At 40.4% G+C, this 108,523-nt stretch overlaps 2 protein-coding genes and 1 long non-coding RNA gene across 15 annotated transcripts; 2 read left to right on the forward strand and 1 right to left on the reverse strand.

Annotated features, from left to right (window-relative positions):
* Positions 1-1,910: 1,910 nt before the first annotated feature.
* On the reverse strand, positions 1,911-25,596 carry LOC310682459. 2 transcript variants are annotated; one of them, XR_014513904.1, is made up of 2 exons: positions 24,660-25,596; positions 1,911-8,237 (listed from the first exon to the last, which is right to left on the reverse strand). It is a non-coding gene; the product is annotated as an uncharacterized lncRNA (long non-coding RNA). The 2 variants fall into 2 exon arrangements; XR_014513905.1 differs by having other exon boundaries at positions 24,651-25,596.
* Positions 3,998-86,288, forward strand: LGR4 (leucine rich repeat containing G protein-coupled receptor 4). The gene is made up of 18 exons (XM_083428784.1): positions 3,998-4,980; positions 42,022-42,093; positions 58,043-58,114; positions 59,302-59,373; positions 67,513-67,728; positions 68,833-68,904; positions 69,656-69,724; positions 70,208-70,279; positions 70,399-70,470; positions 73,518-73,586; positions 74,353-74,424; positions 75,224-75,289; positions 76,387-76,458; positions 77,851-77,922; positions 79,649-79,774; positions 81,369-81,481; positions 81,991-82,071; positions 82,933-86,288. Exons 1-18 carry the CDS (start codon positions 4,796-4,798, stop codon positions 84,207-84,209), a joined length of 2,850 nt encoding a protein of 949 aa, XP_083284910.1. The 5' UTR covers positions 3,998-4,795; the 3' UTR covers positions 84,210-86,288.
* A 2,624-nt stretch (positions 86,289-88,912) lies between these two features.
* Positions 88,913-107,985, forward strand: CCDC34 (coiled-coil domain containing 34). Of its 12 annotated transcripts, none has more exons than XM_083439794.1 (8): positions 88,919-89,030; positions 89,595-89,827; positions 94,306-94,435; positions 95,001-95,117; positions 99,513-99,671; positions 101,220-101,361; positions 104,097-104,187; positions 107,852-107,985. In XM_083439794.1, exons 1-8 carry the CDS (start codon positions 89,004-89,006, stop codon positions 107,910-107,912), a joined length of 960 nt encoding a protein of 319 aa, XP_083295920.1. In that variant the 5' UTR covers positions 88,919-89,003; the 3' UTR covers positions 107,913-107,985. The 12 variants fall into 12 exon arrangements, with proteins under 12 accessions (XP_083295910.1, XP_083295915.1, XP_083295920.1 ...); XM_083439795.1 differs by having other exon boundaries at positions 88,923-89,030; positions 95,001-95,108; XM_083439785.1 differs by lacking the exon at positions 88,919-89,030 and adding an exon at positions 89,192-89,334.
* The last annotated feature ends 538 nt before the right edge of the window (positions 107,986-108,523 follow it).

Consider the following 108,523-nt stretch of genomic DNA (forward strand, 5'->3'; position numbering starts at 1 on the left):
ATTTGCAATTATCTGAAATTTGTGATGCAGTTCTCCATTCAAACAATGCTTACAAAAATACATATATTAGGGGAAAGTGTATTTAAGAATGAAGGTATTAGTTAAAGTAGCATACAAAGATGCATTATGTTAGGGGAAACTGCTTGCAAAAAATGTTTGCATTAGCCAGAGCTGCATATAAAAATGATGAATACTAAAATGATGACTCTCCATGAGGATCTTAAAACTGGAAAAACGAGACACTGGGAGAACCAAAATTGGCAGTTCCTTCCATCCCTACTTCTGAGTAAACAGGTGCAGGAAATATGGTGATAATTTAATAGTGAATGGCTCATATGTGTTGAAAAATAAAATACGTGGATTTTTCTTCTTATAATTTATGAAAAGCAGCTACTACTTATTCTAAGCCACTCACTTACGATAAACACTACCACTCCTTTAGGGAACAACCTTAACATAAGTTTTGCAATATGTGATCTTAAATTTAATAAAGTGCAATCTGATCCTCATTTGTATTTCCTTAGATGTAATAAAATGAGGGTTTCCAGAATTGAAAGCTATGAAAACAAAACTATTTAGAGGCAGTCACAACCTACGGCCACAACACATTACTAACTTGAAACACAGCTAGGCAATTCCTTTTCTCAAATAAGATGGAAGCTAGCTTTGTGGGGATGCATCAAAATGCAGTATTTCATAAGGAACAACAGGATGGATGGAGAATAGATATGAATTGTGGTTACACCACTTCCCGAACCAGTGGTGAGTGTGTACACAGCTGAAGTGCAAAATCCAGCTAAACATAGGCACTTTAAAGTCCAATTTGATTTCAGCAGAATAAGCATGTGCTTAGATCAGTTACGACGTTTTTATCACTCACAAAAACCTTTTCGTTTTGTTACAATGCAACCAACTCACAACCACACCCATTACTATCTGCACAGCCATGTCAACTGCATTCCTCATTAGCATCATTTTCTTTTTAATTATCTTTTTAAATTATCTTTTTTGCAATATGCACAATATAAGACAAAGCAGGAAATAGTATGTGAGCACAATTATAAAATTGCAAGTGCCATTAGCCTAGATTATTTAAAACATTCTGCTTATCTCAGGATAGTAAGTGAACGCTTATTCAGCAGTGAAAGTTTTCCATACCTCACAATATGTGATTCTAAAAGAACAATTAAATTTAAAATGTTTTGCTCTGTTGTAGTTTCCAGGTATGGAATTCCTTTCCCTGAGAGTTAATCTATAGGTCCAAAGCCTATCTACGTTATCTAACACTGAGGGATATACAAAATTAGCTGTGTATCAATTAAATGTTCAAAAGGGCAAAAGGAATAGCCACTTATATTTTGGCAGACTGCTGACTTTGGGAGGTGAGGAGTCAATCCTGTGATGACATTATACTCACTGTTTTTTGTTTGTTAAATGGCTAGAGATCATCTATGCTTTGCATGAAAGTGAGCTCTAGAAGCCAAACAAAAGAACCTTTGGGATGATTGCAACAAACCACTTGGTGGTGAGGCTTATAAAAAACCTCTGTACCATACACTTCATGGAAAAGATCCACAGCACAGAACATGCTTCTGAGGGATTTGAAAATGTTTGGGTGTCCCACCACAATGCTTCCAGACAGGTTTCAGAACTCACCTTTGTTGCTATTTGGTAGCTGGCTGGTTTGGCATGTCTTGAATCTGCCCAGAATGTTCCAGCAATACCTTCAACAAAGTGATGTTACTACCCAAAGTAGTAGGGTTCAGCTACTTCCATTTGGAGAGCCACTGCCAAAAATATGGATCTAGTCTCTCTGAGTAAAATACTTTCCTGAATCATTCTGCTTCCAGGAATCCAGGTTAGCAACTTCCATATAATTTTTACAATAGTAAACAGGACTACAGTAAGGACTGAGTTAACTCTTTAATAACTACCCAGGTTGAAGCCACATCCAAGTTCCAATGCAAACGATTAGCTGGAGCAGCACACAGCCTTGATAAAACAAATATTTAACATTTGTATAGCCCTTTCAAGTGTTCAAAGCATGTCACATGCATTACTAGAGGTAATCCTTACAACAACTGTGTAAGGCAGGAGAGGGGAACTGGATCTGGCTTGCAGGCAAGCTCCTTTTATCCCTTACACCAGGCCAAATTTGACAGGTGGGCTCGGCCGCCCTGCATGCTGCTTGGAGACATTGCTGATCACTTGGTCATTGGCACTTCAAAGCACTGAGCAGGGCTTTTTGCAAGGAGCAAGAGTCTTGCGAAGGGCCTTGCTTGGCTCTTGGTTTGTGGGAAATGAACTTGCAGGATAAATTGGGACCTGTGGCAGACCAAATGAGGCCCATGGGTCAGAGGTTCCCCACCCCTGCTGTAAGTTAAGTCTGTATTATTATCCTCTCTGTTGCAGATGGGGAAATGAGACCAAGAGAGAAGTCATGGCTGGTTCAACTGAGGACTGCCTGAAGTACCAATAGCCGCTATGTTAGTGTTTTGATGTACCTAGTGTAGGACTCTCACACTAGAGTCCTCCCAGAGGCCCACACTGTTTCTAGAAGTTTTCTCACAACCTTTTTGTTTAAGTAGGGTTTCAGGGTTATTCCAGATGGGGGACCTCATATCTCGAACAGGTCTTGAAGATCCATTTATTCCTGTGTGTGGCAAGTTAACTGCTGAACATGCTCTCTTTTTCAGTCATAATATTCATTGCCATTTTTTCCTTTGCTATCCACATCAGTGGGTGGAGCTGGACAGAAAGCATCAGGACTGTGCTTTTCTGTCCTCACCTCGATCACTCCTCCCAAGTTCTCCATTAAATTTGCCAGTTCTGCACACATTTTGTACCTGTGCACACACACTTCCAGGAAGTATGCAAGAGCAAAGGTTACCAGCTTTATCCAGCCAGTTAACCTGTTGCAAAATGGAGGCTTGTGTTTTTTGAGCGGGAGCATGTGGGCAATATTCATCTTCACTTAGTTTTGTAAGAGGTTTCGTGCAAGACCTTCATCATTAGCACCACCACCATCTTGTTTTAAAAGCCTGGTGTAGGTACTGTGATTTTGATCTCCATGGAAATGTCCCACATATATCATGTGGAGATCTTGAAAGAACAGGGTCCCCCCCCCCTTTTTTTTTTTGCTGGGCATGTGGCAATACGTGGAAATAGGATTCTTTCCTTTAATACTGGGAGCTGCTGGAAACAGAAGGGCCAGACTGAGCATATGATAGTCAAGGCGAGCCCATGGAAACATATCCACACACCACAACCTCCCCCACCCCCAGCACTAATGACCTTCCACACTAGCAGCCACTGCAAGTGTTCAGTGTGCTGCTTTTACTTCCCGGAGTATTTCACAATATGGAAAAGCTGGATTCAACATAAAAAAATAAAAAGGCAGTGTTGGTAATGCAGAAAGAAAATAAAACATCGGCGGGGAAACACCTATTCCACAATAAGCTTCCGTCCAGAAGTGTCTGCAAACATTGTTTTATCCTGCGTTGTACTTTTAATCAGATACACAATAGTACGGAGAAAGCAGCCCATGCAGCACAAGCCCCTTTCCAATGAACCGGACAGCAGCTGCAGCTAACTTGGGCACCCCACTCCTCAGGGGGTGCCTGCCTTGGCAATGGGCAATGCCTGTCTTTATCGCGATTGGGGCCATTCCGACGACTGCAGCTTCCAGGCCCTCCAGCTTGCACTCGGCCACTGGCGCTCCCTTTTAACTTCTCCAGCCTCCTTGCTGGACTTGGAGCCGCCGCTCTGCTCACCCGGAGCCTGCAGCCCAGGCCCGGGCGCACGAGCAAGCCTCTCCCGGCGGAATCCCGGGCGAGCCGGAAGCTTCCGCGAGCAGCCGTGCGTCACGCAATGCGCACGCAACGCACGGCTCTACCGTGGATCGAAGAAACCTAGCCTCCCCCCCCCCCCGCTAGCCGGGGCAGCCCCGCTCTCTTCCCGAAGCCGCCCTCCGCCCCGCCCTCCTTGTCACTCAGCACCTCTTTCCCCGCCCACCCACTGTTCCGCTTGCCAATGAAGGCCCGCTTTTCCCTCTCCCGTAGGACGTTGCCGAGATTTTTTTTTTTTGGAAACGTGCGTGGAAATATTTGCATATTTATCAGGCCGAGGTTCTCTCTGCACCAATGCGGGCGGGCGGCAGCGTCCTCCTCATTAGCATACACACCTCGTCGTTCTGCATAGCGCAGCGGCAAGCAGCGGCAGGCGCCGGCGCCGGGGTTGGCGAGGAGCGCACGCAGTAGCCGTCCGCATTGTGTGCAACCCTAGAAGGCGAAAGAAGGCAGGCAGGCTGCTGGCCAGGCGAAGCGCAGCGGGCGAGCGCTGGAATGGCTGCAAGGTCCACTTCCTAGCGGGGAGGCTGCGCTACACGCGGCGGCGGCGTCAGGAGGGGAGCTCGGCGAGGCTGCCATGGCAGAGCCCAGCGGGGCGCGTCCTTACCTGCTCGCTTGAGAAATGATTGACGACGAGCTGCCGCCTCTCCATGGAGCGGGAAGGAAGGGGAGCCGCTGAAGCGTCGGGGGGATTTTGCTGAGGGGAGGAGGAAGGGGAAAGGAAAGAGGACTCGGCTGCTGCTGACGCGGAGCGCTGAGGTGGGCAGCCAGGCAGCCAGCCGGCCGCGATAGCAAGGACTCGGCTCAGGCGAAGAAGGGCCCGCGGAGAAGGAAGCCAGCGAGCGACTGACTGGACTTGGCCCTTTCGCCCTCGACGGGGAGACCCCTTCTCGGCGGCTCCCCGGGTTGCCCGCGGGCAGGTCTTGGCGCCGAGGGCGGCTCTCGCGATGCGCTGCCTGCCGCTGCTCGGCTTCTTCGCCTGGGGCTTCGCGAGCTTGCCTGGGCCCAGCCGAGGAGCTTCCCCTCCTCCCTGCCCGCTTTCCTGCAGCTGCGATGGGGACGGCGGGGTGGACTGCTCCGGGAAAGGGCTCGCCGCCGTGCCCGAGAGACTCAGCGCCTTCACCCACACCTTGTAAGTCGGGCGGGGAAAGCGACGGGGGGGGGGGGAGTTGGTGCTTGCGCTTGCCTTCACCTTGCCAAACAGGTTGTGTGCGCTTTCGCAGCCTGGCCTGAGAGGGGGGGGGGGCGGAGGCGGGAAGGAGCCTCTTTCTTCCCTTTCTTCTTTGCCCCAGGCCTGACTGCGAAGCTTTACCTGCGTGGAGATCGGCCCCGCTGCGGCGAACCGAGAGCTGCTGCGCGTACCCTTCGCCTACCTGGGAAGCGAGTCCCATTGAATTCAACGGGACTTGCTTTCGGGGAAGCGCGTGTGGGGTCGTGCAGATTAGATACGGGTTTCTTCCTTTTTTCTTTTTCTTTTTTTACACAGCCCTTTTCCTGTGGGTGCTCCTTCAAAGTAAATTAAGTGGGGCATCCTCGCAAGTAAGTGTACTTAGGATGCCAGTGCTTAAATTGTAATCCGGATTCCGGTGTCCACTTAACTTGGTGTCAGGCAGCCTCCCTGGACACCTCGAGACTTAAAATCGGGGTGTCGTTTTCAGGATGGCTAAAGGGCTATTAAAAAAAAGTCGAACTTTTCCTACCACATCCGTGGGTATTCAGGTGGGAACGTTTCTGAGCGCTAGAGGGAAACGGTTGATAGTTCACTAGTTTTGCATTCATGAACATAGGCTACAAGGATGTCGTAACACACACCTACCTAACTCAAATGTGTGTGTATGTGTGGTGTCAATCCTAGGCATCCTCTCTTATTGAACTTCCAAGTAAACATAGATATGACTGGGCTGTAAATTCCAAGCCCTGTTTTACAAACCAGCAGGGAAGTTTTAATTGAATTGAGCCTAGCTACTGATTTGCCACATTGCCCCCCTTTATTTTATTTTATTTTGAGTACACAATACTGACTTAAAGCGCAGGTGGGTCATTTTTTCTCTCAATTCAAATGGAATCTGTCACTTGGGGGGGGAATGCATCAAAACACAGTATTTCATAGGGAACCATAAGACTGATACTGGATAGATACGGATCATGGAGAACGTGTCCGGTGGGAGCACACTGTGGATGCAAAATGAGCAGGAGTGTAACCACAGCCTTAGCCTGATTCTCCAATTCTCATCCTTTTAGTTTTTCTAGCAGTACATAGGAAGTAGCCTTGTACTGACTTTGGTCCATTGAGCTTAGTATTCTCTACACTGACAGGCAGCAGCTCTATGGGATTTCAGATAGAATTCTCTCAGCCTTACCTGGAGACACCAGGGATTTGACCTGGGGCCTTCATGCAAAGCAGATGCTCTACCACTGTGCTGTGGCTCTTGTGGAAAAGAGGGATGGCCCTTGCAGCAGTCCTTGTTGATCTTCTGGTTAAGATCTATGGTATGTCCTAAATAAAAGGGAGGGGGGGGGGGACAATAGCTCCTAGCTGCTAACTTTCTCACCCACATATCTCTTGGAGAAAGGAAATACCAAGAGATTTATGGAGAGGTAAAAGTAGAGCTTAAGCACCTGTTAGTGTCTGTTTCGCATGAACAAAAGCAGTCTGCTAAATTTACAGGTATTCTCCCAAGCAGACCTGGTTTGGTTAAGGCAGAGCCAACATACAAATATTTTGGTGCTGCAATATTCAGGCATGTTGACTAATGACACCTCCCTTTCTGTATAAATCAGTTGATCCTGACATGTTACTGGGGCTTGGATTTGAAAACAGATGCAGTAAAACTGAGATTCCAGTACAAATAATCCCAGCCTTTCTATCTAACAATGCCATTATAAGAAAAACTAAATACCTCGGAAAACAATGCTAGGTGTGTACTGCATCTAGGATTTCAAGGGTGTGGTGTTCTAAGGTGTGTGTGTGTGTGGTTAATCACACCTGGTGCTGTGTATGCAGACTTGTCTTAAAAGCTCTGAGGAATTTCCTAAATTTTTTACGCTTTTGGTCCTAAAACTTGCTTGAGCATTCAAGTATCCAGTGCTTTAAATGAAATTATAAGATATTCAGGGAGCACTGAAGCAAAGTCCTGTTTGGTTTCAAAGATAGTTGGAGGCTATATGCTGAATTTGTCAGCTGAGAAGATTTGAGGCAGACAAGAAGAATCAATAATTAATTTTGAAATGGATTATGTAGCAGAGTTGCATTGTTTAAAGGCCAAGAGAAGGTGGTGTGGATTAACATTAAAAATAGCTGTGTATATGAAACCAAAGAGGATTAGGTAGGAGTGCATAAAGTAAGGATTATAAATATGAGAACAGGTTTGGAGTAAGATGAGGTAGCTAACGCAGGGCTGTGTCATTTTTAAAAAATCAGGAGTACTGTGTACTGTAAACATGGAGAAGAGGGTACAGGTACTTGTGCAGATGCTCTCCTTTTTTCATTATAATTATTATGGTTTTTCACTTAGTCACTGACTGCTATTTCCACAAAATAGAACAGATTAGGATAGGAAATTGAGGCAGGTATGCTTCAAGCATAAATGCTTTTTCAACTGGATATTGGTGAAATATTAAAGGATAAGTATATGCTTGCTTAGTTTGGCTTGTGCATTTGAGATGTTATGAGAGAGCTTGGATCTGCAATCCTATATACTAAGACAAAACTCATTCTGTGAGTGCCAGGTGATTTGGGTTATGCAGCCCGAACAGTGCTACCCATAGGGGAACCCCCCAGGTTTGCAGAAATGTACACAAAAAGTTGGGGGATGGCAGAGCAGCTCAGTGGGGACTGAGCATTCTCAGTTACTATGGAATATTTTTTGTCTATTGAATTGAATAAAAACAGAAAACGTGACAGGAGGACAAAGTCCCGAGAATGGACATGTCTGGGTGGGTGGCATGCTGCAGAGGAGCCCTCCACACTGTTGCATTTTGTTGTAGGTGCTGCTTGTACAGTTTGACACTCAAGTACTTGCAGCATGCAAGGGTCTCACAATTTGATGGTTTCAGAGTGATAGTATCTTGAAATGTCTGACTTAGAAAGTTGCAGTGCTAAGCAAGGCTTCCCACAAATCTCATAATAGGGCATGATGGGTGTGCCTCACTTTTCCATGAGGGGTTAACAGTGAAAAGCTATAATGAACGCTTGCTTTGAGCTGCAGTCAGGTCTCGTGTTACTGAAATTTCACTGCTTCCCCCCCAAAGAATATTGTGGTATACATTTAGATGTTGTCTGCACCAAGCAGGCAGCATAAACGTCACTGCCCCATGGGAATTTTAAAATACTAATTTTCTTAGCAGTATATCCTTATCAGTTTCTGGATTAATTTCTGTTCTAGCCCACTGCCACAGATTATTACTATTACAGTAGTACCTCGGGTTACATACGCTTCAGGTTACATACGCTTCAGGTTACAGACTCCGCTAACCCAGAAATAGTACCTCGGGTTAAGAACTTTGCTTCAGGATGAGAACAAAAATCGTGCGGCGGCGCGGCAGCAGCGGGAGGCCCCATTAGCTAAAGTGGTGCTTCAGGTTAAGAACAGTTTAGGGTTAAGAACAGACCCCCGGAACGAATTAAGTACTTCACCCGAGGTACCACTGTATAACCCTTTTGCAGTGTTAGAACTTTGACATTCACTTTTAGAAGTTTCACTAGGCCAGGTGTGATGCAACAGACTATATCCAAACCATGATTTGGAGATTCATGAGTGTGTCAGAAGTTTGTGTTGTTTACTTGCCTACTTTCTTTTGTGAACTCCAGTTCTTCCATGACATCCTCCTATTGAATCCCCTTTCCCCCACCAGCATAATGTTTGCCAAACTAACTATAGGTAGAACAAACTATAGCTATGGAAAACCAAGAAGTGGAGAAGGCGATCCTTAGGAGAGAGTGTAAGATCCTGCAGAACATGCCAGAGCCTTTAAAATATGGGTTTGAGGGGGAAGGTTGCATTGTGTTTATGACATCTGAACTGGGCCAAACATTTATGTTGTGTTCAGAATGTATGCTGAATTTCGAACAAACATGGACACACATTGTTTTCTTTTTCTCTCTAGTCATAGGAATACCGTATTTTTCGCTCTATAAGACACACCAGACCACAACACACACCTAGTTTTTGGAGGAGGAAAACAAGAAAAAAAATATTCTGAATCTCAGAAGCCAGAACAGCAAGAGGGATCGCTGCGCAGTGAAAGCAGCAATCCCTCTTGCTTTTTCTGGCTTCTGTGATAGCTGTGCAGCTTGCATTCACTCCATAAGACGCACACACATTTCCCCTTACTTTTTAGGAGTGAAAAAGTGAGTCTTATAGAGCAAAAAATATGGTAACTTAAATGGCTGCAAAAGGAAATGAGGGAAAGTGAATTGCATGTTAAGGTTATTCTGAGCAAGTTGAGGGATTGAAAACCATTACATATTTAAATTAGCCTTGGAAATAAGGTCACAAAATTGCTACCAGCAACAATTTTACCAGCCCATCTGCCCACACACATACGTTAATCATTTGTAGCATATCAGTGACCTAGAATAACAACTCTGATACTGCAATTGCTTATCTCCCAATTTACAAATGGCTCCCTGCCTTGAGGTGTTCCTTACTGGCCACAAACAACCAGGCAAATGGCTGTTTATAAACTGAATTATCTTAATATCTTATTGTAAATGAAGTTATTTTGTGATAATATAAATTAATATTCAAAAATCAGTATAAAGAAGGGAAGTATAATAGTTAAGATAGATACAAGTCTTACAGGCTGGCTGGCACTGGTGTGGTAGGAAAGAGAACAGTTTAATGGGACATGAAGATGCATGACTGGCAGTTATAGCAGTTACTAAAAATACTGTATGTACCGAAGAATCTCTTGGATTGCTTGGTTGCAGGAAACCAGGTTTCATTACCCAGAGTTTGTTGAGATTATGACATTGTATTGTTGCAAGATAGGTGATGTCAGGCACATTGACTATGCTAACACAGTCAATTGTGTCTTTTGCCACAATTTCGCTAGTTTATACTAATGAGCATGCTTGTTTTCTCTTGCTCTTGAGGGTAGGACTTGAGGCAAAGGCTTCAAGTTATAAGAAAGGAGATTCCAGCTAAACATTCAAAACAACTTTCTGACAGTCAGAGCTGTTTGGCAGTCGAACAGACTCCCACGAGAGGTGGTGGACTCTCCTTCTTTGGAGGTTTTTAAGCAGAGGTTGGATAGCCATCTGTCATGGGTGCTGTAGCTGAGATTTCTGCATTGCAAGGGGTTGGACTAGATGAGCCTTGGGTCCCTTCCAACTCTTAGATTCTATGATTCAATTATCATAACTCAGTTGAATTTATCACCATGATCATAACTATTACCTAAGGCAAGGAAAACTTTTCTTACTGCATTTGTTTATTTTCTCCATGCTTTGCCTTGACCATGTTTTCCTCTTTATTCAGGTGAAAGGCCAGAGTAATGGCTTAAAATATCACAGTTCTTTGATGCTCAGTTGATATAAAAAGGAGGTTGCCAACAATCTGATGTGCTTCACTGCAGGCACTTAGTGATTATTGGTGTGTATTCACCATGCCATTGCTTGAAGTCCACCTAAAGAGAGTCAAATACATGGGAGACACCATAGCAAGAGAGCATCACCCAACAAGAGTTTGAGCCTTAATGGAATTGATCCAATTCAGGATGATTGACTGACCTAGCATCTAGATACATTAGTTACCCTTTGAATAATAAAAATAAAAAAACAGGCGTGAGTAGCCTCATCTGGAAGCAATGAATAAAATACTCCAGTTCTAGTAGACATTTTTCCTTGATAAGCATTATAGTAGGCTGCAGATCTTTAACATTGTTCTTGCTTTCTTTAGTTTTTAGGATTCCTGTCAAACAAGATGTCCTGTGTGGTACTTCTAGTGCAGCTGTACAGGGCCTGGCCATGTTTATTTACATTGGTTTATATTTTCTCTCTCCTCATCCTATGTATAGTAAAACCACAATTGCTGTGTTCCATTTGGTTTGCTTCTTTCATACCAGTTGTCTTCATTTAGCTTCCCTCACTCTAGCCTCCATAATTTTCTTTCCGAAAATTGTACAAGAGGTTTATCTTTCAGAACATGGAAATCCAGAGTGCTATGCTCAGTTAAAATAGGTTAAATGGCAATTAGAAATGTTGGCTACTGCTTAATATAAAATAAGTGAAGTCTTCATGCTTGGTTTCTAATAATAGAAGAGACACTAACTTTGGGCAAAAGTTCACCTGAAATTAATTAGGCTTCCATTTAAACATTATCTGAAATAGAGTGGAAAAATTCTTCCTCCAATGAGACCTGTTTGTACAAGTTTTGTGTGTATTTGTTCTAGAGGGAATCTTAGTGGAGTATCTTCTTTGTGGAATGTCTTTCATCAAGCATTTTTGTAGATGCCCACTTAAATGAAAAGGAGTGTGCAAAAGAGAATGACATCTGTTTCATGATGTTGCACAAGAACAGAATTAAAAAGCCTTCTAGGTACAGTGCAATATTTTTTCAATAAGGGAAGACTGGAGACTAAAACTGCCTCGCTCTAGTCTTGGTTTGTGAAAAGGGTGGCATTACAGCTTTTATTTTCACTAGTTAAGCTTTAGAAAAGACTCATTAGCTGCACTTTTTAATATGACCATAAATGTTTATATTGATTCTGAGGTTTGTTTATGTTTGAAAGGTGTTTTTCAGTAACATGCAAGGCACGCTTTCTTTAATAAATATTCAGTGTATTTCCAACATAGAACCATAAAGTTGGAGGGGTCTTGAGGATCCTCTAGTCCAACCCCCTATAATGCAAGAATATGCAGCTGTCCCATATGGGGATCGAACCTGTGACCATGGTGTTATCAGCAGCATGCTTTAACCAACTGCTTTAGTTCATGTGGGTCTCGGATCTTTTTTAACAAAACGGTAAGAATTTTCAAGTGATTTGCAGTTGAAGAAAACCTGTAGGTGTGGTTTGACGATTGCAGATCAGTGAGCAAATTACAGTGGTACCTCGGGTTAAGTACTTAATTTGTTCCAGAGGTCCATTCTTAACCTGAAACTGTTCTTAACCTGAAGCACCACTTTAGCTAATGGGGCCTCCTGCTGCTGCCACGCCGCTGGAGCACGATTTCTGTTCTCATTCTGAAGCAAAGTTCTTAACCCGAGGTACAATTTCTGGGTTAGCAGAGTCTGTAACCTGAAGCGTATGTAACCTGAAGCATATGTAACCCGAGGTACCACCGTAAATGAACAAACAGAACCCTTAATTTAGAATGGATTTGACACTTAGTTTTGCTTTCTTTCGGAGCTCATTTTTGCAGGAAAGTTTTCTTTCTGTTTGCTATGTGGAGGGTGTACTGAGACTGGTTTGCAGTGTGGAGTGGTCATGCATGAAGTAAATCATTACATCTAGCACTCATCAGTCACCCCGCCGCAGGGATTCGAACCGCCGACCATACGATTAGCAAGTCCTAGGCACTGAGGTTTTACCCACAGCGCCACCCGCGTCCTAAATAGTAGTAACTAAATAGAACTCTGTAAAACCATGCCACTTCTACATTGTTACAGAGTATTAGATAAATGTTTTCCTAAGAGAGTTGTGTCATTTCTGATCAGATATATTCATGGCAGCCTTCCCCAACTTGTTGCCCTTCAGATGTTGTGGGACTCAGTTAACTGCATCCTGCATGGCTAACGTCAGAGTCCAAAACATTTGGAGGATACTTGGTTAGGGTGAATTGATTTGTGGTATAATAAGTCTTGCTATAGTGTAGGGAGGGGTAGCGTGTGGGCCTCCAGGTTTTGTTGGACTACAACTCACATCATCCTTGACCATTTACCATGCTGGCTTGGGCTGGTGGGAATTAGTCCAACAGCAACAACATCTGGAGAGTCAGTTTAGTCACCACACTTCTCTTATAGTGAGGCACTGTCTTGGTCTGTTTAGGATGGCTTTACTACGTTTTTGTTTTGGAAAGACTTTAGTATCTGAAGTGGCAGAATAATAGATATATTCTGCTTCCCTGCCTCCCACTACGCCCAAGGCTGAGCCAAACAGGTGAGGATTAATTATTCCTTATGCTGTTCATCCAGACAATAAAGTGCACTTCAGTCACCTTACTTTTGCTGGGTAGCCTGTGAATACCTATTCAAAAGTAAGAAAATTCTGTCTAGCCTGGATATGAGGGTGTCTTCGTTTCACTGCAGGAAAAATAGCCTTGTGTGTAGTGGTAAACGTGTGGTTGCGACCTCGAGAAAAAGTGCTTGGATGGCAAAGAATGGAAAAACATATCCCCAGTACATCTTTTAAATGGCAAAAGTTCCTGAAATGTTGGGTATTGGTGTAAGAAGTGGAGGGGTGAGGTGAGGTCCAAGTGGTTTCTAGTCAGTATATGCTTAGGTGGAATGGAGATTCTTACATGTTTTAATGCTTACATGTACATAAAGAAGAGGTAGTTTATTCTGTGATAAGCCATTTTAGCATATAAGCAGCATACAAATTAATAAATAACATTGAAAAAACTACAATCCATACAGAGTAACTGTACTCCAGTTTATGTAACTTGAGGACCTAGCTTTAATAGGGTTGCCATATTTTAAAAAGTTGTTGAGCTTTTTTTTTTGCTATTTCAGCTATTTCCAATGACCGAATCCCAGTCCACAGGATTCTTTTAAACGAATGTGCCTAGTTCTGTCTTTAGGTTATATTATATAGTTCAGCTAAAACATTTCAGTTCCTTTCATTCATGCATGCAGATGAAACTGGTTACTGATCAAGGAAGTGTTTCTGATGGGTTGCCTTGGCATTTTGCATTGGGACATAGTTTGGTTTGTCATGTTGTTGGAGGTAGTAATTCTTGAATTGCACACTAGTTTGCATTAATTCAGTGACATGTACAGTGTGACTTGACAAAAGGTAATGTGAAAGTAGTTGGCAAAAGTCCGTGAAGTCCAGGCTGATTAAATGTAGGTGCTATCTTGTGAACTATGCAAGCACTAGGGATGTTTCATTAAGCAGCTATGTGAATTTAGTAATGAATAAAGGCCAGAGGTTAATGACCCATGACATGGCTTGTTTACTAATGTTGTTCTCGTTATGAAAATGTGTGAAACTGCCTGTTAGGAGAGCCTGATGCAGCTCTTGTTGGGTCATTGACCACACTTCTGAATCATCCTTATGTGGCTTAAGTTACGGTTCATTAAGTATATTAACATCTGACTGGAATAATTAAAACATGCTGAGATGGCCTGTGGTGTACATGGTAAATCAGCTGATGTGAGGTTTCATATGTGCTTGGATCCTACAACAAATATTAATTTATGTGGAAGTTACATATAACTCAACACTTTTGAACATCAGGCCTTCTGTGATGGTATGTACAATTTGGTTATAGTATTTAGACAGTTATGCGATCTCATCTGACAATTGGCTCACATTCAGTTCTCGCTGTGTTGATGCATGCACACTTAGACAGATACTTTTGACGATAAGCTTTCCCTCTACTTTTAGTTGCCTTTGAAATAATGATATTTTAAAAACCTGAGGAAAGTAATAGGAAAGATGCATGGTATTCCAGAATTCAAAACCACTTCTTATTTAGAACAACAACAAAACCCCATATTTTAAAAAGAACATAGCTTTAAATTGTTATGGTGTCATGGTAACATTGCAATATATAGTACAGACTACAGATGCATATCTGTGAGGCACATAACTTTGCTTTGACATATGTTTAAGGAAACAAAAAGAAAGGATCTGTTTTTGAACAGGTGATAGTGTCAGCATATTTCTCCCATTGATCTGAGCAAGGCATCTATGAAAGATGAACTTGTGTTTTTATTTTAATTTTTAAAAAAGTTGATCCCCTTTTGGAAATCTCCATTTGGTGTCTGTGTTTGTCTGCTGTGGATTATACATCAATACCAGTTTGTTTTTAGTTGTGTCACAGTTGGCATGTTGGTTATTCTGCATTCTGGTACTTAAGCAAACTCAAGTTATTCGTGAACATTAATGGGCTACCGTGGAGCAATATTGTTTCATACATTTCAGCAGCTGAAATTCTAGCTGAACTGTTAAACATGACACTTAAAATGTTGTGGGCATTTTTTGATTTATAGACATGGTTGCATTTGGAAGCGAAAACGCTTTAAGCTTGTTAAGCACATCAGAGTAATTTTTTATGTTGAGTCTGTGTGGATTTGTGCAAGGAATTATATATGCCACTTTAAAAATTGATTTTTGAGGTTGCGGTCTTGACGTTAATGGCAAATTGATTTCACTGAACTCAGTGAAATTATGCACACTGGTTGCATGGTAACCCAAATATCCTTGTATGTATAATTATAAATCTGGAAATTAACTATTTTGAAATGTGCTAAAATAAGTATTTGGCTGAACTTCTCTGATTTCACAGAGGGACAGGGCAAGCAGAAAGGCTGAGCTGCTCCATTGTGGCTTATATAAAAGATCTTCCATATCTTTCTTCAGTCTAATACATCAACATGGCATCTTTTAAATTATGATTCAGTATTGGGAATTAATGGTGTTTGGAAGGAATGATCATACTTGGACAAAGACTCCCAAGATGGATATGCACCCAGGAATGAGGGGAATGAATTAAAAAGGAGTCTTGAGAATGGGCAAAGGACTGGAGAAGTGGATGGATGGAGTGGTGATATATACATTATTTAGGAGCTCTGTAAGAGGATAAGAGTTGGCATTGGGATGAGATAACTAGCCAAAATGATGGCCATAGGCCTCTACTCTTGCTGTAGCATATTATTATTTGAATGATGCAATTTCTACAACTGTTTTGAGGAGCTCAGTATTTAATGCTCTGTACATTTTATCAGTAATGCTGATCTGCAGTTTGGATTTAAAGACAATGGATGAGCTGAAGTTTTTCATTTACTTCTGAAATGGTTTGTTTTAAAGGACTACAGTTGACTTAGGGGTTGGGTTTTTTTGTTGCATTCTGTGTCTAGAGAAAGATTTCATAGTGTGAAAACTTATGGACTTGTGTCTCCATGGGGGCTACAGAAAGGAAGCCAAGCAATATTGTTATTGGGGAATTAATTTATATTGCCTTTCCATTAACACACACAAAGGAGCTAAGTAGGTATTGCACAAAAGAAACTGGAAAGTGCAACACCTCCTCCTTGCTAACATGCTTCCTTCTTGCTAATGCAACAAAATGGCATTGCTACCATAAACCCTTAACAAAATATTTGAGCTGTCAAGATCCTTGTTGTTTCTTGTATTGGTTTTGTTATATTGTTTAACAAACTCATGAAGTAGGCCAAAACACGAGCATCATAGAGCCAGAATTTTAAAAGGTATAAATGGTATTTAATTATGTTTAGGATATATGTATACTTATTAAAGTTTAGCAACGTAAACATAGGAGTGTGGTGGAGTCTCCTTCTTTGAAGGTCTTTAAGCAGAGGCTTGACAACCATATGTCAGGAGTGCTCTGATGGTGTTTCCTGCTTGACAGGGGGTTGGACTCGATGGCCCTTGTGGTCTCTTCCAACTCTGATTCTATGATTCATATGGTATAGGATCTGAAATGTATGCATGCACCTTACTGATATAGATTTAAGTGCATATAAACCTGGAACTCTGAAGGCCAGATGTTTGGTACCAGAGTGAGATTTCTGTAGTTCACATCCTGCATTAATTGTAGAAAACGGGTCCACATGTTGAAAGACACCACCTCCCTGTGACCCCCAGGATGTCTACATGTTAAGGTGTGGATGCTTTGAGCTGGGGAAGCCTGCAACAGCCCTGTATGGGAGCTGGAACCATGCACAATTGGGATCCCAATTGTGAAGCTTCTGTGTATATGCTTCCCTGGCTTAGACATCCACACTCAATGCATGCATGTAAAAAGGTGACTGAGAGCCATGCAATCATGTAGGTGGACCATGTGCATGGGTTCCCTTCACATGATTTAATGAATAAGGTGAACTTATGGGAAAGAAAAATGTATAAAGAGCCAGTGTGGTGCATTGGCTCCTATGTTAGGTTTCTTTGTGAGATACCAGATTCAAATCTCCCTTCATTCAGCCGTGAAACTCATTGTATGGTGGATGGAAAGTCTTCCAGTTTATCCATGCGTGTGAGGGACTAAGACAACTTACTAAGCTCCTTTGCAGAAGAGTATATGACAACGTAATAAATACGACTTTTGTTCAAGGCAGAACAGCTCTTAATTTTGCCTTTTGCATTTTGCAATATAAGCATGAACATGCGCACACGCACACACAAAAATAAAATGATATTGAATAAAAATAAATACAGCAAATACAGCAGGCGATAGAAACCTGCAATGTATTCGCATGTGGTTCCTTTTAGAAAATGCTGTGAAAAGATTGCATGATCATATAGTTAATATGTTCTCCATTATAACCAGAATGTACTCAGTGGGAGTTGGAATGGCACAGTACAGTTCTGGGCATTTGAGACTTGTGTTCTTTGAATTAATTTCAAATTCCTGTGACCTCTATGGAGAATCTTGCCTGTTGAGATCATAATCTCATGCTTGGGTATTATGACGTGAAGTGAGGACACTATTCTAACTGAAGAATGCAGCAGCTGGCAACTTGGATGTGTTTCCTATCTCCCTTTATTTGGTCTCACTCCTGTTGGTGTTAACAAGTTTGATTTATTTTTTTATTAAGCTTGTGCTAATGTTGACTAAACTGTTAATATTTTACAGAACCAGCATTATGAGAGAGTTATATTTGTACTAATCTGCTGAATGTAACAGTGTTGAACATTGGTTCTAGATTCAGGTAGGTAGCCGTGTTGGTCTGACGCAGTCGAAATAATAATAATAATAATAATAATAATAATAATAATAATAATAATAAAAAATGTCCAGTAGCACCTTAGAGACCAACTAAGTTTGTTCTGGGTATCAGCTTTCATGTGCATGCACACTTCTTCAGATACACTGAAACAGAAGTCAGCAGACCCTTATATATATAGTGGGAGGGTGCTGTGGGGTTTTTCTCAGAAGGGTAGTAGGAGATTGACTCAGTGTGTATGGTAAACCTGTGACTGTTAACGATTGCAATTAGTCCTACAGGAAAAAGCAAGGGATAGTATGCAGATGTCCAAACACAGGTTTAGCATGTGTAGTGAGACAAGTATCATTTCAGTGTTTCTGTTATCTGCATGTTTGGGTTATTTTTCTCTTGTGAGTCATGATAATGGTCCTCTTCTTGTTTTAATGTTTCACATGCATTTATTTGTGATACTGTATTCAATGTTGCCCTTGTAACCACTGAACATGCGGGTTACCTGCCATTGAAACAACAAAATGTATAAGCATAGGTTAGGAATTAGAAGGACAGGGAACCTAGTTCCAGGGGCCTGAAAGTGCATTAACTTGGTTTGTGTTCAACTACTCACTCCCCCATTGTCATGGCAAACCAATATTGAAACAGCGGAGTTTCAAGAGCCGGTTTGTGATATGTCATCGGAATTCAAAGAAAACAAAAATGTTGAGATGGCAGAAGTCCCCCTTGAAAGCAGCACTTGGAATCCCAGCAATATGTTTAAAACAAATTTTGAAGCCTGACCCTCCTCTTAGTAAAAGGCTATCTATTCATGCACTAAAATCTAAACTCCAGACATATTACTGTTAGCAATCTTTTAAGACCTGGCATTTTGCACTTTTCAGCTAGAGTTTGTCATATTTTATGTTATAAAAATTCCTTAGTGTCTGCACCACTAATGTGTATGTTTGTGTGCCAAATAAGGTTTCTCCTCAGGAGACCATAACAAGATTCTTCTCTCTCTCTCTCTCTCTCTCTCTCTCTCTCTCTCGTGTGTGTGTGTGTGTGTGTGTGTGTGTATATATATATATATATATTAAAAAAAAAACTTGCAGTGCATGTTCCTCTTGCTTTCAGCTTTGAGGTGAGCAGGCATTCTGATTATTTTCCGTTTCCTGTGACTGTGTGCCATTTTTTTTCTCAGCACTGCACTTAATATAAGATGCAGTGTACTTGGAATAGCACTACACTCACTCTGATGATGATTTTCAAGAGCTAAAATGTAACAGTATTCCAGTTGCAAATACGTACACAAAAATAGTGTGTGCCAGTTTCAGAAATGTAGGCTTCTTTCCCCCTTTTAAATACAAGAAAACAGGCATGTAATGCCTCATTGAAAGATGCCAGTGGGGGGTGCTTTGTGTAGGTCTTAATTAAGGGCTTTGAAAGTTCCAACAAAAGGAAAAAGAAAATGCTGCAGGTTATTGTTATTCCAACCCATTGGCTCAGCTAGCTGACTACCCATTGGTGCATTTTGTCCATTTTGAAACTGAATGGCACTTTTGTTCATGGTTAACAGAGGTGAAAGAAGCCAATTATTGGCAGTCTTTTCCACAGGGAAGCTGCAGACTGATTTAACCAAAGGCAAGTATGCACTTTTCCACAAACCAGGCTGTTTGTCTTTCTTTGGCATTGGATGAAATGGGAGCTTTCCCTCAACTTACATGCAGCTATAGCTGGGTAAAACCATTTCAGTATTTCAGGTACCACTTTTTGTTCAAATAGAAACTGCTTGTTTTCCACTTGCTGCAGGTGCTTAGATGAACGCAGTTGGTTTTACCATAGGAGTCACACGATACATTCCACTCAGCCTTTGCCCCTCCTGGCTCGTAACAGCTAGTCACAAGGGACTAACTGACTTTTATCAGCAGGAATGTCAATGCCCTTTTGGGGGTCATGGTTTGGAGAAGTGATCATGTGGTCTCTGTTGAAGATGCTACCTTTAGACCCAGTTGAGTTTAATGCTAATGGGGGACTTTGTGGATCAGCTAGTTGCTGAAATGCCGTGTTGGCTGGGATCTCATTTCCCTACCCATATAGTAGATTTGTAGTCTTGGGGTCCTCTTGGCCCCATAGCATTGATGCTATATCTTTGGTGGCAGCTGCAGCCTGGAGTGTCTTCTCTTTGCTCTGTTGCTTCACCAGCAGTACCGACTAGTGGAAGTTATCCATGGTATTGTCATTTATGCCATGATAACCTCCAGATTGAATTACTGGAATGCATTGTATATGTACTGCCTTGAAAATGGTCCAGAAGCTTCAAAGGGCACAGAATGTCACCACACCATTCTAGGTACTGACCTAGGAAGAAAGGAAGGTCAACTGAAGCCAAATTGGGTAGCATTACTTATCAGTTTGAATCCCTCAAAGAATAAAGTCCCATCTTCATTGATATAAGATCCTCTATGTCCAGTTCAGGAGCAACTTAAATCAACCATAATTAATCTCCAGCTTTAAGAAATACTAGGCAGTTTTTGTATTTATTCTTGTTTTCCACCTACTAAGAGACTCGTGCTTTTTGCCTAAGACTGAAGACAGATCCTGGGCACCAGCTGGTCTTTATATTCCCATAGATGGTTGCAACCATGTCATGTTTCTGCTTCCTAACCTGAAACTTGCATAGTACATGACAGACCCTCATTTGAATGCTCTGCCTCCTTCCACATTCTGTCTTCAGAATTTGATGAGCTGCATATAGCATGGTTTCACCACTCACTAGGTCCCCTCAGCCCATCTTGCATTGGAGTGCCAGTGTGTTTATCTGGGGGGGGGGGGGCAATAGGTGGAAGGGACCAAAGCCTATCAGAACAGTCCTAACCTCAGATGGGTAGCAGTGGGGTGTGGTTGAATGGCACATCCTCCAAAGCCTTGCTGCTCAAACCAGGTGGGCAAAACTCTGCTCCATGCTATACCAGCCTGCCACTGGCATAGCAATTGGACCTGATCCAATAACAGCATCCATACCCCTGCTTCTCTCATGGATCCAGATATCTCCTTAGTTTATTAGGCATCTACTGAATGGGTATTTCTGAGTGCAACTTTTCAAGATGAGATATTGCTGCAGCCGCTTCAAACATGACTGTGGATTATTGGTTTGTGTTTAAGAGCAGCATTCAATGTTGGCCATATACTTCATTTTAGCTTGCTGTACTTTATCTCTCTGTATTTTGGTTTGGTTTGGTTTGCAATGTATTGGGTTTTTTTTTGTATTTTTAACTGTCTTTGGCTGATTTTATTGCACTTGGCCTTGATACAATTAGGCAGAAGGTGATTAAAATGTTGTTGTTGTTTGTTAGTAATGTACCTCAAAATAATCAGTGTAAAATTGTTAATTTTGAGGTACATTGAGATTATATTCTAGTCTTTGGAGGCCCATCAAGTGCTTCAATGGGATCTATTTACTTCTTGGCATGTGGTTGCATGTTTTCAAGCTTGCACCCAACTATGTAATTATTTTTCAATTGTTGCTGCAAGAACAACATTTTGTCCTTGTTAGAAACTGTTTAGTAAGTTTTAAAAAATACTTTGGTATAAAATGTGCAGTAATACTTGAAACTATTTTTATGTAGAATTAGACAGTTTTGAACATGCTATTCTTGTTGGCTTAGTTACAGCTAAGGCTATATTTATAGTCCAATTTTGCTTTGGTTTTATTGCACTTTTTAAATATTAGCTTTCGAAATGTTAGGCTTACTTCAACTTTTAAGGCTCATATTGCTTTCTAAATATTGGGTGTGGCCAACAAGAGATCCAAAATAAACTGGATGAAAACTGAAGGAAATCTAAAATACTTAGTGTTTCTAAACTAGGCATTTGAAACTGGAGTGTAGCTGTTGAAAACCCCCTGTGGAGGAGTTACTTAACAGAGTGAAGATGGTGACTTTATTTTGTGTGTGTGTGTGTTCGAAAATGCTGTGACTTTAGATTGCATTCCTTGTCATACTTACTGATGAGTAAACTCCATCAAATTTAGTCCGCTTGCTTCTGAGTAGACATCCATAAGGAATATTCTGTTAGGCATGTAAATATATAGTTTTTCTTTAGGGAATGAACACATTCTCAGTGGCTTCAGTGTTTCTATCTGTGAAGAAGGTTATTTACTTATGACGGGGTGGAGAAGCTACAGCTCTCCAACTCTAGTCAGCCCTGAGCCATCCTGACTTATGGCTGGGGATAATGAGAATTGTAGTTTAGCAACAGCTAGAGGGTCCTAGATTAGCAACACATAACTCAGAGATTTGTGTTCATCTTCATAACTGAGTGCTATTTCATTGTCCCACCTCCAGTATGGTCTGGCTCCTAGGTTACAAGTCCCTAGAGGATTCTACTGATACAATACCAGTTCTAGGGTACAAAAGATGAGTTGCTTTTGCCTTTCTTCACTTTTTGTACTTGATGACTGTAAAGGACTCAGTCTTCGTTCCAACCATACATTTGCATTTCTCTGTATGTTTTGGCAACCCAGTACTGTTGTCCTTTCATGATGTAAATCTTAGGGTTGTATATGGGCTCTAGTGGAGCTCCAAAAAAGCATTCCAGGGTGTGGAGATAGTATGCCCATGCCTGTTAACAGCCCATCTAAAGCACACACATATTCATCAATAGATACCATAGTTACTGTTTATTTAAGACTTATTCAGACAATAGATGACTTCCTGTCATAGGGTGATACAATGCAATACACGGAACATGCTCACACTTCTTGTGTGTTGCTGGATTACCATAGTTTATGCTAATACGTGCTGCCCAATTGTTTTTGCTTCATTTTCCTCTGGGATAAACAAACCATGACACCACAGTTAAGCTTGGCTGCTTGGGACATCTGAATTCAGGATCCTGGCTTTTTGCTTCATAAGAAGCAGGTCTCATTGGCCAGCTGTAAACCATAGTTTTGTTATTGGTTTATGAAACATGGCTTTTGAGGGATCAGTAAACCAGGTTTCTAGGCTCAGATGTTCTAGGAAGCACTGCTTTGCGCAGAAATATAATACCACGACAGTCCCCCACTTACTGTATTGCATATTTCTTAGGTTCAAACTCTGGTGTTTTGAAGGAATGCTAGTTTTAAAATGTAAAACTGCCTAGTAGAATATATTTTTCTACTAGTACTAAGCAAGTGGAACCTGCAACTAAAAGGGGCACTGTGGGCTGCTCCTGTTCAGTGTTTTATGCATATTGTTTTATTTTTTTAAATTGTGGATACTGTATTACCATTAATTAATTCCTTGAACATCTTTCATTTCTGTCCCTGGGGATGGTTGAAAATAGTTCTTAGATATGTACCAAGAAGTGACCTGTCCTAGCAATTTGATGTTTCTGTCTTCCCTCTTTATAGCTATGTGTGTCTTCTTACACCCCACTTTTTCTTCCCTTCTTTCCATTCCACCTATGACATGGTTTTCTGCCATCCCCATGCATGTTCTCTGTCCACTGAGGATACTCAGAACTTATTGAGCTAGTGGATAGGTGGGTATTTTATCCTGTTTAGGATTCTTTCCTAATTTTTTTTTTTTGTACTTCTGCAAACCTTCTTGTGCATGGCTGGCTTTCATTCGGGCTTACATAACTGTGAGCGCTGAATAGTCATTGGCCCATGGCCTGTTTTTTCCTCAACCCCCCCCCCCCCCTTGTTTCACTTGAAGGTCGTGGCCCAAGTCTTCTGTAGGACTGTGTGTGTATATTCAAGAACTGGGCCCCAAGTTTCAAACTTAGCATGGGAAGAAAAGCTGCATATGCCACTGAATTTTCTCAGGAACATTGGCATCAGCCCCAAAACTCGAATGTATAATGCCCATGTTGTTTCCCTTCCCTAATGATCTGGCTTGATTTCAAGGTTTTTCCATGCATAATCAATGGAAAGAGAGATTTTCCACTTTGTTTTGGCACCTTTTTTTCTCTCTTTCTCTCCAAATGATCTCAAGCCTTCATACAAATGTTACAGATAACCTAGTACACCTGTTTGCTTGACACTCCAAACTTGGCTTGCAGAGTGTTCTGTTTTTCAGCACTTGTCCTAAGGAGCTGATATCCCAGCCAATATTTTAGTCCTGTTGGCAAGTAGGCATTAGTGTAAAAGAAACATGTGCATGAATACACACTGTTTAATTATTAATACAGTTGCAATTGGGACATAAAAACCCCTCTTCCATTTAAGTGTGCTGCTTGTTCCCATCTGTAGAACTCATGGTTCTCAGTGCGCATTTAAATCTAACGGTGAAATTGGCAAGAATTCTAGCAATATACTTTCCCAACAAGAGTGAGTTGCAAGACAGTTGTTATTCCAGAGATTTCTTTAAACATATTGGTGTTTCATATGTCTGTTTCAAAAAAGGAGGAAATGCTAGTCAGTTATATGAACTAGGCTGATGGTTCATGGGCTGCTCATGGTGTAAAATGTAGGCAGACAACCAGAAAACTACTGTGTAAATATATTACTATTATTATTATTACTATTATTGTTATATATTTATTTATACCTGCCTTTTTCCCTGATGGGATTAAAGGTGGCTTATAAAAATAAGAACTGCTGAAAACATAGAAAAAGCAGTCATTAAGAATAATTAAACTTTGTTAAAAGTAAAACTGTATATATTTATAAAATATATTAGAACCATAAAAATCCTTACAGTACAAACAGCCCAGCACCATTTTTATATGTATAAAAAGCCTGTGTTCAACCAAACTACAGTGGTACCTTGGGTTAAGTACTTAATTCGTTCCGGAAGTCCGTTCTTAACCTGAAACTGTTCTTAACCTGAAGCGCCACTTTAGCTAATGGGGCCTCCCGCTGCTGCTGCGAAGCCGGAGCATGATTTCTGTTCTCATCCTGAAGCAAAGATCTTAACCTGAGGTACTATTTCTGGGTTAACGGAGTGTGTAACCTGAAGCGTATGTAACATGAAGCATATGTAACCCGAGGTACCACTGTATTAATATAATATTCACATTGTTAACTTCTTCAGCATAAATGGGGGGGGGGGGAGAAATCCCTGTGAAATACCGAACACATTTCAACCCTTAGGTCATCATGCTCAATGCCTAGTAGTAAGAAATCACAAATCCTCAAAAGTGCAACAAGTTCCTTTGAAGCATCCCAAATCTTCATACATACTAGAGGTTCCTGGGGATTTTGATGTGCGTTCAGTCATAGTGTCCAGATTACTTCTCCCTGTGCATAGAACAGACTTTGAAGCCACAGAGGCTGTTTCTTAGATGGTGTTAGATGAATTATGGTGCAGACGGAAGTGCCTCTTTCAGTTTTCCTGCTCTCCTGTTGCAGCAGTTGGGATGATTGCAGGATACAGATTATGGCATTTTGCACCAACCAAAATGTTTCCGTGGGTTTGTGGGATGCAGATTTTGAATGTTATGACTGAAATACATTGTAATCCAGTGGGAGTTGTTGAGGTGGGGCATGGATAAATATCCAGATTAAATAAGATGATTTAATTAGGAATCAAATTTTGTGACATGTGCAAATTTCTTCCTTTGGTTTCACCCCCCCTCTTTGCAATTACAGCCACATGCTACGTAGTAACCTTAGGGTCAAATGAGATGTGATATTAAATGAGACAGATGGATGCCAACAAGGCACAGAAAGCAGGGCCCAAATTGGGAACTTGGTCAAGCTTTTAACACTTTCCCCCCTGCTTGCAAATTTGGTTTGAGGCCCATGGGCCTGATAACTACTTTAAAAAATATATCATGAAAATACTATTTCCATTAATGGCACCACATCTTGTTAGGCTTTTGCGTCTCCTACTGGGAGAAAAGAGAAGTTGTTTCAGGAGTTGTGAGAAAAAGGTTCAGAAAACCCCTTTGCTACCTTCCCCTTCTGATGCTTTCACCACACATTCCTCTATCCATGTCCAACAGTGTTTCTCAACCTTGGGGTCTCAGATGTTGTTGGACTACAACTCCCATCATCCCTGATCTCTGGCCTTGCTAGCTAGGGATGATGGGAGTTGTAGTTCAATAACATCTGGGGACCCAAGGTTGAGAAAGGCTGGCTTAGAAGTACCGGTAAGTCCCATTGAGCTAAAATTGGTACAGGATTGTAACAATGATTTCTTTCATGTTTTATTGGAATTCTAATAAATGATTCTTCATGTTTAGGCTGTCCAAATACACACAAAAATTACATTAACCTGATTTTGGCAATTTGTGTGCTATTGGTTTTTTGTTTTTGTTTTTTAATAAGATCTTTTTGAAATATTGGAGAGTTTGAAGTATTCTTTTAAAACAAGAAGACCACAGCTCAGTGCAGCTCCTGGGAACTTGTGAACAGACCTTGCAAACAGGGACAAGGATTGCTGGAGGAGACGGAAGATAGTGAGCTTGTGTCTTTTGGAGTAAGGCTGCTTGCTTGCTTGCTTTTCTGAGCTTCTTAAAAGTTTGATAGATTGATAGCAGGCCTCAGGGACTGGCTGAGTGCTCTGTTAGAGGCTTGATTACTTTTCTTGATTACTTTTCTTTCATTGCAGACCTGAGGGAATGTGTGGCTGATTGCTCTGTGGGAACACAGGATCTGATGGGGAGGAGTTACAGCTGAGAGGAAACCAGGCTGAGGGAGGAGTTAGCAACCAGCAGCAGTCAAACTTAGCTCAGTGCAGATCCTGGGAGCTCGCGAACAGACCTCGCAAGCAGGGGCGTTTGCGAGGGAGTTTAAGGGGGAGTCCCAGAGTTCTGTCTCTTGGTGTGCATAGGACCAGAGACATGGAGGGCGAGGGAGCTGCTGCAGTGACCTGTAACACCTGTGCCATGTTTATCATTCTGCCAGAGAACAAGCAATAGTACACTTGTAGCAAGTGCAAGCTGGTTGTCTTCCTGGAAGAGAAGGTGCAGCAACTTGAGGCCCACCTAGCCACACCTCAAGCCAACAGGACAGAGTTAGCTGATAGACTGAGATTGAGCACCAAGATAGATGGGGTGCCTCCAGGGTGGAGAAATATTGTGCATTGCAAGAGTCTAACCCCTGGAGGAATGTGACACATAGAAGTAGGACAGCCACAAACCACACTTTGTCATTAGAGTTGCAAAATCGCTTCCATGCTCTCACCCTGGACACTGATTCTGGGCCAGAGAAGCTAAGACAGCAGTTGCCAACCTCAGAAGAGATGAAGGTGGCTGTGAAAGGTACAGTGCACAGAATGATTATTGCCACACCCCCCCCCCCCCAAGGAGAAAGAGACAGGAGGAGATGGATTTGGAGGAGTTTTTTTTCCATTCTTGATCTAACCCCATCAGATCCAAGGCTTCTGACCATGGATGAGTATGCTGATAATGTACTTGCTACGTGGAGACATGGAGTGTACTCATTAATGGTTCATTGTCACCCTGGAAAAAAAGTGACAAGTGGGATGCCGCAGGGTTCTGTCCTGGACCCAATGTTGTTCAATGTCTTTTTTTTTTAATAATATTTTTTATTAAGTTTTTTACACAAAATATAAAAGAAAACAAGACTAAAAAGAAAAAGAACCAAGAAATATACAATACAACAACACATAAAACAACAACATAATACAAAACAAATCAGAAAAGAAAAAAACATTAATAAAAACAATTTCATTTTTATAATATTTCTTTCATTTACTTATTTCCCGACTTCCCCAAACCTCCCTTCACTTTGTTGTTCAATGTCTTTATAAATGACTTGGATGAAGGAATTGAGGGGATGCTCATCAAATTTGCAAATGACACCAAACTCTGAGGGGTAGCTAATGCCGCAGAAAATAGAATCAGAATTCAAAATGGCCTTAACAGATTGGAGAACTGGGCACAAGCTAACAAAATGAATTTCAATAGGGACACCTGTAAGGTTTGCACTTAGGCAGAAAGAACCAGATGAACAAATATAGGATGGGGGACACCTGTCCTCCTAGCAGTGCATGTGAAAAGGATCTCAGGGTCTTGGTGGACCACAAGCTTAACATGAGTCAACAGTGTGATGCAGCATAAAAAAAAAACCCCTAATGTTATTCTAAGCTGCATCAACAGACGTATAGTGTCCAGATCAAGAGAAGTAATAGCACCACTCTATTCTGCTTTAGTCAGACCACACTTGGAATCCTGTGTCCAATTCTGGGCACCACGATTTAAGAAGGATGTTGACAAGCTGGAATGTGTCCAGAGCAGGGCAACCAAGGTGATCAAGGGTCTGGAAACTAAGCCTTATGAGGAGCACCTGAAGGAGCTGGGTTTGTTTAGCTTGGAAAAGAGGAGACTTAGAGGAGATATGATAGCCATCTTCAAATATTTTAAGGGCTGTCACATGGAGGAGGCAGCATGTTTGTTTTCTCCTGCTCTGGAGGGTAGGATTCAAACCAATGGCTTCAAGTTGCAAGAAAGGAGATTCTAACTAAACATTCAGAAAAAACTTTATGACAGTAAGAGCATCCTCTTCCTCAAGATGCTTATACAGAGAAGGCATCATTTGGTGGTCAGTATACTGTGTAGTTAGAGTTCCAGTTCATTTACTGGAGATGTAGAGGATGAAAAACATGATCCCCTTGTTCAGATAAGAGAAATAGGTAGGATTCTTAACCTTTATCTAATTTTGTGTTGTGGATCTGTGAAAAGTTTGTTTATCGAATTCCAGGCTTTTATGTTTTCAAAGCCCTGTTGTAAATTACTTCCGTAGTTACTGCTCTGAAAACCCTTATAAACTTGCAGTATATCTTTCGTGCAGTGATTCCTAAGGTCATGCAACTGATGTCTCCTCTTCCCCCTCCACAGCCTACTGTTTCTTATGCCATGCTATACTCTGCCATCAGTGGAACGTTGAGCACATAGGCGATTGCTTAATGGCTGGCATGCAGTAACACAAATACTAATAAGTCTTTTCACAACAGTGTTGCTCTGTGATCTTGTTGACGGCTTGACTGACACATGAATAGGGTACATTAGAGCTGGTTACTGTGTCCAAATGCAAGCTAAGACATTGTGGCAGATAATAAAGAAGAATTGCATGGCATGTGAGTGAGGGGAAGCTGACATATACCAAGAAACTTACTTCCTTTCGCATGAACAGACCTGAACTGTTTTTCTAAAGAAGCACACACCCTGCAAACATTTCCAATGCTGTCTTAAAGATGTGATTCAGTAGACTATGAAAAGGAAGACTTTGCAGGACTGGTGGTGCAATATTTGAATGTACAAAGGCATTTATTATCATTGACAATGCATTGGTTTCGGAGAGCGGTGCCCTCAAAATGTTGGTGGACTACAGCTCCCATTATCCCTGACCATTGGTAGTGCTAGCAAGGACTGGAGGGATCTGAGCAACTTCTGGAGGGCACAACATTGACTCAGAATGTGGTACAATGGGTTACTGGACAGGGCGGAAGGTGAGAGATTCATGAAAGGGGGCATGTCAGGGTGCCTTGGTGCTCTGAGTTCCTCTGAGTCCTCAGTTGCATTGTGGGAGCCCAAGCCTCTTACAATAGTTCTTCCCAGGGTCTTGGTCAGGTGGGATCCTGAGAATAAAATGGCCTTTCCTCAATGGAGAGACACCATTGGACCCAACACAGTGATACGTAAAAGGTTTTTGGATTTTCCCCTGGAGTGAGTGGTAGGTGAATTGGAAAGCAGATTTATTTAAAATATTTATAATCCAATTTTCCTAAAGAATAATCAAAGGTCGTTAACAATATGATTATTAAAACAATGAAACATTAAAATTTGAATTACAAAGCCCGAGCTGCATAAAACAAGAAACCCAGAACATAATCGATAAAAAAGCAGGCTGCAGAGAGCAAAACAAATGTTATTCAGTGCTGTTTGTGTAAAAAGAACACACCTTTAAAGTGATATTGCAGTATTTAAAAATAAATCTCATGGGTTTTCTTCTGCTTTGGATTTGTCCCTCGTTCTTGTTTATAATTCCACCCCAGGGTTGGCGTCCTTGTGCTGGAACACACCCTCTCATTTTTGCTATATAACTTGCTTCACAGCCAAGGCAATTATGGCATAAAACAGTAGCTTTGGAAGTGAAGTAATGTGTCTCTTAAAAGATAATTGCTGACCTCTTACTATCCAGAATGTAATACTTGTCTGCAGCTGGGGTTTTTTTGTTTTGTTTTTAAGTTGCTTGGCTGAAAACTTTGTCAGTATGTCTTGCAAGAAAATATTATTACAAGTGAGAAGTTTGGAGGCCTTGGCTGAAATGGGCACCAAATACTCCCTGTGTCCAGATGGAATATGTATGGGAAAAGATTGTCTTTGAGATGGCATCAAAATGTTTGTGTGTATTTCATATTTATTAATTTATTCAGTTCCAATTTACCCATCATTCTAATCCCTGGACAGTTCTCTCTCTCTCTCTCTCTCTCTCTCTCTCTCTCTCTCACACACACACACACACACACACACACACTATGATTAAAGTAATAAAAATACATACTAAATTTTTAAACTATATATTAAATACGATGCGATATAGCCGATGAACTATCATCAGTATTGCTGGTGTTCATTGGGTAGGAAATCTTTTTGGCCTGGTGGGCAAGATCTGTATCTGTTTCCATCACTGTGGGCTAACTTTGACAGGTCAGCAAGACAACCCATCTTGACGTCAGGTGATTGATGTGTGGGCTGTCCCAGTTGCTTGTGAAAGTTTCTTGCCCAGCACTTTTAAAGTGTCTGACAAACCAGCTGGTTGTCACGCACTTGGGAACCAAATTACAAGGGGCTTTGCCAGCCCCGTGCTTTCCAACTACCAAGCATAGGGTTGGCAAAGCGGCCTCCTTCTGTCCTCCCATGGGGAACTTGGTATCACAGTTGATCCATCAAGTTTACACTTCAGCCCTGCGTTTCTGTACAGATTAGGTGCACAAGGAACCAGGTTGCGTAACTGATCACATACGAATCAGCTGTGAAGCAGGTGGCTGTGGGTTGCAGAAAATGGCCTGCAGCTCAGATGTTCCACACCCCTGCATTAATAGGTGGAGAGGTATATTTTTGTCAGCGTAAAGAGGTTAATATCATTGGTGCTAGTCATATACCTTTGAGGGTAGGGAGTTCCACTGACCAGGCACCACCACAGAGGTCTTATTTGTTGTCAGATGAGAACAACTTTTTTCAAATAAATTTTCTGTACAGGCAATGCTTAATCAACATCTGATTTCTTTGCATGGTGTCTGCAATTGTTGATTTAGTCCACAGTTGGTACTGATCAACTTAAGTTAAGTTAACCCACTATAAAGAAAGATCAAGTTTGCGCTGTAAGTGACCTTAAAAGTAAAGGTACCCCTGCCCGTACGGGCCAGTCGTGTCCGACTCTAGGGTTGTGCGCTTATCTCACTTAAGAGGCCGGGAGCCAGCGCTGTCCGAAGACACTTCTGTTTACCTTCCCGCTATAAAGCAGTACCTATTTATCTACTTGCACTTAGGGGTGCTTTCGAACTGCTAGGTGGGCAGGAGCTGGGACCGAAAGACGGGAGCTCAGCCCGCCGCGGGGATTCAAACCGCCGACCATACGATCGGCAAGTCCTAGGCACTGAGGTTTTACCCACAGTCCCACCCGCATCCACAAGTGACCTTATGGCTGTACAGATAGGACCTCAACAGTCGGTGATATGTGTTTCTTCCTGATATTGCTGTCGTTTAGTCATGTCTGACTCTTCGTGACCCCATGGACCAGAGCACGCCAGGCACTTCTGTCTTCCACTGCCTCCCGCACTTTGGTCAAACTCATGTTCGTAGCTTCAAGAACACTGTCCAACCATCTCGTCCTCTGTCGTCCGCTTCTCCTTGTGCCCTCCATCTTTCCCAACATCAGGGTCTTTTCCAGGGAGTCTTCTCTTCTCATGAGGTGGCCAAAGTATTGGAGCCTCAGCTTCACGATCTGTCCTTCCAGTGAGCACTCAGGGCTGATTTCCTTCAGAATGGATAGGTTTGATTTTCTTGCAGTCCATTGGACTCTCAAGAGTCTCCTCCAGCACCATAATTCAAAAGCATCAATTCTTCGGCGATCAGCCTTCTTTATGGTCCAGCTCTCACTTCCATATATCACTACTGGGAAAACCATAGCTTTAACTATACGGACCTTTGTTGGTAAGGTGATGTCTCTGCTTTTTAAGATGATGTCTAGGTTTGTCATTGCTTTTCTCCCAAGAAGCAGGCCTCTTTTAGTTTCGTGACTGCTGTCACCATCTGCAGTGATCATGGAACCCAAGAAAGTAAAATCTCTCACTGCCTCCATTTCTTCCCCTTCTATTTGCCAGGAGGTGATGGGCCCAGTGGCCATGATCTTAGTTTTTTTCATGTTGAGCTTCAGACCATATTTTGTGCTCTCCTCATTAAAAGGTTATTTAATTCCTCTTCGCTTTCTGCCATCAAGGTTGTGTCATCTGCATATCTGAGGTTGTTGATATTTCTTCCGGCAATCTTTATTCCGGCTTGGGATTCACCCAGTCCAGCCTTTCGCATGATGAATTCTGCATATAAGTTAAATAAGCACGGAGAAAATATACAGCCTTGTCATACTCCTTTCCCAATTTTGAACCAATCAGTTATTCCATATCCAGTTCTAACTGTAGCTTCTTGTCCCACATAGAGATTTCTCAGGAGACAGATGAGGTGATCAGGCACTCCCATTTCTTTAAGAAATTGCCATAGTTTGCTGTTTCCTGTTATTAGAATGATTAATTTGATGCCATGTGCAAATTGTTAATTTTACATGGGATAGATTCTGCCCAGAACTGTTAACTGTATTAATGTGTGACAAGCATATTTGACCTAATTTCATCCGAAATGGAAAGCACCTTAGATAGATTTGCTCCATTAAGTTTTGTGAAGTTTTGTTAGCATCATAACATCATAACAGAGATAGGAGCTTGTGCCCAGACCTGACTTTCATATGCAAGGTACTGTGTTAGTCCAATATTTCCCCCCCCCCACTAGAGGATTTTATTCAAATGCAGACAACTGCCTAATTCATAATGTAAATGTTATAATTAAATAAATCTGTGGCAGAGGGCCCAGATCTTGAAAATGACTGAATGGAACTTGCAGTATTAATTTCTGTGATCATGCAGCAAACAGGTTAAGCTTGCTTAGAAGATTCTGTGCAGAGGTTTAAAGGTGCTTTGTTGAAACATGATGATCATCAGCAAAACCTTTTTTCTCTTTAAACGATCACACATACAGGAAATAAATGTAGATGATTAAGTGGGGAACACAATATTTGGACACTTTCTAAAATTTGAAGAGTTAAAAAAAAGGTTTAAAGTTATGTGGGTTTTAAAATTCTTTCTGAAATCTGACAGAAGCTGCTTTGGGCTTCTTTTTCCACACTTGCACAGACACTTCTGTTCTTTTTACAGTTCCAATCTCCTGCTTCTGGCACGTTTTAGCAGGAAGGCATTGGTTCACGGTAGTATGTTCAAAAAATGGCTTGAGCAGAAACTGGGGCACACTTAATCATGCAACCTTTTATTTGAACCATCTAAGTTATGATTATTGGATTGGTTGCGCGCGTGTGCGCGCGCACACACACACACACACACTAGATGGGGAACCTCAGGCCCAGGGACTGAATGTGGCCCTGGTCCTTGGAAGTCTCTCCAGGCCACACTCCTTACCAGCCTTGTTTTGTAACCTTCAGTCTTATTGCCTGACTGTAAGGTGTCCTTGAACTTTGTTAGTGCCTCTTACTTGCATGGATGGGTGATCGAGAAGGGGTGTGGTGAGCATATGTACTAGCTATAGCCTACTGTATAAAGGTAACATTGTTGTTTCTTTTTCCATCCACTTCTACCTCTGGCCCTTCCCTTCGCTAGTATGTGGCCCCTGGAAGATTTCCAAGAAGGGAATGCATCCTTCCCTTCCACAATGTGGGAAAAGGTTCCAAACTGTGGCCCCACCAGTATTTCCCATTCCAAGAGTCAGCTTGTTCTCCAGCCAGAGTGTGGAATCTTTGTCCCTCCCTCCATATGCAGTGGGAGTAATTCATATTTCCCTGTGTAGTCTTGCATTTCCAGCAGTTTCCCCACTGCAGCTTCATGTTCTGGATGGTAAACTCCATTAAGCATCCTTGGCATGTGCTCAGTCTATAAAATGAAGTCAGTCTTGGCCACTACTTCAACTGTTTTACTAGGATCATTTCAGGGCTGTGGAATCCCTAGCCAGTCTACAAGCGAGATCAGCCAGGTGTTTCTAATTCTCATACTGAGTTTTAGAAAGTGTATGTGTGGGGTGAAAGAACAAGCAAATTGATAGAGAAATTCTGTTCTTTTTGATTAGCATTTTTGGCAGGACTGGAACATTTTATTGGGCTTTAAATGCTGATTTTCTCAAATAGAGTAGGTTAGACAAAATTTTAAATGCTTGTCACGATTCAACAAATTTTGATTGGCCAGCCATTATTTGTCCTAATCAGAAATATTGTCTATCTCCTGCCTATGCTCCCTTTTTCCTCTGTGGCATTTGCATAGTCTCCTGATGGCTGTAATTGTGAGGGGGGAAGCAGAGTTCTGTTTGAAGAGTATCTCAACATGCACATGTTCTGTTGGAGAGCGTCACAGAGTTGTGACGAGGAATTTAAGCTTAGGCGGGCTGCAATAAATATTTTCATGTACTTTTCTGCTCATATTATTGTTGTATGTCTATGGCTGTGTCTTCTTTCCCTCACCTCAGGGGTGGAGAACCTGTGGCCTTCCAGATCTCGTTGAACTATAACTCCTGTCATCCTTCACCATTAGCTGGGCTGATGGGATTTGGAATTCATCAAAAAATTTAGAGGGCCAACATTTGCCATTCTTGCCTACTGTAACCTTACCTTACCTAGGTAAGTTCATGGGCCAATCCAATGCCAAATGCTGAACTGAGATGCCATATCTGTTTCCAGCATTGGAGGACACCCATCACCAAGCTACCAAACCTGGTGGACAAGTTGGCAGTAATGTTCCAGTTATTCTTTAAAACTAAGCACCAGCACTTAAAGAAGAGATAGAAGGAAAATATGCCATCATCCATTCTCTCCCAACACATGCAACATACCCCCCCACTCCCACCTTTGAAATTATCCCGAAGAACAGCTAATGTCCTTCTGTGGACATTCAGTTTCTGTTCCCTACCTACTGTAGGTAATTATTACTGCTCAGTTGCTTAAGCACTCTTAAGTAATGACAGGTGCTTGTGTTGTACCATGTAGAATGATTCTTATGAAAGATTAAAAGCCCACAGGTGTTCATGCATAGCTCATGTGTTGTATACTGGCACCATGTAATTAAATGTAATTGCTGAACATTCTAAGCTAGATCTAGATATTTTTAAATAATGAACTGCAACTCAGTGTTGCTAAGCTTGCTCACTTATGAGCAATATAACAAATCCCATATTACTTGTGAATGTAGGACAGGACCATTTATTTTTCAGTTGTAATGATCTTATTTGTTAGTATTGCTTTTTGATCTTATCTAAGTAAATTATCACTTATTGTTTAGAGAAAGTATGCCTCCACTCCTCATTCATTCCTTGGTCTTTTCAGCCCATGAAGTGATTTGCTATGTTTTTAAACTTCTCATTAAAAAGGACTAATGCTATGCTATTGATTGGGGGGTTGCTTTTTAAACTAGGCCCCTTACTTACCTGGGATCCATTAATGGGCTATACCAGCTACCTTGATAAACTAACATCATATCTTGAAAGCAGAGAATGTTATACATGAACTAAAGTGTTGAGATGATCTGCCCCTCAATTAATTCTGTGGAAAATAACACTGGTTTTGCTGTCTTGTTTAGAATTTGTTTCCTACATACTTTAAACATAGACTTAATTTTTTACATATTTCACATATAGGAAACTATGTTTTAACGTATGTTGAACTTGATTTTAAACATATTTAAAACTCTACAAATTATGGTGATGTTGTCCTGGACTTACTGACCTTTGTTCAAGCTTAACTACTGATCTTATGTGGTGGTTAGATTTTATTATGAAACCCCTGAAACAAAAAAATAAAAATAAAACAAAAAAACAAAAAAAGAGGGTGCAAGTAAGAGCCAGATAGTATTTAACACAATCTGGAGAGAGCGAGCAAACACTTCAGCTTGTGCAGAGCTTCTCCTTTCAGTGTTATATAATTAATTGCACATCTTCGTGAAATGTTGTCCTTCATGGAGATTTTCCGGGTTTACAATGTGAACTGGTGGCATCTTGTATGCTCTCTTCTGCATTTTAGGAAAAAGAATTCCAGTATGAAACTTAAACCTCCCATTTGCAAGACGACAGCTGAAAACATAGAACCCCTTTGAACAGTCATAATAAAGGAGACAGATAAATGTTTGTGCTTTTTCAACTGTTCCTATCCCGTTGCAAAATAAGTAGCTGTTTTAGGTTTCTGGTTTTGTTTTAAAGTTAACGTTTAGAGACAGGTGGTGTTAAAATAATGTGGAGACATAATACCAGTAAGGCATAAAGTACCAGATTAAATACAGCTGCTAATCTCAAATACGTTGGTTTTTTAAGTAAAAATGAAGACCCTTTGATACCAGGCTTATCTGTGATTGCCCAGGGTGGTTGACTGTCTTTAATTTCAGTCTCCTTGGTGGGATGTTCAGTGCAGTCAAAAGAGAGGTCAGGATATAGTGGTAGATCTCTGGCTGATTTGCAGTAGATCACTGAGGATTTCTGACTCCTACTTTAATGATAGCAAACCACCACCACCCCCGTCCCCATAAGGCTGCTGAAACTAAGCAAGCTTGAGAGGAAGTGAAGAATGGTTTTTTTGTGTGAAAGGACTGTGAGCTCACATCTGGAACTGAGAACAAATTCCCGGGCTGAGATACACACAAGAGGTGTCCTGTTCCTTAATTCTTAGTATACACCCACCCAGCCCCTTCCTATGGCACTTGGATACAGCTGGTGGACCCTTGGTTTTCTAGGGAAAAGACAAGTAGATCCCTTAAGCTTGAGGTTTACCCACCCCTTTCTTTGTGCATTCTTAAACAACACAGTGATAAACCCCCCACAAAAATTATTGCATGAAGGATGTGAGAAATATCCTGAGTTCTTATTACTTAAAAGAAAGTAGTCTTCCAGCATTCCTAGAATCAGGAGCAAGGCAAATAATTTGCCAAACCATACAGTTTCAGGGAGTGTCCACCAAAGTGCACTCTTAATTTGTTGGATCAAGATAGCTGTTCCTGGGGTTGTTCTTCTGTTGTGTCGAGTTTGGTTGTATGAGATGTGGGTGCATCAGCACTGCTGCACCTTATACCATCCCAAGATAATTTGAATTATTTCCTACTTGAACCCAATCTTGCTCTAGTTACTGCTTTATAGTTGGGGAATATGTAGGATGGGAAGCTAGAGAAAGTCAGGCAACAGCACTTCTCAAATGGGTGTGAACAAGTTGTACCTGATACAGTTGCTGGTGTGCTTGTTGCATTTGATGACAGTTGCTACCAGTATTTGGTCTGTGAACCCTAGAAAGAAAACGTGCCTCTGACCTACTTGCAAAGGGTCAGTTGTCATTAGATTCACCAACCCACTTGTGGATAAGTTTTCCCCTCCCATGTTCAGTATAAGCCAGAAGGTAACAGCTGTCACTTTCAGCAGTAAGGCAGGCCAACCAGTGTCAGCTATACTGTTAGTTCCAGCTTTAGCTGTTAAGACCAAAGATAGGATTCACACATATCTCCACCTCCCACTTACAAAATGGAGGTACTGCTGCCTGCTTCACTTTCTTTCTTGAAATAGTACAGAGAAGGCAGAATATCCTCAGAACCATACTAGAGGGTCCTCAGGGCTGATGTAAGCTACAGTGAGGGGGGGAGTATTTGACCCCTTGCTAAATTTGCCCGTTTGCCCTCTGACGGGGAAATGACCAGTCCATAATTTTAATGGTAGGTATATTGTAGCTGTGAGAGACAGAATAACAACAGGAAAGCCCCCCAGAAATCCAGAAGACATTTTGTTAATTGGTCGCTCCAGGATGTGCCTTTGTTTCAATTCAGGCTCATTGATTTTGGACCATCACATGAATAACAGCATGTTAGGCACATGATGTTGCTTGCCTTGAACCTCTGTATATTTTACTATGCACATCAATTCTAGTTTATTCCCACAGTAAGGCAGCTGCCATTTTCAGATGCTGATAAAGGAGCTTCTTGTTCTCTCTACTGTTGCCCTGGGGAACCCTTTAATGGAAGCCTGAATTAATTTTGAGGCTGTGTTCTAACATTTGCTCTAGGTGGTTGATTATATAGTTAATTGTACTTGGTTTAATAAAAGAAACAAGTAATTTAAAAGATAAGACTCTCCTGATTACCTTTTTTATTGCCAACAATGTATTTTGTTCAATCAAGAAATTTATTTAAAATTGTTAGGATTTTTTTATGGTCTGCGTTTAAGGGAATAGATTTATAAGATGAGTGAGTGAAGAATATTTCATTAGGCAAGGTACCTAGAATCAGGTCAGTGAAGAGTATTAGCTTCTCTCTTGCCTTGAGGTCCTATTAAAACTGCTACCATGACTCAATGTTGTGTGAACTGTCGCCTATTAATTTGAACCTTAAATCTCACAAACCAATCCTTTCAAAGTAGCTTTTCCTGAACCATGTGATAAAATGGTATTTCAAACTACTTGCTCAATGGAGAGTATGGCCCACCAACCATTTACCAATGGACTAGCTCCACCATGTCACTTTCAAATGTTGGTTCCCCTCAATTACACTAAAATTTTGACTCTTTTCTGCTGCTCTATGGAATTATAGAGTGCCTTTTTACAATTATTCTGTTCAGCAATTTTGTACTGTTTCTGTGAAAAAGCTGTTTCTATTCCACTAAAATTGGGGCTGCATTCCAGTCTCCTGTGTGAGTTAGACATAGACTACAAAGGGTTTATGGAACCATCTAGTTGAGGAAGCAATGCAGCCTGGTGAGTGAAATTGCGTGTTCATGGCACTTGAAAGGAAGAGCTGAGTTGTGGCTTTAGTTGCACTTAGAACCATGGAACTGTAGAGGTGAATGAGACAACAAGGATCGTCCAGTGCAACCCCCTGCAATGCAGGAATCTTTTGCCTGCAGTGGGGCTCGAACCCACAACCCTGAAATTTAGAGTCTCATGCTTTACCAACTGAGCTATCCCTCATGGACCTTTACTTAATGGGTTAAGTGTCTCGTAAATATGCTAAGAGGACAGCTTGCCAAGGAACTGGTCACCTTTTAAAAAAATTGATTGAAACTGGTTGTTGCCTGAGACTGTTAAATAAACGATGAAGTTGCTATAAGCTTATTAATTGGTCATTCTGACATGGGGAAGGATCAGTTTATATAACATTACAGAGGATTGCGGCTCCTATAATAGAAGTATAAAAGCCATGTGCGCAAGGTGGACTGTGGTGATCAGGGCGGATTTGGGCACTGCTTTATATGAGGTTAGGCATCACTACAATAAAAATTGTGCATCCCTCACAACTGATGATGCCCTGCATGTGTTTTGCCTTTGAGGCTCCGGTGCTTTTTGTACCATATTTTGAAAAGTAAAATATGACTCTGGCTTTATAGCTGTGACATAAAATTCCCAAAAGTTATAAGGATAGGTAAGGCAAGTAAGGTAATGTGTCTTCCTCCTCTCTCCTTTCTCTGTTCTTTCTTTCGGTTGCCTTTCTCGTTCTGCATCCATGCTAGAATCTTGGTGTCCAGCCAGTCCCAATCAAAGTTAGCCCAAACAATCCAATTTGTAAACTCAGTGAGCTCTCCAGCTGCTCATTTATTTGTTGAAAATTAGGGCCAAACCTGCCACTTCAGATATTTTCTTGTTTGCTGTTCAGAAGTTATTTGCAATATTTGGCACAGTATCTTCCATTCTTTTCTGAATAAACTCCTTTGCAACTCTAGATGCACTCTAAACACAGTGTTACAAAAGCCAAAATAAATGTCTCTTCTGGCTGATGAGCACCAGACAACTTATTCTGTTTGCTGGTATGTCAAATTCTATCAGGCAACTTTAATACCTTTATATCCAAAGTATGAAACTGGCAGTAATATGGCAGATGGTATGTGTTTGTTTGAACCAGGCAGCTAGATAATTTGATTCTGTATATGTAACTAGAGATTTTTTGGGGGGAAATTGTTTATTCCTTTGGATTTTATAATAAATACCACTGCTTCTGTGACAACTAGTTAAAACAAAACCGTCCTAAAGTAAGAAAACTGAATTCTGGTAGTAAAGATGACACTGCCATGGTCAATACAATCTCCATTCTTCACAACAATAATTTTGTTTTGTACCACCCTATAAAAACATGGGAATAACTCTTGTACAGTATACACATCCACCATAGTAATGTAAAAGGAGAAAGTGCAATAGAGGTATAGGTTAAGAAGTGAGCAGAGAAGAGTGGATAAGAATTTTAAAAAATAAAATAGCAATAACTTTAAGTGGATTTGATTCTAGCCAAACTTATCATGTTATCCTTTTTTAGATTGAAGCAAAGCAGTGCATTTCACACCCAACAGTAAATATTTTTGAAACATTTCACACCCAAAAGTAAATATTTTTGAAATGCTTTGGGTCATCATCCTTTTTCCTTTGTTTTCTCCACTTCAGCTGCTCTAAACAGACCTCTGATAGAGCAGGTAATGGTTCTGTATAAAGAAAAATACTCTGCAGTTGTGCTTTCAGCAAGCTGTAAGAGGAAACAAACAAATTGCCCTGCATACCTATCATGTAAGCACTTGCCTGCATTTGTTCATGGGCTGAAATTGAAATCTGCTTAAAACTATTACCTTGAGGACTTTTTTTATAGGTTTTGCAGGAACGTATGACTGTGGTAGAGCTGAGGCATGTTCCTGCTATTCTTGTCAGCTGTCCCAGAAGCCTCATTTGCCGGAGGGGTTTTATTTTATCAGGTCTGAATGCATTCATTGATAGTTGTGCTTTTCTCTCTCTCAAGCAGACAGTATGCTTGAATGCTGGGTGGTCACATTTGAATTTTTTATTTTTTTACTACTGCTTAGTAGTACAAGAGTAGCTTTAATAGAATGCATAGAGTTTATGTGCACACTTGTTGTGACTACTGCCCAAAGAATACAAAGGGTGTTGTATTCTTTGGGCAGTGAAGGGACAGAGAGTCCATATAAGCAACCATCTTGGGTACCCATTTAAGAAATAAAGGGTGCATTTAACCACACATTTTACCCCACTTCTGCATCTGATGATGTTTGCCACTTGGCAGGAAAATACAGACAAACAAGTTACCCAAGGATGAGTGAAATGTTTGGGCTCCAAGTATCTTCTCCATGTATTTATATACTACGTTTATATCTACCTTTCCTTGGAGGAGCTCGGGTACATGGTTCTTTTCGTATTTCCCCCTCTCAAACCCACCTGTGATCTGTAAGAGATGGTGACTGGCCCAAGGTCATCCAGTGAGATTATTGGCTAAGTGAGGATTTGAACCCTGGTCTCACAGGTCCTACTCCAGCATTTGAACCACTACACCACACTGTCCTTCCACACCACACTGACTCTAGCCTGTTCCCATATGATAGTGGGAACCAGCTTGTTTTGTGTTACAGGTGTGCTGAGTGCTGAGGTTAGAAAGCACCTTTTCATGATGTCAGCTATGCCATGCCCTTTTTCAGGATACTCCATTCGGTTACCCCTCAGTTTCCCCCCACCTCCCCAATATTCCATGCCCACTGAGCATGCTCAGTTCTTATTAGGTGGTTCTGTTTGGTGTTTTCGGGCTCCCCCAAGCCTGCTGATACATTCCTGCTGCTGTCTTATCTTTATAAAGACTGATACAGTGGTACCTCAGGTTACAAACACTTTGGGTTACAGACTCCGCTAACCCAGAAGTGGTACCTTGGGTTAAGAACTTTACTTGAGGATGACAACAGAAATCGTGTTCTGGCAGTGCGGTGGCAGCGGGAGGCCCCATTAGCTAAAGTGGTACCTCAGGTTAAGAATGGTTTCAGGTTAAGAATGGACCTCCAGAACGAATTAAGTTCATAACCAGAGGTACCACTGTACATGGAGAATGAGTTTGGCTATTGGTATATACATCTGGAGCATGACTTTTAATACAGGCATGACCTTTAATACAGGTTTAAATATTTAATAGGAAAAACATTGATTTTGTGTAATATACTAGATTCTCTATTGAAACAATTTTCACACTATCGAGTTTTGAAACATTTAGCTTTCATTTCTTTTCCCCATGTGACCTTTTTATTCTCACAGTAGACTTAATTAGATTTGTGTTCTAGAAAGGCTACTTAATCGGCACATTTTGTTCACCCTGCAATGCTTTTTCTTCTCCTGTTTTTTCTAGGGATATCAGTATGAACAATATAACAAGGTTACCAGAAGATGCATTCAAGAATTTTCCTTACCTTGAAGAGTTGTGAGTATTGACTCTAACCTGCTTTTGTGGCATGGGGTGTGAGTAAAGGTTGTCTGAGAAATGCATGTAAAAGTAAATAGTGATATGTGAATCAACTGTGAACAAAGAAGGCATTGTACTTAATAGTTTTAAAAAATCCTATATGTGCTTCAAAGCCAGGATGCTATTTACATGGAACCTTTTTTATAGTAATTATTTTAATTGTGATTGCAGTGATGACATAGGCTTAATTACAGTGCTATCCAAAGATAACACAGGGACTGTGCAATTACCACTGTTTTAAATGGAGCTATGCTAGACTGATTGCATAGCTTTTATAAAATGTGCTATAGTTACTGTGGTTCCCATCAGCCTAGGTTGGGACAAGTACTGTGTGTGTGTGTGTGTGTGTGTGTGTGTGGTGTGGTGTGTGTAAAGGTTGGGAAGTGTTGAGAAAGTGAGACTTTGTGAGAAACACCCAGATGTGCTCATTAAATGCATCCCATTTCCTTAAATGTTTCATGTGAAAGGGTATTCCTCACTCATGGCCCCAACCGAACATAAATGAGAAGGGGTTTGAGAATGTGGACGTGAACGTGGACAGAACAGGCAATGAAGTAGCAAGAAAAAAAATGCTTAAAGTAGAAAACCCTGTGACATATATCTTCTTTCATTCCATTAAAATACAGCTCCCTTTTTAATAATTCCTCAACAGTGGTGTGGCACACTCAAAGCATACTGAGAGTGCTTTTCTTTTTAGAGACAAATTTAAGTTGAAAACCCTCAACGAATAGGTTGGGAATCTCGCAGAGATTAGGGTAGTGCCTATATTCTTTTTCAGGATATAATATGTGGTTAGCTTGTGCCCCTTCAGTCATTGTTGGGCTTGCTGGCTGGGGCTGATGGGAGATGGAGTCCAACAACTTCTTGAGTTCTCCATCTGGAGGTCCAAAGTTTTAAATGATTGCTCAAATATGACCCAGTAGAACAATTGCATGCAAGTTTATAGAATATTAATAGCACTACAACTTGATTCAGAATAATGCCATTTACTGGTAATGCAAAAATCTTAAATATTGGTTGTAGCTGCTACTGTTTAATTGTAAACAGCCTCAAAATAAAATGCACAAGGATGGTAATTGGCTACGTGAGAATGTGAGCAGGGAGATCCTTGATGCAAACATTGCTTTGGCAATGATTCACAAGGTGGGTGGCCATAGACAAGCCATTATCTTCAGTCCTAGTCCCTGTCCCAGAATATAGAGGAGACGATACTACCAAGCTTCCTTGCAGAGTGTTGCAACATACCATGAAAAAATTAATAATATGTGGAACACTTCAAACATCCTAACAGCACTATATAATTGCTAAGTTAATAAATAATAGACATTTATTAATATTAAAGGAGGCAAGTTATATCAGGTGCTTTATATAATAGATTGAAAACTGTGTTGCATGTTTATTTTATATATAAATATTTCTATATAAATATTTGCTGTATAGTATGATGGTGTCCTTCTCCTCACGTGTTTCTATATGTTTAAAATAAATAAGCAACTCTTTGAATGACTTGCATTCATCTCTCGCCACCCCCACCTCTGCCTATAAGTACAAAGCAATAAAACCAAACTATGTGGGTGTTTCAGTCTTTATGTAACTTCTGTAAACTTGGGGTGTGTCTTGAGATGAGGAGCCGAAAGGCAGAACCTTTAGCCACTATATACTTGGAACTCCATTGCACAATACCCAAAGTATCTTTATTGCAAACTGTAATGATAGTGCTTAGGAAGAAGAAGAAGAAAAAGCATAGAAAAGTTTCCCATTTTATTATGGGACTGAGAAATCCTGATTTAATTTATTACTTGCCTTTCTGGTGCAACATTCTAACATATTTCTGTTCCCTTGCTACAAAAATGAAAAGAATTTAAGGTGTGTCTTTTTCATCATGCACATTATCAAGCTCGAAAAGCTATACAAGAGAAAAGAAACATACTCATGCTCTGAATCCAAGTATACAAATGTGTGAATAGTGTCACCATGACCTGGTTCACACATAAAGCGAAGCTAAACTACGGCTTAGTGCAAACGTGTGGGTTCCTGGAGAGGAGATTATGGTTGTTGTACTGCTGTGAGCTAATACATGGGTCATAGCCACATCATACATTTAAATCGCTCTTGTACTGCTGTAGCACTAATGGCTTCCACCAAAAATATTGTAAACTGTAGTTTGTTCAGGGGGCTAGGAATTATAGTTCTATCAGGGCTCTTAACAACTCTCAGCACCCTAATAGGTTCCCAGGGTTCTTTGGGAAAAGCCATGACAGTCAAAGTGGTATAAGAGTGACCCTGGCTTAGTGTGCTGTCCAAATCCAGGCTTGTGATTTGTCTTGCAACAAACAAGTAATGGGTGTATCCAAGGTTTGTTCCTTGAGTTTACAGCTCATGGTTTGTCTTGCTATGACTGCAGTCTTAAGCATAGTTTCCTAGGTGCGAACTCTTATTGCATTTGGCGATCCTTTCTTCTGACTGCATAGGTTCAGTTAGTAAAACACAGTGTGACCTTTAGCAAAAGGTTTTCAGGTAGCTGAAATGCATCCTTTAGCGTTTAAAAATATTTCAAAGAAATGTTGCCATTTAAACTGCTAGCATGAAGTAGGGAACCCATCAAAGGAAGAATTGTCCAGCCTCTGCTTGGTTATTTCTTCCTTCTCTGACTTCCTATTTGCTGACCTGTCTCAATAGCAAAACTTGAAAGTGTCATTATCACCTCAGTCACTTGCCAGATCAAGGAGTGTCTGTTAGTTAGTTACCCTAGTGCTTTGACACATGCCATAATTTCTCCTCAGAAAAAAAAGTTCTGTGCTCCCCATTCCTGTTTTTGCTCCACAGTGCCACTGCTTCAACTACCAGATGTTTCAACAGTGCTGATTTCTTTAAGTGTTGTTGCTGCATGTTTATTTGGGGGGTTTTTTAGGAGTGGTGGGGGAGATGTGTAAATAGTCAGTGGGTGGCATTGCACTTAACTGGGTCTGGGTGGAGTCAGGAATTTCCTGCTAATATTTTCTACTTCTTAGAAAAAAAGCAAGGAAGTTCTTAGCAGGCTTCTTCACTGGTCCTCTTAAGTCTTCTGTGACAACAGCTATTTTCTTCCCAGTGAGTAGTATTTTTCCAGCGTGGGAATTGGGAGGGAAGAATCTGAAATCCCCAGAAGCACAGAAACTAAAAAACTCACCAGCCTACTTCGTCCAAACTCTCTGATACAAAAAGGTTCCACCCACGAACAAGAGCCTCAAGGAAAGCAGCACAAAATAGCAGACATACTTCAACTACATATTTTGTTGACCTTTTTTTGATTCCGTGTGCTCTAGTTTTCTGACTTGGATTAGCAGGCAAACCTGAAACACCCTCTGCTAACTGTAATGAAAATAGGATGCATTTATTACGACAAAGAGTTACAATTTGTTGAGTTGCAACATCTAGTCCTATGATACGTTGGAATGGCTGCATGGTCATTTTATTGCGTTTGCTTACACTGCTGGATAAATTTAGGTCTCATTCACAAAACAAAATGCATGAAAACAAATGCTACTGGGCATTGCAAATCTTACTACAACTGAATTCAAAAGGCTCTAGGCCTTTCAGTTCCCTGATGGTGTTAAAAATAAGTAGAGAACACTTTCATAAAAGGAATGTAAGCCAATGCTTCCTGCCCCCCCCCCCCAGTTAATAGACTTGGGATGCAATCCAAAAACCCAATCCTACATGCTAGGGTGGTACAGTGGTTTCCTTTCACCCAACTTGGAACAGGTTCACCAGCCTCCTCTGTTGAGTGACACCAGCACAGACATCCCTGTTCTACCACTGAAAGTGGACAGAAGTATTACCGGTGGGAAGCCTGCAGAAAGCCCACAAATTGGATGTTCTAGGGGAAGGGATTATCTGATCTGCAATTCAATGGATCCTGAGCCAGCCCCTTGTGATGCCAACTCTTAGACTGGTATAGCCCAGAGCAGGCTTTTGCCTGCTTCTGTCTTGACCTGCATGGATTACAGGGTGGTGGTGCTGACAGTGGCAGCTCCATTGCACCCTGCTGCTTACCAACTGGGGATTGTTCTCCATTGGTGAAAAGGGATCATGGAGCCTGATCCTGACCAGCTTCAGTCAAAGCTGGAGAGAGATGGCACACAGAAAGCTCATCTCTAAACTGCTTACTTTAATAATGAGTTATAGGAGAAGGGAGTTGATGGGACAGAGGACTCAGTATCCTAATCGGAAGGAAGAAAATGAAGTATGTGAATTTGCAGGAGAAGGCTGCTAAGACCTTTCAGGTGGTAGATGAATAAATGATTAAGTTAATTTGGAATATGCAGAAAACGTAAAAAATAAATTCAATGAACTGCAGAAAGGGGGAAGGAAGTCAAGTTTAGAAATGTTAAAATGATTGTAAAATTATTGAAGTGTATAAAATTGAAAATCATACATAAAAATTAAAAAAAAAATCCTCTCAGGTGTGTATTGGTAGTTAAGATGAAATTCCTACCTGCTTCACTTTCCACTGAAGGAGATTGGAGTCTGTTACAAGAAAGGGATTTCTTAACTAGGCAGGAGGAGAAGGGTTTTTTTTAAAAAGGGGAGAAACAAAAGCGTGGGGGACTGGCACCTTCATTAGAAAGGGCAGTTTTGGGAATCAATTTTAAGTTATGCATATTCATTTAAAAACCCCAACATCCAAAAAGAAAATTAATGTCCAAAGCTGAATTAAGATAGATGAGACAGAAGGGATCTATATTAAACTGTGTCCAGGTGTTTCATGCTACCTGACTTGGTAAGCATCATTTTGCTTCTGTTGGGTCACACAGGAGCCTTTTAGTATGCCACAAACTAAAGCAGGCATGCTTCACATTCTAATATATATGCCTTTGTTTTCTGTGGTTCATTTTGGCCTCTCCATGCCAGGTTACTATAATTAGCTTGTTTAATCTCCCCTCCTCCCCCATGGCCTTTTGCAAAGTTTGTTGTTTACATGATGGTGACTTCTAATTATCACAAGGGCAGCCATCAATATGAGTGTCTCAGTTTATACACAGATGAAAAGCAGGGCATGGATTTGTATTATTCACTGCTCTGTTTTGCACTTAACAACTTTTAATTTTCTACGCCATCTCCATAGGAATCTTAACAATACTTAGGAATATAGTTGAAATTCTCTTGTCTTTCTCTATAACAGATACTTGTGTAAAAGCAATTTACAAATGACGGAATTGATCAGAGTCTATAAAGAACAGCTGATCACCAAGGGCTTTGCCAGGTCATTTAATGAGGTGTGCTCTTTAAACAAATGTAATATGAATATAAGGTAAAAGTAAAGGACCTCTGGATGGTATAGTCCAGTCAATGATGACTGTGGTATGTGGCGCTCATCTCACTTTTCAGGCTGAGGGAGCCAGCGTTTGTCCACAGACAGCTTTCTGGGTCATGTGGCCAGCATGACTAAACCACTACTGGTGCACGGAGGACCGTGACAAGTGCCAGAGCGTACAGAAATGCCATTTACCTTCCTGCCGCAGCTGTACCTATTTATCTACTTGCACTGGTATGCTTTCGAACTGCTAGGTTGGCAGAAGCTGGGGCAGAGCAGCAGGAGCTCAGCACCACCACACCAATTTGAACTGACAACTCTCCAATCAGCAAGCCCAAGAGGCTCAGTGGTTTAGACCACAGTGGCACCTACGTACCTTAATATGAATATGCAACAGCCCTGCATATGATACAAAAAATAAAATTCTCGTGAGTGTTTGCCTGCAATTTACCAGCCTTCCTTACAAAGGAATTTATATTTCTGCACAGGTTGCTGTGTTTCACTAAAAATAGGTATTTTAAAAACAAATTTAGCTTTGTTGGCCCATTGGAAAACACCTTGAAATCCAGTTGGACAGTACCTTTATTATGCCACATAAGTGTTGCAAGCTTTTGAGTTCTCCAGAACTACTTATTTAGGTAAGATGCTATACAAACTGTGTAAGAGGTGAGGAAAATTTTAAAATAAATAAATACAAAAGGTAGGGTGGTGGTGTAACTGTGAGGTCAGCTTCTGTGATGCAGTCTTGCTCCAAGATTCCTTCTTTTTCATAAAAATAATTTATGCTGCCAATATTTTGAGTTCTGTGTAACTCACAGGCTAGCACAGTAAATGACAGCATCACATCCAAAGCACCGTGTTCCATTAACAACACTAAAATATTGGCTATATTAGGCTCCAATGTGATTTAAGTCTTAATGTAACCCCTAAGTCCTACCTTCCCCCTTAATTTTTTTTATTGGATGTTTTATTTGAAAAAAAAATACAGATTTGTGGAATAAATTAACAGCAAACCAGTGTCCCTCAATCCTAAATTCATTTAGTTAAAAGCACAGAGCAGCTCACAAAAACCGGTAGGGGTGTGTGCACCTACTTGCTACCTGTGATTGTTGTTTCCATCATACTGAGCTTTGGTGTAATGTTTGAACCAGACCTCTTTATGCCTATCTCTTTTTAAAAAATGACTCTCCAACCCCTTTGTGGTTGAAACTGTATGAGAAGCTACTCCCTAGAATTGTGTTGATGCGTCATGGGTGGAATGTGCCTTCCCAGAGGGGTTATGCCGACTGACACTAGGCTGGTATTTAGCATCCACTTCTCATTAGTTATTATTATTATTATTATTATTATTATTAGTTGATGTTGATGTTGAACAGTATTGTGTTTGCCTTGTTTCTTGCTTTATTCTTATGCTACTGTGTTTTGGAAGTTACTGAGCTTTTTTCAGTTTGGCCCAAAGTTGTTGTGCGTTTTCTTTTTTGCAAAATCTCAAAAAAAATAAAAGGAAGTTTTTGAGCTATTTTTAAGAAAATTCACCAAAAACTACACTTCAGACATGGGTTGCCATACATCTGGATTTTCCTAGGCATTTTAGTGATTTCGGCCCAGACACTGTTTCCAACTGCTGAATCCCGGCTGTGTCTGGACATATGGCAGCCCTAATCAGTGCCCTGCCTGAGGACTTGTGCTTGCACAATGGAACTTGCTCAGGATTTTTGTTAGGAGAGGGGCAGAGCCTCAGATTTGTATTTTTAAAATTGATTTAGGTGGCAGCTGCACCCCTTGGCTGTACCCCTACTTTGCACCCCCTGACCTTGTCTTGGGGAACGCAGGAGAACCTCCAGAACTGTGCAGGGGAGAAGAGAGGGAGTGGTCCATCTGGAAGCTACAGTGCTTGTGTTAATGTGATGTTCACCATGGGATGTTGAATTCCACTGTTTGCCTCCGCTATCAGCATTAAGGTTAACTTGCTTAAGATTGATTTCATAACCACTTTTTATGTGTTGAAATGAAATAAATTCATTTTTCCAGTGGACCTTTCAGAGCATATGGGCTTATGAATAGTTCAAGTTATGTAGGTTTTAGCTCAACAATCTAGGTTTTCCTCAATTTCAACACTTCTTAGCATGTTGTCATAATATTGGGTTTGTTTTGAGCCATTCACAATTATGCTTTTTTCAGTTCACATGCGTCTTCTGCTTGTTTCACATAGTTGAGCAGATTTGCCCTGAACTTGAGCTTCGCTAACTGTCAGAAAAGTCACGAAGTGGTTCGGCTTCTGCTGCTGGAGCATCACTATAATATGGTTGTCAAGCAAGCCACCCAGAGCACCTTTTGTTATAGTCCTATAAATAGCCTAAGTCAATAAAGTGCCAAGACTATCCCTTTAATCTTTCGTTTAATCTTTGAGGAGATTGGTCAGTCATTCTACTTTAGGGTAGAAAATATTAATTGTTTCTCTATGGGAAAAATGTACAGTCAATCCACTTAAATGTCAGCTGTAGTAAATGTGGTTTTCAAACTTTCCTTGAACTTCAGGCATGATATTTGTACAGCTGCAGAGCTCATGGGTGCTTATAATAGCTATGGAGGAGGGCCATTTCATCCATATGTTCTAGTAAGAGGTCACCATGTTATCCGGTGCAGAGAAAGGGACTCCCAGGAGGTTGGTAATCTGTTGAAATAGAAGGAAATGAAGCACGGAGCCCTTTGTGTGACTCTAAAGACATATCACCTGTGTGTGGCATTTTCATTTTCTGCTATGAACGAAGCAGTTTTGAATTGTTCTGCACTGCAAATCAGTTCAGTAAATAGGACACGTGTGTGTGTGTGTAACTGATCAGAAGAAACAAGCAATTAGAATAGCATACAAAAAAAAGAAGTCATGTTGTATTTCTGAGCTTGGAAGTTTGACTTGTCTTGTGGATGTCATTCTAACTGCTCTTTTCTCTTTTGACTGGAAATGGAGGTAGAAGGTATAAATGCTTCCCACAGTTGAAACAACCCTACTTATAAAAAAAGGCTTGTGGATGTGAAGGTTACCCTTCCTTCTGAACTTTGGCTTTACTTGGTAGCTTTCATCAGGCAAGGGGTGTGATGTGTTGGAGTGCTGTGGGCCTCAGTTCATATTCTGTTTCCTTAGGTAGAATCAATTGTATGCTACAGATTTCCAAGCCCTGTCTTATCAGAAATGTCTAGCCATAAGATATCTTGAGGTTGTATTGGACCTTCTGATGTCACACAGGTTCTTGCAAGCTTGGGTTAAGGCAGTTGACTGACTCACTAGAGAGAGGCACATAGGTCTGGAGCACACCTGTCAATATCTTTGGTAGGGGCCCAGGAGGAAATCAACAGAGTAAGAATAAATACATGAAGGAGTACAAGTAAGGAATAAAATGAAACTCTACTTGCTGTCCTCAACCCTAGCAAGAGTTTAGGTAGTCAACAGTGATGAGAATATACATGGTGCAACCAAAGTTATGCTTTGTAACATTGTGTAATATGAAATGTGTCTTCTGCTTGGTGTGAATATGTTGGTTGATCTGCTTCAGGAAAAATGTTGTCTTTCCCTTAGCAGGGGAAATCAGTTTTGTGCTGCTACCAATAGTTGTCTCTGGTCTTCATGTTCACATTGAAACTTTTTAGGCAAGTAAGAGGAGAAAGAAATCACATTTTTTAATAAACACTACTGTCGTTCATGTTCTCTCTCTCTCTCTCTCTCTCTCTCTCTCTCTCTCTCTCTCTCGTGTGTGTGTTTAGGTAGTCTTACCTTGGTTTAGTTGATGATATTGTTCAGATGGATAGCAGAACTACTCTCTTATTCTGGTGATTCATATTACATAGTTCTTCCTTGGTATTTGTAGATAGTATCCAACAAATTATTTGAGGTGTGTCCAAGGGAATGCATAGTAGAATGTTTTACTTTTTTCTCACTTAGACAGCAGCCTACCATGCTATATCACAAGCAGCTTTTGGAAGGTTCTCCCAGTTTCAGAATTGGCTTGCTATGTCGCATGGAAGACTACTGTTTTGAAAAACCCAAATTAAAGACTGAAAAGAGTGCTGCTTCAACTATATAGTTGCTCCTACTTCTGTATAATTATGCAAATTAAGAAAACCATACTGGTATTTACCTCCTCCCCCAATGCTATTTGGAGTGCAGAATTTGGCATTCTTTGTTCTTTTTTATTCTGGCAATAATGTCTGTAGCCCCTTGGGAATACATTTTAATAATATATTAATATAATAAAAATAACTTTTGTTAAATAGAAATACATTTAAACTCTGATTTTATGCAGTTAGTGTTCTATATCAACACTTTAGCCAAAATCTACATCGTTATCGTGGTGTGCGACAGTTTTGATTCATGTGTTGTGACTTCCATATTCAAATATTAAAACAACTTGTGCCAATTAATTTTCCAGCAAATGATGGCAAATAGGTTTATTTGTGTGTTGGATTACGAACATTTTTAAGATGGGGGGGCCTTGATCAGTTCTTTCTAAAATGCTGGAAATAGTGGTAATGTAATTTTACAGTGATGATTAGTGTAATTCAACTCACTAATAACTTAATAGATATCATCAGCCAGACAAGGCAGATGTGCTTAGTTTGAGTGTTGAATGCCTAAGACATGCAGAAGTGAATGTCCAATAAAATATCATGCACACTAAATTACAAAAATAAAATAAAAATCATATGGGGAAAAGTAAGAGGGTCTTATTCATATGAATTCTAACCAATCAGCAGAGAATATAAGGTTATAATGCTATACACACTCACCTGGGAGTAATCCCTGCTAAGCACAGGGATATTTAATTACCAAGTACACAAGTATAGGATCAGGCTACACTTCTTTGCTTAGAGGATGTCTGCTGTTCTAGCATTATAGCAGTTAATAAAGACCTGAGCAGGTAAGGGATTCAGTTTACATATTTTGCCAGCTGTTTGAAGGCAGACTAAAATTGCTTCTTTGTATGACAACTCTTTCATTCAGTCAGCATAATGAATAAAATGTAGTAACCTTTTTGTAAAAGAAGGTGTAAGGGAGCTTGATAGAGGTTTATAAAATCAGGCATGGTGTGGAGGAAGTGGATAAAAAGATGTTTGCTTTCCTCCCCTCTCATGTCATAATACTGAAACAAATGAAGCTTGCTATTTCTCCCCCTCTTCCTTATTACATATATTTCTTTTGAATACACTGCTGAATTGGATCTCTGGGCTGTACTGGTTTCTGAACACACTCATGGGCTAGTTGTCCTCCCATGCGGCTTAGACTGCTAGAGCATCTTAGTTGTTGAGATGCCTGGGAGAGGAAGGAGAGGAGATGGGTTGAAGTTGCTAAGCAGGAGACTTTGAATTTAGCTGGCTGTTTCCCTACTTCCAAGGAGACCACTGTAAGGTAGTGGGAATCCTGTGCCCATTGCCCTCGGTAACACATGAGTGGATGGCGGCAGCAGAGGGAACGAGGAATAGGACAGGACCTTGGTGCTACTAAGCTAAGCTGCAAAGGTGGTGTTGGAGCAGGGCCTCTGTCTCCATGAATTTGTCTAGTCCTCTTTTAAAGCCATCCAAGTTGGTGACTATTACTGCCTCTTGTATTTATCTAGGCACTGTGCAAATAAATACAGTAGGAGATAAGAGATGACAGGTGAGAACTAAGAGGCATGGAGGGGGAATATGAAATAAAAAGTCTTCTCTACTTCTGCTTAGACTCTCTGGACGTGGCAAATTCTGCCTAAAATGGGGAGGCTGAGTCTCACTCAGAGAGCCAAAGTCTGTACTTAACTTGAGGAACTATGGCACTCCTTACCACAAGGAAATAATTGTGGTGTAGAATTCAGCCATTTTTTAAGGAGGGGTTAAAATGATGACATTAATTGCTTTCCATTTTGTGTCTGGCTCCATCCTTACACCACCCTTTTGTGAATACTGGGCCTCAGTAACTTTCTGTCCTTTCAAGTGGGACCTGAGGGCAGAAAGTCTTTAAAATTCCCTGAAATGTAGAATTTGTGCCACAGAATGTGCAAAATAACCATAAACTTTCTGATGATGATTTCTAGCCATGGTGGCTTTAGCATCAGAGGCAGTGTTCCTCTGTAGGGAAACTTTAACACTGAGAGAATTTCAAATGTGAAAATGTTTTATTTAAAGTGTTTGGTGTGTGTGGCAGGCAGTTTACTTCTAACCTAAGCCTGTGATTTACAGTGTATAGGGGGTTCTTCAGTTGGCCATCTTCCAGGAAGCAGCTAGGCTGACACATTTATTAAAGAGGTAACTGTACAACTTCCACCATTATGATATTTTGCAGTAGAATTCAGTTTTTGTATGGATCAGTAGAATCCAAAAAGAGAAATCTGTCATAGGTCCCTTAGTGGGACTTCCTATTTAAATTCATTGGTCTTCCGATAGAGTCCAGTGAGATGCTGAAATGCCTTAAGATTAGATGGTTCTGAGGGAATAGAATAATACGGCAGTAACAGCACTCTAAACAGTGTTGTCAAAGCTCATGAGCAGGGCCGGCCCATTCATGAGGCAGACTGGGGCAGCCACCGTAAGCACCTCCATGGGCATCTCCCCACCGCCACTGCTGTTTAACCTTTGGTGGCAAAACTAGATGGGCTGCCCCTGCTCAGAAGAGTCTGCAGCTGAAAAGGTAGCAAGTGTGCTTCTGAGATCTGAGAGAGTATTCTGGCACCAAGCAGCTGTTCAACAGGAAGGTGCAAAGACAACCAAGTTAAAATCACTGAAGGCTAAAGCTAGGTACAGAGGCTTTACCTGCAGTTTTCCAAGACAGCTGAATCCGGATTGTCAGTTGGTGGTGGTTGTCTTCACAAATGTAATGAGTCCCTGATCAGAAACAAAACTTCAAATAGAACCTAGATGAAGCATGTAAATTAATTGGGATAAATGACAAAATGAAGACTTACGGTGAAGTTATCTGTGCAGCCTGTGAGTTAAGGAGAAGGAAAAGAGCAAATGCCTTTTGGTTTAGATTAGGAAAAAGAATTAGAGCAAGTAAGCAGCCTTATCTTCAAAGTAACTGTTATGTCATAAATAACTGCCCAAGCATCATTTCACATCTTTCCTTGTAATAGTATTGCATTACAAACAAGTTTACTATGTTATAATATATTTGCTTGACTTTTGCATATGCTTCTTGTGGTCGTTCATCTCAAGTGTGGACCCAGCTACGGTGCATGGTAAAAGATGAATATAGTGGTACCTCTGGTTACAAACTTAATTCGTTCCGGAGGTCCATTCTTAACCTGAAACTGTTCTTAACCTGAGATGCCACTTTAGCTAATGGCGCCTCCCGCTGCTGCTGCGCCACCGCTACGTGATTTCTGTTCTCATCCTGAGATAAAGTTCTTAACCCGAGCTACTACTTCCGGGTTAGCGGAGTCTCTAATCCAAGGTGTTTGTAACCCGAGGTTCCACCGTAAAGGAATTACTTGGAATTACTTTTAATTGCCTTCCACACCCATCTCAAGGCGATGTACAAAATAAAATAAAAGCAACTTTTAAAACAGTTAAAGACAACACAGATAAACTTTAAAACAATACAATGTAGACATGTATAGCAAATACCTATTTATCCAGCTCAGAAAGCTTGTTGGGACAAAAATGCTTTAAATTGTTTCCAGAAAATGCAGGATGTGGGCACCTGTCATATCTTGACAGGAATGCTTTCCCACAGAACAGGGACAGCCACATAAAAAGCTCTGCTCCAAATTACTGTGGAGCGGCCTTCTGAGATCTTTAGAACTGTAACTCACAGCCGTTCCAGTAAGCATGGGCAATCGCCAGGGATGCTGGGAGTTGTAGTCCAACAACACTAGGAGGACACCACATTGGTTATCCCCGATCAAAGGAAAAAAGGAGAAACACCCCCATCCGTACAGTTGAAAGGCCTTTTCTCCCCAGAAATCCAGTGGATTGGAACCACTCACAGGGTTTGTGATGTGTGAGCCTGTTCCATCCTGATTGTCATGTGCACCATCTGTGTTTTCATGCTTGTTCCAACTTTTCTACAAGAAAACACATATCTAGGCTAAAAGTCAGTATTCTAAAGTATCACAAACTTTGTATTACAAATTAATAAATAAAGCAAGTACCCCTCTGACTGGAAAAATATACACTTCAAATTCATAGACTCCAGCATCCACGTCTCAGATATCCAGAAGACTAAACATCTAGAACAGAGCTTTCCAAACTTTTCCTGTTAGTGACACACTTTTTAGACACGCATCATTTCACGACACAGTAATTCAGTTTTACTGGCAAACCGGAGGTTAAACTAACCTCTTTCCAGTCCCGGGAGGAATGCAGGGGAGCATTCACGCAACACACCTACACACTGCAACTGATACACTAACATGTCGTGACACACAGTTCGGAAAGCTCTGATCTAGAGATTTAGCAATGACTGCCGCTATCACTAGCTCAGTGTATGCTCTGCCCTGTTGGTTGCACTGTATGCAGTATAATAAGAACAACTAAAAAGAAAAGTTAAAGCAAATGAATTGAAAAACAACCTTTATGGTGTTGGTGCTGACCTTTAAGCCCTAAAGGGCCTCGGTCCAGTATACCTGAAGGAGCGTCTCCACCCCCATCGTTCTAACCGGACACTGAGGTCCAGCACCGAGAGCCTTCTGGCGGTTCCCTCACTGCGAGAAGCCAAGTTACAGGGAGCCAGGCAGAGGGCCTTCTCGGTAGTGGCGCCCTCCCTGTGGAATGCCCTCTCACCAGATGTAAAAGAGAACAACTACCAGACTTTTAGAAGACATCTGAAGACAGCCCTGTTTAGAGATGCTTTTAATGTTTGATGTATCACAGTATTTTAATATTCTTTTGGAAGCCGCCCAGAGTGGCTGGGGAGGCCCAGCCAGATGGGTGGGGTATAAATAATAAATTATTATTATTATTATTATTATTATTATTATTATTATTAAACCAGATTTATAAATTAAATGGCAGGGGTGAGGAATCAGCTTGAGGGTTGCATTTTTCTGTGCCAATTTCCAGGGGCCGCATATCAGTAGTCAGGGGGACCAGAGGAAAAGGTGGATAAAGTGGTGAAAATAAATGTTAGCTTGGTGCAGTAGGCTAGTTTCTGTATACACTCATCCAACCCTCTCTGCATTAATCAAATTGAAATCAATGGGACAAGTTAGTCATCACTAAGTTAACTTGCATTGATTGTGATGGTTTACCACTTTAAAAGCACCTACAATTTTCTACACACTGTTTATAGGTTAAAGCAGCATAAAAATGTAATAGGCATGGTACAAGGACAAAAAAAGAACGGGTAGGGAACAGAATATATAATAACCGTTTTCAATTTCTAAGTGCAGTAAGACTTATTTTGTACAAACATCCCTATTGTATTTTTCTCGGTGGCATTATTTAATCTGCACTAGCATCTTCAGATCTTAGCCGAGGCATTAAAGCAAACAAGGAAGCAACCAATTTGGCCGAAAATGATCTGTTGTTCGTGTTGGCAGCCAGGAATAACCAGGTGTTTGGCATTTTCTTATCGCTTTCCTAAATAAAACATCTAGTGTTACAAGCATCAGCAGTTGACAGGAATTGGACCATATAACAACAGACTTACTACTAAATAAATGTTTGAAGAGAACACATGAAAGATAAATGGGATAACTCCATCTCAAAGCTGTTTCTGTGATGGTTACTTGGGTGTGGTGGAGAGTCCTTTTTTCTTCTTGTTCATAAATACACACACATACATGTACAATAGCTCTTTTCAGCGAGAATTGAAAACCAAGGTTTTCTGCTTCACATACTAGTTGCGCTGAACCTTTGGCTCCTCCTTGTTTGTGTCTGTCAGGAGGAGATCCACTTTGGGTTTTCAACTAACAACAGTTCATTGTGAGGTCCAGACTTGAGGAACTTTGGTTTGTTTAATGGTTAAAACAGTATCTGGATCTATAGTAGATATTTACGAAGTTTGGAATTTGCTGGTCTATAGAACGGAGATTTAAAAAACCCATAATCTTCAAATAAACAGAGAGAGCTGTGTATGGAGAGAGCAGTTGCTTCTAAGCATGCAGAAAAAAGACAAACAGATTGCAGTAAGGGATTTGAAATTTTCTGTTAGAATTAGACTGACACATCTAATGTAACTTTTGCAGAGTCGCCTTCACTTTTTTTTTAAGAGGCAGCACCTGTTTGGCACAAAATTTCCCACCTTCACGCAGAATTGACATGAGTAACTTGGCTGGACACCTTTATCCTACTGCTCAAAACCCTTTTAAGAGTGGATCCTTGGCCCCAATAGTTGAAGGCTGTGTTATCTAGAGTGGAATAGAAATGTGGTAGTAGGCTACAATTCATAATGTGGTAGTTGTGGCTTGACACTTGTAGTTTAAATGGTACTTATAAACACAGACTCTGAGAACTCCACGCACAATGGTTACTTAAAAACACACGAGTTGAGTGAGTGCTAGTGAAAGGAAATGTGGTACAATTGAATGCAGAGCACGCCGGTTGCTTGATGAATGTTTTGATGTCCTGATGATTTAATGCATTAGACACTTAGAAATATGCTGTATTTTTGTAGCCTATTATTATTACTGCAATCTTTTCCAGACGGCTGGCTGGCAATGACCTCGCTTTTATTCATCCGAAGGCCTTGTCTGGGTTGAAGGAGCTCAAAGTTCTGTAAGTAATCAAATTTCAGAGCTTCATGGGGTAATTCTTTACTTCTTTCTTGTCCAGTCAGCATATTCACTGACGGAATGAGCGGAATTGTGTATTTTGTTCTAGGATTTTTTTTGGGACAGTGCAGAGGCAGTAACAGGAAAAGTTCTATTGCCTTGTCACTTTTTAAACAATTCCAGTGGAGAATTAAACTGTGGGTGGCTGGTTGCAACTTTGTTTAAGTGTTTATTGCTTCATTTAATTGGGGGTCAGTGTGTGGTTCTGAGGGCCATGCACACATGCATAGAGCACTATGGCGTTAGCTTGAATTAGAACTACGTGGGAGCAGCTCTGTATAAAGTTGTTTGGGTGAAGCAGCTTGCAATGAAGTTGCTATCTTTTCCTTTTAACCAAAATGTCAAGTCCCACCACCACGACTGTAATGGCAAGCTGAACATCACCACAATTGTGTAGGGACTTCATCACCAAGTCCTTTTTGCATAGGTTTAGTCTCCATAGGTTTAGTCTCAGTTGTTCACCATGAATGAAGCCTCAGAATTTAACGTGTGACAGGGAATCCTGTTTGCATGTCTCAGAGCTTCTGATTATACTCCAGGCATAGATGTTTTGAGGTGAAGAAACACTAATCAGTAGACTAAAGGATGTGTTTCTGAAGTCATTTTCTGGTGGCTTACTGGACCTCGTCTCTCTTGTCTATCTCCCTTGTATGATCTCAAGAGAATATGGATTTTTTTCCTCACTAGGCACAGGGCTCAGGCAACCGTATTTTTCACTCTATAAGACGCACCAGACCATAAGACGCACCTAGTTTTTGGAGGAGGAAAACAAGAAAAAAAATATATTCTGAATCTCAGAAGCCAGAACAACAAGAGGGATAGCTGTGCCGTGAAAGCAGCAATCCCTCTTGCTGTTCTGGCTTCTGGGATAGCTGTGCAGCCTGCATTTGCTCCATAAGACGCACACACATTTCCCCTTGCTTTTTAGGAGGGAAAAAGTGAGTCTTATAGAGCAAAAAATACAGTATATTGAACTGTCATTTAGTTCAGAATTCCAGCATGAGGGGAAGGAACATAGACAAGAAGTACATTGGTAACAAACTGTACTGAATTTGTGAATGTCAGTTGAGAGACTTGTCCAATCTGTTTATCCTGTTCATGTTCTCCTCCCCCCCCTTTTTCTTTTTACAGCACTCTACAGAACAATCAGTTGAAAACCGTTCCCAATGAGGCAATCAGGGGACTCAGCGGACTACAGTCCTTGTAAGTTTCCTTGAGAATTCCCTGCTCCTGCATCTGTTTTCTTTCCTATTTTCATCTCTCTCTGAACATACCTTGCATTCTGGAAGCTGGAAGCAGCTCATACAGCTCTGTACATGAATAACTCTTAAGTATTCTAAATGCATTTGGAAGGGTATTGCTCATGCTGTTTGCAAATGCAAAACTTTCTAGAACAATCAGAAAACTTCACAGTGAGTGAAAGGGGTTTTTAAATGTAATTGTTACAGGTACTTTGAGCTCATGTGGGATGCATGATCATAATCAATTGGGGTTTATTTTCTAATGAGCAGGCAAATATATCTTTACAACTACTACAGCCCTGGAGTGGAAAAGGGCTGAAAGTATTGTGTTTGTGTACTCCTGGTGTGTGAGAGTGTATGGATATATGAGTGTGTGACTGTGTTTGTGTGAGGGAGAGAGTGTTGTGTGCCTGCATGTCTGGTGCATGTGTTTGTGACAGTGATGTGTGTAGTTTTTGCTTCACCCATCACTGGAATGCAGACTGTCAGGAGACTGACCAAGTTCAAATTATTATCAGTGCTACTACTACTACTACTACTACTACTACTGCCCTGGACCATCAGTTCCCAGGGCGGTTTACAAAACTTTAAAATTCAGATTTAAAAACCAATAAAACAAATTTCCCTGCATCTGGCTGAAATAGGCCCCACCCTTGATCTAGTGTGAAGATATTAAACATTTTTTCCATAGCACTTCAGTCTCAGCCCAGTTCTGAGTCTTTGGAAGGGGAATTTTCTCAAGTGCAATTCCTTTGTAATCCTACTGGGTCATTATTAAAGCACAGGACAAAAACACAAAAAATGTCATTGAAAATGTATGGATTTGGCTTGAGAGAGAAAAATAATTCATGTTAATCCTTTTGACCTATAATTCAAGTCCACCAGCACATTTGTTGATTCAGAATGGTCTAAGGAAGTTCAGAAATGCTTTCAGGTCTGCAAGCTGTTCTGCAAAAGAAATTCATTTGTATTCAACGATGTAACAGTCTCCAGTCACCCGCCACCAACAGAATGGCTACCATAGTTTAGGGCTTCCTTTATTGACAGAATTATGCTTCAGCTGCAAAGGCAAGTTTCTGGGTATATGTTCTTTAGAATTTTATGCAATTTGTTGTGGCTAACATACTTTTGTCTTTGATTTCTGACTATAGAATGCATTGAAATTGTCCTAAAATCAACTAGTTAAAATCCACACAGCAGATTATGTTATTGGAAGAAGTTGCCTTCAAGGCAAGGGTGTTCAACATTTTCAAGCAAAAACTGAGAATACCTTATGGTATACTATTGCAATTGTATCTTGGTGCACAGCTGGTAAACACCAAAGGCTCTTGCTGTACAGTAGATCTGAAAGAAAAAGATAGGAACAAGGAAAGAGGTGGTTTCTGTTAAGGTGGAAGAAGGCTGTTAATGATTTTATATCCATTGGAAGTATTCTGAACAGACTTTGCCATGACGGACCAGCCTATCCAAACAATAGAGCAGTCGTGTCAGTGTGCTCCTGGTAGCTCTGCTCTGTCTGCAGTTAGGGTGGCTTGTTATCTGCAGCTACTGAACAGCCATCAAGAGCAGCTTCTCATAGAATGTACAGTGGTGCCTCGCAAGACGAAATTAATCCATTCCGCGAGTCTCTTCGTCTAGCGGTTTTTTCGTCTTGCGAAGCAACCCTATTAGTGGATTAGCGCTATTAGCGGTTTAGCGGCTATTGGCGGCTATTAAAGGCTTAAGGGATTAGCGGATTAGCTGCTAAAAGGCTATTAGCAGCTTAGCGCCTTAGAAAAAGGGGGTGGGGAGCATCTAGCGGGTTTTCCGTCTTGTGAGGCATTCGTCTTGCGGGGCACCACTGTATTATAGAAGTCTAGCCTCAAGTTTACAAAGGCATGAGGAGAAGTCTAGCCTCAAGTTTACAAAGGCATGGCTAGAGGAGATTCATTTTGGCAACAGATGTCTCATCAACTTGATTACTGTATACTGTGTGCTTGGAGGGTATTCAAATATTGTCAGTTGTGGAGCCTGTAAAGGTAAAGGGACTCCTGACCATTAGGTCCAGTCGTGGCCGACTCTGGGGTTGTGGCGCTCATCTCGCTTTATTGGCCGAGGGAGCCGGCGTACAGCTTCCGGGTCATGTGGCCAGCATGACTAAGCTGCTTCTGGTGAACCAGAGCAGCGCACGGGAACGCCATTTACCTTCCCGTTGGAGCGGTACCTATTTATCTACTTGCACTTTGATGTGCTTTCGAACTGCTAGGTTGGCAGGAGCAGGGACCAAGCAACGGGAGCTCACCCCGTCGCAGGGATTCGAACCGCTGACCTTCTGATCGGCAAGTCCTAGGCTCTGTGGTTTAACCCACAGGCCACCTGCGTCCTAGAGGACTTGCCTACAAAGAACTTTAAATGGTTTGATGCATATAGTAGTACTATAGCATTATTATAAACTGACTTTTTGGGTAAGGATTTGTTCCAGATAGAAATGTTTTGAAGGTATTTGAGGTGTGCAATGTTAAAGCAGATAACTCTTTTACATGTAGAACACTAGAAAATTGCTGGTCTCACTCTGTTCTCCCTCCCTCCTTTCCTTTGAAAAAGATTTACGTAGCTGTCATCTCAGTCCAAAATCTTCAAGTTTAAACTTTACTTAGCTGGTTGTCTGGCAGTATTCAAACTTCATAGGAAGGAAGCTTTAGGGGGATTTTTTCTTCGTGACAAAACGTATTTCACCACCTCAGAATTTCATGAGTATGGTTTGTGTATGTACTGTATTTTGGTAGCCCTTGATGTACTGAGGTTCAGGTTGTCTGAAAAAGACAGTTAACATTTCCATCCTATCTAAGCTTTTGTTAAAGAGTTTATCAGCTCTTAATATTGGCCCAATTGATGGCCAGTAAAAAATGAAAAATACAATAGCTGTTACTGGTCTGTCATGGCAAGGTATGTTCAGCATATAAAACACTGGTTATATCCCAGTGGATATAAAACCATTAACAACCTTCTTCTATTTAAACCGGAACTGCCTCTTTCCTTGTTCCTATCTCCTTCTTTCAGATCTATTATGGGGAGTGAGTTCTTGAAGGGTAGGGGACATAATAACAGCCTTCCTATATCATACAGAATAGACCCCCTGATAAAATGGTATCTGCAGGAAGCCCTCTCATGCAGAGCGCAGTGATCTATTGAGTATCTAAGGGGTGAGACAATATTTTAGGTATATTGGCCTTGCTAATTTCAGTGACAAGTGAATAAAAGTTTAATACATAACCCAAATGCCAAGAAAGGTTTTGTGGCCACTTTTAAAAGTGTAAAACTAAACGTGTGTATTCTGTGTTTGCGTACATGCACTTGGTCTCTTGTGACACAGTTGGTAACTCCAAGAAGGCCACAGAATTGATGTGTTTGCTTCATAAAGTCACTTCTCAACTGCCAGCTGTGGGAGTGCTAGCATTTATTAAATAGGCTGTATTGAGCTATGACAAGGTCTGCTATACCTAAAAGTAATACAGCTGGCATGCCATACCTACAAGTAATACAGCTGGGAAAGTGCTTGTTAACTCAAGAGTGGATTTGTTGTCCTTGCCATGATGCAATTTCTGTTGTATCCAGCCTTATCAGTGCTCCCCTCTTAAATCTAATAACTACTTTGCAGTCATTGGAGTGATTTCCTTGTGGTTTTTGAAGTAGCACTTAAAAAGAACAAAGTTCACTCCAGACGTCTGTTGTCCTGAAGCGGTTTTATCTCAAATGTACACTCTGAGATGACGGCTTGTGTCAATATCTCCTGTTTCACTGCTGGAATAATGCTATTAGATTTCCTGAGCCATGTAAATACTGTACCACAGCAGCAAAGCAAATGAAGAGAGTAATGAGAGATTAAATCGCAGGCCACAAGAGTGAACAGAACAATCTACTGAGAATAGAGAACACATACGTGATCTTAATGTACTCATTCCCCTCCATTGTACTCTATAACATCATTTACAACATCCTCCTAATTCTTTTGAGACAGAACTGGCAGGCTGTAGTGCTGCAGAAATGGAAATTGTGAAGTGTTATGCGTGCGTCATAATCTCATTCAGTTGTTGTGTTGTTTTAGTAGCTCTTGATTTTTATCTGCTGTTTTATATTTGCTGCTACTTGGTTTTGAGCAATAATACTTTAATATTTAAGTGTATTATTATTTGTTGTTGTTATATGCCTATATGCCAGTTTGGATACTGTTAGGGAACTGCCATCAGTGCCGGAGGGAGAGAGCAAAATCCAGAGGGATTCCGGAGAGCGTCCCGGGATTGGGAGAGGCAGCCCATCTTCTGCGGAAGAGAATCAGCGTAGCAACAGTGGAGAAGGGGGGCAGATGGGGGAAGCGGCGAGGCGGTCCCATGACTCCTTGCCGGGAACCAGCGGGGAGAGTAGAGGTCCTCCGCTGCCTATGCCCTCCTTGCGCAGAAGGCTTTCACGCAGAGAGAGTAGGAGGAGACTAGGTGTCAAAGAGCTTCTTTGCTGGAAGAAGTTTAAGAAATGCCCACTGACGGATTCTGCCAGCGATTGAGTCAGCCACGGGTGAGTGGCTGTCCAGACAGAAAAGGTTCACTTAGGCAACCCAGCCAGGTGTTTGCACTGGCTTACGCACAAGCAACCCCTAGAACCATTACAGATACTCAAGTCCACAAGCCACTCATAAATTAGTATATTCCTATTGCTTCCTTTACTGCTTCAGAAAAACATCTTGCCAGTTGCTGCTGTTGTAACCTTCAGTGAACTTTCCTGATGTGTCATTCCCTGCTTTCTCCTTGCTGGCACGTGCTCTGGGGCGGGAGGAGCAGACTACTACCGCAAGCTCCTAAATCTCAGTATCGGTGGTTACTAGCAATGATAACTATGTTCTACCTCCCTTGTCTGAGTCAGTTTGCCTCTGAATAACAGCTGTTGGGAATCACAAGTGGAGGAGAGCACAGATATCCTCAGGTCTTGCCTACAAGATTCCTATAGGCATGTGGTTGGCCAACATAGGAACAGAATGCTGGACTGGGTAGCCTTTGGTCTGATCCAGCAGGATTCTTCTTATGTTCTCAGTACATTCAGGAATAATTTTAATGTTCTGTCTTCCATAAGAAATATATGATGCTTACTTTGTTCTTGCTCCACTGACCATTTTATGTGTTTGAACTAAAGTGTGAAATGAGACCTGATAAGTAAAAATAATAGTAATTAATATGAGTGTGTGCCCAGCAAGCATGAATTTATAGACCAGAATTTGAAATAGATTTCTTATAAGCAAATATCCAAATGGGAAAGCTGGAGCCTGGAGTACTTCTTATGAAAAGAAGAGGAATCTGTTTCCTCCTTAATGGATAACTAAAGCAGACATTTGTAAAACTGCTGCAACAGCAATGAGGAAATATTACTTGCTTGGTAACACTATATAGCAGGGACGAGGAACCCTTTTTGGTTTGATGGGCTTAGTCCTTATCAGGATCTCCCTTGCTGTCCAAATTTGTCAGGTGGGTGGCTCCACCCATCAGTTAACAGCACAATGATGTCAGCTACAAGATGTTTTGTAGTCCCAAAGACAATGTTGTTGCTAAAACGAATTGTGTCCCCCACCCTCCGTTTTAGAAGGTCTATGCAAGCCCCTTCCTGAAGCATTGAAGTATATGATGTAGGTGTGCCCAGTGTTGCACTGTTTGGGGGCTATTGTCTGTATCAGTTTTGTACTTGCAAAATCCTTCATATTTGCGGATGTGCATGTACTTTTAAACTATATCCCTATAGTATGGAGATTTACAACAGGACAGCGGAAGTGGATTTAGCAAGCCATTATGGTTGCTAAGATACTTTGAGCCTCGAAGGATAAACACCCACCATCTATTATGCAATGACATGAGGACCTCACTGTCATTGGAATTCATTTCCTATAAAGGGTCTGGAAACTTATGAGGAAGGGTTTATGAGGAATGGCCTTATGAGGAAGGGTTGAGGGAATTGGGCATGTTTAACCTGGAAAGGAGGAGAGTGAGAGGAGATATGATAGCCATATTCAGATATCTAAAGGCCTGTCACCTGGAAGATGGAGCAAACTTTCTCCCCCTCCTACTCTGTAGGGTAGGACTCAAACCAATGAATTCAAGTTACAAGAAAGGAGATTCTGACTTAAAACATCAGGAAGAATTTTCTGACAGTAAGAGCTGTTCAACAGTGAAACAGACTCTCTTGGGAGGTGGTGGGCTCTCCATTGGTTTTTTTTTTAAGCAGAGGTGGATAGCCATCTGTCATAGATGCTTTAGCTGAGATTCTTTCATTTCAGGGGGTTGTACTAGATGACCGTCAGGGTTCATTCCAGCTATAATTATCTGATTCTATAATTCTATATGAATACTTATTTGGATATCTGGGTGACTCTTAACAACTTGCGTGTTGAATTTAAGATGGATGTAATGATTACTGCATCCTTAATGTGAGATGGCGGTGGTTTTTGTTTTTCTTTCTCCTTCACATCTTTATTTTTCTTTAGTTTATCAGAGCAGATTTAGTCAAAATATAGAACCTGCATTGCTAGCTCTGGAGATGTGCTAAACTACTTCAGCAAAGAAGCATGCTAAATACATTAGTTTTGTAAGATTTTTGTTGTTGTTGTTCTTTGGCATTACGCATCTCTTGTGTGCTGAGAAAATTTAAAAATAGAATTCCCCTAAAGTCAGTGTGGAGTTTTGCCTGCTTACACTGGGAAGAAGGGATGAGAGAGAAGAAGTGAAGCACCATTCACTCCTTCCTTTAAAATAGGGTAAATGCTAAGATGCTTTTCAGTCAGCTGTAATATAAGCTCATCCATATTAGCTCTTGCTAAGTACATAAGGGAAGCAGCTCTTTTTGTGTAGCACAATACATTGGGCTTTAAGGAACCATTCCGTAATAACATACTCATATTTTATCCGATTTTTTTAAAAAAATTGCTCACAATGGCTACTGCCTTCAAAATGAAGAATTCATGTGTCGTTGCTAAAATTGACCTGTTTGGGGAATAAAGTCCTTGATCCTTGAGAAGCAGTCACTACAGACCTCATCCATGCTACTAGACTAATACTGGTTTCATAACAGCTTTCTATCATGGCTTCCATAAACAATCCTGGAAATGGTACTTTGCTAAAGGATTGACTGCCTACAATTTAGCCATAGATGAGCAGTAATTTTGCTGACAAACTCAACAGGGTTTCACATAGGAGTCTTATCCATCCCTACCTGGAGATGCTAGTGGATGAACCTGGCACCTTTTGCTTGCAAAGGACATGCTTTATCACTGAGCTATAGCCTTTCCTCAGTGTTGTGAATTTCTTAGCTCTCTTTTTACTTTCTTGTGTGTTTCCATAATTTCTGGAATTATGAGATGGTCTTTCTCACCAAGATGACTTGTACCTGCCACAAGGACTAAAACTGCATAAAAGATGTATAGTAAAGATATTTTTATGGTACTGCTGTAACAATAAATATAAATTAGCATAATGAAGCCTATGCAATGCAAAGATAGAGCTTTCTCACTGAAATTATTTTCTGCTACCAGTTCAAGTTGTTTTTAGCAGAATATTACATGACAAAGTTCTAATATAGAAAATCGCTTTAAAAATTCTGTAAAGATACTATGACAACTACCTCATGTTCTTAAACCTAGAGCTACCTTGTTCTTCTATTCATTTTCAAATTATGTTGAGAGACTGGAGACACAGAGCTCAGGTCAGCTTCTGTTTACAGTGAAGAAGTGGTGAAATTATTACGAAAGGTGGCCTTGCTACTGCATAGACTTAAACGTAGTGCCCAGTGAATCAGTAAATAGTTGTGCAACTACCCATTTGTAAATTCTAGGTGTATGCTGTTCAGCTGTTTCTACTGAGCAAAGGCGTTAGCTGATAGATAACATGCACAATGTGCATAACTTATTCCCTTTTTTTCTGGGTTGTGCTGATTTGCATGTCCATTTGGCTCATGATGACCTATATTCAGTTTTAGCTGATGCTCCCACAACTTTCATGCTCCCCCCACCCTTAAAACTTTTAAAATACGTTGATGTGTATACTCTATATATTTTGCAAGGTGTTAAATATTCATATTCTTTTATCTTCAGGCGCTTAGATGCTAACCACATTACTGCTGTCCCAGAAGACAGTTTTGAGGGCCTCGTTCAACTGCGACACCTGTGGCTGGATGATAATAGTTTGACTGAAGTCCCTGTTGTTCCTCTCAGCAATCTTCCATCACTGCAGGCCTTAACCTTGGCTCTCAACAAAATAACCAGCATCCCTGATTTTGCTTTTACAAATCTCTCAAGCCTCGTTGTCCTGTAAGAATTTGCAGCTTGTTATTTTGCTGAATACCTACAGATTTTGTTGTGCTATATTAAGTACTTTATTGCCATTCATATAGTAGAAAAATGGCTGCTGGAAAACATTAGCATGTGTGATTGTGCTCATTTATAGCAGTGGTAGTATACACATGTGCTGTACATAGGATCTTGTTGCTTGAACCAAGTGGTCATCAGAACTGACTTTGATAGTACAACTCCCTTTTCTTTTATTCAGTGTGAGGGGACTGTGTCTTTAAATGTTGGTCTCCCCATCCCTGCCTTAGTGATCAACACTGACAATTTGGCACATATATGGTACAGAAATGCATTGCGCACATTTCCCAGCTCTTGGGTGTGCGCCTTTGTGAAGCATGCTTGCACTGGGTTGGGCATCAAAAAGGGCAACCAAAATTCCAAATGAGTTTGCTATTGGGCTCTCTGCCAAGCTTTATTTATTTAGCATTTTTGAGAGAGAGAATTCCCAGAAGCTCTTTGGTTCAAGCGCCAATGCAAAAGATAAGGAAAGGGAATCTCATTGGCTGTTTATGGTTCACATGATCAATCCGTTTCAGTGATGGGTAGCAAGGAAGCAGACGTGAATGAATTCTTGTAGATCTGTGATGTTTGCGTGGGTTGTGCAGGATCTTGTTCTTGTGTTACAATCTGCTTGGCTTCCATGGGTCCCACTACAAGACTGAGATGATTTAAGTGGGATGGGTGTGGGAGATAGCACCCCTGCCATTCAAGGAGAAAAGACAAAATCTGGTCACTTTCTATACAGTTCCCTGGTAAGAGTAAGGTGTGCACAAAAAACAGAACTCTTCTATTGTCAATTTCAGAATCTGAAGGTAACCTCTATCACTTAGGAACTGCATTCTTAAGATGGGGAATGCAGGGTGGGGTTCAAAATCATTAGCTTGCCAGTTCTGCTACCTTGCTCAACAACAAAAGGGGGTTTGTGTATTAGCAACCTATCAGGCTGGATGTTCCTTGTGAGTGCAACACATTTTTTGCTATCAAGTAAAGCTATTTTTGGAACCTTAGCTCTTACATAGTGATTCCTGTGGTTAATAGATTACCCCTTCTGCTTTTTTTTTTCAGGCATCTCCATAACAATAAAATAAAAACACTGGGACATCATTGTTTTGATGGATTAAACAACCTAGAAACCTTGTAAGTATCCTGCCTTTGGGGCTCTGTGATTGAATAAAGCACATTACAAAAGACTTGATGGCATTGAATATTGAGATTAAGATTTGTTAAGGTTTTGCTTTATAATTATGATGTTATGGTAATTAGTTGTATTTACTTACATATACAAATATGGTTAATGCTTTGTTGCACAACCCTGAGCTGGTCACATCACAACTTGCCTTTCTTTCCCAAGGTTTCCAGTGTGGGCAGAACTTTTGACAGCAGAGCTGGGGGAAATTATCTTTAAAAAAAAAAAAGTTTTCCAATGTTATTCCAATAATAGCCCCATTATAACAATGCCAATTCATATCCAATTAATACAATTCTTAATACAAATTGATCAAATACCAGATTATAAATTTTAGTTAAAGTGGCCCCCATGTGCTAGATTTGATGGCTTCCTAATTTTTTTTCTGTGTTCCAAAATCTTATTAATTTCAGTTACGTTCCAGTTAAAAAGATACTCCTTTATAGAACAGCTGCAACGTTGATGATTTATATTTGTGTTGTTACATTAAGTAATTTATAAAATACAATGTGTCTGTTTTAGATTGCTTTCAAATTGACTGTTATAAGTTTTTATAAATGTCTGATTATGAAGAAGCTCTGTGATTTCTCTAGCTCTGCTTTGAAAAAAATTGTACCAAAAAACTGGTTTGTTTTTGTTTTACTTTGAGGAAATAGATTAATACCAAGAACTTCATAATATTAAAGATGCTGTTCTTTTCAGAGACTTGAATTATAACAACATGGCAGAGTTCCCTGAAGCAGTAAAAGCACTTCCAAGCCTAAAAGAGCTGTGAGTATTCTTGTGGCTTCCTTACGTATTTCGTTTTCTCTAACATAAAAACACAAAACAAAACTCCAGGTTTAAAGATGTTGTCTCTCTCACTTCCTGGCAATCTAAAATGGGGAACAGCTTGTTTGGGGATCTTCCAGGTACTTTCCCTGAAAGCTACATGTTTTGATGAAAGCCTCTTGTCTTCTTACTCATGAAGATAGAATGAAACAATGTGCATGCAGTTTTCTTTGCAGTTAGATGTAAGCCTGATCCTGGCTTGCAGCATCTTGGCCAGTGTTTGGTCTAATGAGAGTTTCCATGTGGTGGGAGTCCACAGGATGCCACCAAGCTTGCGTGGAAGTTGTCCTTCATGTGAACTAGCATCTTCACATGGATAGCCTGTAACAGCCACCTCAATTCCTGTGATTTCAGTCACACTTTGCCACTCTTTGTAAGACTCTGACCATTAAAGTGTTATTGTTCTCTAATTTTTGTTTTTAGGGGATTTCACAGTAATTACATTTCCGTGATCCCTGACAATGCGTTTGTAGGAAACCCACTTCTTCGTACTATGTAAGTTTTTTTGGTTTTTTGGTTTTTTTAAAAAACAGTGATTACATTTTTTTTGTTTAACGGATCAGGAAGTGATTATATGAACTGACAATTTGTCTTCTTAAATGTTTTCACTCTAGACATCTGTTTGATAACCCATTATCCTTTGTTGGGAACTCAGCTTTTCAAAACTTGTCAGATTTGCATTCCCTGTAAGTACCCTTTCACTATAGTATGATTGTATCCTTTGTCAGCTCCATTAAAAAGTAACTATAAAAATCTTTTAATTGCATTATTATTATTATTATTATTATTATTATTATTATTATTATTAGACTTATATACTGCCCTTCATCCAAAGACCACAAGGCTGTTTACAACATAAAAACACAAATTATTTAACATAACAACAAAGAACAAACAGAAACACACACCCCCACAAAAAAATATAGGTGCCTTTCCCCTCAACTGACTGGGGGAGGGGGCTCATAGACAGCCCCATCAACTCTTTTTCTGCTCTTGGCGTGTTCCTGTAACTATGTTATCTCTTGGAAGAGAAAAAGCCTGGAGCAAGACTAAAATAAGCACACTTTAAATCATTATAGTAAGTTCCAGTTTTGGTGGTTTGTTTAGTAGTCTTAGGGAGGCTATTACGGGAAAGCTGGTAAAGGTTTTGCTTACAGTGCAAAACCAGAAAACAACAACAAGAGCACTCCCAAATTTATAATTAACATCAACAGTGCTGATAATATCTGTTACACAAGAATGATGATGAAGAATTAGCAATGCAGTTGCAAGACTAAAGTTGTGCAGTAAAGACCACTGGGGAAAGCACCATCATGCAAGATACAGGGAGATCATGTTTGCAGCATGGAGAAACATGTATGATTCTAAAAGATCTATAAGTTCTGTAGTTTAACTGCTATAGGGCATGGCTTAATAGAAGTTTGACAAATACTTAATCACATAAATTGTTTGACAGCATCCTAATGTATATATTTTATACAAAAGCCATTGATTTCCCTGCTAAATTATTGTTTTTTATGGTTGATACCAAATACTGTAGGCAGGCAGTATTTAACAATTTCCTGCTAGGAGATCAGAAGAAGCTGCAGACCTAGTGGTCAGCAACCTTTTTTAGCCATGGGCCAGTCCGCCATCCCTCAAACCAGGTGGTGGGCCAGACTATATTTTGGAAAAAAATATGAACGAATTCCTATGCCTCACAAATAACCCAGAGATGCATTTTAAATAAAAGGACACATTCTACTCATGTAAAAACACGTTGATTCCCGGACCGTCCGCAGGCCAGATTGAGAAGGCGATTGGGCTGCATCCAGCCCACGGGCCTTAGGTTGCCTACCCCTGTTATAGAGCAATGTCAACTCATTATGTATTCTGTGTACCAGAACCCTTTCAGACACTGTTTATGTTCATGACTAATGGTGGAAGCCGATGCTGCCATTCCATTTACGTAGTGGCTTTTGATCTGGCAGCCACCTCTGCTAATGTAAGAGAAGAGGAGGTGATTCCTCCCTCCTTGTTGCAGCCTCTGTGCCCCACTTTCCTGAAAAACTGTTCCCGGGGGATCCCCAGAACAGCATGGAAGCAGGAAGGAAGGGGAATCTGAGAAAGTCCTCTCTTCCCTTGTTACATTAGCAGAGGAACTTGCTGGATCAAAATCCTTTTTTGCAAGTAGAATTGAAGTATTGGATCCCCTTCCTTGAGCCATGCAATCAATCTATAGCAACTGGGGGGGGGGAATATTGTGCAACTGCTCTTCCTGTATATTACATTATGCCATTCTTCTGCGTGACTTGGTTTAACTGTACTTGACTATTACATCCACAACTCCATTGCTGCTACACTATTCTGTCTCTTCTGTGAACTGGATTTTATTGGCCATTGGTTATCATGATGATTAATTTATGGTGATGCCTTCATTGTTGTTTTCTTGTGCTTGCTTGTGAGCACTCTGTTTTCCCCTCTTCCCTTTTCCTTATTGTTCTTCCCCTTGCAAAACCCCACGGTTGTAAATCGGTCATATATTTTGGTATGTTTCCATAAGCTCATCTTGGTGCACACACCCTTTGAAAACATAAGCCTTGGAGATTTGATCAAACAAACCCTTGCAAGTCTTTGCTAAACTGAGAAATGCATTTCAATCACAGTGTGCTTTTTGTACTGCCACCTCAGAATGACTCCCAACTTAGCGTAAAAATGGGATTTGGCTTAGATGAGTCTCACAGCTTCACTTAATCTGAGACCTAATGGGTCTTGGTTGTATTACTTGGCAGTGACCATGGCACAAATGTGGTTATTCTTTAGAAGTGCTGTGCTCCGTTCGTAGGTTTCTTGTGTATTTATGAATAAAAGAAAAGCTCATCTTCCTCATTCCAGTATTAAATTCTCAGAAAGGATGTAGTAGGGCCTACACCAGAGGAAAAGGCAGAGTAGAGGTGGGGAATCTTTAGTCACAGAGGCCCACTTTCCCTTGGCAGGGATGGGAAGAATCCTTGGGGTCTGCACACTGCTGGTGGCTGCAGACATAGAATGCTTACACATATTATTCATTTTCTTTCTCACCCTCACACACACTCTGCATTACTTACTTACCACTTTCTCTTTCTGCTCTCTCACAAATCCACACATGGGAATTTAACATGTACGTCAGTGTCTTCACTGTGAGCAAGGAAGCTGTCTTGGCAAACAGACCATAGTATCAACGACAGAGCAGTCCATTGGCAAGAGTTCAGATTTTGAACATAATTCTGAGTAGATGACAAACACATTTTTCAATATTTTGTGTGGGTTGTTTCCCTCCCACCCAAAAATAAAAGCCTTTGTAAACCATTTAATATTTCAAACATTTCTAAGATGTGCTTAGAGATTTGTACATTGAGATGTGATGAAAATGTCATTAAGTCTAGCATGGATAAATGTAAGTGGAAATGAGATTAGATTGGTATGAACCTTTAATGAAAACCTCTATTCACATAGCACATATCATTGGCTATGTATGACCTCCAGTGCTGTGCCTCTGTAGGCCTCTGAATACCAGTTGGTGGGAATCACAAATGAGGAGAGTACTATTGTACTCAAGACCTAATTTTAGGCTTCCCAGAGGCATCTGGAAGGCCACTGAGAACAGGATACTGGACTTGATGGGCTTTTGTCCTGACCCAGCAGGGCTCTTCTTGTGTTCTTTCTATCCACTAAAGCAACAGTGTGTGTCATCGTATTTCTTCTTCTCCTTCAGGGTCATTCGTGGCGCCAGCATGGTACAGTGGTTTCCTAACTTAACAGGAACCACCAATCTGGAAAGCCTGTAAGTATCTTCTACCAAACTATTAATGAACAATAACTAATTCTAATGGTTAGATTCTCTTTTAAGGAGAACATTTAAAATTAATTTTATTGCTGAGTTTTGGAGATGGGACTTCCTTATCCATATGTTTATGTCACATGAGCCCATTTCAGGCATACTTCCTCCCATGCAGTTAGCATTATGTGCAAGGGAGAGTGGGAATTAATCCATTTGCTTCCTCCCCTCATGTGGGGAGCTTTCCTGTACAGAAAAGGTTCCCTGCTGCAGAAGTTCCTTTCCCAGCACATGAAAATCAAATGAAGCCAGGAACATGATGGAGGTGGACGGGGCCAGTGAGTTCATTCTCACTCTCCTCCTCATTGGATGAAGCTTGGAAACATGAAGAAGGCTAAGCTTTATCTAAGCTTAGGGTATGCAGTTAGTTGGAGAGAAAGCAAAGCATATGTAATTCTTCCTAATGATGTAGGATATGCACATGGTTAAGCCTAACATCGTTATTTTTAAAATACTTTTCCGAAAGAGCAAATGAAAAAATGCTACCACTGTTTCTTTAACTATTGCCCTATTTTTAATCTGTTTCAGCTTTGTTGAATCATCACTGCTAGGGCATTAGTCAAAGGCACATGTATTTTAAAAATGTCCTTTACTGTGTTCAGAAATAAGTGATTGAGTCCTAACTTTCTAGGATAGTTGCATCTTCATTTTAATAATTCTGGCAATTATTATGAATCAAAGTTCATTCACATGCTTCTGTTTTATTAAACAGGACTTTTACAGGCACCAAAATAAGCAGCATCCCCATTGATCTATGCCAAGAACAAAAACTGCTTCGGACTTTGTAAGTAGAAACCTCTTGGTCTTACTATAAAACCACAAAAGTAAAATATACAATTTATATCAATGTTTATTAGCACATCCCTTATAAGGAGCAGTATGTGCTATAGATTTTATATGAGGGAAATGGAACATAATAACCTAAAAAGTCAGAATTGAGCATGTCAGTTTAAAACCACGCAGATCAGACATCCCTGCTATGAGTCATTTGTTTCGGTTGCCTTGTTTTCACATCACTCTAAGCCAAACTGGAGCTTACTGGGACCGCATGAATGGGCAGGCTCTTGTAGAGACTTGCTAACTCCCTGGTCTGTGTGTTGCTGCATCCTCTTAGGGATGCAAATGCCCCCCCTCCTGCTCATCAGTTTGAGCCTCTGTTAAAAAAGGAGGGAGCAATAATCCTTCACTGCTGATCTGCAGACATCAGCTCAGGATAGGTGGCCTGTGCATGTGTATATGGTGTGTGTGAATGCAAGAGTGGCTAAACCCACTACTGATACGCAGCTCCTGGAGAGTTGACTAATGGTGACTGCAGCCCTTATGAATTTGAGACTTTAGTTTCAATTGCTTTTGTAAACTTCCTGATCATATCCCACATCTATACTATCTTTTAAGCTGAAATTGTTCGAAAAACTTTAGAGAAGGCAGCCCATTTTCTTTGGAAAACAGCTAGTGGGGAAATAGATTGTTATAAGAATGTTGGGAGAGGAAGATTGACCATATATTTGTGACCCTGAATTAGAAGCAGTATACCTTCATACAAAATGATAAAAGTAACCTTTTCCTTTTGTTTCCTTTACAAGGGATTTATCTTATAACAACATAAAACAACTTCCAAGTTTTAAAGGTTGCAGTTCCCTGGAAGAAATGTGAGTATAGAGCACTCCCAGTCTAATCTGATTCCCTCCCCACCCCCACCCCCCGCGCCTGAATCTGTGCCACCAAAAATGAAACTCTATAGCTTGTCTACAACTGATAGCAAGAGGACAGTATTTCAAAACAGGCATTCCTTGTTTTCGCCCTAAGTTAATGTTTTGTGACCAGAGTGGGAAGTGTACAAAGTGGTGATAGATGTTAAGTCCTCTCATTACTTCATTGCCTTTTGGTGCATTTCTACTTCTCTTTTGTCATTCTTGCTTCCTCCTCGCTCTCTATTTGCCCCAGTGGCTTCTAGACTTTGGGCTTTATTCAATTTTTGACTTGTGTCTGGGTGGTGTGTGTGTGTGTTTTAAGCAACTGTTAAGGCCCCTTCATCTTGTGCTTCTTGCTACATTTACTGATGTTGTGGTATCATAAGAGTTGGGGGGAACCTTGTAGGATATATAATATAAATGCCCTACCTGATGCACAAAATCCAGAGCTCAATGATCCCCAACAAATGTCCAAGCTCTGTTTAAAGATCTCCAGTAACCGAGAGCCCACTACCCCTCTATGTAAAAATGTTTCCATTGTCAAACTACTCTTACCACCAAATCTGTCCTCTTGAAACTTAAGCTGTTGGATGTATCCAATCTTTACCCTTTATGGAGGTGCTTAAAAAAAACATCAACCTCACAGAACTTGTATTGTTACCTGTCTTCATTGATTTCCTCTGAACCCATTCAATTTGTCTACCTACTTCTTCAAGTCTGCTGCTCTGAGCAGGAGACAGTACTCCAGTTGAGGTCTAACTAGCGTGGTTTTGCAATAAGCTCCAAGTCCACTTCATGCTATTACTGTGTTGCTAAATCAGACTTTCGCCTCGTATCTTGCTTTATGCTCTCTTCCTTGAACTCCTTCTGTTTCTTTCTTCCCCTCCTGCCTTTCTTTCGGTCTTCCACAGTGTCTTTCACTTAATCATTCATTAATAATTTGAAGTTAATAAATTAAAAGTGGGGGTTGTTCCTGTCAGGATAGAATGCAGTGCCATGACTGTGCTGCCTTTTGGTGAAAATCCTTCTCTGTGTAACTAATTTCCATATTTCAGATCTTTGCAGCATAATCAAATTGAAGAAATCAAAGACAATATATTCCAGGGGCTGACTTCTCTACGTACCCTGTGAGTCTATTCTCTTTACAAATGCTTTTATTTTAAGTGAAATGTTGGAAACTAACAGTTGTATCCAATATTGATAGTCAACGTACAGTTAACCACAGCAAGGCAATCATTTGTAAAATAGCTCTCAGCCCAACCGATCCAGCACTCCTCAAAATGTTTCATTTTGTTTTGTCCCTCCTGTCCCAATGCTTAATTTAGGCATCTCCCACACATATGCACTCCTTTCTCCTCCAATTTAAAACCACATCCACAAATCAGTGAAGCCAGATTGTTTGCTGAAATGTCACCATAGACAGGAGGGAGCCTTCAGATGGGTTTTATCCACTTCTAGTTCTGAGCTCACATAAGAGCCATGGTTTATTTCCCCTTAAAAATAAATTAGAATGAGATTAGTATTTCATCCGTTATATTGTAAGCCACTTTGAATGCATGTTGCATATGTGGCAGTTACATACCAAAACAAACTTTTAAGAATTTATGTTAATTGTTGCGTGGGTACATTGGTTTAAATTCACCCTAGAAAATTGGGGAGAAGGAGGCTGCAGTATTGATGGCAGGACAGTGGCCAGGAAGTGGGTGCTGTAGGACTTGCAAAGATCACTGGGGTGAGAGCTTGCTTAGATAAGATACCACAAGTTTTTGATGAGAGAACACAGAAGTGGATCACTGTTTGGGAACAACAGATGCTATATTGCAGAGTGGATCTGCCCCATTCATTACACAGAATAACAAACCTAAAACAATAAAGAAGCAATACTAATCTTAAAACAATAAGGTAATCACAGTATTAGGCAGCAAAATGAATTGCAAAGGGTCCTCAGAGTTGCAAAGGGCCCTCTCCCACATCTTCACATGTTACAGATCTTAATCCTCTGTGACAGATCTTAATCCAATAGGTCATGACAAACTGGGAGGGTGAGCTAATATCTCAGAAGACAGAATCAGGATTCAATATGACCTTAACTGATTGGAAAACTGGGCCGTAACAAAATGAATTTCAGTACGGAATGTAAGGTTATTCCTTATCAGGGTCAAGGATTTGTCCCAGGTAAGAGAGGTAATGACATGGAGTCATCTGAAATCAAATTTAGGTAGCTGGTGCTGGCATCTGGAGAAAAGAGAGCAAGTAGACCTTTATAGTGCCATACTGGAAGGCCATGGTCCACCAAGCCTTGTTTCTCAGTTTTCCAGTGAATAAAATGCCCTTAAGAGAACTGTGTCAAGAAAATTGGTCATTATGACATTGTAAATTACAGTTAAGTTGCAAGTTATTTATGTTTGTTAGAAATTTAGTATGACCTGGAACACAAAGTAATCACTGAAGTGCAAACAATAGCCATGTAGGCATGTCAGTATAAATTACTAACACAATAGCACCTCTTTAAATTGCAGTGATCTCAGCAGAAATTTGATCCACCGAATTGACAAGGAAGCATTTACTATGCTGGGTGCTATTACCAACCTGTAAGTAGACCATTTTTAGAACAGTGCAAGTACCATTTCTCCTTCTCGAAAATATCCACTTCTGTTTCCCATAATGCCTTAAACCCTCATTCAGCTGGCATCCTGAAAGAGCAAAAAGTACCATGTTCCTGCAGCATACAAGAAAACCAGCTACTCACATCACAGCTTGATGTGTGTTGGTGTAAAACGAATGCCACTCAGCCTGTGAAACTTAAGAGTAATGTTGGTCTTCTCTCTCTTCTTGATCCCCTTTGCATGCAGCTCCCATATTTGCAAAAACACACACACACAAAAACAGAAACAGTAAGTGAGTCATTTCCAGGGAACTTCCAAAGTCATTCAATATCTTGACTTTGCATATGGAACAACCAAGCAGAATATGATTTATAGTGGAGTTTTATACAAATATTAGTACATTTTTAGCAACCTGGAGAAATGAAGAGGATTTCTGTGACTGTTGCGTGCATAAGACTGGAAGGAGAGTCCTGCTGGATTAGACTAAAAGGTCCAACTAGTCCTGCACCCTCTTTCCTAATGTTGCTTCCCAGATACCTCTGGGAAGCTGGCAAGCCGAGCATGAAGGCAATATCGCTCCCCTGTTGCTGCTTTCTCCCATCAGCTGGTTTTCAGGGCCACAAAGTTGTTGAAACAAGAAATTGTACATACCATCTTGAATAATAGCCACTGATGGACCTTTCCATGAATTTGTCTAATCTCCATTTCAAGCAGTTGAAGCTGGTGGCCATCACAATATCTTCTGGCAGCAAATTCCATAAATTATTTGCTATGAGAAATACTTCGTTTTGTCTGGTGGGAGATTCAGGATGATATTCTTCATTGGGTGACCCAAGTTTCAGTATTATGAGAAGGGAGAAAAATGTCGGCCTCCACATCATGTTTAATTTACCGTACTTCTGTCGTGCCCCTCCCCTTATGCTGCTGCTCCTAGTCTTTCTGTCTTCTATTTAGTGACTACTGCATCTAGACAAATACCTGCATCGGGCAGCTGCGCTTTGCTAGGCTGGCAACTTGGCTTGGCCTATAACAGCCATTCCCTTTTGAAATAGCTGCATAGAAAGATAATAGATATTTAAAAGCCAGCTTCCAGATTCGTCTGAAGATGGTGATGGCTGGGTTAACTTCTGTTGACATTTGGAAAATCTAGAAAATGGTGCAACAAAGGGAAGAGCATTGTATCTCAAAGGAGGAGACCCAGGTTCAATTTCCTGCTCAGACATGAAGCTTACTGGGTGACCTTGGGCAGATCTCCGTTTTTTTTTTAATTACTAGAACATTTATATCCAACTTTTCCTCCAAGGACCTCAAGGTGCTGTAGTTTTCTCCTCCTCAGTCTATCTTCACAATACCCACAAAGGGTAGGGTAGGCTTAGGAGACTGTAGGATTTTGAACCCTAGTCTCCCAGGTCATAGTCCAACACTCTAAGCACTATATAACAATGCCTCTGCCCCTCTCATCATCTCTCAGGTGAACTTGCTTCTCAGGATTGTTATGGGCTATCATCAATGATGATACCCTAAGGTTATTTTTGGAGGAAGGGAATATTGATTGCACAATACTGCTTAGAGATCCAGCAGCAGAGTGTTCCACTCATCCAGCAAGCAAAATGGCTAGATATCTTTTTAATTTTAGATTTGCATATTCAAGTATTTAAAATTTATGTGGTCTATTTTCCCCTCACACTTGGTTTTTCTGTCATCCTTTTAGAGATTTAAGTTTCAATGCATTGACTTCATTTCCAACTGGAGGCCTGGCTGGGTTAAACCAGCTTAAACTTGTAGGCAATACAGAACTGAAAGAAGCTTTGGTGGCAAAGGACTTTGTAAAACTCAGGTAAGTCAATAACTGGGTCAGTACACCCTGGATTTATCTTACTGCCCCAAAATAAAGTCAATCCAGCTGGCAGTTGCTCTTGCATTTCTCATTAATAGGGCTGTGCGGTAAACCAAATACATTTAACTTCCACATAGAAAACTATGGCTTATATATGATGACTAAATCCAGTGCTCACCTGGAGCAAAGATCTTTGTCCAATCTGCCATTATAAGAAGCTCTACTGCAAGCTACAGTAGAACAAATCTACACTGGGCCTACCCACCTCTTCAGACTTTCATCAAAACGAATTGCCCATCATTGCTTTACAGAAAAAAATACTGTTTTTAAAAAAGTCTCTACAGCTGCTCTTTATTCCTTTACACCCTTTTTCATGCCTCTGTTGTTTTTTTTTAAAAAACTTTTTGTTCTAGTATTTTAGAAGAATGGCTGGCTGTAAATATTGAACATTGACATTTGCACACCATAGATTTGTGGGTGTAAGCACAATTATTGGATGTGGTGAGGTTACATTATATTTGTCAAATAAAGGAAGTAGTTTCAAAGCCCGTTGTTTCTGCTTGGTGTACTATGACAAGCAGCCTGTGTACCAGCCTACTATACATGAAGATAATCAGAATAAATAAATTAAAAAATTGTCCAGTAGCACCTTAGAGACCAACTAAGTTTGTTCAGGGGATAAGCTTTCGTGTACATGCACGCTTCTATAATCAGAATAGATATTGCTCTTAGTTCTTCCTTGACTGGAGTTAGGTTAGTAGAGATGAGGAGCAGAATTCTTGGTAGTTATACCCTCCTTTTAGAAGTCCCTTATCAGAGAAATCTACCAGGCTTGGTTTTTCCACATCTTCTGAAAATTACTGAATGCTAGGGGGCATTCTGAGAGTAAGGCACATGCTCTTAAGCTGACCTATTATCTCCCCAGCACCCCATCAATAGCAGTTTTATAGTTTTTATGGTGGTATAGCATTAGTGGCAATATTTTTAATATTTTAATTAGTTTCTATTTTTATTTGGCATTAACTTTATAGTTGCAAGCAACTTTAAAAAATGTGTCAGAACCCTTCATCTAGATACATGAATCTTTCTGGCACATCCTTAAGTTGGAGGAGAGACAGGGGCAATGCAGGAAATCCAGACAGGCAAGCCAGAAGAATTTCATATAAACAAAATTAACAGTGAGGATGACAGGCGTGTGCTTAGTGCTGTGTTTGCCTGGGAATTCACTTGCGCAACTATGCTGCTCTCCAGGCAGCTTGATGAATGTTCATTTCAACATGCACAGGTAATAGCACGATCGCTTGTAACATCTTGCTTGCCTTAAGATGACAACATTTTAACATAATGTTGGACTACAACCAGAGAAACTTCTTAGATCAGAGCTCATATAGAAAATGAATTCTACAGTACTATTGCTGGAACTTTCATAATCTCTCTAATATAAAACGTATTCTTCAGGAAATCTTATAATTAGCTTTAATCTGAAGCTCATCTTACTTAGAAGGTATTTTGAAAAGGAAAGCAGCTCTGGGAGATGATGTTGTTTTATAAAGAAAAACAAAAGTCAATTAAGAATTCCTGCTTGTATTTTCAGATCTCTCTCTGTTCCATATGCTTACCAATGCTGTGCTTTCTGGGGCTGTGACTCTTATTTAAATGCTAACACAGAAGATTCCAGTCACCAAGATTCAGTTGCACATGAGCGAGGTGAGTCCTCCGATATAGTAGTAGTGTGTGAAAATGGTTCAAATTTTAGTGGGATTTAATGTTGCTAAGGGGAATATGTAGTATTTCGGTTTGCACAATTCTCACAGGGAGCTTTCAACCTGCTCCAGTCTTCAAGGCTGATGGGGATCAGCATGGTTTATCCAATCATCACATCTTGCCTGCCACGATTTGGGTGTGTATGAGTGTGATACTTCCTTCCTCCACTCCCAGCACCAAAGCACGAACACAAAACTGCTCAATCATGCCATGATCTTCTGTGCTTCAAACTATGGGGAAGCATCCATTACGTAACTTAATGAGAATTTGGAGTGCCATCTAAGAGGATTTTGCAGGCTTTCTCCCCACCCTCAAGTAGACTTAAGATATTTTAATTTAATATGAAGCAAAAGTGTCAATTACAGGAATGTATTTTTAAGAGTCTAAGAACCACCCAGTGGTTTCCTATTTTAGTATTTCTCTAGGCCTAATCATCTGCCTCTTTAATCAAGGTGCACCGGAAGCAGATTACTTAAGCAGCGATAAGAATGAGGAACTTGGTCAGACAATAATTCACTGTACCCCCACAACAGGTAACTGGACTGTTCCCTACTTTAAATTTATCATCTGAATGTTTGCATTAAAGGTAGACAGAATTCGCCAGTCTGGTAAACAGTCTACTAATTGTGGTGAAATAATTCAGAAAAGATCTTCCTCCTCTTGTGTTGTGCACTGCTGTTGTGCACTGCTGTGTTATTATTTATTGTTTTGTGGTTTTATCTTATGATTTTAGCGCCAATTATGCTTGTTTAAATTGAGACACTTTCGTAGAAATATTCTGCCTTGGTCAGGCCACAACTAAAGTACTGTGTCCAGTTGTGGGCACCACAATTTAAGGAGGATATTGATAAGCTGGAACGTGTGCAGTGGAGAGCAACCAAGATGTTCAGGGGTCTGGAAACCAGGCCTTATGAGGAAAAGTTGAGGGAATTGGGTATGTTTAAGCAGGATAAGATGAGACTGAGAGGAGGTATGATCACCATCTTCAAATATCTAAAGGGCTGTCACATGGAGGGTGGAGCCAAGATTGTTTTCTCCTGCTCTGGAGGGTAGGACTCAAACCAATGGATTCAAGTTACAAGAAAAGAGAAATATCATGATAGACTTTTTGGCAGTATGAGCTGTTTGACAGTGGAACAGACTCCCATGAGATTCAGTGGACTGTTCCTTGGAGGTTTTTAAGCAGAGGTTGGGTGGCCATCTGTCATGGATGGCCTTTAGTTGAGATTTCTGCATTGCGGGGGGTTGGACTACATGACCCTTGGCGTCCCTTCAAACTCAACAATTCTATGATTGTATTTTTCTAACTAATGCCTATCTTACAATAGTGTTCAAATATGTTAGCACTGACAATCTGGTATTTCTCACCATATTTTTTCTTTGCTTTTTTTAAGGTGCTTTCAAGCCCTGTGAATACTTACTAGGAAGCTGGATGATCCGTCTTACAGTCTGGTTTATTTTTTTGGTTGCCTTGTTCTTCAACATGCTTGTCATGTTAACTATATTTGCTCCTTGTACTTCACTGCCTTCCTCCAAACTATTCATAGGCTTGATTTCTGTCTCTAACTTCTTTATGGGGGTCTACACTGGCATATTAACTTTCCTGGATGCAGTTTCTTGGGGAAGGTTTGCTGAATTTGGTATCTGGTGGGAAACTGGCAGTGGCTGTAAAGTTGCTGGGTTTCTGGCCATCTTCTCTTCAGAAAGTGCCATTTTTTTCCTGATGCTAGCAGCCATTGAGCGGAGCTTATCTGCAAAGGAAATAATTAAAAAGGGTAAAAGCAATAATCAGAAACAATTTCGAATTGCAGCTATTTTTGCTTTCCTGTGTGCACTTGTAGCAGGATGCTTACCACTTTTCCATAAGGGAGAGTATTCTGCATCACCTCTCTGCCTGCCCTTTCCCACTGGAGAAACTCCTTCCCTAGGGTTCACCGTTACATTAGTGCTCCTAAACTCCTTAGCCTTTTTGCTCATGGCTATTATTTATATCAAACTTTACTGCAACTTGGAAAAGGAAGACCTCTCTGAGAACTCACAGGCTAGCATGATTAAACATGTTGCTTGGCTAATCTTCACCAACTGCATCTTTTTTTGCCCGGTTGCATTTTTCTCCTTTGCTCCGCTCATCACTGCAATTTCTATTAGCCCTGAAATCATGAAGTCTGTCACTCTAATATTTTTCCCATTGCCTGCTTGTTTGAATCCAGTTTTGTACATCTTCTTCAATCCCAAATTTAAAGAAGATTGGAAATTACTGAGATGGCACATCACCAAGAAAAGTGGGACTGGAACAGTTGCTGTCAATACTCAAGGTGGCTGTGGGGCGCAGGATTTTTACTATGACTGTGGCATGTACACACATCTGCAGGGCAACCTTACCATGTGTGAATGTTGTGAATCACTACTTATATCAAAGCCTGTGCCATGTAAACACTTAATAAAATCCCACAGTTGTCCAGCTCTGACAGTAGTGCCTTGCCAAAGGCCAGATGGCTATTGGTCAGATTGTGGTACCCAGTCTGCTCATTCTGATTACGCTGATGAAGAGGACTCTTTTGTGTCTGACAGTTCAGATCAAGTACAGGCCTGTGGACGTGCCTGTTTTTATCAAAGCAGAGGTTTCCCATTGGTTCGTTATGCCTACAACATCCCAAGGATTAAAGACTGAAAGACTTTACTGCAAAGCATGTGATTAAAGAGGAGGAAGTGTGATGCTTCAAAGACCATGGCTGTTCTGACCTTTTACCTGGAAGCACTTTTATAACCATCACCTGATGTTAGTTAAAAACAAGGGATGTAGGCAGTGAATGTCTTGAACAATGTATTTTAAATAAGAGCTGTTGCTCTTAATGTAAATAATTGGAAAACCAAAATTTATAATCCCATTGTTTTTTACTCTTTTTTCCAAGCAATTATGTATTACATTCTTAGGCTATTTTTCCATGTTGTTATCCAATTGTAACTTACTGCTCCTGTTGTGATGTGAATTCTGCCAACTTTTCTAGTTAAGCACAATACAACAGAAAGCAGTTAACACACACACACACAAATATTTTTAAATGTGACTTTATTATAACAAGGGAAAAAATGTTGCTAACTTTTGTATAGCATTTCTGACTGAATCTCAGGACATTTTACTGCAGGGCCAAAAGAAGAGAGTACTCTTCCCAAATGCAACTGTGAGACAAATACGGGGAAAAACATGCTATGTTTTCATAATTTAACCTGTAGCTAACTTTGTCTGGAATGAAAACGTTTATTTCAGTAAAATACTTTAAACCCCTCTTAATAGAATCTGAACAGTTTGGTTGAATAGCCTTTCAGCTCAGATACTGCTTGACAGCAAACGATAACTATGGGCTTTTGCATGCTGGACAAACGTCAACATGTGTTTTGCCAAATTTGTGCTGTGTGGTCTCAAAGGGCTAGATCCAGACTTCACTGTCCACAGATAGAAAGGCTGCTTGCATACACAGGCAGTTTTTTATCCAAGTGTCCCACTGGTAACGACAGATTTTGCAGATTTCTCCCCTCCACCTGCAGCCCCCAGTGCCAGCTTCCACACTATTCTGAAGGATCCCCTAACCCTTGGCAATACTGTGGAATGTATTGCAGGGGGATGGGGGGAATTGGCAAAAGTCACCCCCTCCATACACCCCTTGCCCCAAATGTTGTCAGGAGAATCCCCTGAGCATAACTCTGTTCAGAGGTTGCTTCTGCCATTGCTCTGACCCTACAACCTCTAGGGTGAATATAGCACTTATCAAAAGTTGCGGAATAGTCTACTTACATAATTGGGGGTTGCCTAATGCACACCCAGAGCATTTTTGACATAGAAGACAACAGGATAACCACTATCACCTTGAGAGAACCTCAGTTTTGGGATTGTGCCATGTGTCTCGAGAGAGCAAAAAATGTGTGACATGAACAGCCACTGAGAGGTAGAAATGAACATGCTCTTCAGGAAGGGAAATGATGTTTGGGGTGAAATCATAGTACATAGTACTTTGCAATAATAATAATAAGGTTATTTGGAGTAAAAGATTGGGATGTTCACAAACTTCAAAACAAGGCATGTAAGGAGTCCCACAATGCTAGGAATTTCTGCTTTGATGCTATTTTACAGTAATGTGGAAATGGATTGTCTTGCATTAAAGTGAGGGAGGGGCATGGCAAGTTGAATAATTGCATCTTTAGATGTGAGGCCCTGATTGTTTCATAATTATAAGGAGTGATCCTTGATATATGCCCTTAAACTGAAGTCTGAGCAGCATAATATGAATGCATAATCAAACTAAATCTTACATGTTTTAGAAGAAAATGTTAAGTTGATCGCAATTCCACTGCCATACCAGTAATTCTGGCATAATTTTTACTAAATGATTAAAACTAGATCGCATTTAGGAAAATTAAACTGTACATAATGTGCATAAAAAGTCTTTTCTTTGTATTGTAAATTATTTGATAGAACACATGATGGGAAACATGGCTTCAGTGCATTTTGTTAATTAAGGCTACCTCCTGAAATATAACAGCTGCCAGTAGCAGAATGTTTAAATTGTGGTTTATATACTTTTTTGCATTGTAAATAAACATTGGTTGTACATTGTTGTTGTAATAAAACCAGAAGCTTTGTATATCAAAATTATTTAGCTTGTACAAAATATGGGATGCTATCAGTCTCGTATACTGTAATTTTTGTAAGCCTAAATCATTCATAGTAAAATCAAAGAAAATCAAAAAGCAAGAGAGAAGTATCCTAGAGTTTTGTGTGTTTATACTTTATACCTCTTAAATTCAACTTACAGGTTTAAAATGAAAATTCCTGCTGGAAATATTTAATTTATGGTGTGCATGAGTAGTGCTAACTTTGTAATGTTGCTAATGGTTAGGAAACAAACAAAACTTGCCCACAGATGCCAAAATCGACCAGTGTGATAAACATTCACCCTAATCCAGAGTGCTGTCTGTGCTAAGATGCATAGAATTGTAATGTTTGCTTTTCTGGCCATTACTGCAGATATATGTGGTGCGTGTAGAACTGCTCTATTAGAGTGACTGGGGAAGCCTGTTTTGTGCAATAGCTCCACATGTGTGTTGAAATCTCTTCTATCTGCAAGAATTAGTTTCTGCTACAGAAAAGTAGCATTTGAAAATGATATTGCCAACTGAAATGAGGCTCAGTTGTTAGCCGCCCTGAGCCCGGCTTTGGCTGGGGAGGGCGGGGTATAAATAAAATTTATTATTATTATTATTATTATCAATTTTAAGTTTAAATTCTTAGTTTATAACAGGATGTTATGAATGTTGGAATCTTTTAAAAGGTGTTATATTAAATATACACACATATACACTGAATATGTTGCTGAAAAGTATTTTTGTGGAATTCATGAGTTACAACTTTTATACAACTATTTATGCCAGTGATGTTCATGTGAAAAGAAATCAGTTTCTTCATCAGTATTTGACAAATTGCATATTTTGGTTTATGGGTATTAGACGTTCTGCATTTCAAAGGAAACTCTAAATTTCACAAAATACATAGCCCTGTTTGACAAAGGTGTTTCTATTTATAAATGTGCCTACATTAATAGGCTATTGCATAAAACTTGTTTCAAAATAGAGTTCCCTCAACTATTACTGAAAAAAAATTGCTTTAGGTAGCTGTTGTTACACAGAGAAAATGTTAAAATGACATTTTCACATTTTCACATTTTATATTCAAACATTTTAAAAACAAAATTCTCTTGTATACTCTGATATTGAAGGCTTTAGTTGTTGTCACTGAAAATGACTTTAAATGTTTTTAAAATGGTTCACCAGGATCTTGTCATATTCTCTCCTACTTGTGTAGAAAAACTTTTTTACTGGGTTGTAATCACATTGTTGCATAATGGATGGCTAGATGTTCTGTGAATGAAATCCTTAACAACAATCTTCTCAAAAGCACTTTAAAATGTTTCTGCTTGTATATTGATACACTACAGGTTGCACTGCTTAAAAGAGCAGGCTTTTCATGATTCCCATAACAAGGCAGTGCATAATGTTAAAACCACAATCCACTCAAAACAAATGTTGCAATCAATTGAGCTCCATTTTAATAAGGAAATGAAGTGAAATCATTGTGGAAGAATAGGATAATCATATGGGGAATTTGTATAACAAGAGTTTATCCACCTACCAGATTTTAATATAAAAAATGATGCTTATGGTAATCAAAATAGTGCATATGACAAAATGAAGGGAGGATTTGCAGGCACGTTATTGCGTGGGTGGTCCCAGTGGGGGCAGGGGCAGCACCCTGCAAACAAGAAGCTTGCTCCCCGCCGCGGGGATTCGAACCGCTGACCTGACGATTGGCAAGTCCAAGGCGCTGAGGTTTTACCCACAGCGCCACCCGTGTCCCATCCGATGAAAATAGGGACATCCTATTATTATTATTATTATTATTATTATTATTATTTATTATTATTTACACCACCCATCTGACTAGGTTACCACAGCCGCTCCAGGCTTTTTGCTGTATTACGGTATATTGTCGGTTTCAGAATCCATTGCACCAGTTATGCCCTGAGTGCTGAAAGGAATTCTGAGCTTGTGTTTTTGTTTATGGATAAAAGGCAGCATACAAATTTAAACAATAATAGGAGGTGGAGCTGTAAAGTGACACCTGTTGCCCTGGAAGATGGTCTTCTTAAGTTTCCCAACTGCAGTAAAACCTACCCAGCATAGCCGCCAGTGCTGAGGGTCCCACCCCTCCACATCCCCTGGGTAGCTGCAAACAGTGGCCAAGCTTTGAGAAAGATCTATTTTAAAATCTATTTAAAAATCCAGCATTACTCGGTTTTATTCCTTACTGATATGTTCCACTGAATGGTTTTTTTAAAAAAATAAATGCATCTGTTTTTTATGGATGGATATCTTGGCTTAGCATATGCAGATTTCCCTCTCTCACTTAATCAGGGCCGGATTTAGGTTTGGTGAAGCCCTAAGCTGCTGAAGGTAATGGGGCCCTTTATATGTCCAGCTGTCTGTCAGCAATATATGCTATATGGTAATTTATGGACCTAATAGGTATCTAAAGCCGTTCGCAGAAAACAAATAGGAGCCTACACAACACAAAACACTGTTGCTGTATGTAGGTTTTATTCTATTTATTTTTTTATCTTACATTTTGGAAATGTACATCGTTTGTTTTTTTCCTTTAATTATTTTGAGGGCCCCCAAGAGAGTGCGGCCCTTTGTTTAGCTTATACGTAAATAAGCTTAGTCGTTTTATTGCGCTGCTGGTGGCTTGTCCACCGGGACAAGAGGCAGCCCGACACGTGCTCCTTATGGTCCGGCATATTCTGAGCCCTCAGCCCTCCTACTAAAAAGAGCTGCTCGGCCGAGGCCGGGCCCTCGCCGACTCCAGGCCCACGCGTGGCTGAGGGCGGGGGCGTTTCTGAAGGAACAAACTATAATGACGGAGGCGGCGGGCATTGTTGAGGTATTCAACCAAGCGACGTGGGGCGGGGCTGTGGAGGGGAGGCCGTTTTGGTGTTTCGTTTTCTTTTACTAATTTCGGGAAAGCGAGAAAGGAAGAGGAGACGCGGGAGGAGTAGCCGGGCACGACTCCCCTCTCTCTCTGAGGACAACAGAGCGGCGAAAGAGGCCCTCAAGGCGGGCAAGCGAGCCGCCGGCGTCGCCGTTGCCATGGCGCCCGTTGCGCGTAGTTGTTGGCGGAGCGGGCCGCGCCGCGGGGACCGCTGGGAGCAGAGCAGGCGCTGCGAGTTTCAAAGCGGCGGCCTCAGGTAGAACGGCCTCTCTCCCGGCGTCGCTGTCCTCGGGGCGGTTGGGGAGGGAGCGTGGCGGCGGCAGCGGCGGCGCTTTGAGGGAGGGAGGTGCGGCCAAAGGCCGGGGGGCCTCGGAGGGATGGAGGGCGGACCGAGCAAGGCCTAGTAGTTGGTCCCTGGGGAGCTGAGGGAACAAAGAGGTTGAGTCCGGAGCTCCCTCAGGTGCGGAAGGCGGTCTTTGAGAAATGCCCGCCGCTCATTCTCACGTTCCTTCCTAGCAGGTCCGTGTCAGCGCCATGCCCACCTCCGTGCCCCCAAGTAGCAGGCGGGGGGCAGCCTATTCCACCCCACCCTCCCCTGCTAGCTCCGACGACGAGGGGGCCGGCAAGTCTTCCTCTTTCTCCCTGATCTCTCCGAGTTTCCACCGAGGTTTCCACCGAGCGAGGCAGGAGGAAGAGGCAACATCAGCTAGCAGGGGATCAGGCATCCCTCAAAGGATTAAACAGCATAGGTAACGTGTCGCCCACCCGTGCTGCAGCTCCTAGGCCCTGCTCAAGTGGCTTTGGATTATTTCGTTGCTCAGTATGTTTACATACAGTAGACCTGCAACTTACACACGTTTCGCTTGTGCACTTTCAGCTGTAGGCGCTTGAGGAAAAATTAGAAAAGGGGCAGCTGCCCGGGGGAAATTTGGCAGTCCCACCTGCTATTGCACCCAATGTGTTTTGACTATATTGATTTTGGCGTTATGCACTATTGTCAAAACATAACCCCCATGTAAGCCACGGGTCTGCTGTACTTATTGCTGTTTCTGTTTAGTCGTTTAGTCGTGTCCGACTCTTCGTGACCCCATGGACCAGAGCACGCCAGGCACTCCTGCCTTCCACATGGTCAGACTCATGTTTGTAGCTTCGAGAACACTGTCCAACCATCTTGTCCTCTGTCGTCCCCTTCTCCTTGTGCCCTCAATCTTTCCCAACATCAGGGTCTTTTCCAGGGAGTCTTCTCTTCTCATGAGGTGGCCAAAGTATTGGAGCCTCAGCTTCACGATCTGTCCTTCCAGTGAGCACTCAGGGCTAATTTCCTTAAGAATGGATGCATTTGATCTTCTTGCAGTTCATGGGACTCTCAAGAGTCTCCTCCAGCACCATAATTCAAAAGCATCAATTCTTCGGCGATCAGCCTTCTTTATGGTCCAGCTCTCACTTCCATACATCACTACTGGGAAAACCATGGCTTTAACTATACGAACCTTTGTTGGCAAGGTGCTGTACTTATTGCTTAATACCAAAGACAGTCCCTGCGTGTTTACTAAACAGCAAATGCAATCTGTGCAGCAATGAAACTGAGATACTACAGTATAATACGGTGCAATATCACATAAAACAACAGTACTGTGCAATAAAGCAATACAAGCCTTTAAATATCTCTGCCTTGAACCCACTGGAATAGCAACTCCTTTTGAACTGTATATCATACCGACATGAAAAGTGTTCTACATGCAGAATTCCCCCAGATTGTGCTTGGCAGACTGGACACATGGGTTGCACAACTAGGGATTTGTGGCACGGCAGGAGCTGGAGGATCTGTGGAGCTGGCTATGATGTAGCCAGGTGTCACCTTCCTGTCCGGGTGGTCAATAGACTACAGGCAAAATCAGACAAGGCACTGGGGCCTTCTGTGTACCTTAATGCATTTTGGACTAGTATTATCTTGTGCTTTGCCTTATAGCATACTGGTCAAAAAACTGATCACTGTGGATTTACATAGATGTTGCATACTACATTCTACATAAAAATACATAATGTATACGATAGTTGTGCTTGAAATTGTTCTTTTAGTGTTAGTGCAGACCTCCCTTGTTATTCATAATAAGGAAAGCAGCCTGAAACAGATGTGGGCTGGGAGAAAGCATGTGTGAGTAGAAGTAGATTTGGATTGCTGAGGCTTAAATTCAAGCCCATGCTTCATCCTGTTCTTATGGACCTCTCATAAAATAAGACAAATGCTTATTACTTTAAAATTGTAAGAAGCAGTAACTGAAAAAGGATTCAGTCTTTACTTCTGAGTAAGGAATATGCACCAATTTTGATGCATTCATGCCCTTCACATTTGACAAACGGTGTATTTGTTTAATACTTTAGCATTCATAACCAGGTGCAAATGTAAAGCTCACTTGAATTTAGGCAAGTTGTGATCTCTCAGCCTAATCAACTTCAGGAGGCTGTTAAGAATTGTAGAACAGCAAAGAAAATACTGTAACGGAAAAATACATATAAATTAAACATGGATAGTTTCGTTTGTTACACTTTTGGTTATACAGTGGTACCTCTGGTTACGTACTTAATTCGTTCCGGAGGTCTGTTCTTAACCAGAAACTGTTCTTAACCTGAAGCACCACTTTAGCTAATGGGGCCTCCCGCTGCTGCCGCACCGCCACCACGTGATTTCTGTTCTCATCCTGAAGCAAAGTTCTTAACCCGAGGTACTATTTCTGGGTTAGCGGAGGCTGTAACCTGAAGCGTATGTAACCTGAAGCGTATGTAACACAAGGTACCACTGTATACCTGTTTGGGCTCTTATTAAGCCACAGAAAGCCTGGGTATTAAAATAATAGCAACAAGACCTCCATTCAAGGCTGGCATGAAGAAATAGTGAACCTGGCATCTTATTTAAACCCCCCCCCCCAACATTTATATACCACTTGATTGTAATGAAACTTGAGTTGACAAAAACAGTAAAAGTATCAGTAAAAATAAATATTTAAAATATTCAAAGAATGATTAAAATCAGCGATAAGATAAAACCAGATTAAAACACCCAGCTAGTATATAGTAATTCTTTCTCTTATCCTCCCTCTAAAAAACCCTGTAGGAAATATTGCTAAAGATATCTGAGTGTTCCTGGTCTAAGTTCCATTACATATTAACACCATACCCCTAAGCATATTTGCTCAGAAGTAACCTCAGGGAAAGATGGACTAAGAGGTTTTAAAATTTAAAAATGCTATGAGACACCAGTGCCTCATTTTTTCCTATTTAAAAACTAAGCTAAAATAGTAAATATTTGTTTAACTCTTCTAGTATATTGGTATTAGAAAGTCTGTCAAAATGAATCTTTGTCCGGGCATTAGTGAGAGTATTCTATTTTGTATGGCATGTTTATATCAGAGGTAATAGCTTTGATCTTCGACACAGAATAGCTTTGATCTTGAACATGTTTCTCATACTTCTGAAATATTGGTTCAGTGTACAGTGTATGTTAAATGGGTAATACAATATGTTGCTGATTTGTAGACCTCATTAAGTAGTTTGTCTGGTTGACTAATTACTAAATAAATTAGATTTGAAAAATAAATTCATAAATTGTGACTCTTTTAGAAAACACAGGAATATGAATACACTAGCTATTTCAAAAAGAGCCCAGTGACTTTCAGTAACATTTTGATGTTGAAACCTTGCCAAGCAATGCTATATTATGTAGACATAGCCCACCTTGCTATGTCACAAAGCCCCCAGTTAGTACGTTATAGCTCAGATAATCCTGAGTATTGTATGTGTGTGTAGCTTGTCACATAAAACTGAATTTAGTTATTTAAGAACTATATTCATAAATTGAAAGTCTTTATATGTGAGATTATACCATAAATGTAATTATTTAATGATATCTGATTCCCACCTATCCCCTTAATGGTTAATTATCTGGTTTAGTGAACAGGTTGCAGTCCTGAAATGCATTTTTCTGTGCTGCCTTTGATAGGCTTTCCTCACTGTGCCTACCAGTGTCAAATAGCTTCTTGGGTTCAAGCTACACCTTAACAACTATGCAAGTCAATTTCGGTCTCTTTGTATAAGTGAAATGAGGCTCTGTGATTACAAGTTTCAACAGAGGAATATAGTTCCCTTCTTACTGCTCAAGTTGTTCTTCAGCTGCTTTTCTCCCCTTGGGGAGAGGATTTTAAACAGAAACACAGCAGAGAGGATTAATCAGTGTCTTTCTTCCCATTTTGCTCCTCCCCAGCCTCTAATTGTGGCCTTTAATATAAAAGTCAAGAGACGAGTTGCATTTCCATACTGTATTTTACTTTGGTTTTATGGTTTTATTTTGTACTTTAATATTATTGTATGCCATTTAGAGAGTTTTGCTAATGTGCATTATAAACATGCTTTTAACTAAGTATAATATTGATACAGTTGTTAAAATAATGTTAAACTGTACACTCTAGATGGTGCTGCCTTTAATAATGGTTTGGAAACTGTAGTTAGTACAAGTTCGGAATGTGGTATTTAGATTATTAACTAAGACTTCATGTTATGATACTTGTAGGCAAGTATTAATCAGGTTGTATTGTTTACTGGTCCATATCTGGGCCCAGTTTTTGGTACTGGTCTTGACTTTTGAAGCTCTTCACAACTTAGGATCAGGATCAGACTGATTGAAAACTATATTGTCTTCATGTGGACTGTTTACTTGTGCTTTAAGATCTTCAGTAGATGGTATTATGCCAGTGTCCAGCTGTCTGAGGCATAGTGATGGCTATCAGGAGATGGCCTTCTTTGTACTGGGTCCATAATCTAATGGTCTCCTCAAAGAAGCTCACCTAGTGCCTACTTCTTTGTCGTTTCAGCATGAGGCCAAAGTCCTTTTATTTTTCTAAATCTTCTAGTCAAAACCATAGTCCTTCAGATGTTTTTACCTTTTAATTCTACTGTTTTTCCACTGCTGGAATACTTTGTCGGTTAACTGTTTTTGTGTTTTTAAATATAAACTTTCAGACATTTTTATTGAAGGACATTATAAAAGTATCTTAAATATCATTCTTTGGTCCTTGTACTTCAATGAATTTTAAAAGTAGTTTGTCAGTTTTAGGAATTGCTTCCAAGCATACTGTACAAAAGAGGAAGATGTACATAATAAGACATCTTTGATACCATTAGAAAATGGCATTCCCATAAAACACTGTCTAATTTTATACCTGTCACTTCACAGTGCAGACCATTTTAAAGATACAAAAAGGAAAAATCGGCCAATTGTGGAAGAAAATCTCTCGCCATGGGAAGAGTGGTTCCTTTCCAAAGAGAAAGAGTTACGTGCTCGACTACAAGAACGAGCTATGAAGGTGAATACTTAATATAATTTACATTTGACAGCAGATTGCCAGACACCAAAATGTACATTTCCCTTATTATTTGCGAAAAACAGATTTGGATGATTTATATTGCTCCATATATTGCTAACTGAAGCCATTCACTGGGTGTCACCACTGTCACATGCTGACAGCTTCTAGGAGCCACAGCTGAGAACTGATTGCGGGGTGGGGTGGATGGGGACCAATGATGGACAAACTACTCAGAAAAAGCACGACATGTCTCCCACCAGAGATACTACTGTTAAAGACAACTTTGGCCCTTTATACATGAAGAAATGCCTCCAGCCCCATCGTTCCCCCTGTGGAATGCCCTCCCAACAGATGTCAAGGAAATAAAAAACTATCTGACTTTTAAAAGACACCTGAAGGCAGCCCTGTATGGAGAAGGGCTGTTTGATGTTTTACTGTGCTTGATATTTTAATTTATTGGAAGCTTCCCAGAGTGGCTGGGGCAAACCAGTCAGATGGGTGGAATAATAATAAAAATAATAATAACAGTAGTAGTAGTAGTAATGTTTTGTTGTTGTTATTATAGGAGGTGAATCAGGAAAAGGAGAAAAGGAGGGAAAAACAGGAACGCGAAATTAAAAAAAAGCTGGCTGAAGAGAAGCACAAAGAATGGGTCCAGAAAAAAAATGAAGAGGTGAAAAGGGTGAAGAATTCCATTGCTTTTTTCTTAAATAATGTCTTACATTTTTCACATAGCCAGTTATTTCCTTTTTATATGTACTTGGCCTGGTGTAGGAATAACATAAATTACCAAGCTATCATAAACACTGTTGGATTTCATGCTAATACAGATATTTTCCCCACTTTTTTTCATAGTTCAACAGGAATGAATCACTTACTTAGTCTCCAGGGGTCTCTGCTTAAAGCTTGACACCTATAATGTCAGTGACAGTAATTAATACGAGTTTATTAAATGGCAGAATATCTGAGCAATCCTACAAATGTCTATTCAAAAGAAAGTTCCATTAAACAGTGCTAATTTCCAAGACTGGGTTGAGGACTGTAGCCTTAGTATTCTTCTAGCTATTTTTAATATCAGTAGGCACATCAGTCCTATTCCATTCTGTCCACTTTCAGCATGGAAGCAGACTTAAGTCTACTCCATCCTGTTTCTATACAGAAAACAAAACTACTCATAGGGTGGTCCAGGGGCTGCCTCTGAGTCTGTTTTCAATTTTAAAGGTAATTCCAAGTAGGGAAGCCATTATTTATACAGTCTCCCTGAGAGTGATGGCATGTCATAAATTCTGATGACTCCCAGTTTTGCCATTTGCAGTGCACAACAGCAGGAGAGGATGCTCATGTTCCAGATGCTATTCAGGTGGCTGGAATTACCATTAAAAAATGAAAATAGACTCGGAAGCAGCCCTCAAACCCATCTTGTTGTGGAACCTGTAGGAATGTTGATTCCAAAGTGGACTCCAAATCCAGTCTGCTTATTGGTCCAGGTGGTTCACATCAGGTGAGTCTGCTTCACAACCAGTTTGTCGATTCCACCCCATATCTCCTTTTGAATAATGAAAAGTTATATTAGACTGGTATTGTGTCTGGTTGTGATTCAGAGTAGTCTTACTGTAGATATTCAAAACAGATTAAAAGCATATTGGTTTTGAGAATATGTATGCTAATACTAAATAGTCACCAGGTCACAAACCTTATTTTAGTGCATACTTTATTCTATAGATATGCAGAGCTAAAGGAACATTTGTCCTTTCAGTCCACCACTTCCTCAACATATGCAAGAACAAAAAGGTTTTGGCAAAGCATTATTTAAATAAATTATAAGCTTGCCCTTGAAGCAAAGTGTGGTAGTTTGAGACTAGAATCAATTAGACTGACCAAGTGAAAAATGTTAACTCTTACAGGGTAAAGTCCAGGGTAAAAAAATTAGTTCAGTTTGAAAGTGGATGAGCTTATGTTAATATACTCTTTACATGTTGTATTTTATCTTGGTGGCTAGCCGTTTCAGGCAACATTGTGTGGAAATGTGGGATATACATTTAAATAAATCAGTAATGATACCTATAGCAGCACAAGTACAGAAATGTTTGTAAAGAAGCACCTTTTGCATAGGTGCACCAATTTTATTGCTTCCTAAGCTGCCATCACCAGCTCACAGAGGAGGTTGACAGTGATGTGGGAAGTAACCACTGCTCATTCAGGGTTGCATGTGGTACTCCTTTACAATGATTCACTAGTGGCATGTGATTGGACCATGCTACATCAGATCCCAGCAGATCGGCATACCAGTTGTTGGAAACCACAGGAGGGGAGGTTGCTCTTATGCTCTGGTCCTGCTTGTGGGCTTCCCATGGGCATCTGGTTGGCAACTGTGATAACAGGATACTGCACTAGATATATTTTCCCACAGACTCTTCATATGTTCTTACATGTACTTACTAGTATCATAGAACAGTGACATCTGTTTAAACCATTGTAGTATAAACACTTCAAGCCCTGATTTAATTATTGTCAAGTTGGAGAAGCTGATACTAGCAGATGAGGTGTACAGTGCATGTTCAAACAGGGAAGGACAGTTGAATGAATTAGAATTTCCTCATGACATAGAATGGCATCTGAATAAATGCCAAGCAAAATGGTTAGCAGGATTATAGAAAAGGGATAATGACAAAGGTATTTGGTTTATGCATTGCTTCAAATCACATTAGAGGGTGGGGTAAGTTTTGTAAAGGTTTTTCTTAAGAGAAGAATCTTAATACGCTCTGCTCACCCTTGAATATCTTGGCCCAAACTACATTTATAATATAACCACCTCTCTGAGAACTCAGAGTAGTGTACATGGTGTCATCCCTCTCCAGCATTGCTTGTGCATCAATTGGCTAGTGTAATGGTTCTAGGGGTTGCTCGTGCATAAGCCGGTGCTTATCTCCCCGGCTGGGTGCAAACACCTGGCTGGGTTGCCAAAGTGAACCTTTTCTGTCCGGACAGCCACTCACCCGTGGCTGACTCAATCGCTGGCAGAATCCGTCAGTGGGCGTTTCTTAAACTTCTTCCAGCAAAGAAGCTCTTTGACGCCTAGTCTCCTCCTACTCTCTCTGCGCGAAAGCCTTCTGCGCAAGGAGGGCGTGGGCAACGGAGGACCCCTACTCCCCCCGCTGGTCCCAGGCAAGGAGTCATGGGACCGCCTCGCCGCTTCCCCCTTCTCCACTGGTGCTACGCTGATTCTCTTCCCCAGAAGATGGGCTGCTTCTCCCGATCCCTGGACACTCTGGAATCCCTCTGGCTTTTGCTCTCTCCCTCCGGCACTGATGGCAGTTCCCTGACAGCTAGGTTGACAGCTATTGACTCAATGTATCTTGGGGAGGTTCAAGGCTGAATCTGTGACTTAGCAGTTGAAGTCCCACACTCCAGCCACTACACCAAACTTACTCTTCTTTTCATTTTGTATAAAGGACACTAGTAGGCACAGGAAAATAAATGAAAGCGTTCTTAGTGCAGTGTTGAAATTCTTTAAAACAGTAATGTGTAAGTCAATGGAATCATTACTGTTTTATTAATCTGATCTTTTTTATTTTCCTTATTTATTAAATTTCTATACCACCCTTCAAGAATCACAGGGTGTTTACAATATAAAAATACATGCAATAATAATAACAAACTAGCCTGGTATATGTATGCATTGCTGCTGTTTGCAAGTACCACTGTTTGCAGTAATGAATGTTTGTAAAGGGTAGAAGGTATTGTCAAGGTATTGATTATCCATCTATTCCTTTTAAGTTTTTGATTGAAATAAAATTGAAAAGGGGTATGCCTGCAAGCTTCATTTGTTTGTATTATCTCTAATGTTCTTGGGTGGAGTAGTGGGAACTGAAGTCTTTCATCCTAAGAATAACTGGTATTTTTAGAATTAATTTGATAGAACTCTGTGATTGTCAGTGGCATTAAAGTGTATATAAACTCATCAGTAATTTAAAAAATAGATCATATCACTAATGAAGACAAGATCAAAGCATTTTTTCTGAGAAGCAGACTGAAAACACACATGTATTTTGAAGTGTAGACATGACAAATATGTGGCTTTCTAGCTCTTTTTATCAGGACCAAAAACTCACTGAGGTAATGGACTGTCTATACAAATCGTATTTTTCTCTTAACTAATAAATTGTGGAACAAATAAAACTTTAAACAACATTTAATATGATATTAATCATAGAAACAAATAGGCAGAATTGAACCAGGGTCTCCATGCCAATAACTCTGAAACAAGCCTGAGCAGTGGGAAGAACTTGATTTAGGGCCTGACACACCCTTTTATGTTCCAGCCTGTGTTCTGGGTTCCCCTTGGCTAATCCGGGCATAAGGCCCTTTTCCAAGAAAATGTGAAGCCAAGCAATCTAGGCGGTCTCTTTCATGAAGCATGAGTACATTGGCAAATACTTATTTCACAAACCAGTTTATTAATTTACAGGGAACATAAAAACTCACAGCATAAAAAAAAATTGCTTACACTTTTATTGTAGATTGTCAAAGGCAGCTAGAGCTTTCCGTTATTTAACTGGTCCTTTTGTTTATAGTGTCCAGCGGTTGCTGCATGGAGTTATCTGTAGCTGTCCATGCTTGGCCTAGCTGCAGGTAACTCATCTCTTCATTTGGATAACCATCTACAAACTGGTCATATCTCTTTCACTGTATAAAAACAACACAAAACACACACAAAGAAACCACCAACTTGAGTAATCATATCAAGACTTTCATACCACCTGTGCAACATTCATGTGAATCAGTAGAGTCAGTACAATGGGAAAACACAGTGTTTCCAGATACCAGGGGCTATTCACATTTGAGCTGAATGCTGCAAGAAGAATGACAGAAGGGACCTATCTGGACCAGTGAATTACCTTAATCTGGGTTTTACCACTTCAGTAGGTCAGGATGCCCATAAATACTTAGTGTACAAGAAGAAAAAATCTGCAAATAGAAAACAAGGATATGAGGGGAAAGGGTTCTAGTCTAGTCATCTTTTTGTAGGAGTTGTTATTACTGCTCTCTCTTATATGTTTTCTATTATTATCTACAGGAAAAACGGGAAAGGGAACTTAAGCTCAGCAAAGAGATGGCAGAAAAAGCAGCCAAAGAACTTGAGAGAGCACAATCAAAGGAAAAGTCGCGAGAGATGTATCAGGAATGGCTAAAGAAAAAGAAAATGGAAGAAGGTCAAAAGAAGAAGGAAGAGAAGGTAACTTTTATCCCAGTTTTTCATTTGAAGAGATGCTGATCTGGTTTTGGTTTGTCTTAGAGGTGTAACCCACACATAGTTCTCATCTGGAATGAGTTCCCGTTTTGAGGATTTTTCTTATCCTCTACTTTGCAGCTTGGCTTACTTGATGAATTTATCTGTATAGCTTTGTTGATTAAGTTAATCTTGGAATCATAGAGAAATTTATAGCATACTGCATGTGCAATATTGTAATTGAGATGTCTTTCAGAGGGATTAATGGGTGATGAAGATGTATGCTAACGTGAGGAGTAATCAGTTTTTGTTGCAGAAAAGAGACTGGGGTACAGTGAAGCTTGTGAACGTTGCAGTGTTATCAAAGTTTATTAAATGCACACTTCATTTTCTAGCTCCCCTTCATGGTATAACTGTTATTCACAGCTACATAAGAATCACAGGATTTCTAAAAGAATTGTGTTTTTGTTCAACTGGCGTCAGTTTGTAGATTTTACAGATATACGGATATACCATTCTCTGAAAGTTGTATTTTTAAACCAACAACATATCTTGTTGGACTGATATTGTGAGGAAACTGAAACATGTTACTCCATAACAATAGTAATAACAAAATTTATATAGTGTTTTTTGATTGTTCACAGCCTTCCACCCATGTGTCATGTCGGTAATCTGGACGCAATGCAAGGGTTTGGTTTTGACCTTTAAGGTCCTTCACGGCTTAGGACCAGGCTAGCTGAAGGACTGCCCTTTTCCACATGTACTTACCTGGACCCTGAGATCTTCCAACATCCTTCTCCAAGTGCGCCCACTGAGTGAGGTGTGGCAGGTGGCTATGGGAGAGGGAACCTAGTTGGTGGTAGCACCCTAGATGTGGGATGTTCTACCCAGAGAGGCTCACCTGGCACTTGGTTTATTCTCATTTTGGCACCAGGTGAAAATCTTTTTTTTTATTTTCCCAAGCCTTTTAAATCTCTTTTGGCATTAAGGTGTTTTAACTCGACAACTCATTTCTTTAAGCTGTATTTATACTTCTAGTATCTTATTACTGAATTTTAAATTGATTTCTTTCTCAATTTATGCCTCCCCGAGAACTTTGTTATAGGGTGTCCTCTAAATACTGTAAATAAACTCTTCTTTAAGGTAGGTCAGTAACATCTCCATATTACAGATTGTAGGACTTAAATAATAGTGTTCACCTGGTGAATTCATTGCTGAGATTACATTTGAATTAGGGAGAGGATGCTTCACTACACTGTGTCCTGATAGTACATTGGTGGCCTTGTTTTGTAAATCATGAAAACGTACATGAAACTTTTGAAACACCAAATGCATAAACCAGCCAAAATTAGAGACTTTAAAATCTTGTTTATGTCAGTGTTGGAATTAGAACACGAGTTTAAATCTTTCAAATTCAAATCAGTAGGATTTACAGGTGCTTAACTATAATTGGATTGTACCCAGAGTAATTGGTTACAGTGGTGAGGTAATACATCTGGAAGAAGACAGTTGTATTAAGACATTTTGGCATTCTTGGCTCTTTTCCTTTTGTAGGAGAAGGAAAAACAACGGGAAGCTGAACTACAGGAGAAAAAAGAAAAATCAGAGCAGATGTTCAAAGAATGGCTGCAAAATTCCAAAACTAAGCCCCGCCAAGCATCAGCTGGCTGTGCCTCTGCAGATGAGAAAGATACTGGTTTGTATCTGTACTAGACAGACTAATACAGTCTTCATAACTTGTGTAGCAGGAGCAGTTTTCTGATACTTTTACTATTTATTTTTGAATATTTTGTTTTAAATGTTCATCTGCTAGAATTCCTTAGCCATAGATGTGGATACAGACAGGCCACAAACAGTAGATGTTGCCGCACATAAAGGAATGTGTATATTTGGTCCCATTCCACACCCCAAATAACTTAAGATTATATCATTGGAAATCTACTTTTGAAAGCATTCATTTTGGTCAGTAGAGTTCAGTAAAATATACTGGCACATACATTCTTGTTCTTTGCAGTGCCTATTCTTCCATGAATGCTCTTCTATTCATACATTTATTAAATGTCTAATCTGCCTTTATACTGACTAGCATCTTCCAGAGTTGATGGCAGCCTCCTCAATTAGAGAAGACTCCTTGCTGCAGAAGTTTAAGCTAAACTTGTGAGCATTTGATAGAAGCCATGCAGTGCTGAGGGGAGCAAAAAGCAGTTCCATAGTTTCTTTGCACTCATTTTTCCTCTTCACATGAGTAATGACTGAAGGGGGCTAAAGATTATGGTTTCTGCCTGCACCTAAAACATTGGTCCTTATTGTCAAACCTTTCAAGGCAAATGTAGCCACCACCTTTGAGACAGGCTCAGAAGTTTGGACCTCAGCTCATGATAGGCCTATTGAAGGTTTTACCAATGAAGAAAATTGGCCTCTCTCATATCGGCCCAGAGCTAAATTTTGTGCAGTGTAGAAGTTGTCTTTGGGTAGATATCCTGAGTCAAGTTATGAAGGCTTATGCCCTTTTGAAATCAGTTGGCCTGACACCATGTGCATGACTCCAGCCTGCCTACCCACCCTTGATCCTATTTTCAATAAAATAGGATCAGCCAGAAAAGCATATTTGTTGTTTCTGGCCTTATTTTTTTTTTCTAGAAAAAAATAAGCATACTTGTCATTTAAACAACATTTCTTTCATAGTTATTTGCCAAATGTGTTGCACTTATAAAAATGTTAACCTAAACTATTTGCTGGGAGAGGCTGCTATTCCTTTTGAACACTAAACAGCACACCAGACACAAAACCAGTTGCTGTTTTGCTTTGGTTTGATTATAGATAGTGGTGCATACTTCTTTCATGCTTTGTCTTGGGACATTGTTACAGTACTTGCAGACAGCTGCTGTCACTTGTCTAAGTAATTTATTAAAAATATTCTTCCCAGTTTTGTTCACAGTAGAGAACATATTCCAGACTTTGTTTTGACCACTCCAATGAAATGTATTTACATTTCTTTCCAGACAAATAGGATTGTTATGGCAAAGGCACCACATTCCTGCTGCCATAATTTAGGTATAGCCCATGCAGCACGCTCTCCTTCTTTGATAAACAGTGATAAAAATTAAGCAATGATGAAAATAAACTGACCTTTAACATTGGCATTTTGGGTAGCAAATTCAGTACTCTCACACTGGTGAATGGAAGGAAATTGACAGAAGAGGAGTTTTACGTCTCTTCCTGTGCCCCTGAAATTGTCTCTGGAGGGTTGGAGCATGACATAGATCGCTTGGGGAGGGAGGTCACCTAAAATTGGGCAATGCACCTTGCTCAAACCAAGCTGTACTCACACGTGATGCCTCCACCCAGTTTTGTGTGACTCCCCCCTGCTCCCACTGGCAGCCTCCTGTGCCTCATGCCACTCTGTTTAGGAAAGTTTCCTTACCCTCCAGGGAGTGATGACAGCAAAGTTCCCTTCCATGAACTTTCTTAAATTCATGGGATATCAGGATCCGAGACACTGTTCATTATACTGCTGAGATCTACAGAGTGGAAGTATATTTGTGTATTTATTGTCCTGTAAATTGCCCAGGGATGTGTTAAAGACATCCTTAAAGGCTATTGTAAGGTATCGTGAGATCTCAGTTGATCTTTCAGGTGAAGAAAGTTAAATAGGATACAATATAGGCCAGCTGATCCCTTATTTGTTACAGACTATAAAATTGTATATAAAGTATAAGCTCTGAAAGTGAAAATAAATCCTGATTCATTGAATGTAGGAAAGGAACTATGCAGACTATAACTGCTGGAAGGATTTGTAGTCTTAGGTAGATGGTACATTTAAAAAACCCAAAAAAACTTTTGTGTAAAATTTCATTAAAGTGGCAGAGTTCTTGGGCAGAACAATCATAAGCTGGTGATGGGGGGATGCTGTGCAGAGATATGGCTTATTTATTTATATCTATTTTGCATTTCAATGACACTAATGAAAGAAGAAATAAGCCAACTCTGCAGATAGCGTTCTTTCTCACTTTGGGTGGAGGTGTCAAGAGACAATGGAACTTTAGACAGCTCCAAGGTCTCCCTGATACAATGCTGACATCTCTCCCTGTGTCTGGTTCTGCTGTGCTTGGAGAACCACTTTCAGTAAAGCAGTAGTCGAGCTTTCCACTCCTGCACATAGCAAAGCTCTGCCTGCACAACTCCCTCTTTGCCTGTAGAGAGGTGGATCTACAGCATCTTCCAGCCCCTCGGCTGCCCTCCCATGAAGCATAGAATGATCCCTGAATCTTAACTTAGAATGACTAACCCTGCAGTCTTGTCTACTCAGAGGCTAGCCTTTCTTTGTTCAATGGGTTTTGTTCATAGGTAAGTGTGTAGGATTGCACCCTAAGAAACAATGTTATTGCTAATAGTTTAGATTGAAACACTGTGCTTCTTTAAACATTCCAGGCTATCCAGAACGAAGTACATATCCAGCTCCAGCCTTTTACAATCCAGTCCCTTGGAAACCAGTTCATGTGCCTCCTCCCAAGGAAGAAAAGTATGTTTCAATGAAGAAAAATAAGAGGCCTAAATCCAGTCACACATATAGACCTTCTATGCCTTTTCATAAATCCAAAAGCAGTCTTTATATTGGGTCATTGTGCAGAATCCAGAGATAGTTCAGGGCTCATTGTTTTTATTTTAACTTGGCCTTATAGTGTAATTTATGATGTATTACTGACAACATTTTGTGAACAGCTATCCTTAATTGTAGGCAAATGTTTTTGATTTTCTTGTTAAAATAAGGCACGCAGGACAAAATCAGTGTCATTTTAATGTATTATGTGTAATGCATTGTGAGCCATATTTTAAACAATAAAAAGTAATTATTTTCAACCTTTCCCTAATATTCTTCTACTTTAGGTACTGTATTTGCAGATGCAACTAGTGCTCCTGTGCTTAGCATTGAGATTGTTGTTTAGAAGTTTATAGTAATGTCAGAGTAAGAAGGAATATCTTTTCTAAGAGTAAGATTTTGGATTTAAGCTCATTTGGGCCTGTTAACAGCTGTGGGACTATGTGTGCTTTAATCTAACTGTACTTATGTAACCAGTTTGCAGAGTGTGACGTCAAGGAACCTTCTGATACCACTTCTGTTAAATGATTTGTGAAATGCTCCCCTTTGCTCTACTATAACCTGCTATGGAATAATCAAACAGTATTTATTTTATGTAGCACTGTTGTAGCTTTCCAGAGTGTACTACATTTTCTGCTCCTCTTGGCTCTTTTCTGGTGGATTTTAAATACTAACTACTTCTTTGTGGATTTTTAATAAGTAAATAGTGGTTTAAAAAAGGTAAAGGACCCCTGACAATTAAATGACTCTAGGGTTGCGACGCTCATCTCGCTTTTGTGGCCAAGGGAACCAACGTTTGTCCGCAGACAGTTTTTCCAGGTCATGTGGCCAGCATGACTAAGCCACTTCTGGCGAAACCAGAGCAGCACACGGAAACGCTGTTTACCTTCCCACCGGAGTGGTACCTATTTATCTACTTGCACTTTGACGTGCTTTCAAACTGCTAGGTTGGCAGGAGCTGGGACTGAGCAACAGGAGCTCACCCTGTCGCGGGGATTCGAACCACCAACCTTCTGATCGGCAATCCCTAGGCTCTGTGGTTTAACCCACAGTGCCACCCATGTGTGGCTTATTTAACAGTTTTGAATACGTCCTCCTTAGTGCAGTGTTTTGACAAGCATTTTTTAAAAAAAATTCTTTACTTTAAATATAAAAGTAAAGAATTTTTTTAAAAAAATGCTTATCACAATAATATAACAAAAACAATTACTAGAAAATGCAATTAGTATTCTTTCTGACTCTTTTTGGCTGCTATTTCTGTAACTATGGTGCTACCTAGCCTCCTGTATATTGCGAACTATATTCCAGTCAGATTTAATATTCTTATTCAGGCTAAACCCCTCTCCCAAGTGGCTTGTATCTTGTTGCATCTTTTAGAACCATAATCTGTTGTCTGTTAATTAACAACAAAAGTGTCTTCCCCAAAACTTTAAAAAGTGGTTAAAACATCTGTAGGCTTATTTAGTTGTTACTGTACAGATTGTTACTGCTCATTCAATCCTAAATGCAGAAAAAGCAAGCCATTTCATTAGAATCTGTTCTAAACAAATAACGAGGCCCGGAGATTTTGGGTGGAATTCAGCATTGTGCTGAGGAGATCATTGCCAGCACAAGTATTTCAGCTTGCCAGATGGGAACAATCTCCTCTTGCTACCTGCACTGTTCTGGGGTTTCTCTTGACCCCCCTAAGCAGATAGGGGGATAACACATATGGATGAGAGGATGGCATGTCTCTTGCACTAGCAGAACTTACTGTGCTGGCTTCCACTAGCTCTACAATTTAGTTGAATCTGGTGCATTAGCTCTTCTGTTCCTTTAAATGTGAGATGATAATCTGCCTGTAATGCCTTCTTATTCCTTTTAACACTGGGATGGGGAGCCTTAGGCCTGGGGGCTAAATATGACCCTTCATGCCTCTGTCTGGTCCTCAGATTCACCCAAGCAACTGCCCTGATCAGCCCTGTTATGCACCATCAAGCACTTTTGCTTGGTAGGAGTGCGTCTTTCAATGCTTCTTGCCTACCTGGTTGGAGGATAACAAGGGATAGGTGGGTGTGAAGAATAGTAGCCTCCTGTACAAGGGTAAAATTCACATTTATTGCTCTGTCCACTTTTGCCTCCATCCCATGCACCACTGGCATTTGACTCCCAGAAGGGAATGTAGCCATACATTTCTGCAATTTTGATCCATTTCTTATTTTGATTCATTTGTGTGTAATAAAAGGGGGGGGGGAGAGAAAGATTTTCCAGAAAGCAAAGTTTATAAACATCTAAATCTTTTTACCAACTAGTATATTTTTTATGTTTTCACAGTTGTTATTGTAGTACTGTGTTTTTATGTTGTAGTTTGCTTGTTATTTTTTCCATAAATGCAAAATTTATAGATCTCTAAAAGTAGAAAAACTAAAGAACTAGAATATTTGTAAAATATAGTCAGAGTAACCATTTTAAAAACGACAGAATAATTTCATGCAACTTCACAAAATTACCTCTATTTAAAAAACTAACTAACAATATAAATCATTTTCTCATTTATTTTGTAAGTAGTCATTTCAAAGAATATAAAGTTTCATAACTCAGCTACAAATAATAATAATAATAATAATAATAATAATAATAATAATAATAATTTATTATTTATACCCCACCCATCTGGCTGGGCTTCCCCAGCCACTCTGGGCGGCTTCCAAAAAAATATTAAAATACTATAATACATCAAACATTAAAAGCTTCCCTAAACAATTTGCAATTTGCAATTATGAATATATAATCCATACTATAAGCATCAAAATTAATGCTTTAAATTTAAACATGACTTTTTTTACATTTATTATTTCATTTCATTGTCTTCTGCAGTTCATATAGCTCTGATTCGGCAACCCACCAAATAAGCAGTTCACAAGTTCTAATGCTTGTTTTCCAAGAAAGATGAGTCATAAAGAATTCTTAAATCATAGTCCTGGGTCTACTCCAGCTTGGAGGGAGGCCTAGGCAAAATGCCTTTTCATGGGCGTCCCCCCTCTCAGTCAGCCCTGGCAAGCTTACCTGGCAATGGGCAGCAGTACGTACTTCAAAGTGTGATCAGCAATTAGGTCAACCTGACATTTAATGCTTACAACAAAACATTGCTTTCAGGAATTATTGAAAACACTTAACTAGTATTGTTTGGAGCACCAGGTCAGAAATCTTTTTGGAGGTGGGTGGCAAGGGGCTGGGACTGACAGGGCATTTTCAAGAAGGGACCCTGATAGAGTGCTGGGGCCCTGGCATACTTTCCATGCTTTACTCCATTTCACTGACTTTCAAATCGCTATTGAAATGATAGTCTTCCACAAATATCTGCATAAGGAATACTGTATTTTCAAGATCATGGAGACAGAAGATAACTGCTAAACAAGTAGCTGTGTAATCTCTTATTTGTATCATGCCAGTATTCAGAGAAAGGCTTCTGTTTGGGTAGTGTTTGGCTGCCTTTTAGGGATTAGTTTAAATGACTGTTGAAAGCTTATTTTTAGTATGTATATTAAGCAGGGATCACTGCACTGGTTCTTGTAGCTCATTGTTTACCTGGTCTTTGTAATTGCAGAGTTTCAGTCTCAACCAAAGTTCGTCTGTTTGGGAACGATGAAGACGCGCATCGGACATAAGGCTGTTAGTCACTAACTCCTCTGCTTCCCACAGCATAGCATGCATCAAATAAAAAGAAGGCATAGCACAGCATTACAGTGAGTGGTAGCATTGATGGGGATGTGTAGACATAGGGTACTGTATATAGAGAGCGGTTTACATTATTTTTCTGATAAGTAGATTCAATAAAAACCTGGTCTTCGCCTCACATTGCTCACTCCCTGTGGCTCATATGCCACGAACGTCTCCCTCGTCTCTTTGCTGATGCTCCTGAGCCAAGGAGAAGGCAAAGTAATTGTGTTGTGTGATTAAGCAGTATCACATAATATACCTCATAAAATATCCATGTACTTGCCTTATGTGGTGATTGTTCTGGACGCATTTTCTGCTATGCATAAAGTGGAATTTTCCATTCTCTTAAAAGTTCTGTTTAGATCAATCAAAAACTCACAGGGGTGCAGGCATGTGGCAAGCTCTACAATACCCTAAAAAGAAGGGCAGCTTGCATTCAAATGCTACTATTGGTGTCGAAGGTCCTTTCCTGAAATCCTTTCTTAGTTATATTATCACACTATTTTTGCTGTAAATGCACACAGAATTATTATTTGGGCACTACCATTGATGATCTCCA

Source organism: Podarcis tiliguerta (genome assembly GCF_965153285.1).
Source record: "Podarcis tiliguerta genome assembly, chromosome: 1".
Classification (NCBI taxonomy): domain Eukaryota; kingdom Metazoa; phylum Chordata; class Lepidosauria; order Squamata; family Lacertidae; genus Podarcis; species Podarcis tiliguerta.

Coding starts and splice junctions, on each gene's coding strand:
- CCDC34 (XM_083439784.1), top strand. CDS start 89,004: ATGACGGAGGCGGCGGGCATTGTTGAG. Junction 95,118..99,512: donor AAAATGAAGAGGTGAAAAGG/GTGAAGAATTCC, acceptor TATTATCTACAG/GAAAAACGGGAAAGGGAACT. Junction 99,672..101,219: donor AAAAGAAGAAGGAAGAGAAG/GTAACTTTTATC, acceptor TTCCTTTTGTAG/GAGAAGGAAAAACAACGGGA.
- LGR4 (XM_083428784.1), top strand. CDS start 4,796: ATGCGCTGCCTGCCGCTGCTCGGCTTCTTCGCCTGGGGCTTCGCGAGC. Junction 68,905..69,655: donor TTAAACAACCTAGAAACCTT/GTAAGTATCCTG, acceptor TGTTCTTTTCAG/AGACTTGAATTATAACAACA. Junction 74,425..75,223: donor CAAAAACTGCTTCGGACTTT/GTAAGTAGAAAC, acceptor TTCCTTTACAAG/GGATTTATCTTATAACAACA.